The following is a 144,179-nucleotide window of genomic DNA, read 5'->3' on the forward strand; positions in this document are numbered from 1 at the left end:
CGTTTGGCCCAAAGGCTCAGGGAAGCGACCCTCTCGTTCACTGGGGTGAACTCCAACACATGGCGGCTGAGCTGGGGGGCTATAAGCAAACATCATAGCTCCTAGGGTCAAACATAGCACAACAACATAGCTCCTAGGGTCATTCGGATACTCAAACCCCTCCACCACGGTAAGGTCCGGAGGGGCTCGAACAAACTCGAACATATCAATACTCATTTTATTTGTAACAAAAATAATTGGTACATTTTCTTTATAAAGATTTTATATATGGCCTATATTTAACCTGTTGTAAAGCTTTGTTGTATGATTACCACATTTAAGGAAAGATAAAAACAGATTAATTTCAAATAAGACATTTATTCTGGTACATTAAAGAATATAAAACACAGTTGCGATGTTTTTTTGGTTGCCTCAAACCAGCCATCACCTCAGATGCATGAGCATGCCTTTCTGCAGCATTAGCACAACGCTCAAAACATTGAACAGCTTGAGAGATAACAGTGGCAATTAACTGAATGACTTGCTGATCTCGTTCTGCTTGCTCATGCCACTGATCAAGGAAATAATGAAAAATTCAACTCAGCCAACCGCTTTCTTTTTGGAGCATGCTGATGACTCCGTCTCCATCTTGATGCATAGAGACAGAGCGCAACGCGTCATAATCTGAAGACCACGCCCACCCAGGGGGAAAACAAACCAACGGTCTCCATTGACTTTGCATTGCGAGAGGCTGCCTCCTTGTCAATTCTTGCTTCTAAGAAAAGACAGAATAATGCCTAAAAGCTGCTATGTGACAAGGAGTACAGCAAACAAGCTAAGAAACTCAGAAATAAGTTTTCATAAGCTGTAGACCCCAAAAAACGAGTGTTTAGGACATAAAAGTGGATGGATGGCTCACAACCGGCTGGACGGCTACTTCCTGTCCGGGGAGCGCACTTCGCCTGCACCCAAGCCAGCGCCCTTTCTTCCTGAGCTTCACGAAGAAGTCGGTAAGTCTTGGAGCTCCCCTTTTTCGGCCAGGACACGATCTTCTGTTTCAAAGAGGCTTTTGCAACGCACTTATGCCCGCCCTCCGCTGGACGGCGTGCTAAGATGCCGTGCCCTCAAAAGCCTGCCGCACGACGTCTTCCCTGCTCTGCCGCGCTTTCTCCGCCGCCAGGCAGGCCGCGTCAGCGTTGCACACCATGGCCACGCTTCAGATATACCAGGCTGATCTCCTCCGCAAGCTGGACGAGAGAGGACCTGACGCAATCTGCGTGCCAGACCTGAGGAGCGCTACAGACCTCGCCCTCCGTGCTACCAAGTCTGCGGCACAGGCCATAGGACGGAGCATGGCCTCGCTCACCGTGTCCGAGAGACATCTCTGGCTAATGCTCTCGGACATGTCTGAGTCGAAGCGCACCGTGTTCCTCGACGCACCGCTTTCCCCTGCCGGCCTCTTCGGAACCTCGGTCAAAGACTTCACCGACAGGTTCACTGAGGTACAGAAAGCGACCCAGGCCATGAAGCACTTCCTCCCGAAGCGCTCCAGCTCTGCAGCAGGCCGTGTGAAACCGTCTGCTCAGAGCTCACAGCCTAAGCCTCCGCCCGCCGCCTCCTCTTCTCAACACCGCCAGACCCAGAGCTCGAGACCGCGCTCTCGCTCTTCTGGCCGCCGCCCCGTCCCGCGTGGCCCACGGCCAAAGATTGTGTTGAAACCGGAGGCCCCGAAGTCGTCCTAGCACGCCTGGGAAAGCGACGGTGTCCAAGTCCCGCTGCGGCCGGACTTCCACCAAAGCTTGCTGCTCGTCCAGTTCCAAGAAATGTGACTGGTCCAGCGTATTTAGCAGCCAACAAGCCGGTTCCATTGCCCGCTTGCCTGCACACAAAAGCCGTTTTTATGGCTACCCAGATAAATCCCTTAAAGAGTGTATTTTCTGGTGTCCCGGCCACGGCCGATGGTGTTTCATATGTAGAAAAAATGCCCACTACTCAGTGCCCATTCCTACACACAAGCACAGCCCCTCACACAGGGCTCGCGCACATAAAATCGACTCAGATCGATTGCGCATTAAACGTAGCAAACGTGCCCACGACCCAGTGCCCACAAACGCTACTTCCTACATGTTTCACGGTTTCTGTAAAAACGAAACCAGTATGCAGGCGCTCTGCTCAGGCGAGCGATGCTATAAAGGTGGTAAATGTGCCCGCTACCCTGCGCCCATGTCCACACACAGACATGACAGTTCCAAAGGAACTCGCCCAGCCCTCCCCCTCTCGGTTAACCACCACAGAGGTGTCGAGCGGGGGCATTCTGCCTGCTGTTATCAGCGCGCCCCCTGCCTCAGATGCGCGATGCTTATGTCACAGCTCACCGAAGCCGCTGTATCGCGAGCCGATCAGAGTGGATGTATTAGCGCTAGCTTACACAACCAAGGGCATGCAATGCCCATTGGGTGTCAGGGCAGACTCCACGAGAAGCATGGCTTCATCGTGGGCCTGGTCAAGTGGGATTGCCTTGCAAGATATTTGTATGGTGGCAGGCTGGGCCTCTCCGTCTACATTTATAAGGTTTTTCAACCTAGAGGTTCCCGCACTACAAGCCAGGCTACTGTCGGTCTAAATATGGCTAAATCTCTTATACTGACACTGTCAGTCTTGAGTTATATGGCTATTGTGAATAGAAGTGCTGCTCTAAGCTGCCATACACGGAAAACAGTGGCTAAACCCCTCTTCTTCCAGGATTCCCTGTGAGTCCCCTAGGTGATTGTGCACTATATGAACTCCGGGCTGTCGCCCTTTCTATGGTGTCAGATCCCAGCACGCACGGCGTTTTACATTAGGTTCCCCTAGCGTATTCTACGCAGTACGAGAGAATCTCTCGTAAGAGAACGTACTCGGTTACTAACGTAACCTCGGTTCTCTCTAGAGAGAGGAACGAGTACTGCGTATCCTGCCGTGCATGCACTCGCTCTGGTTGCTTTACTGTGAAAAATCAGAGATATAAGCCCGCAAGCGATATTTATAGACCTAAGCCACGCCCGTTTCTGCGGGACGTGACGCAGTGAATGAATACTGAATACTCATTGGGTATGACGTCACTCTAGGTCTCGCTCGATAGGCTCAAGCAGTTGCCAGCAGACCAGCCAATAGGCGCGCGAGCTGTCTCGCCTATGCCTGTATGCTGCAGCAATGCGTTTTACATTAATACAAAATTAAAGGATAATTTTTTGGCTTCAGTATTCTCGTAGAAAAGGATTTTCCCCTAGCGCAGTGATTCTCAACCGGTGGGCCGCAGCCCTCTGGTGGGCCTCGGAGCGTCATCTGGTGGGCCGTGTAGGCAGTGGTAGACTACCCCCAAAATAATTTTTATTTATTTTTTTAATTTAAAAAAATTTAATTAATTTATTTTCTAATTATCTAATTGTTCTTATGAAGTTATATGATCAAAAACACTCAAGTCAAGTCAAAATGCATTATCTAAAAGCAAATTTAGGTTTAAATATCACAAAACCAATCATGTCAGATTGAACGTTTGTTCGATCAGACGCAGTAACATTACGTTACTGTTATATTGTTAATCGTTTTCTGAAAAGAAAAGCAGATGTTGGAGACAGACTTGTGCAGGGAAAAGTTTTGAAGTGTGTGGTGAGAAAATACGACGCTGAATACATTAAATTTGGTTTTATAAGGGCAGGTAGGCTACTGAGGGAGTCGCACACGGACGAGAAGCGCAGCGCGCGCTGCGTCTACAACTCGAGGTATCGAATACGCGCACTTTCTCAGTTTATGGCCAGCAATATTGTTATGTTTAAGGACATTACGAAATTAAGATAATGTCTGTACTATGTTATGATTGCAATTCAATTTTCAATTACAATTAAATACAATCGTTGCTGAGTCTGCAGTCTGAACACTTTACCTCAGGACCAGTGGCGGCTGCTGGTCTTTCAAAGAGGGGAAGCTCATTTTCGGCCTACATCATAAAAATTATTCATTTATTTATACGTAAATTCTACGTTCCTTTTCAAGAAAATGCTCTGTGAAAAATGTATGTAATAATATAATAAAGGTATAAATAATAATATAATAAAGTATAATAATAATGCTACTAATAATAATATACATATTTTTAATTATTTTAATAATTATTTTTGAATTATTACTAATAATAATAATAATATAAAAATTATAATAAGTAATAATATAATAAAGGTGTAAATGTATAATTGTGTGAAATGCGTTATAAAAATTGGCTAGCAATTTCGACCAGCAAATACCAAGAAATAGGTTGCAGCAGTTTGTCTTTGAAAAATCCGCGATGGGACTGAGCTCGAACAGCTTTAACATCAGTGACTTTTTATTGTATGAAATCGCTGTCAATCAAAAGGAGACGCAGCCTTTCGACAGACCCTCCAATCATCACGCGGAAGCCCGGAGTCCGGGCCAGCCCACTCCCCATTCACTCCCAGAGACGCTGAGCGTCCGTGGGCGGGACATAATCGCAGCATTTATCCAATGACCGTCTAGTTTCGAAGCGCTGAAAAAAACTGTTCGAAGCAGACCCATTGAAGTCAACGGACGCTGGGCTTCAACAGGGAAATGCACTGTGACGCTACGGGAATGTATGAGAAGGAAATCGAGTCAGCCGACCTGTAACTGATTCTGAACGAACTCGTATTGGAGACGAACGTTTTCTAACGCATTTTAGTCAATGAAATGTTAATACAATAGTACATATTTGACCATTCATTTTTTGACATTATAAGGGAAGCCGAGCTCAGGACGTACATTAACTGAATTAATTGAGAATCTCACCTGAAAATCCGGTCATTTTCATCCACGCAGCTGATTTCTGTAAATTTGAATATAAAACTAAATGTATCTTGCAGCACAGGGTGAAGTCAGTATATAGGCTACATTAATGACGCTTTGATACAAATGTAATGTAGTAAATTTAATATAAAACTATGTAAATGGCGCTCTGTGGCGCGACAGGTTTTTGAACAGAATCTTGAGCCATAGCTGGTGCTGAGGACAGACGCCGCCGGTGTGTGTAGGCTACACACACTCATAGAAAATAATGTGTTCGAATTTTAAAGATGTGCCGCTGCGCTTCTCGTCTGGTGTGCGACGCCCGCGCATGTGGAGAAATGTTTGTGGTCCTCTCTGCAGGAGTACATGAAAAGTTTCATTAATAGTGTTCCCCGGACATTTATCGACCATGTCCATAAAAGAGGGCTTTTATAAAATTGCCAGTAAGATATATTGATAGGGTGACATCACATGAACACTTTTTTTAAGCAAATTTCACAAGTGTACTATACAATATAATACATGTTAAGAATTATTTTGAATCTTTTTTTTATTATTCTTCTGTTAATCTTATGATAGGATTCCCAAGTCATTGCAACATGTATGCAGTCTATTGCTCCAATCTCCACTGCTCTAGGGGAACATGAGGCAGATTATGTTAATAGGAAGTCCTATTACAGCCTTAATGTTCAGGTAGAGATGATGTGAATATGTGAGATGATTATTTTCTGTGAGATGAATCTTTAAATTAATAGTAACATTAACAGATATAATGATTTACTAAACATTTCATCTGCAGATGACTTGTGGTCATGAACATATATGATCAAGTTTGGATGCCAAATGGCCTGGCTCCAGTGCATGTCTCACAAATTTTCCATGATTCTGTGTTGTGTCAGCACTTTGAGGAAAGCAAGTTAAATTTGGTACAATACAAAACACTGTTAATTTGAACTGAGCTAGAAAAACCTACACAATAACCCCCTATCATGACCCTCAGACAGGGCCACAGCACCGCTTCAGTGTGGCCCTCAGTAAAACCAGAGTGAAGATAGAGATAACCTTTGGCATCCTAAATGCACGTTTCAATGGTGTTTGGCACCAGGGTTGATTGCTTACTTAGCCCCATAACAGTATATATCATGAGTAATAACCATACAACAATCATAGTTTTATGAATAAGCATTTATTAATAAAAAATATTGGAAAAAAATATTTACAAAACTTTTCGTAAAAAAAAAAACAAAAAAAAAAACTGTGGTTTGAAGGCAGTCTGTGTTCACTTGCAGTGATAGTCCCTAAAACAGTTATTTTCATCTGTTAAGCACAGGCGAACATTGCACTTGCTACACAGTGTGTTTGTGTATCCATCATAAAATACCTTTCTGCGCTGGTGGCATTCTGAAATGGAAAATTTTAAAAATAATGTGAACAATTAACATTAGATATGTGAACATTAAATATGTGCATAATACATATGGGTCTTACATTGTAGTAGATAAACTGAAAGAATAGACAGGGTGGTAGATAATGTGGGTAGAAATCTAAGTATTTCCATTAGCATGCCCATAAGTATTATAATTTCAATGAAGTGATAATCAACATTTCAATACATTCAAACAATACTGTCTATTGCAGCCTATTATGCTCTCTACTTATCATACTAAAGGAACACATGCATCCCCCCAGAGCACTTACAGGTTCACATTCAAGACCATTCGCACCTGTCCCTGGACAATGCAACAGGCATCCCAAGAATTCCAGAACATTCAGAATCAAAAGATGGCAGCTTGTCTCTCTGTCTGTGATTGATATTTGTTTGTTTATGGGGAAAATAGCAAATTGATCATTTTATGAGCTTTTGTACAATATAACTATAATGTAGAGTCGGTATTTGTCATACTCGATGGTTGTTTTATGACACAAATCCGTATAGTTTAAGTCGGGTCTGACATCCTCAGTGTACTGGCATTGTGCTAATCCTAGTAGTGCCATCTGCAAATACACGGTATCCATAAAATCCCAGTCTGAACCACCAAGCTGGCACGGAAATCTACCTGGAACTGCACTGTTTTTGGAGGATCTGTTTCATGCTGACTGGTCGGTGCCGGTAGCCTACTTATCTACTGGAGCTCCAGTGCAGACGTGTCACTGAGTTTGATGGGCTTGATCTCCCTACAATGAAGGAAAGTGCTTCTTTGTTTTTACTGCTGGTTTTTAAGATATAGCTTGATGTTTTAGAGACGTCTGGTTTTGATTTAAACTCTTTTACCCGCAGCATTGCTTCACTCACTGGGCTTCCTGTTTACAAGTGACAACATGTAACATCATTGGTCGCTGCAGAGAAAACAGATAACTCATATTGGACTTCTCCATTGCTGACCTGGACTGTTTTATTTTGTTTTGTTTCTTAAGTAATATTTTGTCTTTACACGTCTGAGTGGTGCTACGGATATGGAGAGAAAGAAGTGGTTGCTCCTTGCCTCTCTTTGTTTTATTTTTTCATTGTCCTTATTTATCTCTGGGGATACCTATTACTGGAATGGATATTCCAGTCCAGTGTTCCCAATGTCATGTAAATTACAAAAGGGCATTTGATTGTTCACTTAAAGGTGCCCTAGAATGTGTTGAAATAATATTTTAATTTTGTCCCTGATATCTACATAGAGGGTATGTGGCTTAAAAAGCCATTTAAAATGTCCAGAAAATGTTTAACAGGTCAATTTCCAACCCCTATAAAGCCTATAGGGGTGTCTGGGCCTGGGTTTGGCTGCACATTTCCTGACATCAACAGTAATAAAGCAATTAGACATTTTATCTTAACTGATTTCTTGTACGATTCATTGCTTCTACTTTTAAAATGGGAATCATCATGGAGCACACAAGAAACAGTGGTAAAGTTGTCACATAACGTCATGATACTAGACAAACAGACCAAGTCAACGGTGTCAGAAGGGAAGAATAGGCAACATGTGTTAACACCCCGGCAGATTTTAAAGAAAGGTCAGGTCTTGGTTTCTTTCACTTGAATGTACGCAGTCTTGTTCCTAAATTGGACATGTTGCGTATCTGGGCTCACTCTACAGATTCCGATGTAATTGTCTTGTCTGAAACCTGGTTAAGTAAATCGGTTCCAGATAAAGTAATCAATATAAGCGGTTATAATGTTTTAAGGACTGACCGCCCTAATAGAGGTGGGGGTGTAGCAATCTATATCAAAAACCAGTATCATGTTAATGTATTGCGGTCAATATCACTAGTTAAACAGTTTGAATTTTTAGCATTGGAGCTTGAAATCTCTAAGTCACTTTGTATAACGGTCATTGGTTGTTACAGGACTCCTTCAGCTGTTAACGGTGCTCTGCCCTCCTTAATGCAACTCCTTTCGGATTTTAACTCTAAGGAATTAGTAGCCTTCGGAGACCTAAATTGGAATTGGTTACAACCAATATCTGATGACTTTAGAGCTAATTGTGATTCACTAAATCTCTTCCAGATTGTTGACAGTCCCACACGGCCAAACTTTAAAAACCCGGAAAAATCATCTCTATTAGATGTAATTTTAACTAACGTTCCTCATAAGTACTCCACTGCTTCCATATTTGCAAACGACATCAGTGACCACTGTGTCATAGCTACAGTTAGAAATACTAAAATATCTAAAACCAAACCATGTATTATAGTCAAGCGAAATATGAAGCACTTCTCAGAACAAGACTTTCTCCATGATTTATCAAATTTTGACTGGGAAAAAATTTATAACAGTGCAGATGTTGATAGTGCCTGGAACCTCTTTCATGAAGGCTTTGCAAATATAATAAATAAGTACGCTCCACTAAAGAAATACAGAGTTAAAGGCCGAAACAATGCTTGGTTTTCTCTGGATTTAGCAAATATCCTCCATGACCGCAATGTGGCATGGGCAAAAGCCAGAAAATCTAATGAGAACTCTGACTGGCTGGTTTTCAGGCAGCTGCGCAATGCATGTACTCTCAAAATTAGAAAAGCCAAAGCTGATCATTTTCTTTCTCAAACCACTCATAACCTGAATAACCCATCAAAATTTTGGAAAACTATCAAATCATTATCAGAAAACAGTAAAGGTCAGGAGCTTCCTTCAAGTGTTGTGATAGACTCTAAAACAATTACTGACAAAACCAAAATTCTTGATTGTTTCAATGAACATTTCATAGCCTCAGGATTTTTATTTGAGTCACTAAATACTCAACATAAGTGTTCCCCCATAGTGGAGACTGTTGGTTCCGAACCTTCTACTCAGTGTTTTAGTTTTAGTCCTATTACAGTTTCAGATGTAGATAAAGCCCTCAAACATTTGGACACAACAAAATCTGCAGGCCCTGACAAATTGGATCCTTACTTTTTAAAGTTAGCAGCTAATTTTATTTCCGTGCCTTTAACTCATATTTTTAATCGGTGCTTGAACACAAATGTCATTCCGTCCATCTGGAAATCAGCTTTTGTGGTTACCCTGTTAAAAGGTGGTGACCCTGCTATATTAAATAACTATAGACCGATCTCTAAATTGTCTGTCCTGGCCAAGGTCTTAGAGTCTCTTGTCAGTGATCAATTAAAGATTTTTTTAGACAGTAAAAATGTTCTATCTGACTTTCAATCCGGTTTTAGAAAAAGGCATAGTACAACATCTGCAGCTCTTAAGGTTTTAAATGACTTAATTGAATCCATAGACAAAAAGCAGCATTGTGCAGCCCTTTTTATTGACCTTTCTAAGGCTTTTGATACAGTGGACCACACAGTGCTTAAGCACAGACTGTGGAGGGCTGGACTTTCGGAACAAACTGTAAGTTGGTTTGTTAATTACCTTACAGACAGAACTCAGTGTGTGCAGGCGGAGGGAAACACCTCTAGCTATCTCAAAATAACAAAAGGTGTGCCACAGGGATCAGTGCTGGGTCCACTGCTTTTTATCCCATATATAAATGACATAAATCATAACATATCGAAAGGAAATTTTCATTTTTATGCAGATGACACTGTACTGTATTGCACTGCACCTACAGCAGTCCAGGCCCTCTCCCAATTACAATTTGATTTTAATATGCTTCAACAGAACATTTATGATCTGAAACTTGTTTTAAATGCTGAAAAAACAAAAGTAATGCTTTTTTCAAATTCAAAATCCAAATTAAATCTGCCTTCAATCATCACTTCTCAGGGTAAGAAGATTGAATGTGTTTCTAAATACAGATATCTCGGTATTTTAATAGATGAATCTCTTTCTTTTACTTCTCATATTCAGCAGCTGTCAAAAAGATTAAAACTTAAACTATGGTTTTATTTTAGAATCAAATCCTGTCTCTCATTCGAATCTTAAAAGAGGTTAGTTTCTGGTACTTTTATGTCTATTATTGACTATGGTGATGTTTTATATATGCATGCTTCGTCTCGAAGTTTACATGCACTGGACACTATATACCATGGAGCTTTGAGGTTCATCACTAGTCTTAAAGGCCTCACTCACCACTGTGAACTGTATGAACGTGTTGGTTGGTCTTCTCTGTCAACACAGAGACTCCAACACTGGTATGTTTTTATATATAAGGCTATTTTAGGTCTTCTTCCATCCTACCTTCTGACCTACATCAGTGTAAAAAATATTGGGACTTACAATCTTCGGTCCCAGGATCTTGTCCTTCTGTCTGTACCAAATGTTAGAACTGAGCTGGGAAAAAAGGCGTTTAACTTTGCTGCTCCCTCTGCATGGAACAAGTTACAGAAAAATTTGAAACTTAATAAGCTTGTCTCATTGGTTACTTTTAAGAGGATATTAACTGACTTGGAAGCAGCCACATCTGGCTGTAGTTGTTCTGCATGATATGCTAAGGATTTGTGGTTGATGTATCTGCTATTTTAGTTGTTTTATGTTATTGTGTATTCTGTGTTGTATATATGGTTGTACTGCTGCCTATCTTGGCCAGGACACTCTTGAAAAAGAGATTTTTAATCTCAACGAGTACTTTCCTGGTTAAATAAAGGTTAAAAAAAAAAAAAAAAAAAATCTGTTTTTCTATCTCCTAATGCTAACTGCTGCTTGGGCAACACTGAGAAAAATGGCTCAGGATCATTTATAAGTTAAAAAACAAACAAAAACTACAAAGATACAGGGCGTTTCAAATACTGCTATAGATGCTGAAGTTTCAAATATCCCATACAATTTATTCATGTGTTTAATAATGGTCTAAGCTAAACTAAGTAAAGCAATTAACAGAAAAACACATTTAGAGCTTAGTTACAATGAATCACTACATTTCTACTACATTTTTTTTCAATTTGTGATCATTTGAAAAGTGCAGTGTCCTTATAATGTGTAAGGTGCACAGGCTATTTTGACTACCACTCTGACCCAACGTTGTAGAATTACAACATAGACATAACAAGCTCTTAATCAAATTTGATGAAAGTTTTCCAAAATAACTAAATATGTACATGTTCTAGACATTATAATAAACACCCCAAAAAATATTTAAGCAATTTTACTTACTTTAATCCTGACAAATCCAGTCATGCAAAAAAAAGGAGATGAGCTCAGCGGGAAGTTTGCATGGAGAGTGAGTTCATAGCCAGATGACCGGACCTATAAACACTTCTTCTATCCAATAGCATTGTGAGGACAAACAACAGGACCCATTAACTATGTAAATGTGGTTTTGAGAGAAAAAAACATTTGCAGGCATTTTTTCTGAATTGTTAAAAGTGATGTTGTAAATTTGCAACCGTGGGTCTTACAGGGTTAGAGGCTATGTTTCCTGCCGCAGAAAACAGCCACTATGTTGGTGTGGAAGTGCTTGGTATACAGAGGTAGGACTTGGCTAATCTTGACAAAAAAAGGGATATTTCACCTTCCACCACTCTAACGGATTTTCCCCCTTGGGAATGGGCTTCTCACCAAAGTACAGGAGGACCTCCTGCCTGACTTTCCTACTGAGCTCCTCAGCTTCTCCTTCCTTGGCTTCTTCCTCACTACTGGTGTCAGAATCCAGAAGAGAATCAATTAAGGAGACAGGAACCTTTTCAGGAGCAGGTGGTGTACTGTCAGGTGCTGTGTGGTGTTGGACACAGGGGGGCGGCAGCTGCTCCATTTCAACTGCCTTCATTTGGATTTTGACTTGAACTTTGAAACTGTTCTCAGAAGAAAGAAACTTTAGTTTTCGAAACCTTGGATCCAGGGAAGAACTAATTATTACAGTGTTATGTGATGTGTCACAGAAAGTGGTTTTACTCTTCCATTGTTGTTCAAGCTGTTCTGCAGCTGTGTGAAGGAACGCTTGTGCACCTGGTGTTTCAAAATCCATACCTTGCATTGACTTGACCAATCCTTTTACCAATGGTGGCACAGAGGAAATTGTAGTGTATTTTTCACCACTCATGTACTCTGTGGCACAGTCGAAAGGCTTCAGGGCTGTGGAAAGCTCTTCAGTTAGGCTCCATTGGTCTGGTTTTAAGTCTAAATATTGCTTGCCTGTTTTTGTCACAGTTAGGTCCGACAGCGTTGCAGTAACAGGCCACCGTTGCTCAAGCAGGCGTCTAATCATGTGATAAGTACTATTCCATCTAGTACTAACATCTTGGATAAGTTTGTGTTCAGTTGTGCCCATTTGTTGTTGTTTTTGCTTCAGTTTGGTGGATGCAAGTTCACTTTTACTTTTAAGATGCTCAACAGACAGCATGGTCTCAATTTTCTTAGCTACGCTGATGATATTCAAATCTACTTCACAATCAATCCCAACTCCTCTTTTCCACCCTCTTCAGTTATCTCCTGCCTCCACGAACTTAAAACATGGATGTCCTCTAACTTTTTACAGCTTAATGCTGGTAAAACCGAAATCCTGTTGATTAACCCTATATCACAGAGCTCACCAAGACATGAAATTTTTATTGATATAGATGGTATTGAGATTAGGCCTTCAAAAACTGTACGGAATCTGGGAGTTTTGTTCGACCCCACGCTCTGCTTTCACTCACACATTAGTCCGACTGTCAAATCATGCTTCTTTCACGTGCGGAATATTGTTCGTATTCGCCCCTCTCTTACCTTTATAGATGCGGAAACTGTTATTCATGCTTTCATCACTTCCAGATTGGACTTCTATAATTCATTATACAGCGGACTACCCACCAAAGCAATACACCGCCTTCAAATCCTATTCTTCACCAACTGCACTGGCTTCCTGTCATAAACCGCATCCAATTCAAACTGTTAGTCCTAGTATATAAAGCCTTACATGGCCCGGCACCCAAATACCTTGTTGATTTGGTACAGCCATATGTTCCAACTCGGGCCCTTAGGTCTAGCAATGAAAACCTACTCGTGGTACCCCGGGTCAGACTCTCTACGGTGGGCGGTAGGGCTTTTAGTGTTGTTGACCCTAAGCTATGGAATAAGCTGCCCCCTAATCTTCATGCTACCGACATCATCCGGACCTTCAAAAAAACAACTTAAAACTCATATCTTCAAGCTTGCCCAATAAATAAGTATCCTCAACACTGTTTTCTCTATTCTCCACTTTCTCATCTTTATTTTACTACATACTTTGTCGTAATTGTATATTTTGATAAATAGTACAATATGTTTTTCTTTGATTCATGTCAATGTTTGTCTGTTATAAGCAGATGGCCTTTGTATCTGTTTGCTTGCTGTTTGTTTGCTATTTGTATTGCATTGTGAAGCGACCTTGGGTTCTTGAAAGGCGCTATAAAAAATAAACATATTATTACTATTTTTATTATCAACAAGGCATCGTGAAGCTCCAGCTGCTTTGGCAATGATCTGGTGTTTAAGAGCAGAGGTGAGAACAAGCTGCAATGTTCTTTGAAAAAAGTTTAACTTGTCATGGTCCAGTTGTTGATGACTTTGTAAAATGGTGTGGTGATGATTGTCTGCAGCTGAATATATCTAAGACCAAAGATATGACTATTGATTTCAGAACTGAAGCTCATTCTTCCCAGTATACATTCATTACAGGTGAGAAGGTGGAGTGTGTGGAAAGTTATAAATATTTAGGACTATTATTGACAATAAACTGCGTTTTTGTTACGGAAGCAGACGGACAACAAGGTAAGTTATGATGAGAATGTTTATTTTCACAGCAGAGTATCAGGATGTATCAACGTGCAGTAACGGGTGAGTATCAGAGTGCAGATATGTTGAATTCTTGAGTGCAGTTCGTGAATGAATAATTGTTCTTTTCTTTGCAGGATCGACGGGAGGAGATTTCCAGAATGGATACAAACTCGGTTTGAAGAGGTAGACAGGCTTACGACACACACTCGCGCACCACTGACAGGACTGAATGGCTTACGGCTCGCACACCACTGGAGAGAAGATCTGGACAGACTGGAATAGGCACAGGATACTGGTAAGTATGGTTAGTGAAACTCGCAGAGAGAAGCACTATGTGTCCACTTCGAATGAACGAGCCCGGACAATGAGAGGTGCGTGGTGTGCTTATGAAGCAGAGTGGCTGATGGGGTGCAGGTGTGTGTCATTAAAACTCAGGTGACTGTGATCGCTGGGTGATTGTGGTGGAAGAACCTGGCCAATCCGTGACAGTTTTGGTGTGAATACCAAAAAGAAGTCTGTCAGTTTTATTCAACAGTTATGTCCATAAGTAGTGTGGACAACTACAACTGTCACTTTAGCGCCCTGTGCAGTCGCATTACCTTTTTTTTTTTTTTTTTACAAATCACAAAAAAAGTAAAAAAAAAAGTTACAAATCACAGGTGACTAACCAAAATATACTTAACAACATACTAAATTATAGGACATAAACAGAGTACAATACAATATTGCCAGGGGAATCTTACGGACATATAGCATTAGCTCCCAAGCCTGAGCTAACTCGATCATGTCGAGCTAGGTGGGCGTGGTTTCAGATAGCCAGGCTCCTCAGCTCCACTCACGCCCTGTCTCTTTGCCCATTTTCTGTAATCCGGGAGTGACGCAAGGCCAAGATGGCGACGGCCGGCTCCGCCCACTTTAGGCTTCAAAAACGGTCTTCAGAAACCTACGGGTGACGTCACGGACACTACGTCCATATTTTTTTACAGTCTATGGTCGACACACTTGTGAAACACTCCGAAGCTTCATTTAGCCGTAGTCACGTGACATGGGTGTTTTGAATCACGCTTCGGATCAGTGTTTCGAAACATCTGCGCTTCGGGACGAAAAGCTTCGGAACGTCAGTTTCGCGTCAGCCATCCCTAATTTCCTGACATTACTGTGTTTCCCAAGGTTTATTAGAGATAATATCTTGATGTCATGACTGTTAGTTTCGTAATGAACACAGTAAATCCGCCGCTGTTTCCGGTTGTGTTTTCATCACTAATATAAAAGCTCTCACACACTGCGCACATTTATAATCTACAGCCAAATCAATCATACATGCAGACTTTACATCTTATGCCTGGTACACACCAAAAGATAATCGGGCTGATTTTGGGCCGATTTCCCCCCTTCCGACAATCCTAGCTGTGTCCCAAACCTGATCGGAAGAACGTCGGAGCCACCCCAATCACGAATCGTAAATGTTCAACATGTTTAATATTTACGATCAGAAATCCTGATGGGGGGGAACCCCGAGGATAAAAGCGCACGCTCTGGAGATTATCACGTGAAACGAAACAATATCCAATCAGAAAGCGAGATGATGGAAGAAGGAAGCATAACAATAGGTTACTGTCATAACCCCGGTTCTCTGAAACATTGAGTGGAGAGATCCACCTATGGGAAGGGCATCCGTACCTGACCTCTGCAGAAGCATCCAATTGCACCAAGTCTGGCTAGACAGACAGAAGCGCGCAGCCAATGACAGGTAAGGCCACACCCCTTACCTAGGTATATAACTTCTCCGCGCGTTGCTATTCCTCAGTAAGTATATTCGCTTCTCGTGCGGCAAGCGGGGCAACGCTGGTGGATCTCTCCACTCGATGTTTCAGAGAACTGGGGTTACGACAGTAACCTATTGTTCTCTTTCATCATCTCGTGTCTCATCCACCTATGGGAGAGACATGGACAGCTCCCCGATTGCCCAATACACTCACAGTGAGGTTCTGAAGGCCAGAGAAGGACGGTCACCTCAGAGAGGCGGTGCCTGACACGTCCCACAAACATGACCCTGCAAGGGTGACACCACGCTAAACTGCCGTGGACAAGCAGGGCATGAAACATGCATGAGACACATACATGATAAAGGCCCCCGCACCACCAATGCACATAGCTAAACCCAAGAAGGAATGCAAATGCTTGGTGACAGGAATGAACATGGCCAGCCGGCCAATTCACTCCTCTTTGGTTAACCCAACGGGGCTGTGGGAATTGAAACAAAGAGCTCTTGCGGAAAGCACTGGTCCTGGTTATATATGCTTACAGAGCACGGACGGGACACAGAGCATTCAGCCTCTTATCCTCCAGGGAGGCAAGAGGTGGAGGGTGAAAAGCGGATAGCTCCAAAACCTCCGAAGTGAACGCAGGGAAACGTTTCGGCATGAAGGCCGGGTTAGGCTTAAGGGAAACCCTACCTCCACTTAGGGAGAATTTGGCGCACGAGGGGTGAACCGAGAGTGCATGTAGCTCACTGACCCGTTTAGCAGATGCCAAGGCCGAGAGCAAAGCTGTCTTGAGGGACAGCAGCTTAAGGGAAATACTCCCCAGAGGCTCAAAAGATACAGAGGCCGTGCTTCCAGCACCATGGAGAGGTCCCACTCAGGAACAGATCTTCTGATGACCGGCAAAGAGCGGCGTGCACCCTTCCTAAAACTGCGGGTTAGAGGGTGTGACGGTGGAGCCCTCAAAACCCACATGACAGGCTGAAATCGCAGCCAGGTAGACCTTAATGGACCTGCCTCTTTCCATGAGGTCTTGCATGTAACACAAAATATCAGGCACCGAGCACTGATAAGATGTGAGACCACGCCCATTACACCACCCTTCGAACACTTGCCACTTACAGCCATAAAGGGATCGCGTGGAAACGGTCCTGGCATTCTGAGTAGTGGCGATTACACGCGGCGGGAGCCCAAGTGCATTTAGGTTCGTCCTCTCACGGGCCAGGGGGTGGTAAATCTCCCCGTTGGCTTGGGACAGTATGTCCGTGCGAGGGGGGGAGGAGGCGCCATGGCTCGGCGTATAACAGAGGGATTATCTCTGCTAGCCACGGGGCTTTGGGCCACCTGGGTGCTATCAGAATGAGAGACAGGCCGTGCTCTCTCACCCTGGCCAGTGTGAAATTCATCAGGCACAGGGGAGGAAAAGCATACAGGAGCACTCTGGGCCAGTGCGTCTGCCCCAAGGGGCGCGTCCATGTCCTTTAGTGAGAAGAACATAGGACAATGGTCGTTTTCGCGCGAGGCGTAAAGATCTACAGCTGCCTGTCCAAATCTCATCCATAACATCTTCACTATCTGCGGGTGAAGACGCCAATCCCCGTAGATTGGGTTTCCCCTCGATAGCAGATCCGGCGCCTCTGTTCAGAATGCCCGGAACATGAGTCATGCGTAATGACAGAAAAACCCGTCTGCTCCACATCAAAAGCCTATAAGCTACAGCGTGGAGTTTCGACGAGCACATGCCGCCCTGACGGTTGATATAAGCCACTGCCGTGGTATTATCGTACCGTACTAGAACGGGATGTCCCTGCAGGCGAGGCAGAAAATGATCCAGAGCTTTCCAAATGGTAAAAACTCTAAATGGTTAATGTGCGCTGAACGTAGTCTGCTCAGCCACAGACCGTTCAGCATTCTGCCTTCCTGGGTGGTTCCCCAGCCTGTTAAGGACGCATCTGTCGTCACAACTTTCCGCATCGTAACCGTCTAGAGGGGGGTTCCCCGTGCGTAAAAATTCTCGCTCTCCCTATGGCGCAGGGCCGCCGAGCAGGCGCGCGTCACCGTTACCGAGCGGCAGAGATTACGAATCGGGCTGAAATGTAGTGACAAAACCCATTTCATGAACGCTCTCATTCTCAGGAGACCCAACGGCACAACTTGGATAGATGAAGCCATGAGACCCTGCAGCCTGAAGCATGTGCGATATTGTACTCTCGCCCCTCTTCTGAACTGAGACAGACAGTCCATCAGCGAGCGAACGCGCTCTTGAGAGAGACGCGTTGCATGGAGACTGAGTTCAATTCCAAGCCCAGGAAAATAACATTCTGACTGGGAGTCAGATTGCTTTTGCTCGCATTCACCTTGAACCCGAGGGATGTGATGTGCGCGAGCACCCGGCCGGTGACCAGCGACACCTTCTCCTTTGATTTGGCTATGATGAGCCAATCGTCTATGAAAGTACGAATTCTCAGCCCTGATAGTCTCAGGGGCGCCACGCCCACCTCCGCACACAGACAGAAAGTTCAGGGACTCAAATTGCGCCCGAACGGAAGAACTGTGAATTCGTAACAAATGCCTTGGTAGGCGAAACAAAGATATTTCCTGTGTGGAGGGTAGATGCTTATGTTTTGAAAGAAAGCATCTTTCAGATCGACTGATGTGAACCAGTCGTTCTGCTTTATGGCACGGGCGAGAGAGCCTTGTGTCACATTCTGAAATTGTATTTCCTCGAATGTTTGTTCAACACTCGAAGGTCCAATATAGGGTGGGGGGCACCACACCTTTTGGATAATGAAAGTACCAGGAATAAAAACCATGGTTTATCAGATTGGGTGGCACCATCTGAATCGCTCCCTTGTTTAGGAGGGAGGAAATTTCCTCTTTCAGAATGTGTGAGGCGTTTTCTTCTGTGTGAGAAGAGAGAACGCCGTTAAAATGCGAAGGTTTTATTGCAAACTGCAGCCTGTAACCCTGGGTTGCGGTACGCAAAACCCACTCGGGCGCTGAAACTTGCCAAGCTGCTTCGTGACTCGCGAGCGCCCCCGCTCGGGCCGGAGCGGGGCTGTATGGGCCCAGCTGGTTCATTTGCAAATACGCCATCTAGTGGGCACATGCAGGGGTTCGGAGGGATTTCCTCTCTCTGCAGTGAGAAGTTTTCTCATTTGATTCGTAACTTTGTGCGTTTTGTGTTGGGCAAACACTGAAAGCCTTTATTGACAGAGTGAGGGGAACATAGTTTGGTGTCCACTGTGCTAAACTTTCCCTCACAAAGTGCCCCCTGATTTTTATGTGGGGGGGGAAAACTCACATCTCCTGAACACATGAACTGGGCAGTCTCAAGTGCAGGCAGAAAAATAATATCCGCGGAGAGAGATACTCTCTCTGTAACAGATTTATTTAATTCGTTTGTTTTAAAGTGTTATTTAGTTATGTGTGTGTTTTGTGTTGGGAACACAGGGGTCGAAGCCTTCCACACACAATGCCACTAAAAACACATGAGCTGGGCAGCCGCAACTGAGCTGTGTGAGCCGAGCTGGTTGATTTGTGAGGCAATGGCGTCCTCTTGTGGACAGACTCAGGGCGACATGCATGGGATCAGAGAGATTTGCTCTCTATGTTGGCAGATATATAAATCTGCACGAATTGACCTGATTCGTTTGTTAAATGTGTTGTTTAGTGATGTGTGTGTTTTCTGTTGGGAAAACACTGGGGCCGAAGCCTTTAATAACTGGGTGAGGGGAACCAAGTGCGTGCGGTGTGGTAACACTGCTTATGTACTTTTCCTCACGACAGCGTCACTAAACACACGGGCTGGGCAGCCACGAGACGAGATTAACCGACCGTCCGCAGGAGACCCTGTGTCTTTTGGACAGGGGTTCCGGGACCGGAAGAGAATCCGGAGGGCTCGTGGCCCGTGAAAGCGGGCTCGATACTCCCAACGGTCGAACAACAGGCAGGCCGCTTGCGTTCGGGGCCGCCTTCCTAGGAAGGCATAAATTGAAAACCTCAACACGTGATCGTAACACATCAAGGCCCGTGAGACCGTGTTAACAGTCTAGCGGGCCGCTCCAGCCGTGCTTAAGAGCTTCGTCATCGGAACCGGCCGGTTCGTCAACGAGAGTGAGGTTTTCCCGCGAAGATGTCCTCTTCAGGGAATGCAGATTGGGCTGATGTCAGCTCAAATATTTTAGAGAGGTGGCGCTCCGGGAGTCCCCCGGTAGCGCGTCATCATCACTGTGTCCTCCATCCGAGTCAGAAAGGCCTAGCACGGGATCGTGCAACTAAAGGCCGGCTTAGTAAAAGCTAACGTTACAGCAATTACAATGACCGCAATTCTCCGGGTTCTCCTAAGCTTCTTAAGCGTGTAAAGCCCAAGCAGACCGCGCAGAACGAGAGGGTCCTTAGCGGCGATGAGAGCACCACACGCGGCCGGGCAGGCTCGTCGTGATAGGCTGTTCCCCGGAGAAGCGGCGGTTTAGACAGTCACATAGCCATGGGTGGGCCAGCGGTGAAGAACTCGGAAAAATCCGTGGCGGGCAGCCATGTAAGGAGGAGCAGGTGAAGGACAGCAAGAGCGCGGGCGGCTCCGGATGCAAAAAACACAGCGGATAGGCTGAAGAAACGACTGTCACCCACGTCTGGCGGAGGCTGATCTGGCGATATGTCCTCCTGAAGACTCGAAAGTGAGCAGCGTAACGTTAATCCAACCGAACTGTGTCAGTGCAGAGATCGCGAGAAGCGAATGTCAACTGAGGAATAGCAGCGCGCGGAGAAGTTATATGCCTAGGTAAGGGGTGTGGCCTTACTTGGCATTGGCTGCGCGCTTCTGTCTGTCTAGCCAGACTTGGTGCAATTGGATGCTTCTGCAGGTGAATGCTTCTGCATTGAATGCTTCCCATAGGTGGATCTCGAAACGAGATGATGAAAGAGAACAAACGCAGTCATGGCGCAGCACACAGTGAAACTGATGTGGACAGCAGAGATGGAGGATCAGCTTGTTGATAATTCCAACAAGTATTGTTTTTCCAATAACAAAATAATTCCAAAACACTATCATCACAATTTCTTCCTGCATATTGTCCGACATGCTTATTCTGAAGTCTCGCGAGATTTTGCGAGATTTCCTGTGTTCACAGTCGAGACTCTGGCTGAAAATCTGTTTGTGTGTGTGGTGTGTTGTCTTTGTCACATCATGGCACACACACACACACTATAGGAGCAAAACGCTTAAATCTAGGATTTTTTGTCCTCATGTTTGTGGTCTATCACATTTTGAAAATCTTATAAGATGTAAAAAATCTTTTGGTGTGTACCCAGCATAAGCGGGTCACAGTCAACTGCACCTACAAAAAATAATAATAAAAAAATGAAGTGGTTCTTTATAATTTTTCTACAATTACAGATGGATCTTTAATTCCTTTACAGTTTAATAATTATAATTGATAAGGGCAGTTAGCTGTAAGATACATATATATAAATACAAACAGAATTCTTGTGATATTGTCAGATAAACAGTTATGTGACTATGTAAATTGAAATTATAGTCGTTAAGAAATGTCTTTTTGCTAATGAAGTGGGTATATTTTTCATTAGTGAAAAGAAAGTGTTAATAAAGTTGCTGATGAGTGATTCCTGAGACAAAATTTTGACTCATCTCCGTTTCTCCTGTTTTTTCAGGACTTTTAATCTGTTGATCTGTTTGTTTCTCCAAACACTGACAATCAGCATCATAAACAGAGGAGTGTTTATCACTGAAACTTCAGCACGAGAAGAAATCATTATAAGAGAGAGGGAGCATGACAGACCCTGAAGAAACTCTGGGACAAAAGTTTTGAGATCTTTTATTTTTAATATTTGAGTATTTTCATTGTTCTTTTGTGTTTAATCCAAGGCTTTATAGTGTTATATCTTAATGTTTCAATGCAAGTTAATTTTGAATACATTTTGTTAAAATTTTACATAAAGAAATCCTGATGTTGTTCTTTGACTTGTTTCAACACACCTTGATCAGAAGCTCCACCCTCTTACAACACTAACCAGGAAGACACTGACTTGTTATTTCTCTTTTCTGTCATACTGACTTTGTCTCGACAAAAGCAATAAAGAATCAGCGATCAGTGGAGTACGAAAGGGAAAAACTTTACAGAAGAATTTGAGAAGTTTGTTTCTGAACAAGTTTGTTTCTGATCTTTGTGATTCTCATGGTGATTTGTTTTTTTAAGCCATCGTTCAGAAAGTGAAAGTAAAGTTCAGAATGCTGGAGCTCAAACAGTGAAAATGGATTCACTAAATGTCTCTGCAGAAGAACTTTCTTGTCCTGTGTGTCGTGAAATCTACAAGGCTCCTGTTCTTTTATCCTGTAGTCACAGTTTCTGTAAAGAGTGTCTTCAACAGTACTGAAGAACCAAGAAATCTCAGGAGTGTCCTGTCTGCAGGAAAAGATCAAACTATCATCCTCCAGTTAATCTTGTGTTAAAAAACTTGTGTGAGTCGTTCCTGAAGGAGAGAAATGAGAGGCGTTCATCCGGGTCTGAGGAGATCTGCAGTTTATACAGAGAGAAACTCAAACTCTTCTGTCTGGAGGACAAACAGCCTGTGTGTTTAGTGTGCAGAGATTCAAAACAACATGACAATCATAAATTCAGACCCATCAGTGAAGTGGTTTCATCATATAAGGTAAGACAAATGTTTCTTGATTCACATGTAAAGAACTAGCCTAGAAATTTAGACGCACCCTAGTGGCAGCAAAATGTATTTTGCAGCCAGGGTAGTCTAGCAACTCTCCATTGACTTTCGAGCTGTAAAAACCTAAATTGGGTCAGGCCAATCACGTCGTGTATAGAGTAGGCGGGGCGGGCTTAACATAATGACGACAGAGTTGCGCCGGTTCCCTGCCACTTGAAAACAAAGAATGGCTGCTGTTGGAGAACAGTCTTTCGAATCGGCTTTGTTCGTGACTCTGGAGGACTTTGAGTTTGGTTTTACATTGAGAAAAGAGCAAAGAACAGCACTTAAGTCATTCTTTAAAAAAGGAAGATGTGTTTGTAGTTTTGATGGCCAGATATGGCAAAAGTTGAATCTATCAACTAGCTCCGCTGTTGGGAAAACGCTCTGGTTGGTTGAAGTCATAAACACAGATTGTTACAATTACTAACGTAACCTCAGAATCCTGAGTTTATGAGCATTACATCAGTAACTGACGCTTATGTGGAAAACTTAGCTTTTCCCTGAATACTGAAGCCTGATTGGTTCACGTCAGTGTATCTGCACAGACAAATGACTTTTCAGTCCTCCAAAACGGACAGGACAGAGTGCCTATTCAAGTCACAGCGAAAGCCATTTTCATCCAAATTTTTCTACTGATGAGCAGCAGCGTTGTTTTGTGTACAGTAGCGCGACAAACTAGACAAAACTCACTCCCTTTATCTCAGGGAAACAGGGTTACGTTAGTAACTGGAACATTCCCTTTCGATACTGTTCACTCGCCTTGCATAAGTGGCTGACACTTATGGGGAATGCAATCCAAGAGCGCCGTGCTACTAGCACATCTTATATCAACAAATATCAAAAAAGTGCGCGAAGCAAGAGACAGTCCGAATGGTAGGACTGTATTATTTGGTAAGCCACCCCTTCGAACGTGAATCTCAAGAACTGTGATCAGAGGCTATTTGGATATGAAAGTATGTGTCCTTCAGATCCACTGATAAACCAATCAGATCTGTGAGAGGATTTGTTTCAAAGTTAGCATTCTGAATGGCCGTCTTACCAGAGCACGGTTCAGACATCTCAAATCGAGGATGAGCCTGAGGCCGCCATCCTTCTCTGGAACGAGGAAGAAGCGGCTGTAAAAGCCTTGTGCTTCAGCTCGGAGGACGTGAGCGTCGATGTCCGAGACTGAAGTGTTAGGTGTTAGTGTTAGTGAAGGTGCTGTTCTAGGACCACCAAACTGGCCAATCGCTTGGGCATTAGACTTCTTCTCCTGTGGCACGCAGGCCGAGGTCGGTCGCGCTGCACAGCTCTTTGAAGGCCGCTGGGTCAAGACCAGTTTCATCCATGGTGCAGAGAAGCTCGACCTGGTAGACTTGAAGGACCACCATTGTATGAGGGGCAGATCCAGCTTGACCATTCGCTGCATACTTTCTGACCACGAGGGCAGATCTAGTTCTGCACGGCTTAGAGGGATGGGCAGCTTTAGGCAGAGATGTGCGGCGACGGTCTCTCCCAATGGGGGAAGCTTGGTGTAGCCTTTTTCCAGGCACTCGCTCCAGATGAGGGAAGCATGGCATTTTTCAACAAATGTCGCTCAAATTTGCTCTTTTAAAGGGGTCATATGACAGTTCTAAAAAGAACATTATATTGTGTATTTGGTTTAATGCAATGTGTTTACGTGGTTTTAGGTTCAAAAAAGTAATTGCATTTGGGCCGTGTCAAAGACGACCTCCAGGAACGAGATGCATTGGATGGGGGACAGTGAGCTTTTGCTTAGATTGATCCTGAACCCCAGACTTTACAACTGGCTGAGGAGCAAAGATCTGTGTGCGCATAGTTCCTCTTTCGATTGGGCTAAAAGCAGCAAATCATTGAGGTAATTCAGGATGCGAAGTGAAGGCAGACGGAGAGGAATAGTGAACTTGTGATGATTAGGGAGCACACCATGATTTATTCAGTTCTTCATGGACTTCTGGGAAGAAGAGTTTGCTCAATCCTCCGCTTCAGAGGCAGCCAGAGACATAGTGCCATCAAAGTCCTCCTCGGAGCTGCCAAATGAAACCATGGCACTCGCTCCAGATGAGGGAAGCAGGGAGCCCTGCAGGAGCAACACTCGTGGCACGGCATTTTACAACAAATGTCGCTCAAATTTGCTCTTTTAATAGTGACATTGTCTCTTGAAGAGTTGCCGGATAGCCCAGAGGAGAAGCAGCGAGTCAGCTTTAGCTGTCGAAGCATAATTCACAGACGTGAACCAATCAGGCTTCAGTATTCAGTGTTGATCTGATTGAACAGGGCTGCAGTGATCAGGACTGGTTGTGTTTAGTCCAGCTGAACTACATTATAAATGCAGTTTCATAGATTTGAGGAATTAGTAACTATAGAGGTAAATTCATGCAGGCCAAATTGTTATTGGATAACGTTTTTTGTTTCAATAAATAACACTGTCATTTACAAACTGTTCTTTGTGTTTACTCAGGTTGCCTTTGTTTTATGGTAGGTTTTAATTTCTGAATCAATTTAGTATGAGATGTACACAAAAACAGAAGAAATCAGGATGGGGGCAAATACTTTTTCACTGCATTATATGATCATATCACTGTATTGTCTTCTCTTCACTGTAATCTGGAGTTTTATGTATTTTTGTTCAATTCTAGGAGGAGCTCAATACAGCACTGAAGTCCTTACAGGAGAAACTTCAACACAATGAAGAAATGAAAGCAGAGTTTAAGAAAACAGTTCAACACATCAAGGTGAGGAAACAGAGACGAGAGTCATTTTCATTACAGCTGTTGGATCACTATATACAGTTATGATTTGATATAATGGATTCCAGTTTATTATTTCTGTAAATGACTAGCAGCAATCTGCTTCTGGACCCGTTTTATGTCGGGTATCCGAGTTTATCTGGGATATTAATGATGTGTGTCGATTGAGATGATTGAAGTGAATGTGCTTTGATTTCAGTCTCAAGCTGAGCACACAGAGCGTCAGATTATACAGCAGTTTGAGAAGCTTCATCAGTTTCTCAGCGATGAAGAAGAAGCTACAGTCACTGCACTGAGGGAGGAAGAGGAGCAGAAGAAGCAGAGGATGAAGGAGAAGCTGGAGGAGATGAACACACACATCTCAGCTCTTTCACACACAATCAAAGACATGGAGGAGATGATGAAAGCCAATGACGTCTGCTTTCTGAAGGTCTGATTTCAGATCATTGGTTGATTGATTGATGATTGATTGAGATCTTGATGATAAATACCTTGAGTCAAGTCATGAACCACTCTTTCCTGTTTCGAATGCGCATGCGTTGCGTCTGAACGCGTTGTTGTCTTTGGAGCTCCATCGATTGATTTATAATTCTTGATTTCTCTTTAAACTCACTTACAACAAACATTTTATACTTTTCCTCACCTCATAGTTACAACGCGGACTGTTGAGCAGACGCATCTCAAGCCTAGTGATCCAACGCTGGATACTCCTATAGGTTACGTCCATGGATCACGGCTGAACGCGTTGTGACGAGTGTCTCTGGGCTCATCAGCGTCGCCCTGGCAACCAACACGCTGCACCTGCACGTCTTCATCACTGGCCGATCGGTCCCAGCTGCCGCTCGTCAACACAGAGCTTAAGAAGCCACCGCCGCTCTCACTCAGGCAGACTCACGTCTCATGCAGATCGCTCTGGTACTAACGTTCTCTCTCTCTGTACGCAGAAGGCAGCGAGTGACCGACGGCCTCAGCACGCACGCCTGGACACCCCTTCACGGACACGAGGACACGTTAAGAACACCAGACACGATCACGCCGAGCACCTTTTTCCCCCCATCACCTTCACTTCAATTGTAAATAAAATCCACCCTCCGGGGCCATTGCACTGAGCTACCTTGTTGTGTGATTTCTCACCCGTGACATCTGGTGGAGAATGCGGGCAAGTGCATGAGAAATCACACACAAGTGTTTGCGTTCACCTGCACTGCAGCAACAGATTATGGAACATCTGGCCACTCGGCAGGGCGGGGCCGAAGCAGAACTCGCCGCCCTCCGCGCCCAAGCAGCCCCGCGCGTTCCACTACCTGACCCCCGGATGCAAGCGGTCCGGCTCTTGCCGAAGATGACAGTGCATGACGATGTGGAAGCCTACCTTCAAATGTTCGAATCCACAGCTCACCGCGAGGGATGGGAACCGGACTTCTCACGGGTGAGGCTCAACGGGCGTTCTTCTCGCTACCCCCAGCGAGGGCTGATGATTATGAAGAGGTAAAACGGGAAATCCTTGCCCGGCTGGGGCTTTCCTCCATTTGCGCTGCGCAACAGTTCTTCGAGTGGGAGTATAAAGCCCGGGTGCCAGCGCGAGCCCAGGCTGCTGAACTCGCCCGTTTAGCCCAACACTGGCTGCTGGAAGGAGAGCCCACCGCAGCCCAGGTAGTGGAACGTGTGGTGGTCGATCGCCTCCAACGAGCCCTGCCCAGAGCCCTCCGCCAAGCCGTCGGAATGAGGAATCCCACCACTGTCCGGGACCTAGTAGAGGCGATCGAGCTGGCGGACGCTGTCCAACACCGGGAGGCTGGGGAGAGAGCGCCGCCGTTTCCCCGGAGGGTGGTCCAGGAGCGACGCACGCCGGAGGGCACCCCGCGCGCAGTTGGCAGGCCGACGGTTCCCTCACCAATGGACGAGCCAATGCCCACCGCCGATCCCAACACGTCTCCGCGGACCTGGCTGGCGGGTTGCATCGTACATCAGCGCGTCCCACCTGCGGCCCCAGAAGCGGACGTCACCGTGAATGGCAAACCAGTACGGGCGCTTCTGGATTCGGGCAGTGCGGTCACCCTCATCCAAGCTCGACTGTGCCCTCCATATCACAACCAAAAGAGTCTACTACCCATTACTTGTGTGCACGGTGATACCCAACAGGTTCCAGCTCGTCGTATCAACGTCGCTGCAGCTCATGGCAGTTGGCCTGTGGAGGCTGGAATAATGGAAAACCTTCCGGTCTCTTTACTCCTCGGCCGGGATTGGCCCGGGTTCGACCGCCTGCTCGCTGCCGCCGCCCAGCCCGCCAGCCAGGAAGGGAACCGTCGTCGCCGCAGGCGGCCACGAAGACCCCGCCCCGGCCGGTCCTGCTTGCTTCGGACAGCGGGAGAGATGGTGAGTCCCCCTCTCAAACTACTAACCTTTTTTATGATGTTTTTCGTCAGGCCAGTGAGGGGGGCTCTTTTGCCAAAGAACAACGGGAGGACGATCGGCTGAAGCATTACTGGGGGCAAGTCCGCGCTGTGGATGATAAGGACGTCCTCCCACGGCCCCATCCTCTCCCGCACTTCATCGTCCGAAGAGGCCTGCTGTACTGCATCGCCCAGCGAAGGGGGGAGGAGAAGGAGTTGTTAGTCGTCCCACGGACCAAGACGGAGACTATTCTGGAACTTGCACACTCCCATCCTATGGCGGGTCACCTGGGAGCCACGAATACCGCTCAGCGCATCCGGGACCGGTTCCACTGGCCAGGTTTGGATGCGGAAGTGAAGAGGTTCTGCCAGGCATGTCCTACCTGTCAGCGCACCGCACCCGGATCTCCTCCCCCCAGTCCGCTCATTCCTTTACCCTCCGCTTCTGCAACGACTTCCGCCGTCTCAATGAAGTCTCCGAATTTGATGGCTATCCCATGCCTCGGGTGGATGAGCTGTTGGATCGGCTGGGGAGGGCCCGGTACATTTCCACTCTCGACCTGACAAAAGGATACTGGCAAGTCCCACTTACCCCGTCTGCCAAACAGAAGACAGCGTTTTCCACTTCCACTGGGCACTGGCAGTACCGGACCCTTCCCTTCGGCCTGCACGGGGCGCCCGCCACCTTCCAGCGTATGATGGATATCCTCCTAAGACCCCACCAGGCCTATGCAGCCGCCTACCTGGATGATGTCGTCGTACACTCCGAGGCATGGGAGGAACACCTGGAACGTCTGCGGAGGGTGCTCTCGGAGCTCCGGCGGGCTGGGCTAACCGCCAACCCCCGAAAATGCCACCTAGCGCTCTCTGAAGCGAAGTACCTGGGCTTCCAGGTAGGCCGTGGCCTCATCCGACCACAGGAAAAGAAGGTAGAGGCCATACTTACCGCTTCCCAGCCCCAGATGAAGACCCAGGTACGAGCTTTCTTGGGGTTGGCGGGGTACTATCGCTGTTTTATCCCCAACTTCTCCTCCTTAGCCGCCCCTCTGACAGACCTGACCAGGAAGGGGCAGCCGGAGAAAATACAGTGGACAACAGCCGCCGAGGAGGCCTTCGCCCGGCTCAAGACAGCCCTTACCTCGTCACCAGTACTCCGCGCCCCCGACTTTAGCTGCCCCTTCCTGCTGCAGACGGATGCCTCCGACACCGGACTCGGAGCCGCCAACGCCAACGCAGATGGGCTCTCGCGGATATGGACAGCTTACGCAGGTCTGTCAGAGGTCATTCCCCACCCACCCCTTGTTTCACCCCTACTATCTCCTTTCGTTCCCAGGGCCAGAACGACGCTTAGGGGGGGGGAATGTGACGAGTGTCTCTGGGCTCATCAGCGTCGCCCTGGCAACCAACACGCTGCACCTGCACGTCTTCATCACTGGCCGATCGGTCCCAGCTGCCGCTCGTCAACACAGAGCTTAAGAAGCCACCGCCGCTCTCACTCAGGCAGACTCACGTCTCATGCAGATCGCTCTGGTACTAACGTTCTCTCTCTTTGTACGCAGAAGGCAGCGAGTGACCGACGGCCTCAGCACGCACGCCTGGACACCCCTTCACGGACACGAGGACACGTTAAGAACACCAGACACGATCACGCCGAGCACCTTTTTCCCCCCCATCACCTTCACTTCAATTGTAAATAAAATCCACCCTCCGGGGCCATTGCACTGAGCTACCTTGTTGTGTGATTTCTCACCCGTGACAGCGTCTTCTCCACACTCACTTACAAACAAAAATTTTTTCGCCTATTGTGCGTCTACTCTACACCCGTACCACTAAAAAGACGGATTATATCCAAGACTTCAGCCATAAATTAGTATTAATATTGATAGCATCACTGGTAGCGTCATTGCTAACTTAACGTTACTGTCCATCTGTTAAAATGGTGAATATATCAGATGTAAGTAGTCTACCTTTTGGTGCAGGTGAAGACACATTTGAGCTGCACGTGGTGCAGTCTGAGCTGGAAGCTGTTGAGAAACAGAGCCACGACCTTTTAGTGAGACAGGCCGAGCTGATAGACCGGCGTTTGGCTCTTGAAACATCACGCGCCGATGCACACAAATCAGAGATTAACGTTACTAACCCGCTGACTCCGACCTCGTCTACTCCGTGCGTTTCTCAACATCGGTCCCGAGTGCCGAGGTCGCGATCAGCCATGGTCTCGTTCACTCTGGCTCCAACACGCCATCACAAAGCCTGGATGGTTCCGCAGCGGAAGACGCGAGTCAGGTCTAGACCAAGAAAATTCTCTCAGACCCTCCCGGTTTTGAGATATCCACACAAAACCGCTTCTCCCCTCTTCGCGAAACAGAACGCGATGCTGTGATCATCGGCGATTCCATCGTTCGACACATACACGCTACGTTAAATAAAAGTAAGGTGCATAGTCACTGCTTTCCTGGTGCTTGTGTTTCTGAAATCGCTGCTCACGTTCCCGAGATTCTGAATGATAACGAGCGCGTCGGAACTGTGGTCTTGCACGCGGGAGTGAACGACATCAGGCTGCGCCAGACGGAGGTTTTGAAGAAAGACTTCAGGAATCTGATCGATACGGTACGCAGCACATCGCCTGATATAACGATCATTGTGTCAGGACCGCTTCCCACGTACCGTCTAGGACATGAAAAGTTTAGTAGATTATTCGCGCTAAATGAATGGTTAATGTCATGGTGCAATGAGCAGAAACTGCTCTTTGTAAATAATTGGAATCTGTTTTGGGAGCATCCTAGGCTTTACCGTGCTGATGGCTTACACCCAAGCAGATTCGGATTGGATCTTCTGTCAGATAACATCTCCAAAATGTTAAATACCTTTTGACTAGTAACCAAAAGTCCAAATCATAGTCTCTGCTGCACCAATTTAACTGATATAAATAGTGTTGAACATTGCATAGAAACTGTGTCTATTCCTCGTTTAGTGAGATCAAATAATAAATCTACTGCAGGGTCTAGAAAAAATCTAATTGTTATTAAACCAGAAAATGTTGCTATTAGTAAACAAAAACAATTTATAAAGCTAGGTCTTCTAAACATTAGATCACTCACACCTAAGGCAGTTATTGTAAATGAAATAGTCACAGATAATAGCTTCGATGTACTTTGCCTAACTGAAACCTGGCTTAAACCAAATGATTATTTCGGTCTAAATGAGTCTACTCCAGCAGGATACTCCTATAAGCATCAGCCCCGTCTGAATGTTCGTGGCGGCGGTGTTGCAACAATCTATAGAGATATTCTCAATGTTACTCAGAAAACGGGCTAAAAGTTTATTTTGTTTGAAGTACTTGTACTAAATGTTACGCTCTTAGATGTTCGAAAAACATCCCTATTATCTCTAGCCTTGGCTACCGTATATAGACCGCCTGGGCCTTACTCTGATTTCCTAAAAGAGTTTGCAGATTTTCTCTCAGACCTATTAGTTAATTTCGATAAAGCATTAATTGTTGGATACTTTAATATCCACGTAGATAATTCAAATGATGCGTTAGGGGCTGCGTTTACAGATTTATTAAACTCTTTTGGGGTCAAGCAAAACGTCACCGGACCAACTCATCGTTTTAATCATACACTCGATTTAATTATATCACATGGAAACGATCCAACCGATATAGATATCATTCCACAAAGTGACAATGTCACTGACCATTATATGGTAACTTGCATATTACGTACTCCTGTAATATATCATGCTGCGCTGCGTTATCAATTAGGCAGAACAATCCTTCCATCCACCATAGATAATTTTTCAAATTGCTTATCTGATCTGTCTTAGCTGCTCAGTGAACCCAAACAAACAGATGAATTTGAGGAATTAACTAGCACTATGAGCACCATTCTCTCTGGAACACTGGATATTGTTGCACCCATTAGATTAAAAAAGGTCAGAGAGAAAAGTAAAGCACCATGGTACAACAATACTACGCGTGTTCTAAAGAGAGAAACCCGTAATTTAGAGCGTAAATGGAAAAAAACTAACTTAGAGGTCTTTAGAATCGCATGGAAAGACACGTCACGTTACAAAAAGGCCCTAAAAGCGGCCAGGGCTGAGCATCTCCGCAAACTAATACAAAACAACCAAAACAATCCTAGGTTCTTATTTAACACCGTGGCTAGACTAACAAATAAACAGATGTCTCCCGAACAAAATATTCCGTTACAGTTTAGTAGTAATGATTTCATGAAGTTCTTCACTGTGAAAATAGAAAACATCAGAACCACAATTGTAAACGTTCAATCCTCAATCGCGCCTTATAATTCAGCCTCAATTATCACCCCGCAAGAACAATTACAGTGCTTTACAACTATAAAACAAAAAGAGTTAAATAAACTTATTTCATCTAAAACAACAACATGTTTATTAGATCCTATACCAACTAAACTACTGAAAGAAGTGTTACCTATAGTGGAAGAGCCTCTCCTCAATATTATTAACTCGTCTTTATCTTTAGGTTATGTTCCAAGAACATTGAAACTGGCAGTTATAAAACCTCTCATTAAGAAACCACAATTAGACCCACATAATCTAGCAAATTATAGACCCATTTCAAATTTACCTTTTATGTCTAAAATACTAGAAAAAGTTGTGTCCGCCCAACTGGGCTCTTTCTTGCATGAAAATGACATCTATGAAAAGTTTCAGTCTGGATTCAGGCCGCATCATAGCACTGAAACTGCGCTTGTTAAAATCACAAATGATTTACTTTTAGCTTCTGACCAAGGCTGTATCTCAATATTAGTTTTACTTGATCTTAGTGCTGCGTTCGATACTATAGATCACACAATACTCTTAGATCGATTACAAAATTATACTGGTGTTCAAGGACAAGCATTAAGCTGGTTTAGATCGTATTTATCTGACCGCTACCATTTTGTTTATTTAAATGGAGAAAAATCGATCATAACTTCAGAAAACTATGGAGTGCCGCAGGGATCTGTGTTAGGCCCTCTGCTATTTTCAATATATATGCTGCCACTTGGAAATATTATAAGGAAACATGGAATTAGTTTCCATTGTTATGCTGATGACACTCAAATCTATATTTTATCACGGCCGGATGAAAACGCTAAATTATCCAAACTGACAGAGTGTGTTAAAGATATAAAAGATTGGATGACGTGCAATTTTCTTTTATTAAATCCAGACAAGACAGAGGTACTACTTATCGGTTCAAAAAACCACCCACAAAACCTCTCACAATACAACTTTAACATAGTAGGATGTCCTGTTACTTTATCCGCTACAGTAAAAAACCTGGGTGTTATATTAGACTGCAACCTGTCTTTTGAAAATCATATTTCATATGTTACAAGAACAGCCTTTTTCCACCTTAGAAACATTGCTAAGCTACGTAACATGCTATCAGTTTCTGACGCAGAAAAGTTAGTTCATGCGTTCATGACCTCGAGACTAGATTACTGTAATGCTTTATTAGCCGGTTGTCCTGCAACCTCAATAAACAAGTTACAGTTAGTCCAAAATGCTGCCGCTAGAGTTCTTACTAGATCAAGAAAATATGATCATATAACACCGATTTTAACATCACTACATTGGTTACCTATAAAGTTCCGTATTAATTACAAGGTATTGCTACTGACTTATAAAGCCCTAAACGGCTTAGCTCCAGTCTATTTAACCGATCTTCTATTGCCCTGTAATCCATCGCGCTCTTTAAGGTCACTAAATTCGAGGCGTTTGGTCATACCTAGGATATCCAGATCCACCAAAGGAGGGAGAGCATTTTCACATTTAGCTCCAAAACTCTGGAATAGCCTTCCTGATACTGTTCGTTGCTCAGACTCGCTCTCCCAGTTTAAAACTAGATTAAAGACGCATCTCTTCAGCCAGGCATTCATATAATATTTTTAATCCTACAGTTAAATCCGACCTCTAGTTCATAAATGCCAGAGGAGAACTGGCCCCCGACTGAGCCTGGGTTCTCCCAAGGTTTTTTTTTCTCCATTAGGTCACCTGATGGAGTTTTTCGGTTCCTTGCCACTGTTGCCTTTGGCTTGCTCAGTTGGGGATATTTGGGGATATTTAATTTAATTAATCAATCAACTATACTATTGATCAGCATTACCAAATGTGGACGTTCCACTAGAAACAAACATTGATGTTTTGTTTTAATTTAATATGTGAAGCTGCTTTGATACAACCTATGTTGTGAAAAGCGCTATATAAATAAACTTGACTTGACTTGATAAATGGTGTGTTTGTTCTGCAGGAGTTTCCAGTCTCAATGGAAAGGTGAGTGATCTGCTCCTGTCTCTGGTCTCTCTGGTTCTGATCCAAAGCCACTGCAGTTCTGACTCCTGAATGTTCTTCCAGAGTCCAGATCTCACACCGGATCCACAGATGGCTTCTGGAGCTTTGATTCATGTGCCACGATACTTGGGCAACCTGCCGTTCAGAGTCTGGAAGAAGATGCAGGACATCGTCCAAAACAGTGAGTCTGACAGCAGGAGATCTGATGGGTGGAGAGTTAGAGGCTCTTCATGACATAGATAGATAGATAGATAGATAGATAGATAGATAGATAGATAGATAGATAGATAGATAGATAGATAGATAGATAGATAGATAGATAGATAGATAGATAGATAGACAGACTGATAGATAGATAGATAGATAGATAGATAGATAGATAGATAGATAGATAGATAGATAGATAGATAGACAGACTGATAGATAGATAGATAGATAGATAGATAGATAGATAGATAGATAGATAGATAGATAGATAGATAGATAGATAGATAGATAGACTGATAGACTGATAGATAGATAGATAGATAGTACATAATATTACACACTGATATACTTAAAAGTATAATTAAGTATTCAAAGTATACTTTGCTTGTAGTTGTGTTAACTTTTTTGATCGGGTAGCCTATTAAATATAAATAATATTGATTAAAAAATAAAAACATAAATTTTTTATTATATTTTTGATTATTTGATTATTTTTTTATATTATTTTTTTGAAAATATTGATTAAAATATTGATATAAAACAGATATGTTTCTAATTCTGTGTATCTGAATTTTTGTGTAGGCTAGTCCACTGGTAGTGTACATAGGAATTTACTTTAATTATACTTTACTCATTGACTGAGTTTTCCAGCTATCCATGTTTCCACTGTTATACGGTAGGGGGTGCTATGGCACATCTACTAGTGCAGAAGAATCTCCAGATCAAAACACAGAGAAGAAGAAGCTGAAACAAATGATAGAAGATTGCTCACTCAAATGTAAAATAACTTGATCATCAAACATTAAACAGCTTGTAAATCGAAACTGCTTAATGTTTCCAAATGAAACGAATGTAACCCATGAAGAGAAAACGACTGTGAAGCTTTGGGGTGTTGGACTCGATCTACTCCATCTGTGTATTGATCATCGTTCTGAATCTGATCAAGGCGTAGTCTTTGACAAAAATGTTTTTTTTTTAAAATGTTGCCTTTCTTTATGAAACTTACCAACATTCAAGTGTTGATAAAAAAGGATGCATGAAGCTAATAAAATGTTTTTAAAATTAAAGTAGAGTTAAAGGTATTTTTAAAGGTATAAAAAAAATAGTAGTTTACTGAGAGTATACTTTAAAGTGTACTTTCATAAACAAAAAAAATTGCTACAAGTATTAAAATAGTAAACTACTAGTATACCCATAAGTTCACTTGCAGTACAAATGAGAAACGTAGTTATGAACTAGTTGTGCACTTAAAGTTTACTACTGTTACACTTATAGTGCACTTAAACATATACTTTAAAAGTGGGCCAATTTAGTCCCAAGCGGTATTAAAATAATACACTTACAAGTTTACTACTAGTACATATTGACATTAGTATACTTACTGCATAATGTATACTTAAAAATATACTTGAACATTACTTAAGTATACTTCATAAAATGAACTTGAAGTTTACTTCTTTTTCGTAACGGTTAACATGTTGCTAACATGGTAGCACAATTAGCATTTTTTTAACATGATGTTAACACATTTATCTTTTTGCTAACATGATTACCATGTTCTTAGCATTATGCTAAAATGATTATCATTTTGCAAGCATGCCTTTAACAAAATGTTAACAAGATTAGCATGTTGCTAGCATAATGCTAACATGATTAGCATGTTGCTAACATAATGCTATCATACAATTAGCATGTTGCGAACAAGATGCTGACATGATTATCAGGTTTTTAGCATGATATTAGATTGATTGTCATATTTTGCCAAACAAGATGCTAACATTATTAGCATGATTGTAGTATAGTGTTAACACAACCACCATGTTGCTTGCATGTTTTAAAAAGATGCTAAAATGATTAACATGATTCTAACGTGATTAACATGTTATTAGCATGGTGCTAACATGATTAACATGCTGCTACTGTGTTTTAGTAAGCATTTTTGACATGTTTCAACATTTAGCTAATCGCTATTAGCATGTAACTATTCTGCTAGCATGTGTAGCATGATGGAAGTCCTGCTTGCTAGTATTAGTCAAAGGAGCCAACCACCATGTCTCTACGATGTTCTGGTGCAGAGATATAGGTCTTGCTGAACAGTTGCTAGGGTACTTTGTTTAGTTGCTAGGGAGTGGCTTGGCAGCTGCCAATGATGTTACTTCAAAGGCTGCTTGCATGATATAAACCAACCGCAACTCCTCTATGACATTCAGATTACAAGATATCCCTCTTTGGATTTTGTTTGCTAGGGTGCTCAACAATGGTTGCTAGGGCGTGGCTAGGAAGTGTTGAAGGTGATTCATGATTGGCTGAGCCCACCCTCATGTTTCTATGACACTTCTATCAAAAGATATTCCTCATGATCTCTTTGAATGGAAGTCTATGGGATTAGTTTGCTAGGGTGCTTTAAATGGTTGCTAGGGTGTTGCTAGGGTGTATAATAGTGATACTTTGCCTTTTGGCACCACTAATAATAAATCATTTCTCAAGCCAACATAATAAGTCAAACCCAACAGACAGTCATAATAAACTAATTTAAAACAAAAACACAGAATATAAGAGCCAATAAAATGAAGATGATCAGATGCTGAAGATCAGACACACACTTACAGTTCTTCATCTACAGCATAAATCTCAACAGATCTCATTGATTTATTGTTATTTAACTTTCCCAAAGTATCAGTTTCTCTTGATGGACACAAATGTCTGAATCTCATATTTAATGTTTGTAGTTGATGCCGTTAAACGCTGATGATAAAAACGAGTGTGAAACTAATAACAGCACTGACAGTGATCAGAGGAACATGTGTTTGATCAACAGGACGAGTGTCATAATTCATAATAATCTGTGTTGGGTTCACTCTTGATCATTATATGAAGATCAGAATAAAAGCTTCTGTTGATTGTGTCTCATCAGCTCCTGTGATTCTGGATCCAAACACTGCAGATCCACGTCTCGTCCTGTCTGATGATCTGACCAGTGTGACAATATCATATCAACCTGTTCCTGATAATCCAGAGAGATTTGACCGGTGTCTCTGTGTTCTGGGTTCAGAGGGCTTTAACTCAGGAACACACTGCTGGGATGTGGAGGTTAAAGAGAGTTCATGGTGGAGTCTTGGAGTAACTACAGCATCAAACCAGAGGAAGGGATGTGTTATCTTCAACACTGATGTCTGGAGTGTGGAGTATGAAGAGGAGGACGTAATGTTTTTTGATGAGGACGGACTATATATACCTTCAGATTCTGGTTTTCGTGTTAAACAGAAGCTTGATCGTGTGAGAGTGAATCTGGACTATGACGGAGGAACGGTGTCGTTCTCTGATCCTGTAACTAACACACATCTACACACATTCACAACCACCTTCACTCACACACTCTTTCCATTCTTCCGGTGTTCTTCTGGCTCTCTGAGGATCTTACCGGTCAATAGTTAGTAAACGTCACTCCTGTAGATCTGGATCTTCCTGCTTTCATCATGTTTCCAATATTTAATCCATATCACATGAGTAAGAGTGCTGTTGATCTGAATATCAGTACGGTGGCTGTGATTGGGCCGTGATGATCACATGACTGATATCCAGCACTACAGCAACACTCAGATCAATAAACAACAAGTTTTCATTTATATTCCACTTCACACAATTAGACGATTAGAGACCGTTTTAGCATTCATGTTTTCAGGATAATTGACATTTAACCCATTATTTCAGTCAATGTGTGTTTATTCATTTCTAACTTTTTTGCATCATAATTATATGATTATATATATGTTTTTTTCTTGTATTATATCAAATCACTGAAGCAGTAAATCCTGCACATTCTCAGTGTTTGTTCAACATGAGACTAAATGAATAATTATTTCAGTTATAGAGGAGAAATGATCATTTGTTCATTGGAATAAATGGATGTAAAAGGTTCTTGCTGATAATCTTGTGTTTTAAATAAATAAATAATATGTGATTATGTGATTTAATGCTCAGAGTGAAAGATTAAATGTTTGGGATGATAATTAGGGTTTAAGTCGTGGAAACAATACTTTACAGACGTAACATGTTTATTTGACCTTTCTTTCTGCCTTTATTGGAAACTCCTTCAGTCTTCCTTCGTTTGACAGACGCACATCTGTAGTTTTGACGAGCGGCAGAGATTTACAAGGCGCTGTTTTCCTCATCCATTTCAAACAACATGTTATTATATATTATTAAATTGTATACAAAAAAAATATTTTTATTAACAAGTGTCATGATTTTTTGTACTTCATTATAAAGACATTGATTATAACTTCATTCAACTTCATTATATTTAGATCAATACTTGATCCAGCAATATTCAGAAACGGGTGCAGCTATTAGGCTATTTTTCTGCTTAACTTTTTTTAGATTATAAAAAACAGACAAAATGACAAAAATAAGGAAGAATGATGTTTGAGAGGTAACATGTATTATTCTTACCAATATTGATAAAATAATTTAGTATACAATTTAATTCAATTATGAACCTTTTTAACAGTGCTTTAACGGGATCAACAAATACAGCTTCTGTCATGTGACGCCATATTTATTTGCTTTAAAACCCTCACTTTGACACTTTAGTTGATTCACCAGATAATAAGCACAAGAATTATTCCATCTATTTTTTTTTCATATTGTCTTAAATTAGCTATATGGCAGTTTGTTCTGTGAAGTATTTCTACATTCCTGTATAATTAAAAAAATATATTACATGATTTATTAATTACAGTGTTTACTTGGTCATAGGTGTTTGACAATATTAGACACATTTCTAGAAGAAAATCTATCAGCAATAAATCTGGAGCCTCGTTGAAATCGCCACCAAATAATAAAGGCAGAGGGATATTTAAGTTTTAAATTAGATTTTGTTGTTTGCTGATATTATTCAAAAATTATTATTATCAAAATTAACTGGATTAAGTATTGTATTTCTAATGATGGATTACACTGGTTTTGGATCCCTAACATAATCTTCAGACATTGTGGTGACCTTCAGTTTCTATTATCTTGTCATTTTAAATGCAGTAAATTACCTATTAAACTCTCAGAGTTTTACAAACAAGCTCTAGAATCCTGGAAGATTGCTTTCAAACATCATTTCTCCCCACACACGTGTCTTATGTGGAATAATGAAAATGTATTGTGTGGAAACAAATCACTTTTTTCAAGGAATGCGTGAATCAAAATATTATTTTTGTTTCTGATTTATTCAGTGCTCGAGGAGACCTTCTTTCTTTTTCTGATTTTATGTCTCTGAACGGTGCTTTAATTTCAGTAAGATATTTTAATAAGGTGACTAAAAGTATTCCTGTCAGTTTGAGAACCTTGATTAAAGCACATTTAAATACCTGCAGTAAGAAGGGAATTAAGGAATATCGAAGAATCATTGTCTGCATACTCTGATGTATAAAGCTTTTTATAAAATGAAGAACAAAAATCAGATATTAAATGTTGATCACTTATAGAGTTGCCTATTTTTAATTCATTAATAGTATTCATCTTTACGTGATACTTATCCAGTTTGAAGAAGTATGAGGAATTTTGTTCCCCTTCTCCTCCCCTTTCCGAGACCTTATAAAAGCTCCTTCTGCCTTCCTTTTATATATTTTAACCAGGCTCTCTTGTAAGTTAAGCATTTCTATTGTTTTCCTCCTCTGTTAAGACGTCTGCCGAAATTTGAGACATTACCGAAATGCCTGTGATAACTCTCTGTTCCTTCAATTTTCTAATTTTAGTTTACTACCAAGCTTCCTAAGTATTTTGCTGATTCATATTTAAATAACTCCCAATTAAGACTAAAAGAATTTTCCATTCCACCACAGCTTTGTTAAAAAAAATGAATCAGCTGTGGGATTTTCTGTTTAACCTCCTCCACTTTAATAAGAGAATTATTAAGTTTCCAGTAATTGGCTTTATAATTATTATCTGAAAATAATTGAATAGAAATGAATACTGCTTGTAGCGTTTATACGCCCACGTATAAATATAATTAATTATTATTCATAACGAATTATGATCAATAATTAATAATTTAATTATTTTCAGAATTTACTGTAGCAGAATCAATAGTATGATCATTTTATCGGTTCATCCAATGAACAGAAAGCATAAACAATTATTAACTCTAGGAAATATAATATCTTCCTGGCCAAGAAAGAATAATCCCCAGCTAACAATAAATTACGAAGTAAATTAAGGGTAACAGCATAGGTAACTTTTGATCGAAGTTCAAGACAATAAATTTGATAAGCACATACACAAGTAATCTCTTTTCAAATACAAACAATACTTTATTGATTATATACTAACACATACCGCTAATGTCTAACACAAACACACACACACACACACACACACACATTCATACGAGTTGCAGAAAGGAAGAGAGTGAGGGAAGAGTGAGATGATGAGTGAGATGATGAAATCTCACGATTCTATGCACTTATAAGACATGACCTGGAACGAACCATCAATCATTAATTAACCCTTATCTCGTTTCTTAGACAGGTTATTCAATTTATATCAATACACCAGTTGAGTTTTAGTCTGGAGGTACTTGCTTGTCTTTGCGTTCCTTTTTGGGAATTCCCTTCGTTGCGTAACAGAGGGTTTCCCCGGGTTCGTTCCTTGGCTGTGGTCTCCTTGTGCCTGGGTCTGCGGCGTTCCAGTCACGTGCTGTGCTGGCGGATGAATTGAAAGTCTTTGTCTGAAGCTGGATTTGCAGAAGAAACGTGACTCGAAGTCTTGTCGCAAAACTTAACTTAGATAACTCAGAAAAGAAAAGAAAATTTAGATGAGAGTAGTAAGATGGCTTGAACTAGATGTACTGCATCGCGGTACAAAATATGACCGCCGCTCAGGCCTGCACTGGCTTTCCACAAAAATAAATGACGTGGAGTAATTTGGCTGTATTGCGTGTTTATGTATATACCTAAAAAAGTAATAGTATGTGCATGTCTGTCTGTGTGTGTGTGTGTGTGTGTGTGTGTGTGTGTGTGTGTGTGTGTGTGTGTATGTGTTTGTGTATGTGTGTGTCTGTGTGTGTGTGTGTGTCTGTGCGTGTATGTATGTGTGCGTACATGTGTGCGCGTGTGTGTTTGTGTGTGTGTGTCTGTGCATGTGGATTTGTATGTGTGTGTATGGGTGTGTGTCTGTGCGTGTGGATGTCAGTGTGTGTGCATGCTTGCGTTTGTTTGTATTCCTGCATGTGTGTGTGTGACAGTATCATCCTAAACCAGCAACCCTTCGCTCAACAGCACCATCTACAGGCCTAAATGTGCACATAAATGAATTTATTTTATACCCCCCCATGGATGAAATTCTACAAAACTTAGCATAATTAGGATTTAATTTAGGATAGAAACTTAGGATACCCCCAGAGGATGTCAAGTTAAGATGACATGAGATGACATCAGGCCAATGAGGGCGCTTCGCGCCCTCCTCGCCACTTCCCGCCGAAACGGGCATGGCTTACCTCTATAAAAGGAGCTCGAGAAGGCTGACTCACTTGATTTTAATCTCTTCAGCGAAGCGCACGCATCGCTGGATCATGGAAGCAGCGTCGTTTGAAGCAAGCACATCAGCGGGACGAGCCCTCGAAGCCGCTGGCCAACGCCGCCTTCTACAGCCGTACCTGCTGCGCTTTCCGACGCCTATATCCTTTTCATTACTATTGCTTTTCTGTGTGTGTGTGTGTGTTCTCTGCAACACTCACCCCTAAAAGAGCTGCGTCTTTTTAAAGATGCCTTCCTGCGGCTCGTGCCGAGCCCCACTCACCGAGGGAGACAAGCACGTCATCTGTGTTTCCTGCCTGGGTGAGGACCATGCAGCGCTCGCGCTCGCTGACGGCGGATGCCCTCACTGCGAGCTTTTGCCGATGGTGACTCTGAGGACTCGCCTGGCATCCTTTTCCAAGCCTGCATTCACCGCCGCGATGCCGCGCCGTAAGAAGCGCCGCTCGCAGCGGGTCCCGGAACCCGCTCCAGCCCGACCAAGCTCGCCGATTCGCCCGCCAGCTTCACCGGCCTCTCTCGAATCACTTCCTGATGCCCAGCGCCCGCAGTCTGCCGCCGCTTCATCAGAGGAAGTCGGTTCAGAGGCCGCGTCGGGGGAGAAGGATTCCTGCTCTCTGCTAGCTTCAGGCAGCGAGGATTGGGCGAGCTTTGAGGATCTCGCGCCTCCTGCCCGCAAGCCCTCAACGAGAGCCAACATCGAGACGGAGCTCATGCGAGTACTCGCGCTGGCCGCGGCGAGCCTCGGCCTCGAGTGGTCTGCACCGGAGCCCCCCTCTCGAACCCGGCTGGATGGTAGCTTCCTCCCTGGTGAGCGCACTTCTCCGGAATCTAAGCCCGCTCCTTTTCTTCCTGAGTTACATGAAGAAGTTGCGAAGGCTTGGAACGCGCCCTACTCTGCGCGGACGCGCTCATCTGTGTCACCCGCATTTTCCTCTCTGGATAATGCCGGAGACCGAGGCTACCTCTCTCTTCCGCCGGTGGAACAGGCGATAGCGACCCACCTTTGCCCGCCCTCTGCTGGACGGCGGACTAAACCGGTGTTGCCTTCTAAAGCCTGCCGCATGACGTCGACGCTGCTCGCGCGAATCTTCTCCGCCGCTGGGCAGGCCGCGTCATCGCTACACACCATGGCTACGCTGCAGATTTACCAGGGTGATCTCCTCCGTAAGCTGGACGAGATGGGACCTGACGCTATCTGCATCGCGTATTTAAGGAGCGCTTCAGATCTCACGCTCCGAGCTACTAAAGCCGCCGCACAAGCCATGGGACGGTGTATGGCTTCCGCCACTGTCGCTGAGAGGCACTTATGGCTGACGCTCACGGAGATGGCCGATTCCGAGCGCACTGCGTTTCTCGATGCCCCGCTGTCTTCCACCGGCCTTTTTGGTTCTTCTCTCTCCGAGTTCGTGGAGAGATTTACCGAGGCCCAGAAAGCGTCTCAAGCCTTCAAGCACTTCCTGCCGAAGCGCTCCGGTTCTGCAGCGGTTCGTGACAAACGGACTCCGCGGAGCTCTCAGCCTCAGCCCCCGCCTTCGGCCGCCTCTTCGCAGCAGCCACAACAGCGCAGCTCGAGGCCCCGCTCTCGGTCCAGCGCCCCTCTTCGCGCGGGCCGCGATCGAGGATTGTGGTAAAACCGGAAGTGCCGAAGAAGTCCTAGCAAGCCTAGGAAAGCGCAGGTGTGTGAGTCCCGTTGCGGCCTGCCTCTCACCCAAGCGCCCCGCTGTTTCAGTCCCAAGATTTGCGACTGTTCCAGTGTTTTCTGCAGAGAGCAAGCCCGCACTGCTGCCCGCTTGCCTGCACACAAAAGCCGTTCTCACGGCTACCCAGATAAATCTCAAAAAGAGTGTATTTTCTGGTGTCCCGGCCACGGCCGATGGTGCTGTAAGTGTAGTCTCGATGCCCACTCCTCAGTGCCCATCACTACACATAAGCACAGCCCTACACTTAGGGCCCGCGCACATAAAATCGACTCAGGTCGGTTGCGCTTCCAGCATAGTAAGAGTGCCCACTTCCCAGTGCCCACGAACACTATGTCTAACACATCACAGGCTCTCTGTAAAAACGAGAACTGTGAGCACGCGCTCTGCTCAGGCAGACGCCGCGCCCAAAGCAGTAAATGTGCCCGCTCCCAGCCCACATCTACTCGCTCACATGGGTCCTATGAGACTTTCTAAGTCCTCCCTCACTCAGCTAAGCACTGTAGTAAGGTCGAGGACGAGCGTCTCGCCCGCTGTATTAAGCGCGCGCCCCGCCTCAAATGCCACAGGCATAACGCCTATGTTTGTATCCCCCGAAGCGCCTCTGTCGCACGGCGATCAGAGCGCGCTCCGTATCCAGCCCCTAGCCAGCCATGCAGAAGCATGGGCAGCGCTCCCAGGGGTTTCGGACTGGGTGCTAGGCATTATAAAGAGAGGCTTCTCGCTACAGTTTTGTCGACGCCCTCCCCGCTTCATAGCGCGCGTCGAAACTACGGTTTCGTTGGAAGTAGCTCACCTACTTCGAGCCGAAATATCAAAACTGAGCAGCAAAGGGGCGATAGAGCGCGTTCCCCCAGCTCTAAGCGAAGGGGGACTATACAGCAGATACTTTCTAGTCCCCAAAAAGGACGACGGTATCAGACCCATACTGGATCTAAGACGGCTGAACAGAGTATTAGTGAAACGCAGTTTCAAAATGCTCACAACCAGCAAAATTCTCGCGCATGTTCGCCGAGAAGACTGGTTCATGTCGATAGATCTGAAGGACGCGTATTTTCAAATACAGATAGCGTCACACCACAGGCGATACTTGAGATTCGCCTTCGGGGGTCAGACATACCAGTATACAGTCCTGCCATTCGGCTTGTCCCTAGCACCTCGTACATTTACGAAATGCATGGACGCAGCGCTCGCTCCTCTCAGACTCAGAGGCATGCGAGTGCTGAACTATTTGGACGACTGGTTGATCCTAGCTCAATCACGATCACAGCTCGTGGAGCACAGAACCATTTTACTCAATCACCTCGAGAATCTTGGTATCACAGTCAACTGGACAAAGAGTTCATTGAACCCCAGTCAAACGATTTTGTTTCTGGGCGTCGTTCTGGACTCACAGTCTATGACAGCGCGGCTGTCACCACAGCGCGTGTTGATCATTCAGCGCGCGGCGAGGTCTTTCCGCCGCGGCGCTGTCACCCCGCTCAGGAAGTTTCAAAAGATGCTGGGTCTCATGGCTTCAGCATCGTCAGTTCTCCGGCTGGGCCTGCTCCGCATGCGCCCGCTGCAGTTCTGGTTGAAAACGCGGGTACCGCGCAGAGCGTGGGCGACCGGTCGATTACGCCTCAAGGTCGATCAGAGCTGTGTTTCAGCCCTGGCGCCTTGGACGGCGGACGACTGGTACCAATCAGGTGTAAGCCTGGGGACTTCCTCAAGAGTGAGGATGGTGTCGACAGACGCATCCACCTCGGGATGGGGAGCTCTGCTCGAGGGCAGACCGTTCTTCGGCCTGTGGTCGGAACGAGAAAAGCTCCAACACATAAACTGCCTAGAAATGCTGGCAGTGCACAACGCGATGACGCGTTTTTGTCCCCACATCAAGGACGAACACGTCATAGTCCGTTCGGACAACATGGCTGTGGTGTCCTACATAAATCGCCAGGGCGGTCTGAAATCCATATCCCTGTACAGGCTGGCGAAACGCCTCCTATTATGGGCTCAGCACAACTTACGCTCGCTGAGAGCAGTGCATGTACCTGGGCTTCAGAATGTGGGCCCAGACAGACTGTCCAGGAACAATGTTCCCCCGGGCGAATGGTCTCTACACCCACAAACAGTCCGGCTGTTGTGGGAGAGATTCGGCAGAGCGGAGGTGGACCTTTTCGCGTCCCGCGAAAACGCGCACTGCCCCGCGTTCTTTTCAAAGACCGACAGCGCGCTGTCCCGAAGGTGGCCGCGCTGCCCGTTATACGCTTTTCCCCCCGTCTCCCTCCTGCCACAGGTGCTGGAACGGGTCAGGGAAACGAAATGCCCAGTCCTGCTTGTAGCTCCGTTCTGGGAGAACCAGATATGGTTCCCAGTTCTGATGCAGTTGGCAGATATCGCTCCATGGCCACTGCCGTTGAGGAGAGATCTCCTCTCGCAGGCCGGGGGCTCGATTTGGCACCCACACCCGGAACTGTGGTCCCTTCATGTGTGGGTGCTCAACGGATACCCGTTGGTCTCACAGAGGGAGTCGTGAATACCATCACTCAGGCTAGAGCGCCGTCGACACGGCGGCTTTATGCTTCGAAGTGGTCGGTTTTCTCCGGCTGGTGTACAGCTCGGAGCATTTCACCCCTCGAATGTGAGGTAACGGAGGTTCTCTCCTTCCTACAAGAGCTGTTGGATAAGGGCAGATCCCCTTCCACGCTCAAAGTGTATGTGGCGGCTATTTCAGCGTTCTTTGGTTCAACGCTGGGTCAGTCGCTGGGAAGGAATGATTTAGTCATCCGCTTCCTCAGGGGAGCTAGGAGACTGAATCCGCCCAGACCTCCTTCAGTTCCTTTGTGGGACCTTTCTACGGTCCTGGCGGCCATGAAAGGTGCCCCTTTCGAGCCTATCCAGTCTATTAGCCTCAAACATTTGTCTTTCAAAACAGTGTTTTTGATGGCTCTCGCTTCAGTGAAGCGCATAGGCGACCTGCACGCGCTCTCTGTGAGCCCGGCGTGCTTGGAGTTTGGTCCTAACGACTCTAAGGTTATTCTGCCCTCACTGTTAGACTCAGACACAGCTATGCAGATAGATAAACTCCTCAACAATTGACAGGTGTGATGTCCTTTTATTGACGTATCCTTCAATTATCGACAGAGTGAAACTACAAAAAGAAACAAATAAACAGCATGTAGACTGTATTCCAATGTATGTTCACATGTATTTATGCAAAGTCTGGCTAACATTCATCAAAACTAAAAACTATCAAATATAATCTTGTTTAACAAAAATGTTCACAAATATTGTTTTCAAGACTCATATTAAACATAAAATACTCACAAGCAATGCTTTCTGTAAGACAACAAAGAAGGATGAATGAAGATCACGTCAGAAGTGGATTCTGCTGTCAACCATATTTCAACATGTGCTGTTTTTCTCACTCTCATGCTAGTAAAGGTTAAACATAACACTCATAACAACTACAACGCCTCCTGCTGGAGGGAGAGAAAACTACTCCAGCACAAAGGTCATACTCAAACCTAAGCACGGCTATGTGCCGAAATCCCTCAACACGCCTTTTCGGGCTCAGGTCATTTCCCTGGCTGCCCTGCCGGCATCGAGTGAGGAAGGGGACTCGAGTTTTCTTTGCCCTGTTATGGCTTTAAGAGCTTATATGTCCCGCTCTGCTGTCTTCAGACAGACAGAGCAGCTCTTTGTCTCGTTCAGCGGACGTTCCAAAGGAATGGCTGTTTCGAAACAAAGTCTATCCAGATGGATAGTTGACGCCATAGCGCTGGCTTATACTGCCAAGGGCATTCCGTGCCCGTTGGGAGTCAGAGCGCACTCTACGAGAAGCGTTGCTTCTTCGTGGGCTTGGTCCAGCGGGATTTCCCTACAGGATATATGTACGGCGGCAGGCTGGGCCTCGCCGTCTACATTTATCAGGTTTTATAACCTAGAGGTTCCCGCCTTGCAGGCTAAGCTTTTGTCGGTGTAATCTGTTCAGCCGTCTAGTCAGACCGCTGAAACTCATGCGCTATGCGCTACCGACTATCTTTGGCAGAACTGTGTAAGACCCACATTTTCCGCATTAGTTCAGGTTCCCTACCCTGTCTATGTGATGTTATACTTGCGTCTGTGGACATGTCTATTCTACGACGCTACAGTTTAGGGAATTAAGGCTCCCACCCTTATTCCCTGACTCTGTGTGAGTCAATCTGGTGATTATGCACTGTATGCCTGAAATAGCTTCCGGTGATCAGTGTTTTTTTATCCCAGCACGCACGGCGTTTTGCAAGGGGTTCCCTTAGCGTTTTGATAAAACGCAGTACGAGAGGACTCTCGTAAGAGAACATACTCGGTTACTAACGTAACCTCGGTTCTCTCTAGAAGAGGGAATGAGTACTGCGTTCTCTGCCGTGCGTACGGTTCACTCTGGTTTGCTTCGGCGATCAAAATCAAGTGAGTCAGCCTTCTCGAGCTCCTTTTATAGAGGTAAGCCACGCCCGTTTCGGCGGGAAGTGGCGAGGAGGGCGCGAAGCGCCCTCATTGGCCTGATGTCATCTCAGGCCTCGCTCGATAGGCTTAAGCAGTTGCCGCAGAGCAGCCAATGAGCGAGCAAGCCGTCTCGCCATAGCTGTCTGCTGCTGCCGCAACGCGTTTTACATATATGAAAATTAAAGGATAATTTTTTGCTTCAGTGTTTCGTGAAAAGAGACTTTTCCCGTAGCGTTTTGATAAAACGCAGTACTCGTTCCCTCTTCTAGAGAGAACCGAGGTTACGTTAGTAACCGAGTACGTTTTGACAAATGCAGATATAAATGCAATGAAAAAAATCGATTTTCTAATATTGCACCTGTCAATACAGAACGAAATATTCTGTAGCCTATTTTGCAGTCAATACTGCCGATGTTGTCTTTGCTGCTATATATTTATGTTTAAAATTAAGTATAGGCCTTCCACAACTCTCTCCCCATTATGTCGAATATAATCACCAATGAATGAGGCTTATCATATGTCACTTAGCAGTGCCGCGTCAGACACGTTTCTGGTGTGCAAAGACATGTAAAACGCCACGTAGCCAGTGTGTCGCTGGTCGTAGGGTGCCTGATGATTAAAATGTCAATGATTTCGATTATTAAAACACTCCTGCTCCAAGTAAATCTTTCTTTTGTACCAGTTATTATGACAACCTCTAACTGCACAAACAATCCTGGTCTTCATCAAAGCCATAACGATGAGTTAGTTGTTACGAACACTTGTTTGATTAACCGCGCTATGGTGAAAAGTGAGTTAGCGCGCCAGTGACTGGATGTGCCTGACCGGAAGTCTCGCAAAAAATACCGTCAACTGGCTGCGTCCGTATTTCCGTTAAAAATAAGGTGAATACACAGTCCACCGTTTTCTGTAGCCCTTCAATTTTCAACGCGTTTTCATCAATTTTCTTGGAGTTTTCACTCACCAGAAATTGTATGGAGTCAGCCTGCTCCTTAATAAGCTGGGAAAGGGTAGTAATGACGATGTTGTCTTGGGATGTGGGCTCATGTTTTACATTATAGACCCTTTTACTGTTTGTACACAATGATGACGTAGCAACGTATGCGCGCGCATATTGGCAACGGAAGTATGGCGAGAATCAGCAGCGTGTCAAGCTACGCGAGCGGATTAAGCAACACAGACAGAGAAAGTTATTTCAAAAAGTTGACTTTATCAAATGGTATCCGGCTACCAGATCCGTGTACTATAGTGGAGTGGATAGAAGACGTTAGCAGATGGCCAAATATACAGTGGCCAGATATATATACGTATTTAGTTGAGAAACCGAGCGTGTACACCCGAGAGAAATTACGAGCATATAAATCACTGGATGCTTATGAATACGTTTTCTGTGGTCATGTACAGAACGTCAAATACCATGACATAGACTCAGAGTTTTGTGTGTTGAAATCAGAAATTCTTCCTAGTCAAAGACAAGGACACAAGACAACGATGTATGAGGCTTGGGTTATAATCAACCAACGAGAGAACTACGTCCTCACGGCGAACTGCACCTGTATGGTGGGGTACCTGTAAGTAGGCTATTATTTGGTGTTGTGGGCTTGTAGTTGACATACAAAGATGAATTATGCTTCAGTGTTACTGTCCTTTCAGGTTTAACTTAGGCTTAACCTATACTCTCCTTTACATATTCTCATATGTTCTCATAACCAGGGTTAGAAACTACAATTTTCACGAAATACACAGTGCCAACAGTGTTCAAAATGTCAGCAGTCAGCCAATATCATTCAGTTACATTCAAAACCTGTTTAGGCTTAGGTCGTATACACGCGTAGTAAGTCAGATGTTTACTTACTTCATAGTCCGAGACGAAATTTGGCTGAAAGCAAATGTTACTTTCAAGCCCTGGTCATAACATTATTGATCAGCCAGTAAGTTTATTACGTTTTTGTGAAATTTCAGGCTTGGGTCATGCTGCAGTCATGCAGCTGCAATATTAGTCAAAGTTGAGCTCTATGTTAGGATGGGAAGGACTGAGAAAGCAGCAGTTACATCTGGAGTGTGCATGTGGAAAGACACCAGCAGGAAAGAAGTCAGACCAGCTCCATTGAGGGAGATCAGCTTCCACAAACCAAAGAGGCTAGACAGGCAGCTTCAAGCACCTTTAACATCTGCTAGGAAAAATAGTATCACACCCAGAGCCTAGATAAGCTTCCTATTGCCATAGTGTTTTGACACCATAATGTATCATGAGAAAGGTGTAACTTGGTGATGCAGAGATGAAAATGCCTACAGACACAGTTTAATTTTTATCAGTATAATTTATGTTAGTTTGAATAGGTCTGCGTTTGTCTTTAGGTTACTTATTTTTAGAAATTACATTTGTTTGTTGTATATTGTACACCTGTGTGTTTAAAGCTCTGATGTGAACATTATGCACACAAGTAACTGTGTCTTTTTGTTGCTCTATTATCAGTGTTGACAGATGATGACATCCGGGAACTGCCGGTTGTGGACCCCTGTGCTGCAGTGCTGACAAGCCTGGAAAATAGTGACACAGACACCGCATCATCTGACACTGATTCAGAGGAGCATCCTGACTTACCTGAGCCTTTGACTGCTTTATTTGATGTAACACTCAGGGAACTCTCACCGCAGGAAATGCAGGTGAAATGTGAGGATACATTTCACAGACTTAAAACTACACTACAACCTCATCAATGTGAGAAACTGGAATTTGTGACATGGCAACAGGCAAAGTCAAAGGACTGGTACACCTATAAGGCTGGTCGAATCACAAGCACTAAATTACACCGATCGACCACAACTGACAAGATCAGCAAAACATACCTAAACGATATAATGCAGTATAAAAGAGCAGAATTAAATGTCCCATCTGTGCTCTGGGGTAAGAACATGGAGGAAACGGCAAGACAAGCCTACACTGCATATATGTCCCAAAGCCATCCAGATTTCAGCGTCAGCTCATGTGGCTTAGTAGTGAAACCTTCTGAGCCACACTTTGGATCATCACCAGATGGGATAGCAAGATGTACCTGCTGTGGCAAAGGGGTGGTAGAGATCAAGTGTCCCTACAAATACAGCGATAGCCTTCAAGGATGTACAAAAGATGAGCAGTTTTGTCTGGACAAGTCATTCGCATTGAAGCATTCACACACATACTACTATCAGTGTCAACTTCACATGTTTGTGTGTGATGTTAAATATTGTGACTTTGTGCTGTGGTCCAAGAAGGAGTTCATTGTGCAACGTATCCTAAGAAATGAAGAGTTTTTGAAAGAGGCTTTGCCAAAAGCACAAGACTTCTTTATCTCGAGTGTGTTTCCTGAACTACTGACAAGAAGACATGACCCTGTCTTGGTATCACAGAGAGCCTGCAAATACTGTGAAAGGCCAGATTTTGGAAAAATTATCATTGTTTCAAATGCAGCAACCACGTTCACTACACCTGTGCACACATAAGAAGGAAGCCAGCAACATGGTTATGTAGGGAATGTCTGAGAGTTGATGTTTGAATGATTAAATTTAGGACTGGGAAATGTTCTGTATTGTGTTATGAATCTGGTCCATATTACCCAGACCTACATTTATTGTTTTCCTTAATTTTTTCCCTACATTCATTCTTTTCCATCATTCTTTCCTACATTTATTCTTATTCTTCACCCAGACCTACATTTATCCTTTTCCTTACATTTTGTTGTTGTTATTGATTGCTATGTGTTGACGCACTTCTGTTTAAAGTTTTATTTTGTAATGCTATAGTACTTTAATAGTAACTATGTTGCTTGCATACATTGCAATTAAACTACTAATAACAATTACAAATGAAATTGAAAAGCACTGTGAATTGTTGAGATAATCTTGGGGGAAGTACATTATGCACACCAGTGGCAGCCAATGTTGGGAGGTTTATTATAATGCATTATGTTCCATGTACAGTAAATACGTTTTACAAATGTAAATCTAAAACTTGCACTTAACAGTTGTGTGGGAAAATGTAGATTTCTGCAGCTCCTCTTTCAGCTTTACATTTTCTGCTTGTAGTGCCTCAAACTTCTGACACAGGTGTACATGGCCCTAAAAGCGGCCAGGGCTGAGCACCTCCGCAAACTAATAGAAAATAACCAAAATAATCCAAGGTTTTTATTTAACACCGTGGCTAGACTAACAAATAAACAGACATCACCCAAACAAAATATCCCGTTACAGTTTAGTAGTAATGATTTCATGAACTTCTTCACTGAGAAAATAGAAAACATCAGAACCACAATTGTAAACGTTCAATCTTCAATCGCGCCTTATAATTCAGCCTCAATTATCACCCCGCAAGAAAGATTACAGTGCTTTACATCTATAGAACAAAAAGAGTTAAATAAACTTATCACTTCATCTAAAACAACAACATGTTTATTAGATCCTATACCAACTAAACTACTGAAAGAAGTGTTACCTGTAGTGGAAGAGCCTCTCCTCAATATTATTAACTCGTCTTTATCTTTAGATTATGTTCCAAAAACATTTAAACTGGCAGTTATAAAACCTCTCATTAAGAAACCACAATTAGATCATAATAATCTAGCAAATTATAGACCCATTTCAAATCTTCCATTTATGTCTAAAATACTAGAAAAAGTTGTGTCCGCTCAACTGGGCTCTTTCTTGCAAGAAAATGACATCTATGAAAAGTTTCAGTCTTGGTTCAGGCTGCATCATAGCACTGAAACTGCGCTCGTTAAAATCACAAATGATTTACTTTTAGCTTCTGACCAAGGCTGTATCTCAATATTAGTTTTACTTGATCTTAGTGCTGCGTTCAATACTATAGATCAGTGGTTCTCAAAGTGTGGGGCGCGCCCCGCGGGAGATCTGCAAAAAATAAATAAAAAAAATACAGCCGTTACGTTACTACGGCGTTCAAGTGCGTGAAAGCGGTAGTGATAGCGCTCTTCTTTTATAAATCGGCAACGAACGGCAATTACACTGAATCGTTCTTCTTCAGACCGTTGGAACAAGCCCAACCTAGAAGTTGCTCGCCAAAGAAAAAAAAACTCTTCAGCGGACGTGCGCGCTCTGGTGAGAAGACCAACCAGACGCTGAGCTCGTGAGGCACTCTCCAAAGCTGCTATATTAACTTTTAATTATGAATTAAAAGTTAAAGTTCTGGTTTATTATTCTCTCTTACTGTTGATTCAATGACATGACAAATTAAAACTATTCCTGTTTGCATTGCACGTTTTTATTTTATTTTGTAATTTTTTATTTTTCAAGGAGAAATAGAGAAAGCAGGCCTTCAATAATTTCCTAAATCACTTGTAAGTTTATCATTGCACATATTTCATTGTAAAAAAAGTTCCGCTTATATTAAATGCTTTTGTTTCGTCTGATAAACAAAGTTTTTGAATCATAACACGTTTTCCACGCTGTATCGTCAAAAATCGCGGAGAGGACTGTCTCCACGGAAACGGAGATCGCTAAAACAGGCAAGAATTACTTATGTTCTGCCTCTCCTCATCACGGGGCTTGTTCTGATACCAGCTGTCCGCCAAAAGGCAATAACAGACAAACTGACGGTTTATCTCAAGATATGAGACCGATCAATATCACGCATTTGCGATCCATAAGACTGTGTAATGTCGTAAATATTAATAATAGGATGAATTTGAGCATTTAATATTCGAATATTATTTACAATAAGGAATGGAATTCGAATAGTAGCCTATTATAGAGGACGATTGACAGCCCTTATATATATATATATATATATATATTAGGGGTGTAACGATACACCAATGCCACGGTTCGGTTCATATCACGGTTTTGGAGCCACGGTTCGGTTCGGTTCGGTTCTGTTTGCTGTGGGGGCAGGGTTCATGGCAGGCAACCAGCAATAATAACACTAGATTAGCTTTTAACTTAATAAAAACAACAACAAAAATAATTTAACTTATTAACTTTAACTTTATTAACTTTACTTTATACAGCAGCTTTCATGTTTTCTTTAGAGCAGTTAGCACACCTGAGTTAACTAAAATGAAATAAATGCCTCCACTGACTAGTCAGAAATAAACTGCACACCTGAGTAGGGTTGCCAACTTCAGAAAAGTAAAATGCAGGACAATCATGGTTCTTTATAGGAAAACAAGGGACCCTCAAAATATTTGTACTATATCGCACAATGTACATCATTTCAGTGTCTGCAGACAGTTAAGTATGTTTAAAAGGTTATCAGACAAACACATTTGTATTGCTTAACCTATTTATGTAGGTTACAATTTAATTCTAAAAATAATTGTAATGTCATACAAACAAAATGTCACATTACAAACAAACCACCATTCAAAATAACAGCATTTATCTGAAATAGAAAGCTTTTTTAACATTATACATAGGCCTACAGTTCAAAAGTTTGAGGTTAGTAAGATTATTTTTTTGGGAAAGAAATTAAAGAAAGTAATTGACTACTTTTATTCAGCAAGGATGCTTTACATTAATCAAAAGTGACAGTACATTTATAGTGTTACACAAGCTTTCTATTTCAAATAAATCTCTTAAGATCTTTATACATTCTTCAAAGAATCCTGGGGCAAAAAAACAAAACAGTTTTAAACATTAATAATAATCAGAAATGTTTTGTGAGCATATTATTCGCTCAGGTAGATTACATGTTTTCTTGCGTGGCTGGAATGTTGAACAATAATCACATTGTTTGCATTCGCCAAAATTGATTTGCCGAAATCAAAACGTGGACAGTGAAAAGGAATTACCGTTAGCGCGAGAGCGGCGAGACGAGTCCGGCTTGAAGCGGAAGCGACGAGACGGCAGAGGATTATGTTCGCAAAACAAACAATGATTTGTCTCAAAACGATGATTAAAAAAAGCTGTGATATGTCATCATATTGGATGATGACAGGTGTCGGTGATCATTCTCAAGTGTCGTGATAAGCACTGCTGCTGCTGTTGCTGTTGTATCAGTCAGTGGTTGTGACCGGAGGGTCTTCAATCTCAATATGCCGCGGAGTTGCTATCCTGAAGTGCGTATGTAAACTCCCGAGCGTGATCGATCACCCAAATCTTGACATGCACTTTATTTAGTAAATAATATTATAATAATATTTAGTAAAACTACAGCTCTTATTAGTTGTTAAAAGTGTACTCATTAATAACTATTTAATCAAATGTCAAGGAAGAAAAAAATATTTTTGTGACAAAGTGATGTGAGAGTTGGGCCGGGGCAGCAGGGGGCGGGGCGCGTTCGGTTCGACATGAGAGTATCGCGGTTCGAACCGTGGCTGTTGTATCGCGGTTTTTCGGTTCGGTTTGAATATCGTTACACCCCTAATATATATATATATATATATATATATATATATAAAATTTATTTTTTGGGGGAGGGTTTTTTTTTTTTTTTTTAAGGTTTAAAGGGGGGCGCGACCAAAAAAGTTTGAGAACCACTGCTATAGATCACACAATACTCTTAGATCGACTACAAAATTATACTGGTGTTCAAGGACAAGCATTAAGCTGGTTCAGTTCATACATATCAGACCGATACCATTTTGTCTATTTGAATGGAGAAAATAGATACAGCATCTTTTGCAGCGATTTTTTTGTGAGCATATCATTGAACACCCCTGACCACTCGGTGAGTTTCACGTCTTTGTAAACGAAAGTTTAATGCGTTTTAGGAAGGATTGTTCCAGTGCCCATAGGCTGCGATTGTGTAGGTGGGGGGAAAGCGAAATAAACCTAAAATTCTCGGGACAGCAGCATGTGTCAACATTTTAATCTTAACCGTTCTATTTCATCAGAAACGATCTGTAAACAGGGCTTTAAGTGTAAAATACCGAACTTGTCCTTTAAAACTAGATTAAAGACGCATCTTTTCGGCCAGGCATTCATATAATATTTTTAATCTTACAGTTAAATCCGGTCTCTAGTTCATAAACGCCAGAGGAGAACTGGCCCCCGACTGAGCCTGGGTTCTCCCAAGGTTTTTTTTTCTCCATTAGGTCACCTGATGGAGTTTTAGGACACCATTAGGTCACTTGATGGAGTTTTTCGGTTCCTTGCCACTGTTGCCTTTGGCTTGCTCAGTTGGGGATATTTTGGGGATATTTAATTTTATTTTATCAATCAATAAATTCCACTAGAAACAAACCTGTATTATTTTAATTTAATACTGTGAAGCTGCTTTGATACAATCTGTATTGTGAAAAGCGCTATACAAATATAATTTACTTGACTTGGCTATACTTGACTTGACTTGACATGGTCCTCCTGAAGCTGACTGTGTCTCCGGCTCAGGTCATCATACTCCCTCTTTGTAACTGGGATGTCATCTTCAGCTTTAATAAAGAAAAGTGAAAAATTAGCATGTGCTGCCTGCAACCAATGCAGACAATTTCACAATTGGGGGTTCTCACAACATTTTAGCAATGATTTTTCTAAACTTTTTCATGATAGAAGAGAAGATACTTTATTGATCACAGGGTGAGATTTTTCGTCTGCATTTGACTCATCCAGGGGCCTGTGTACTCATACAGATATGCAATTAGAGCAGTATGCCTGGCAGGAGCACACACACACCCTGACAATCAATCAGTTAAGATGAAATATATTCATACCTGGACAATGATCAGGCCCGGATTAACACCGTGTAGTGCCCCTGGGTGACAACATTTGAACTTTTCCTATGGTACCTACAATAAAAACAGCAGAAATGTACAGTTATGCAAGAGAGAAAAACAAACTAAATAGAACAGAGGGGGAAATTAAATATTCTTACCTCTCCAACTTTGCTTCGGGGTTCTGGCTTGTGTACACAAACACAGAAGGCACAAAATCAGGAATACTAGAGTCCAATGACCCTAACTCACCTGCAAATAAAACACACACGTTTGTTTACTAGCCAAATCTACCGCCAGTTTATCAAACTTTACCTGCATTTGAATATTATTCTACATCGTACAGACAATCACTAATGTAAACAAGGATTACTAGAATCCAATAATGCTTCATCTGCAAATAACACACACACAGTTTGTTTACTAGCCAAATCCAACACCAGCTTATGAAACTAGCTGCATGTGGTCATCAAACTTCAGCTGCATTGATAAACTACACCGTAGGCTACAGACAATCAATAATGTAAACCATGCTTTCCATTAAACTCACGAGTACATAGATAAACTTACATGATATAAAGTGGGCGCTGCAGACGCGAGCATTTTTTATTATGTCCTCGCTCCAATCAACACTGAAACGGCCATGATCCTGTCGGAATCCTATAAACTTAAGCCCCTTGGTGGAATATCGATTAGTGTGGATAAGGACTTTGAACTTGACGTGCCATTAAAAAAAAGCAAGAATATCCGACACGACAACCACAACGTCAAATTTCATTCGACATTTCAAGAACCACAAGGAAAGGTAAGAAAGTCATAAGATCAATAAGATCTATAACGATTACTAATGTAATGAATTACTCTTTTCTGTTTGTCATAATTTGGCCTTGGTTGCATATTATGTTTTTTTTTCTTATTAGAAATGAGACCATTATCATTAATGATACGTCTCGTAAATAGATGTATTGGGGAATTTGACTATAACAGTGGCGTAGCCTGAATTTTAATGTTGATGGGCAACTTAAAATGAGCGGGCCGCTCTATTACATGTAGGCTATATGCAGGGTTTATCAAACGGTGGGTCGTTGATAATTCTATAGAGGGTCGCAAGACTTCTGTGTTCAATAGCACACAGGTAATAAATGGGCTTCACAATAGTCTCATTGCAATAGACTACGTTTACATGCAACAAAATAATCCGTTAGTAAACGCATTGGCGGCTCAATCGGACTAAAAAGCCTTAATGTAAACTTCATAAACGCGCACAGATTGAAACAAAAGTTGCGCATGCATGTAAACAGCCAGTCCTCCAACGAATCTGATTTTGGAATGTCGTACTTCATTATTGCCGTGGCTTCTAACGCTGTATTCAGGGTGCGATTTGTGAGAAAAAAAGGATGGATGTTTTGAAACATTTGTATTCATAAAAATATATCATGAGAACATGAACCTCATCACTGCATTTGCAGGAATTGTAAAATATTTTTTCTTATTAACTCATGAAGTGGCCTAACCTATGGAAGCTTGTTTCTGCCACAAAATAAAAAAAAATAAAAGATAATTGCGACTTTTTATCTCACAATTGCGAGTTTACATCTCGCAATTCTGACTTTATTTCTCAGAATTGCGAGATATAAAGTCAGAATTGCGTGAAATAAAGTCAGAATTCTGAGATATAAAGTCAGAATTGCGTGAAAGTCAGAATTCTGAGATATAAAGTCAGAATTGCGAGATATAAAGTCGCAATTGCGTCTTATAAAGTCAGAATTCTGACTTTTTTCTCGCAATTGCGACTTTATATCACGCAATTCTGTCTTTATATCTCAGAATTCTGACTTTATATCACGCAATTCTGACTTTATAACACATATTTGCGAGTTTATATCTCGCAATTCTGACATCTTTTCTCAGAATTGTGAGATATAAAGTCCAATTCTAAGGGGGAAAAAAAGACGGACTTTTTTTTTTTTACCTCAGAATAGTTTATATCTCACAATTCTGACTTTATAACACGCAATTGCGACTTTATATCATGCAATTCTGACTTTATATCTCCCAATTGCGTGATATAAAGTCAGAATTCTGAGATATAAAGTCAGAATTCTGAGATATAAAGTCAGAATTGCGTGATATAAAGTCGCAATTGCGAGAAAAAAAGTCAGAATTCTGACTTTATAACACGCAATTCTGACTTTATATCTCAGAATTCTGACTTTATAACACGCAATTCTGACTTTATATCATGCAATTCTGACTTTATATCACGCAATTCTGAGAAATAAAGTCAGAATTGCGAGATGTAAACTCGCAATTGTGAGATAAAAAGTCGCAATTATCTTTTATTTTTTTTATTTTGTGGCGGAAACAAGCTTCCATACATACTGGCCCACGGCCACTACATATGATCAAAAACATAATGTAGCCTACTCCTTTTCCTTAAAACCACTAATACCCAGGGGGCAAAACACCTGTTTTTTAGGAAATCAGACATGGGCTGCTGTAAAAGGTTGTCATATATAAATGAAATCTATGATGTCTGAGGATCACAATCTGTGTGGCCAACCCGGTCAACAAGCTGCTGGAAACTTGTAATTAGGGTCAAAACAATGTTACCTCAAATTCGGCTTTAACTCCCAGAATCACCCAAACATGCTAAAACGGTTTGATTATATTCATGAATAGTGAGCCATATCTTCCTGATACTTTATGCTAGAAACAAACTGAGCACACATTTAGAAAGAGTGGAAGATAAGCTTTCATCTGATGCCTTGATTGTACATGTAATTAGAATGTAAGAGTTAACAATGCCTCTTAATTCATAGGTAGGCAAAAAAAAAGAAAAAAATATTGAACATTCCATTTGTAATCGGTAGCATTCTTTTCCCTTTGTTGTTGTTACAATAAACAAATTACCATGTAAAGTTAACTTTTACTGGATGAAATCATATTTTGATTTTTTTTTTTTACTAACCAGACAGTCCTCATGGCCCATAACACATTTAGAGGGAATGCAATGTCAAGCCTATAATAGCCTGTCAATTCAAACAAGATCCAAGAAAGAAGTTTACCATTAACTGGTGTTAATTGTATACTGCTCTGTTTCTGTATGTACAGTATATCGTTTGCACATTTATGCAATATCAATTATTTGTATTGCAATGTCTATTTCTAATATTCTCTCACAAGTGGGATAGCTTTATTTATTCTATTGAAATAAAAAAAGGGATTTGAGGATTTTGGGTTAGGCTGGTTAGTGTTCAATCCAGGTGTTTGGAGTGTGAGACAAAGGTACTGACAACTAAATGCTGAAAGACTAAAACACACAGGAGTCATGTGTGGAGTAGGTTTAAAAGTATTTACTGATTAAAACTGTTACATTAAGTAGCAATTTGTACACACACAAAAAAAAAAAGACGAAACAGACAAACAGATTACAATTCAGGGTGATAACTAATTTCTGTAATAATGTTTATACAATTTGTTTAGCTGTTTCGGAATCACCGCTGCTGTCGCTGCTCTATTGTTTCAGCATGCTGTGTCCTGCTACATTTGGTTGCCAACCCCTAGCAACGGCATCCTATGTAGCATGGAGCCGTTCTTTTGACAATCTTTAACCAGAGATGGGCACAAATACATCAAAAAGTATTTAATTAAAATACAAGTAATTTGTAATTTGAAAATACAAAAATATATTTTTTACAGTCTTCTGTAGTGTAAGTGTGGCGTTAGGTACATGTAAGAGTCTAGAATATTGCAATATTATTGTTTAGTGCAGAAGATGTGCTTTTAACGTACATGTTGCCACATACTGTCATAATAAAAGATAATTACGCATATAACACTATAATTGTATTATTTACACAAAAACTAGTTAACGCTGCTGTGAGGATGTTTCTAATAGCGCGGCTGTGACAAAGTTGACAACTTACTTTCTTCCGACTGCCATTATCTATTTTTTTACTCTTTTTGAAAGTTGTGAAAACACCGTTCACTGTTTCTTTTGCTATTTGAGCAAATTGGAACACAAAAATATATATTTAATGTAGTCTTTCATTCACTGCTATAGAAGTTAACCCAACTATGATGCCTTACACTTCTGAGAAACCCAGAAATGTGAACAGGGTCAATAGGATGTGTCACATCACGTGATTTACTTGCCAAAAACTGTGATAGGCAATTTGGTAGTCCTATTTGTATTTTATGTCTATGGTCCTAGGGATAGTTCACCCAAAAAGGAAAATTAGCCCATGATTTACTTACCCTGACGTCATCCTAGGTGTATCTTACTTTCTTCTTTCAGAAGAATACAATCAGAGTTATATTAAAAAGTGTCGTGGCTCTTCCAAGCTTTATAATGACAGTCAATGGGTATATTTTTCATCAAAGTGCATCTGTCCATCATAAAAGTGCATCTGTCCATCATAAAAGTGCATCTGTCCATCATAAAAGCGTATCTATCCATCATAAAAGTGCATCTATCCATCATAAAAGTGCATGTGTCAATCATAAAAGTGCGTCTATCCATCATAAAAGTGCATCTATCCATCATAAAAGTGCATCTGTCCATCATAAAAGTGCATCTATCCATCATAAAAGTGCATCTATCCATCATAAAAGTGCATGTGTCAATCATAAAAGTGCGTCTATCCATCATAAAAGTGCATCTATCCATCATAAAAGTGCATGTGTCCATCATACAAGTACGTCTATCCATCATTAAAGTGCATCTATCCATCATAAAAGTGCATCTATCCATCATAAAAGAGCATCTATCCATCATAAAAGTGCATCTATCCATCATAAAAGTGCATGTGTCCATCATAAAAGTACGTCTACCAATCATTAAAGTGCATCTATCCATCATAAAAGTGCATCTGTCCATCATAAAAGTGCATCTATCCATCATAAAAGAGCATCTGTCCATCATAAAAGTGCATCTATCCATCATAAAAGTGCATCTGTCCATCATAAAAGAGCATCTATCCATCATAAAAGTGCATCTATCCATCATAAAAGTGCATCTATCCATCAGAAGTGCATCTATCCATGATAAAGTGCGTCTATCCATCATAAAAGTGCGTCTATCCATCATAAAAGTGCATCTATCCATCATAAAAGTGCATCTGTCCATCATAAAAGCGCATGTGTCCATCATAAAAGTACGTCTATCCATCATTAAAGTGCATCTATCCATCATAAAAGTGCATGTGTCCATCATAAAAGTGCGTCTATCCATCATAAAAGTGCGTCTATCCATCATAAAAGTGTCTATCTATCATAAAAGTGTGTCTATCCATCATAAAAGTGCATCTATCCATCATAAAAGTGCATCTATCCATCATAAAAGTGCATGTGTCCATCATAAAAGTACGTCTATCCATCATTAAAGTGCATCTATCAATCATAAAAGTGCATGTGTCCATCATAAAAGTGCATCTGTCCATCATAAAAGTGCATCTATCATCATAAAAGTGCATCTGTCCATCATAAAAGAGCATCTATCCATCATAAAAGTGCGTCTATCCATCATAAAAGTGTCTATCTATCATAAAAGTGTCTATCCATCATAAAAGTGCATCTATCCATCATAAAAGTGCATCTATCCATCATAAAAGTGCATGTGTCCATCATAAAAGTACGTCTATCCATCATTAAAGTGCATCTATCCATCATAAAAGTGCGTCTATCCATCATAAAAGTGCGTCTATCCATCATAAAAGTGTCTATCTATCATAAAAGTGTGTCTATCCATCATAAAAGTGCATCTATCCATCATAAAAGTGCATCTATCCATCATAAAAGTGCATGTGTCCATCATAAAAGTACGTCTATCCATCATTAAAGTGCATCTATCCATCATAAAAGTGCATGTGTCCATCATAAAAGTGCATCTGTCCATCATAAAAGTGCATCTATCCATCATAAAAGTGCATCTGTCCATCATAAAAGAGCATCTATCCATCATAAAAGCGCATCTATCCATCATAAAAGTGCATCTATCCATCAGAAGTGCATCTATCCATGATAAAGTGCGTCTATCCATCATAAAAGTGCGTCTATCCATCATAAAAGTGCATCTATCCATCATAAAAGTGCATCTGTCCATCATAAAAGTGCATGTGTCCATCATAAAAGTACGTCTATCCATCATTAAAGTGCATCTATCCATCATAAAAGTGCATGTGTCCATCATAAAAGTGCGTCTATCCATCATAAAAGTGCGTCTATCCATCATAAAAGTGTCTATCTATCATAAAAGTGCGTCTATCCATCATAAAAGTGCATCTATCCATCATAAAAGTGCATCTATCCATCATAAAAGTGCATGTGTCCATCATAAAAGTACGTCTATCCATCATTAAAGTGCATCTATCAATCATAAAAGTGCATCTGCCCATCATAAAAGTGCATCTATCCATCATAAAAGAGCATCTGTCCATCATAAAAGTGCATCTATCCATCATAAAAGTGCATCTATCCATCATAAAAGTGCATGTGTCCATCATAAAAGTGCGTCTATCCATCATAAAAGTGCGTCTATCCATCATAAAAGTGTCTATCTATCATAAAAGTGTGTCTATCCATCATAGATGTACTTTTATGATGGACAGATGCACTTTTATGATGGATAGATGCACTTTTATGATGGACAGATGCACTTTTATGATGGATAGATGCACTATTATGATGGACAGATGTACTTTTATGATGGATAGATGCACTTTTATGATGGATAGACGCACTTTTATGACGGATAGATGCACCTTTATGATGGACAGATGCACTTTTATGATGGACAGATGCACTTTTATGATGGACAGATGCACTTTTATGATGGATAGATGCACTTTTATCATGGATAGATGCACTTTTATAATGGATAGATGCACTTTTATGATGGACAGATGCACTTTTATGATGGATAGATGCACTTTTATAATGGACAGATGCACTTTTATGATGGACAGATGCACTTTTATGATGGATAGATGCACTTTTATCATGGATAGATGCACTTTTATAATGGACAGATGCACTTTTATGATGGACAGATGCACTTTTATAATGGATAGATGCACTTTTATGATGGATAGACGCACTTTTATGATGGATAGACGCACTTTTATGATGGATAGATGCACATTTATGATGGATAGACGCACTTTTATGATGGATAGATGCACATTTATGATGGACAGATGCACTTTTATGATGGATAGATGCACTTTTATGATGATAGATATGCTTTTATGATGGATGGATGCACTTTAATGATGGATAGACGTACTTTTATGATGGACACATGCACTTTTTATGGACGAGGCCATGCCTCTGGTGGAGTGAGCTTGAATGCCCAATGGGCACTGCAGGTCTTTAGACGCATAAGCAGCAGCAATAGCGTCCACTATCCATCTGGACAGGCTGTGTTTCGAGGCGGCGAGACCCTTGGTGCGCCCGCCAAACGAAACAAAGAGCTGTTCCACCACTCGTTTGACTGAAGACAGTGCTATCAGAAAAACGGTTTTGAGCGTGACCAGTGAAAGACCAGTGAAAGATCCCACATAGGAACCGAGGGGGGTCGCGGGGGGTTCATCCTCCTGGCTCCTCTAAGGAAGCGGATGACGAACTCGTTCCTTCCTAATGCGCGGCCCAGCTCTGAACAGAGAGCGCTGAAATGGCCGTGACATAGACTTTGAGCGTGGAGGGGGACCTGCCCGCGTCCAGTAACTCTTGAAGGAAACACAGTACTCGCGATACCCCACATGTCTGTGGATCGAGCCCCTTAGCAGTGCACCATCTGTTAAACACTGACCATTTCGACATGTAGAGCCGCCTCGTAGAGGGGGCTCTAGATTGTATGATCGTGTTCATGACCCCGTCTGGCAGATCAGCGTGTAATCGTTGAGGCTCCACGCATGCAGAGACAGCGCTCTGGATGGGGATGCCATATCGAGCCGCGGGCTTGAGAGAAAAGGTCTCTCTTCACCGGTATCGGCCAGGGGGCTGAGTCTGCCAGCTGTATTAGATCCGGGAACCAAGCTTGGTTCTCCCAGTATGGGGCTAAGAGGAGCACTGTGTGGCGCGCTTCCCTGATTCTCTTGATGACCTGAGGCAGCAGAGAGACCGGGGGAAAAGCATACAGCGGGCCGCTGGGCCGGGTCTGGGCCAGCGCGTCCTCGTTCTTCGAGAAGAACTCTGGGCAATGAGCGTTGTCTTTTGACGCAAAAAGGTCGACTTTCGCTTTGCCGAAACGGCGCCACAGTGACTGGACTGTTTGGGGGTGTTGAGACCACTCCCCAGGGGGAACGCTGTCCCTGGACAGTCTGTCGGGGCCCTCGTTCAGGTGGCCAGGCACATGCGCGGCTCTCTCAGCGAGCGCAGAGAGTGCTGAGCCCACACGAGGAGGCGTTCCGCCAGGGTGCAGAGCGTCTGATCTGACACCGCCCTGGCGATTCACATAGGCCACTACCGATGTATTGTCCGTGCGGACTAGAACATGGTGACCGTGGAGGAATGGGAGGAAGTGTTTGAGAGCTTTCTCGACCGCGAGCATCTCTAGACAGTTTATGTGTAGGAGATTCTCCTGGTCTGACCAGCGGCCATAGACCGGTCTGCCTTCGAAGAGCGCTCCCCAATCTAGGTTGGAAGCGTCTGTCGAGACAACTTTCCGGTGTGAAATCACTCCCATAGTCACTCCTGTGTGATACCATTCGGCTTCCAGCCAGGGCTGCAGGGCTGAAAAGCAGCTCTGATTCACTCTGACTCGCAAGCCGCCGGCCGCCCAGGCTCGGTGGGGCACGCGCGCTTTCAGCCAGCGTTGAAGCGGGCGCATGCGCAGTAAGCCCAGCTGGAGCGCTGCTGCAGCTGAGGCAATATGCCCCAGGATACGCTGGAATGTCCTCAGCGGAACCCGGCTGCCTATTTGGAGGGATGCGGCGAGGAGGCGGATGCGGCGCGCGCGCTGCTCCGACAGTCTGGCCGTCATAGCCACCGAGTCCAGTTCTATTCCAAGAAGGAAATTGACTGACGGGGCGATAGCGAGCTCTTGGTCCAGTGACCGAGAGACCCAGATCCTCCAGATGGCTGAGAAGCGCTGTTCCGTGAGACACAAGTTCCGTCTCTGACAGCGCTAGAATAAGCCAATCGTCCAGATAATTCAGTATTCGCATTCCCTGTTTTCTCAGGGGAGCGAGAGCCGTGTCCATGCATTTCGTAATGTACGGGGTGCCAAAGACAGGCCGAAGGGCAGGATTGTGTACTGATATACTCGACCGTTGAAGGCGAATCTCAAGAATGGCCTGTGACGGGGAGTTATCTGGATCTGAAAATATGCGTCTTTTAGATCGAGAGATATAAACCAGTCTCCTGGGCAAATCTGCGCGAGGATTTTTCTGGTTGTGATCATTTTGAACGGCCGTCTCATGAGGGCTTTGTTCAGATGTCTCAGATCTAAAATAGGTCTTAACGCTCCGTCCTTCTTGGGTACGAGGAAGTAGCGGCTGTAAAGGCTCGACTCGCTTAGAGAAGGATGAACCTGTTCTATAGCCCTTTTGCGCAGTAGCTTCGCTATTTCGGCTTGAAGCAGGTGCGCAGCTTCTGAACTCACTTTCGTCTCCGTCTGTGCTAGAAAGCGCGGAGGGCGACGAGCGAATTGAAGCGAATAGCCGTGTTTTATAGTACTCAGCACCCATTCTGACGCGCCCTGAATAGCTTCCCATGCTTCCGCATGCATAGCTAGGGGTCGAATGGTCTCTGGGTTCAGATCGCCGCGCTGCGCGGGATTGGGGAACCTGTATCAGAGAGGATGGAGCGGCGTGCGCGCCGCTGGTGCTCGAACACGGGGGCTGGTAAACAGTATTGGCCGGCTGTACAGCGTTCGGTAGCTCGGTCCCAGAGGATGGAGCGTGATTTGCTGACAAACACCCCTGGCGCGAAAGCGGCGTGGGGATTGTAATGTCTAAAAGTGAGTGCGCGTGCACCTGAGCGGGCGCAGAGTTTACACTTATGACACGGCCAGAGTTTGGGAGCTTAGACGGTGTGCGACCCGAGGTAACTGAATGGCAGAGCGAGCAGCGGGTAGGTGTGAGCACAAAGTTGTGGGCACATTTACTACACTTAGTACTCGAGCGGCTTGTGTCCGCTTTATGAGAGAGCGCTCTATGCGCGTTACCAAGGGGACCATGTTTGTGTGAAGCAGTGAGCACATGGGAGTGGGCACATTTTCTACACTTATAACACCCTCGGCTTGAGCCGCTGTTGCCCGGGGTAACCGAGTGGCAGAGCGAGTTACAGGTAGATGTGAGCACAGAGTTGTGGGCACATTTACTACACTTATTACTCGAGCGGCGTGTGACCGCTTTATGAGAGAGCGCTCTGAACGCGTTACCATGGGGACCGTGTTTGTGTGTAGCAGTGAGCACATGGGAGTGGGCACATTTTCTACACTTGTAACACCATCGGCGTTATAGAGCAAATGCTTTGATGGCTCATATGTTTAGACGCTCATAAATACTCAAGCACCATCCTGTGAGATGCAGGTTCGCTTTCTGTATGTAAGAAAGCTGGCCGCGAGCTCGGAGAAGACAGCAGAAAAAATATTTTCTGCCGCCAGAGCCGGATTTGAACACGGTTCTCCAGTAAAATTCTGCCACTGAGCCACAGGGGCACACATGAGCTTCCAGTTGGTGCGAGCATATGACCGAGCGTCGTGTTTCGGCGTTTGTTTGCAGGCGCGCGTGTATTAAAACAGGCCCGTTTACTGCAGCATTAGTATTTCCAGCCGCCTAACTTAGAGGGGACTGAGAAATATGTATCCCGTGAGATGCGGGTTTGCTTTCTGTATGTAAGAAAGCTGGCCGCGAGCTCGGAGAAGCAAGCAGAAAAAAGTTTTTTCTGCTGCCAGAGCCGGATTCGAACACGGGTCTCTGGTGCGGAAGCCTAATGTTCTGCCACTGAGCCACAGGGGCACACATGAGCTTCCGGTCAGTGCGAGCATATGACCGAGCGTCGTGTTTCGTTTCGGCGTTTGTTTGCAGGCGCGCGTGTATTAAAACAGGCCCGTTTACTGCAGTATTAGTATTTCCAGCCGCCTGAACTTAGAGGGGACTGAGAAATATGTATCCCGTGAGATGCGGGTTTGCTTTCTGTATGTAAGAAAGCTGGCCGCGAGCTCGAGAGAAGCAAGCAGAAAAAAGTTTTTCTGCTGCCAGAGCCGGATTCGAATACGGGTCTCTGGTGCGGAAGTCTAATGTTCTGCCACTGAGCCACAGGGGCACACATGAGCTTCCAGTCAGTGCGAGCATATGACCGAGCGTTTGTTTGCAGGCGCGCGTGTATTACAACAGGCTCGTTTACTGCAATAATAGTATTTCCAGCCGCCTGAACTTAGAGGGGACTGAGAAATATGCGAGGATTGGAGGAAGTCCGGCCTAAGCGGGGACGAAAACACTCTCTCTTCCTCCTTTCGCCGGTGCTCGTGACGTCCGCTCTGATATCCCTTGAGAACGGCGCAGTTGCGCGGCTCGAACAAAGGGAGAGAGAGCGGGAAGATGTCATTATGTGCTGTGACATCGTTTGTTTGCAGGCGTGCGTGTATAACAGGCTTGTTTACTGCAATATAGATATTTCTAGTCGCCTGAGCTAGGAGGGGACTGAGAAATGTGTGAGAAACGGAGGTGGCCGGAGAGTGACGCGCGCGACCGAGACGCGGGGTAGCTTTCTTATAACGTAAAGGAAGCCAGCCCGTGACCGTCTACTTCTGACATCCCTTGTGAGCGGCGCCTTGCGCGGCTCGAACAGAGGGGGAGAGGGCGTGCGTCATCCGGGGGGGGGTAGCTTCCTTGTAACGTAAAGGAAGCTATAGCCCGTGACCGTCCGTTCTGACATCCCTTGTGAGCGGCGCCGTTTGCGCGGCTTGACAGAGGGGAGTAACCAGCTGGTCTGCTTCGTCCCCTGAGGCGACGGCAGTGCGGGCAGAGGCCGGCCGCTGCGCGTCGGTGAAGGGCGGGGGAGAAGGAGAGAGCGAGGCTCGCGGGAGGGGCTCCGGCGAGCGCTCAGCTATAACCACCGGCTCGGAAGGCCTTTGAGAGCGGCGTTTTTTCTTACGCGGCCCGGAAGAGGCAGCCGGAGAAGGTGGAGGATCGTGAAACATGGCGAGTCGAGCCCGTAGGGTCGACATCGGCAAGTCCTCACACTGTTCGCAGCCGCCCGTGAAGGGCGCGGGCTGCGTGGTCGAAACCCAGGCAGAGAGCGCAGATCACGTGGCGGTCTCCGTCGCTGAGCGCGGCTCTGCACGAGCCACAGGATGAGCGAGGCATTTGCAACAACGCCTCGCGCTCTTTTAGATGCAAAGTGTGTCGCGGGGCGAACACACAAACACATACAACACAGAGCAGTAAAAGGATATATTCGCCGGATAGCGAAGCAGGCAGGGAAAGCTGAAGGCGGCGAAGGCGGCCGGCGTCCTCAGGCTGAGATCCTCGGCGTGCTGGTCGCTTGATTCGACGGCGGCTTCCTCAGAGAGCAGCGATGCGTAGAGCTTCGCTGAAAAGACAGAAATCAGAGAAGCAGCCTCCGAGCCCTGTTTATATACGCTAAGCCACACCCCTTTTCGCGGGCTGTGACGCATTAAGCGCGCCAAGCGCGCTCATTGGTCGTGACGTCACGCCAAGGGCTCAGCGGTAGGCTGCTGCAGTTGCCGCAGGGCAGCCAATGGGCACGCTAGTAAGCTTGCCCTAGGTCTGCAGGCTGCCGCACTGCGTTGACAAGATTATAAAAATTAAGGATAATTTTTGGCTTCAGTATCTCGAGAAAGAAAGGCTTTCCCGTAGCGTAAGCAACTACGCAATACGAGAGAACCTCTCGTAAGAGAACTCACGCACTGTTTCATGCGCACGAAAACTAATCGAGTTATTTTAAATAGCAGTGAGATTATACAGTGGCAGCACTGATCTGATGTATATAAATGTCATTTATATAGATCAGTGAAAGGTGGCCTATTACAGCTGCAATTTCCTAACTTTGAAACAAAACAATGTTTTTTGCCAGCCTTCCAGCAAATAATTAATTTATTTTCATTTATTTGGTGGTGGAATCTGTCTCAATTGCTTGTCGTTTTTTTTTCTCTCAACTTCTCGGCCCCTCCTTTACGTTTAGATATTTTGTATCGTTGCACATCATCACATGAATTCGCTCAAGTTGTAAAGCGGCCGCTTTGCAAGTCTGTAACTTGATTCTTATTGGCCAATGCTCAGTGAACGTGCTCAGCACACGTTTAACCTACCTGTCAGTCTCGCAGCTCGCATCAGCTTCATGCGGCCAATGAGAGAGGCACATAAGCCCGGAATTGGACTATACAACAATATACTTCCGAATATATTGACGATTAATATTGATTTAAAAACAAAATACATCACGCACGGCACCGGCCCACACAAACCGCGGCCCACCGGGAATCTCCCGGTAGTCCCGATGGCCAGTACATGCCTGGTGTCTAGTAAAGGAATTTTGATGTTCCCCACGCAAATTATTGTCCCATATGTGATTTTTTGTATCATCTTTTGTGTCCGTGCTTGATTTTGGCTGTGAAAAATGAAAACTTTAAATCTGCATAGAATCTGAACAATACATCCTACAGACACAATCCACCCAATTTTCTCTTCGTCTTTGTATGAGGAATTGATAGATATGAGGATTGTCATGATTAGATGATGTTTGGTGCATTAAAACTCAAATAAACGCAAACAAATGTAAAAAATCGGTGACATTGGATCACTGGAACTCCTCCCCTATGGACCCTATATGTTTTCTAACTTTTGTATTTTTATAGTCTTTATGATGTCTAATAAGCAAATGTTGATGATCCCTACTTGAAAAATTGTCACATGTTGGTCCAAATGAACATCTCCCATAATAAGGAGTTAAAAGAGTTACTATTCAAACCGTTATATTGGTATCATATTTATTGAAACAAAACAGAAAACCACTCATATTGTCAAATGTGTGTATATATAGGGTATAACAAATCCCCATTAGAATAAACAGAAATAGAAAAAAGTGATTCTAATCAAAGGTCAAAAGGTCAAGGGCAATGATGTCTATTCATCATACAGCAGGTCTTCATATAATCAACCTCTTGCTCCTCGTCTTCTTCATCATCTCCATCCATCTCCTCGACTGTTTCCTCCAGCAAGTCAGTGAGTAAAGTGGGGAAAAGGGGCAGCGACAATGATGATGGGGGCACTGGGTGTGACAACGAGGGAGTATCTTCAGGCTGTGCGGCTGCTTGTGGTATGGAGTCCTCCTGCTCCGCTCTGGGTGGCATTATGTCCCCACGTTCCTATTGGCCAGTCGGGTGAGCATCGTCTTGTCTTGGGAGTCGAACTCCTATGAGTCGAACTGAATCATTATATGTTCGGTTCACCAGCATAGATGCCGCCTCTGCCTTAGTTGAGCACGGACACTCCAGTGTTTGGGTAAGATGATGACACACACAACTCGATGGGTAGCTGGCTGAGCAAGTTCAGCATTACTCTTCAGGTGCTTTGAGGCTAGCAAGTGCAAAGGTAGAAACAAGTGGAGTGAAACAATCAAAACATTCATTTGGCATTTGATTTAAAAATAGTATAAACCAGGCGAGTTTGCAAGTTTACCTAGCATGATGGCTATATAATACACATTCATTCTTGAATATGAGTGCTATTTTTTTAATGTTTAATCTACAGTGATGCTGAACTTGCTCAGCCAGCTACCCATCGAGTTGTGTGTGTGTAGGGCTGTAGTCAAGACCACCTTTGTTGAGTCCAAGACCAGGACTGTCAAGACCAAGTCCAAAGAGGTTTGAGTCCGAGTCAAGACCGAGTCCAGGACAGGACAGGAAAAAAAGTCTTATGCATGACATTATCAAGACAATCATTTTGGGTTATTATTTGTTGATCTAAAAGCAAAAACAGTGTCACAACACCCAGGATTTTTAAGTATATATATTCCCCTTGATATATATAATCTTCTAATCTAAAGAAAACGTGAATGATGACATATGGTGATACCTCATAATAGCAGTGTTAGAACTGATATACAAACACCAACCCACTACTATTACCACTGCTAGGTACTAGTACTGTATGAAGGAATAAAAATGACAGAACGAAAAATAAATAAATAAATAAATAAAAGTAGAAATAAATAAATAAATGCAGAAATAATAGTGAAAATAAATACATTTTGGTAATATAAATGGCTATTTCTGTATTTTTACATGTATTTATTTTTTTATTTATGCATTTCTATATGTATTTATACATTTATTTATATATTTATATATGTATTTATTTATACATTTATTTATTTCTGTATTTCCACATTTCTACATTTATTTATTTCTGTATTTCCAAATTTCTACATTTATTTATTTCTGTATTTCCACATTTCTACATTTATTTTTCCCTGTGCATGTATGCTAATTGACATAGCTAAGCCACGCCCCCTCCACTCACTCAGACAAACATTCAACATTCGGTAACAGGCGCTATGGCAGCTGTCACAGTAGGAGACATTTCACAGGAGGCAATTGATATTTTTTTGGAGACAGAAAGATTATATATCATCTCGATGTCACCAAAAGGGCCTTAAATATGCATTGGAGGGTTATATTAATAATTTTATTGTTGAGAAGGTCGATAAGCTTCAGCTCCAGACAAAGATTTACAGTTCACAGTGTAAACGTTATAGTTTGATGCTATTTCGCTTCAAACGCTCGCTTTAAACGCGCGTCCTATTCGCTTTGGATTCAAAATGTTCAAGCGTCGAACTAGACGCGATACGCGCGAATTTGACGCTCTATTCGCGTTTGGTGGGAGTGCAGAATAATGAACAGGCTGCGATGTCAAGATTGCAATGCTGGAATGTGTGTGTGTCAGAAAGCAGGCGCGATCGAACAGTGGAAACATAAAAACATACTCCATTTTGTTCATACAGGACATAATTAAAACTGCAAAGTGTTTAGCCTACTTATATTTGTGTAAAACACAACATTGTGCTTTTGTCAAACTGTAAACTCTTGTCAAACTGTAACCTACAACTGTCACCCAACCAAAATCACACACACACGCTGTTTAAAAGCCAAAATGACAAGAAAAAACATAAAAACGAATGAAAACTGACTAACTGCAATGCATTGCAATGGACGTGGAAGCAGAGAATGTCCAAGTGTATTGGGTTAGCTATGCGTACTGTAATTGGCTCATCGCGTTCGGGGGCGTGGCTTAGCCATAGGTCAATTAGCATACATGCGCAAGGAAAAATAAATGTAGAAATGTGGAAGACAAGACAAATAAGACAAGACGATGCTCACCCGACTGGCCAATAGGAACGTGGCCCCGCCCATGACTGATTTTCACAGTGAAAGCAAAATCTGACACGAGAGCAAAGAAAAGCGTTTTGAGAGAAACACTTTTTTTTTTAGAGATAATGTTTTCACACTGATAGCAAAAATATATATTTGAGAGGTTTTTTCAATGTATTTTGAGAGAGATTTTTTTTTTCTCAGAAATAATTAAAAAAAATTCAAATGTATATTTTTTTATGTTCTATGAGAAAAATACTTTCTCTCAAAACTTTTTTTAGTCTCAAATATTATTTTTTGCTATTGGTATGAAAACTTTTTCTCTCAAACTTTTTTTTTTCTCTCAGATCATTTATTTTCTCGCATGTAATAAAGAGACAATTCTAGCTCCATACCTACTCAAGCCAATCAGATAACGGCCACACCGAGCTGGCCAATCGTAGCACGTTCTCGCTTCAATTTTATCATTTTTTATGAAACTACATTTATTTGTGAATATTAATCTATTTATTTGGAATATTGCAACAATAATAACCCCATAGTGATGCGCTTTCCGCTTTTGAAAGTTTTATAAAATAAGTAGCCTAAGATATGGCTTGAATGGTTTAAAAGCATTAGCAAGAATAAAAGCGCATCATATAACGTAACGCCATGCAGCCAAAGGATGACAGAAAAAAACGGATGCTGCGTTAAATATTTACTTACCACTGAGTCTTTTCCCATTTCTACCAGTAACGCTTATTCAACTTCCCACGTCTGCTACCTGCGCAGATATCGACGGCACAACTGGGTTGTAGGTTGCCAGGTTGAGCTCACAAATGGGTTAAAATGTGTATGATGTGTTGATTGCGCGAGTAGGATGGGTTTCATACAAGATCTGGCAACTGGACAACCTTGGAATAATATATTGATGTGATTATTCATATAAAGACGTTTGGGCCATACAAATAACGGGAGTTTCATGGGAGAAATAACAAAACGGGAGGGGGGCGGGGGATGGGTGTGAAATACGGGAGACTCCCGGGGAAAACGGGAGTGTTGACAGGTATGGCCTGGATCTGGATGGGTGTAGGATTTCCCGGCCTGAAATTGTGTCCCAGTCCGGCTTGAGCCGCGCGGAAAACGCATGCATGCTAGAAATAGAACCGACGCCTATTTTTCACGCGACACGCAAGCATTTTGGAAGCGCTTTCAGGCAAAATAAAATAGGAAAAGATGTTTATATGCCATTTTGCCACGAATACATATAATAAATGTAATTTTGATGTTTCAAAGTGTCTAGGGTTTGACATAAATGCAAATATAAATGTAATGTAAAAAAATGTTATCGATTTTCAAATACTGCACCTGTCAATACAGAACGAAATATTCTATAGCCTATTTTGCCGTCAACACTACCGACGTTGCCTTTGCTGCTATATATTTATGTTTAACATGAAGTATAGGCCTTCCACAACTCTCTCCCCATATGTCAAATATATCACCAATGAGGCTTATCATATGTCACCTAGCAGCAGCAGCGCTGCATCAGACACGTTTCTGGTGTGCAAAGACATGGATACATAATATATGTATACAAGTTCATCTTTTCTGTGCAAAAATAAATATGTATCGAAAAAATGTACCTCTATTTACCTCTATTTTAGTACTGTGACTTGACTTGACTTGACTTGAAACTTATCAAGACTCGATTTGACTTGCTTAGGGTGAACCCTTGACTTGACTTGATGACTTGAGACTTGATGGTTAAGACTTGAGACATGCTTGGACTTGACCATGTGTGACTTGTCCCCACCTCTGCCTTACACTTAAAAAAAACCTTTCAATCGGAAACTTACATACAACAAAATGGGTTTTTGGGCCGGATGGGGAGTCACAAGGTGACGTATTGGACATGGGCGTGGCTTCTTACATCACACTTGGATGAGGGCGGGGTTGGATGTCCACCGCAGGATGCAGCGAGCCCTCCTTGGGATTTTTTGTTTTATGCATGTTAAAGGGTCTGCCACTAGGGGCAGCAGAGGTAGCTGGAAAGAGCCAGGGTGGCGAGTCTGACGACCTCCAAAGAGGTTTTCTCAGGGACCTTGTGAGACTGTGATCAGCCCTGTGGTGCTTTTCTGCCAGTCAGACCAGCACCAAACCACCATAGACCTTCCCGAAACCTCTTGGAAATTCATGCTAGTCTAACCCTTGTGCTTTACTCCTCCTTCTGCTCCAAGGTCACTCAGCTCCAGGGTTTGGCACCAGTAGGGTACAGCGGTGCCCAGCTAAAGATATGCATAGCTGCCAGCTTCTGCCAGACACGCTCTTCCCGAGCCAACAAAAATATCCACCTCTCGCTTGTTATTTAGTTTCATCCCCATTCTCTGCCTTTAGTTTTTATCACAAGTCCTTGGGGAGCTCCTTTTTGTACTGTATTGTGATCAAGGCAAGTGAATGAAAAGAGATTGCTTGATCCAGTGATAGTGCTGATAAATGGAGCTGCACACGCAGGTCTTTGTGGTGTCATTTGGCAGGCCCAGGTACAGATGGAGAACTCCTCCTGCTGCGTAGCTCATAAGCCTGTGGCGTGAGCGATAGCTGTTCTAATAGATGCATATCTTTTCCATTAAAAAGGGCTCCTCAAAAAGACCCAGACAATGTTTCATATTCATCTTTTCGCTTGCACCGGCCTCCATTCATCATTATCCATTAATGGCATGACCATTAAGATCTTCTGAGATCTTGCTGAGGAAATTCATTGAGTAAATGGCTTTGTGCTTCAGATAAGGACATTTTGCCATGTGCTACTACTGATGCTCACTTCATCTATAAAATTATGTCTAGTATTTATTTCAATGGAATGTATTGTATTCTGTTTTCAATTAAGTCTTTCAGACATAAGTGGCCACACTATGGGCCCTGTTTTAATGATCTGAAACGCAAGTATCAAGCGCGAAACGCAAGTAACTTTGTGGGCGAGTCTCGTGTGCTGTTGCTATTATACCGACAGGATAAATGACTCTTGTGCCTGACACAAATCTAAAATGGGTTGGTCTGAAGTCGCTTCATTACTCATAGGTGTGGTTTGGGCGTAACGTGAAATAAACCAATCAGAGCGTCATCTCACATTCCCTTTAAGAGCAGGCGTCCTTGTTCTAAAGCGGATTGCTATTATAACGGCGGATTTGCCAGGAGCGGTTCACAGCCGAGGAGACCGACGTTCTCGTCAGGGCCGTAAAACACAGAGAAGTGACGTTGGGGACGGAGAAACACACCCAGATTAGCTTCGCTTAAACAGGCGTATGTTAATTTGGGTAAATGTGTAAGCTAGATTTATGCTTTTATAATAAACTATCTATCCATCTATCTATCTATCTATCTATCTATCTATCTATCTATCTATCTATCTATCTATCTATCTATCTATCTATCTATCTATCTATCTATCTATCTATCTATCTATCTATCTATCTATCTATCTATCGTAATAATGTATGGTTTGCAAAAATGAAAACTGCTGCTTCTGTGTAGATGAGAGAATCAAAGTGTATGCGCGTTGTGCACACGCTACATTGATTATGGCCAAGCATGCGCCCTTAAAATAGCATATGAATAACATGCGCAACGCGGCACTGACTTTAAACTAGGTTTTTTCGGTCAATGGCGGAATTGTTTTCTGAAACTGCAAAATAGCATCAGAGAACGTTTGCGCCGGAACACGCCTCCTCTTTTCGCTGAACCGCCCCCGGGAGCGCAAGTGTATTTCTTAGTTAACCGACGTGCGTCTGAGGAGGGAAAAGTCCGCTGTGCACGGGTGCAAAATAGGAATGATACATGCGTCGCTGTACAAAGTCAATTACGCTGGGTGCAAGATAGGGCCCTATATATTTAAGTGTCTTGATATAGAAGTTTTAGCTGATGCAGAATATGTTAATTTTATAACTGATAACTACATTTAAAGCATACAAATTTTAATGTAGGGCAGGCTATAGTAGAAAGGGAAAAAAATCTATTACATTACTCTACCAATATCAGATAATAATAATAATAATAATAATAATAATAATAATAATAATAATAATAAATATTAACCAACAAAAAGTACCTGGTACTACCATAGTTGTTGGACTACCATAGTATTGTTTGAAGTACCTTGGAGTACAATGCACAGTTAATAGCGTGGTACATGAAATTATTTTAATAATCATTTTGTACCATGGTATTGCCATCTGAAATTATCACTTCACCATGTTACCATTGCATCTTTTTGTAATGGTTGACAATATTTTCACAACATATCATCCACCTTCATTTGTTTACATGCACCCAACTCCACCCCTCTCTCTGGCTCTTCTGGCTCACTCTGTCCTGGGCCATGTGGAAGTGTTTTTTCTCTACGCAGGTGGGTCTGCCCTTCCTGCCCCTCCCTCCATCCCTCCCTCCATCATGCTCTCTCTCCCTCTTCTCTTGCAGTGAGAGTGCATCAGGAGTGTGTGGACCTGAGAGAAACATACAGGAAGAAGAAACGGTGAATACTGCTCTTCTCTGATTGGGATAATCTGAGATTTTCTGGCCCGTTGTGTTTGTGCCTGGGGGCCGGCCCGAGGCATAGGCGGAATAGGCAAATGCTAGGGGCGCCACTCATCCATAGGGGCGCCAGAATGAGTGAACGAGTGAATTTTTATTTTTTTTTTTTACATTTTTTTTTTTTATAATACTATTTTAAAACCATTAATTCGAAATACTACCAAATAAAGCAAAAAAAAAAAAAAAAAGTCCGGCTCATCAATCTTCCCCCGCCCAGCGAGTGCTTGAAGTGCGTCAGAAACAGAGCGCGCGCGCGATCAGTTGTTGGTAATTTGTTGTGTAGCGTGCGCAACGCCGCATCCAATGTAGACACTGCTTTTGTTAACACACAGCTCGTAGAAACTGGCCTGGCAGCTCGCGCCAGTTCTAGACACGGTGAAAGTTTCCTGATTGTGACGGATCGCCGAATTTACATGACACATTATAAATGAGCATAGTCTGCGATAGATACTGTGCCAAAAAGAGGAGAAGAGGATAAAAGGGGATAAAGACAGAGGTAAAGTGATGTAGTGAATGAACAATTTATTGCATAGGAGTAAGATACTATAATTTCATGGCAGTTATTTTTACCTTAAACTTAATGTTAGCAGTTGTTCTGAGTTCTCCAGAGGCCCCAGACTGTGTGTGATTTTGTAACAATCATGTCAGTTTTAAGACGCATTTTTTATTATCACTTTTTTTATTAATGTTTTACTCTACAGTTGTGCAGTTTTGGGGGGAATACAGTACAGGCCAAAAGTTTGGAAACATTACTATTTTTAATGTTTTTGAAAGAAGTTTCTTCTGCTCATCAAGCCTGCATTTATTTGATCAAAAATACATAAAAAATAATAAATATTGTGATATATTATTACAATTTAAAATAATTGGTTTTCAATTTATTATACTTTAAATTATAATTTATTTCTGTGATGCAAAGCTGAATTTTCAGGATCATTACTCCAGTCTTCAGTGTCACATGTGACATCCAGTCTATCACATGATCCTTTAGAAATCATTCTAATATTCTGATTTATTATGTGTTGGACAGTTCTGCTGCCTAATATATTTGATGAATAAAAGGTTAAAAAGAACTGCATTTATTCAAAATAAATAAAAAATATTTTCTAATTATATAAATCATCTTTACGATCACTTTTTATCAATTTAACACATCCTTGCTGAATAAAAGTATTGATTTATTTAAAAAAAAAAGAAAGAACAAAATTACTGACCAGTAGAGTATATTGTTGTTACAAAAGATTTATATTTTTAAAACATTTTCTTCTTTTTTTTTTTAACTTTTTATTCATCAAAGTATCCTAAAAAGTATCATAGGTTATGAAAAAATATTAAGCAGCAGAACTGTTTCCAACTTTGATAATGACATTCTCATATTAGAATGATTTCTGAAGGATCATGTGATAGACTGGAGTAATGATCCTGAAAATTCAGCTTTGCATCACAGAAATAAATGATAATTTAAAGTATAATCAAAAACCAATTATTTTAAATTGTAATAATGTATCACAATATTATTATTTTTTTCTGTATTTTTGATCAAATAAATGCAGGCTTGATGAGCAGAAGAAATTTCTTTCAAAAACATAAAAAATAGTAATGTGTCCAAACTTTTGGCCAGTACTGTATATGGCATTTTTAAAATTTATTTGCCAAAATTAATAATGATATTTATTTACGGGTTTATTCAAAATAGCAACGTTCACATTAAATCTGTATTGTAAAACGTGCTATAAAAGATAATGGGGACTTGACTTGAATGCTATGTAATGCTCTTGGTATTTGTGTTTAGGCTGTAATGTGTGTGTGTGTGTGTGTGTGTGTGTGTGTATATATATATGCTAAATAATCATCAACACAATGACGGGGTGAAATGGGCTGTGATGCATGGGGCACCAGGTAAAATCTTGCCTAGGGCAGCAAATTGGTCAGGGCCGGCCCATGCCTGCCACGTCACTCCAGCAGGTGGGCAGCAGGGGGCGATGTGCTGCTCTCCTGCTCCCTCTCCTCTCTCTCCTCCTGCTGTCTGTGGCTCCAAAGCCCGGGGACACCATGATCAACATCCCATCCAAATGTGAGTACAGGATTTGACAATAAATTAAATGTTAAGTGCATGGCGAGTGTGTGTGTGCGCGTGTTTTTTTTTCATTGATTTTTTCAGAATTATAATGTTTGCTATGGCTTATTGTTAGGTGAATGTGAGATAAAAAGTGCAGAATGAGCAGTTATAAGTGAGTTTAATTGCTCAATTTATTATACTATTGACCTGAATGCCTAGTACAGGCCTGATTGGAAAGGACAGTCAAGCGCACAGTGATTGAAACCCACCTGAGCAGGAACTGTAAAAACAGCAGCTTCTACAAGCTTCCTAAATCTATTAACAGCACTAGGTTTGTTGCTATTATTGTACATCTGCAATTTAAGATTGCATTCATGTATCAGTGTAACAGAGCATCTCTCTTTCCCGCCCCTCCAAACACACACACACACACACACACACACACACACAAAAGAAGAGGAAAAAAACTAGATTATGAAAACAACAAAACAGAAATGCACCAGAATGAGATGTCAGTGAAAAATTACATCTGCATGAAAGGTCACGATTTCTCTTGACTTCAATTAGTGACCTTTAAATGGGAAACATAGACACGATGGATGTGATCATTGAGATCGACAACACACCAGGGCTCTCAAGTTTTGAAGACAGGCAAGAGTGACATTACCCCAGCCTTTTTCTGCGTGAGAAATACAATGTGTGGCGGGAGTGCATGACAAAAGACCGAAATGAGAGACTGTCACGCTCAATGCGTGACACTTGAGAGCCCTGACACACCCACATTAATATGTCTGACCGAGTCCGGCCCATATGCTAAGGTTCTGTTTCTGTCTCCCTGCCATGTTGCAGTTTTCAGACATTCAGCGCGTTTGTTTTCTTATTAAGTTGTTGGGACTGCAGTACCAAGCAGTCTTGCAAAGGGTGGTTGAAGTCAAAGGAAAGAAAATGGCTAGATAGGGAGGGAGTTTATTTTAGCTCTGCTTTGCCAGCATCTTGTTATCTCTAGTGTGCCTCTTGTTGGCCAGCTGAACTACAGTCCAGGTGTATGAGCTGGCATCATGTGTTTTCTTTGTTTCACCTCCAAACAGTGTAATCATAACATTTTGTTTTATTTAAAGGATTAATGCAATCTAGGTGGTGGTGGGGAAGTCAGGATTTGCCTTCACTGTTGGAGCAAATGTTGTCACCAGGATAGTAAAACCTCATATTAACAACAAATAATGTCAAAATAGTTTCTGTGAGGGTTAAGAGATATAAAACAATCTACATAAAAGCAAGTCAATAGAAAGTTCACACCATGACAGAAGAGCAAATGTGTGTTTATGTGCACTTGTTTGCTATACCTCTAAAAATGCCCTTGCAAATACAGTAAAGCATCCAATCCTCATTAGGGTTAGATGCTGGTAGTTGTAATTAGCTTTACTTAGGCATAGTTTGTGTATGTGTTTGCATGTTCTACGTGTTCTTGTGTGTACAATATAAGTGCATGCTGTCGGTGTGCATTACTGTACTGTAAACTAAAAAGATTATTATTATTTTTTTCCCCGCTGACCAAATGGACAGACAAAATAAGACACTGTGAGTATTTCTAGCATATGTCTATGCATGCACTGACTCTACTCCACTAACATTTCCCAGACTCATTCCAATAACTGAACACAGCCTGCAGCAAACAGCCCAAACTGATCAGCTGAGATATTTGTTTGTTATATTTAGAAGTGTGGGAATGATAATTTTTTTTGTTTTTAATTGAGGGTGCATCTAGGCAGGAGTCTTTTAAAATGAATGATTATCTACGGTAGATGGGTGAGGTGTGGCCATGCCTCCCAGTTTTAATGGTTAATGGCCCATAAAATGGTCCATCACCAGGGATTACTTTCATTTTTGAACAGTTTACTTTTTAAATCTGTGTTTTTTCTTCTTCTTATAGACTGATAGAGATATAGATAGATAGATTGATAGATACAGTAGATGAGGATATAAGCTGCATAGTAAGGGATCACTGTAACCATTCCCAGACATCAGTGTTGTTATGTGTCCAGTATAAGCACTTGTTAATAGCCTCAGTGACTCTGTCAGTAGATTACATAACTAATGCTTTATGCTCTCGCTGTCTGTCTCTCTTATTCATTCCTCAAGTCTAATTTTCTTCCTGCTCTCCAATTCTTTCACGGGCCACTCATCCGTAAAACAACAGACACTTAGATATCATCTCGGGTCTCTGGACGCTTTACACCGTGCTCTTCATTTCCATCTTTTCACTTGGGAGTTTCTCATGATATGGACGAAATTCTGTTTCCTGGAACTAATCGAGTGAGTGTTGAGGTGATTCAGAGGCACTTGCTTCAGAACATTGTTGAGGTTTAGTGAGAAACTCAACTGAAGTCAGTGGTGCTGCGGATCATTAAGTTGTTTTGAATATTGTGATTACAGCAGGTCAGCGGAAAGGCAGCTCAACTCCTGTGACTAATATGCGTTCATCATCCACGTCTGAAGCAACTAACAAATGAGCTGTTATTATAGCTTTTTGGAATGCCTATTTCTATTTTAAGGGTGTTGCTTTGCTAACTCCACAGTTGTCAGAAATATACAGGGTAATTGAATGTTTTGAGTGTGATGCACTCTCTCCGCAGTGAAAAGCCCCCCGGTGATCACTGCCCAGCCAGTGTCTATCACCACCTTTTCAGCAGATGACATCACACTCACCTGTGAGGCAACTGGGAATCCCCCACCCATGTTAGTATCCATAGCAACACAGTTACATCATTTGGTAACCGTTTATTTGAAGCCTTTATATATTGCTTTTTTTTTTGCATTGTATTCATTCATAAATAATTGTAGCCACAATTACATAACCAATACACATTTAAACCTATTATCATATGATGCATTTTAAAGATTTTAAAGAATTGGACTTTAATGGCTTTTATGTCTGGTAGTTTAGTCATATCCCATGGAAGACTAGGAGTGTCACTTAAAAATAAAATAAAGAATTTATCAATTTATTAATTCAAAAATAAAAATGCAAATAATCACTTTGTAAATAGACATTTTATTTAATTCTTTAGAATTTATTTAATTTCAAAATGTAATTATTGTTTACATTTTTTTAAATGTTTATTTTTTATTTTTTATGTAAATAGATGTATTAAAGGGATACTTTAAGTTGTTTCAAACCTGTATGAATTTCTTTCTTGCTTTGTGTTCAACAGAGGATATTTTGAAGAAAATGGGTAACCAAAGAGTTGACCATCAACATCAACCATCAACTTTTTGGTTACCAACATTCTTCAAAATAACTTATTTTGTGTTCAACAGAAGAAAGAAATTCATACAGGTTTGGAACAATTTGAGGGAGAGTAAATGATGATAGAATTCACATTTTTGGGTGAACCTTTAATGTTTGGGTGAACCCTTTATAAAGAAAAATATCGCTGAATTTTGAATGGTGTATACAGTACAGGCTTTTTACATAAAATTTATTACTAATCTTAGAAGGGATTAATTGAGAAAAAATACTAATTTGTCACTATAGCAATTTCATTTATGGATGTTATTTTCTATGTTATTTAAAAAAAAAAATACTGTCACTTATTTCTTACCTGTATCATTGCTAGGTTCCGCTGGGTGAAGGATGGTTTGGAGTTTGACCCCTCTAAAGACCCTGACCTCTCAGTGTCCAGAGATTCTGGGACCTTCTCGTTGACAGCCAAGGATGGACCCATCCACCAGTACCAGGGCAGATATAACTGCTACGCATCCAACGAGCTCGGCACGGCCGTGTCTAAAGAGGCTCGTATTATCACAGAGAGTAAGTCACTCTCATTACCACAACATTATAGAGCAGCACACTTATGATTGCCTGTTTGATATCCCTGACGTTACCACATGTGGCGAGTTTTCTGTTGAGAATCTGGCGTGCAGCAGATAACAGCCCAAAATCAAGCCCCCTTCCCCCTGTTGTGTGTCATATGCAGAAATCATCGTCATTTAGAGGAAAATTACAGCTCATTGTGTGTGCCAGTCACACAAGCGCTTCGAAGAATTCCAGAACGAATATAAATCCCAGATTGCTTCCCAATTAGCTATTATTAGCTAACACAACACTGTGAGTGGCACATTGTAACAACAACACCACCACCACATCTATCTAGCAATCTACCTGTCTCCCTGTCCCGACCTCTCTGCCAGTTTCCCTGACAACAGCCCAGCAAACACATTTACGTTGTGGCAACGTCTCTGGCACGTTGCATTTCTGCTATGGCAACGTCGCTGTCTACGTGCTCGCAACATTGTAACAACGTAGAATTGTAAGACGCGACAGGGCTGTAGCAACGTTGTTGCGCGACATTCAGCAACTGAGAGACGACGTTCTGACAATATTTGTATATGCTGCTATATCCTCGATTTAACATTTTGTTAGATAATTATATACTTTTTTATCATTTATTGTTTATCTATATAATTATTTGAAGGGGCTATCAACACCTGCAAGTGTACACTTTGAAGAGTAAAAATGACAGAAGGTTTCGTTAATTCAACTTTATTAAAACTGCATAATATGGTAATCAAATTGTGAAAAAAAAAAAAAAAAAAGAAATAACGAATATACACATTTATTTTAAGTATAATAAATAAAACATAAAAAGCAAAGGCTGATCAGAACATTTAATGAACAAAACCGGGTCTGTATGGCAGACAGTCGCCGAAAGCCGGCCGATAAAGGTCGGTAACCGGGGAAACATCCACAAATCCAGAGGAGCAAAGAAACGACTGAGATAGCGGTAAAATCAAATGACAAACTAAACAGTGCAAGCGAGGCCACATTAATCACATTAGAAATTAAAGTTGTAGGTTGTGTTTGATAGCTGAGGTAGGATAAACGCAATACTCACGTATCCTTGCTCGATGATGAATGAGAACACAATGAGCCCAACAGGTGGTTGGAATTTAAAAGGCTGATTTTCGCGCTTCAGGGCAGTGACGAGTACATTATGTAGTCCAGTGTCAAGACACCGTTGGCACAACCTTAAAGGTCCCGTTCTTCGTGATCCTATGTTTCAAACTTTAGTTAGTGTGTAATGTTGCTGTTAGAGCATAAATAATATCTGTAAAATTATAAAGCTCAAAGTTCAATGCCAAGCGAGATATTTTATTTAACAGAAGTCGCCTACATCGAACGTCTCGATTGGACTACACCCCTCTACTTCCTTCTTTAATGACGTCACTAGAACCGTTTTTTGACTAACCTCCGCCCACAGGAATGCTCCCTCAACCGAAATTCGTTTACGTACTTGCGCACTTCTAATAACTTACTGTGTTTACTCAGCTCTTACGGTGATTTTCTGAAGTAAAACTGACGCTTCATCTTTTGTGTGATGTACAATAAACTTTATTAAACTCATCAGTATATGTTTGATCATCATTCAGACAGCAGACTTGTAGGCTATTAATAAATAATGGATACATACAAGCAGTTGACAAATACGTTATAATAACCGTAATTAAACTACTAAACTATACCTGTTCCATCTCTATACAGCACTCTGACTCTGTAGGCATTATTGTCCGACTCGAAATGAACGCCGTTACTGAGAGTTTCTGATATTATCATCATTCCGTGAGGTGATATAGTCCTGAGAGACTGAGCGCGAGCTCGTGAAGCTCCGCCCCCTGGGTCGTCCAGCAGCAGCTCATTTGCATTTAAAGGGCACACACTAAAACAGCACGTTTTTCTGTGACCCAAAAAATGAGAATTTAAACATGCTGTAAAAAAATGATCTGTAGGGTATTTTGAGCTGAAACTTCACATACACACTCTGGGGACATCAGAGACTTATTTTACATCTTGTGAAAAGGGGCATAATACGGGACCTTTAAGCAATGGCCCTGAACGATGGTTTAATGTCAACATTGTGACAATGCTGTAACAACCTTTACCACACAACGTAGTTATAGCAACCTTGTGGCCATGTTGATAAAACGTTGTTAGAAGGTTGGCTACGTTGTGCCAACGTTCTGTGTTTGCTGGGAGTTACCTCAGAAACCAGTGTGAGTCGTGTAAGTGTGTCAGCGGGGACGACCACTCCTGGGATTAGTATGTGCAGGAAGTGAGGGTACTCAGCATGAGCATGGCTAACAATAGCCTGCGTATTATGAACTCCACACACAGCTGGTGCTGCTGGCCACATTAATATGTGCACCATCACACACGTATTTCAAATCATTTCAAGCCAAGGCATCTTCTAAATAATGTTGTAGTTTTTAATTGCATTCTGGTGTTCCTTTGTTTTGTCAGCTGTGCTGGATATAATTACTTGCTAGCTAATTAGCATACTCTAGTTTCTCACAAGGATAAAATGTATTTTAAATGGTCAATTGTTGAAAATAATAATTAAAATCTTCCCCATCCATGAATTTGATAGAATGAATTTAATATTTTTTGTATTAATTTACACTAGTATTTAAAAGTTTGGAATCAGTAAGTGTCACTTTGTTGAAAGAAATTAATACTTTTTTTATTTTATTTTTTTAGCTAGGATACTTTAAAGTGATGTGAAGTGACAGTAAATACATTTATAATTTTACAAAAGATTTCTGCTTCAAATAAATGAACTTTCTTTTCATAAAAGAATCCTGAAAAAAAAAAAAAAAAAAATCACGGTTTCCACAACAATATTACACAGCGCAACCATTTTTTTTTAATATTGACAATAATAAGAAATATTTCTTGAGCACCAAATCAGCATATTAGAATGATTTCTGAAAGATCATGTGACACTGAAGATAGAAATAGAATTAAAATTCTTTTACAGTTCTTTTACATTTTTTAATCAAATAAATGCAGCCTTGTTGAGCATAAGAGACTTCTTTAAAAAAATGTATACATTTTTACTGACCCCAAACTTTTGAATGTAATTTTAATTAATTCTCTCTCGCAGACACTCCCACTCTACAGAAGCAGAAGAAGGTGTCAAAGAAGGTTGAGGAAGGAGAGAGTGTGGTGCTTCCCTGTAATCCTCCTAACAGCACCGTGGCCCCGGTCATCCACTGGATGGACAAAAGTTAGTCTGTTTTATCCTGGTTTATCCGTGTTAAACATGAACAACATCTCAGTAATATCTATATACAGTATATGAAACTTTTTCTCTTAGGGCTGCGGCACATTCAGCAAAACAAGCGTGTGATTCAGGGTCGTGATGGAAACTTGTACTTCTCTCATGTGACTCCGGCAGACAGCCGAGATGACTACACCTGCAACATTCAGTTCCTCAGCGTATTCATCATCCTGCTCAAAGAGCCCATCAGACTCACTGTTGTCCCCTGTAAGTATCAAGGCAGAGTGGATGCTGACTGTCCTTGACAAACCAGAGCTATTTTATAAAACTTTTGAGCTGAACAGTAGAAAAGAGCACGACTTTTTAACATTGAGCTATTTTTTAACATACAGTAACACAGTGTCTAAGATTCAATGCCAATGGTGCATAATACTGACAAACAGCGAGACTCGATTCAGCAACCAAAGATGTTCTTCTGTACATAGACTAAAAATGTAAAAAACACTGATGGGGTGCCTGTGTAGAGATGGACTATGTATGTATGTCTGTCTGTCTGTCTGTCTGTCTGTCTATCGTAATCAATCTAGTATCTATCAATCCATCCATTGGGGATATTGTTTTAGCTGTTTTGCCCAGCTTTAGTCCTGTGTGAACACCCACTTACTGCAGCTGTGATTGTTTACCATGCTCTCTCTCTCCTCATTTCCCTCAATAATTCTGTCTTTGTCTGTGTCTGTAGCTAACTCAGTGGTGCGCAACAGAAGGCCACAAATGATGCAACCCACTGGCTCCCGCAGCTCCTACCTGGTGCTCAGTGGCCAAGACCTAGAGCTGGAATGCATTGTTCAGGGCCTGTAAGTCAAACCTGATCTGGCTGTGTGTCTTTCAGAGTTTTCACTTACTTCAAAAGTGTTCTGTTTGTTTGCATCCTGTTCTTTCCCTCATTAGGCCGGCTCCCAGTATCCAGTGGATCAGGAAAGATGGAGTTCTGTCTGAGTCACGCACCTCCACTGACAGTTATAACAGAGTTCTGCGCTTCAAGAATATCTCAGAGTCTGACGGTGGCGAGTACCGATGTACCGCCACAAATCTGCAAGGCATGACCTCTCACACCTACAGCATCACTGTGGAAGGTACTGTATGCTTCACACTGCCAGATCACTTCCTCTGCAGATTTAGGTGTGGGGTGTGAACTTGAGGAGATAATTGGGAAGATGACTAAAAATAACTTAAAATGACACTTTGCTGATGAAAGAAACAATCTCAGTCAGGATTTACATTGTTAGCCTTGCATGATTGGTGTATAATTGCTTGAAAAAAGCTTATTGCCTACTTTGCATCCCTTCTGGAAAGTTGTACAATTGTTGCCAGAGACCTTTCATGATTAGTTGTTTGTTTTGTGGTGGTCTAGCTGCCCCATATTGGACTAAAGAACCAAAGAGCCAGCTGTACGCCCCGGGAGAGACGGTCAAACTGGAATGTAAGGCTGATGGCATTCCCAGCCCTGAGGTCACCTGGAGCATCAATGGCAATCTTCTTACTGGTAACTGACTCAGTCAGGAAACATTCCATGTCTTAATGCAGGGTTTCTCAAACTGCTCTACTCTAAGAGTCTCACACTGAGTCGAACAACGTCTCGTTCCTTTTTGAACACTATCAGTTGGGAATAAAGTCTTTAGTGTTCCACTAAGCTGCTGCGGAGCAGTAATCAATCTGACTCCAGACAATGCCTTCGAATATGCTTTAATCACAGCTTGAGGATCTCAGACCAATTTCAGAGAGAATCCCACCAGCACAAAAATACAGCAGTTTTTATAGAATAGGAGCATGGCAAAGGTGACATGATTCATTACATAATTTTCCTACAATATGATTGGTTCTTCATATGTATAATATAACAAACCCTTCTGTTACTAGGCAGAAGCAAACTTTGGATTTCTTGATTACTCAAAATCATGAGTTTATAAATTTAGATATCTGTCTAGTTTAATTTCCCCTTTTGTTATATTCAGAGATGATTCAAACACACCTACTGACTTTGACCAAAGTGTTTGGAAACATTTAGGTTTCAAAAGCATATAAATGTTATTCTGTGTAGCAAATTAGCTTTATGAAATATTAATAATCAATAATAACTGGTTATAATTTATAATGAATATTTGGATCAGTTAATATAATTAACTTACTGTCGTAAATTAAAATTACAATCAATTAACCTGTTTGTCCCGTGAACACTCAGGATTAATTGTTTATTAACTCTAAGAAATGTACATTTCCGGGGCATGGGAAATGTCTTTCTTAATGTACAGTACTACTAAGATCAGTAGCCAAGATCTAAATGATTAGTGACTCCAGTTATGAGCCTGAGACACGGACAACTTTACGTGTGACATGAACAAGATTTTATTAACTAGTCTAAACACTTAAACTACTCTAAAGCCCTATTCGCACGGGATTAGTATTACCTAGGGACCTCCGGTAATTTGTAATAATCGCAGAGGTCGTCTGTGATTTTTATCCCGTGCGAATCTGCCATTTCTGTAAAAATGTCTGAAAAAATTCCCCCGAAAATTACCTACCGTATTTCGGCAAACACAGGGGTCCTCTGATAATACCAGTCCCGTGCGAATCCCCATGTCTGTGATTTGGGCTGTTTTTCTGTGAGCCTATCGTTTCCTAAAGAACGTAACCATTATGGGCCGTTTAACAGTCCATTTTACGTCTGTATTAAAACTATATTAACAATAAAATATCTCGATATGCTCTACTCCAATCCGATTATAGTTTTTCTCCAATAAAAACTATGAAGTGCTGCAAAGAGAAAACAAACTACAGTAAAGACGTGATCCAGAAGGTCAACTCGGACCGTTGTCATGGAAACGTCAAATTAAGCATTTTGGCGCAACATGGAAGCTCTTTTGGACAGTTGGACACTTTTTGTGGTAGTGTAACTTCTGTATCGTGGAGCATTTCTTTGTCTCACACGGCCTCTAAAGACGTCCATCCTGTAAATATCTCAAGAAATCAAAGTGTGAAAGAGTAAAAATGATATCAAATGAAATAAACCAAATAAAATGAATAGAAAAACAAGCCGCGACGTTTCGGTATTTATAATACCTTCTTCAGGCAGGCTTGTTGTAAATATGGACAAAGAATAAAAGAAAAAGAAGATATTATATATTTATACAATAATATTATATTCTATAATACATATAATATATTTCTCTAATAAATTGGTTTTAAATAAGTTCTTTTTTTGAATTGCAATACTGCAGCGCGATCTTCGTTTCAGCACGTTCAGCTAGTGAAGTGTGAATGGGTGGGCGCACGCTGTAAAGTCTGTAAACTCGAGGGAATTACGGACATTTATTTGCCCGTGTGAATGAGCCACCAAAAACACAGACGTCAGGGGGTAATTTCTTAATTACAGAGGTCCAGGGGTAATACTAATCCTGTGCGAATAGGGCTTAACATACACACACATACATGCATACAGTTTACCAAGGGAAAGAGAGCTGAAGAGAATACAGGAAAGCAAGAAGTTACAGCATTGTCTGAAATTCAGCAGATCCACAGCCTTGAGCAAACCATCAGTTTAGTTCTAACACGCCCTTCTTTAAAGGGGTAAGTGTCACGGTGTGACAATTAGAGAAAAGACTAAGTCTTTGTGAATGCAGAGTTATCTAGAGACCCCTAGTGGACACCCGTCTCTCCGCACTATGAATCTGTTGCCATGGCAGCAAGGCTGATTGCCCGATTGACAGCAGGTGTGGAGTAATTACAGAGAGTGTTGTGAGAGGGACACGTATTCAGATGGGGCTTTAAAAATGGAGAGGAAGCAGACTGTGGGGTGGTTCTCCTCCCGTGAGATACTGTGTTTGTCGGCGGGTTGTTTGTATTTGAGGCTGGGCTGTGAAGCGGGCGAAGATTGAAGCTGAGAAACGGAAAGAAGAGAGTGAAGTATTTATCAACGAAAACCCAAAGAATATCGTCAGCAGTGGGGAAGACGTGAAGGGATGAGTATCGGATTCGTTGTTTATATGCACTAACAATGAAGTGGTGTTGAGAGTTTGGAAAGTGTGTGGCACGAGTGAACTAGTACACCGAGTGAATTGTTGATCTGTCTCCAACTTTTGCCTGCCCCTCGCTGCATGTGACGATCGCTGCATCCGTTTTCGGCTGTCTCTGGAGAGAAGTCGAGCCCTTGCGAGAGACGAGAGTCGATCTGGTGGGAGAAAGACCGGTGGGTGAGTGCTGGCCCGAATGCACGGTGTGCGAGTGGAATGCAGTGCCTGAAGTGACGATTCACATGGTTTGTGTTATGGAGTGAGGTTCAGCGTGTGGAGAAGTAATAGTAGTCTGCTGTGCACTCTCTTACCGTCTTTCACTCACCGTCTCCAAGGAAGGTTTGATATCTCAAGCGCCCAACTTACCATTTGAGATAGCCCGGCCCTGTTAATGCTGAATGTCTATTATGCTGTTGAACTGTTAAACTCTGCTACATTGTTACAGTGTACAGTTGAAGTGAAGTGTCTCGCTTAAAGCATCCTCCCCGCCTGGTGGTCTCCACACGCTCCTATTGAAAGCCGCTGCCCCGTCCAGAATGAGAGAAGGTATTGCAGTTGAATGTTTCATCTACGGTTGAACTGTTAAACCCTGCTACATTGTTACAGTGTACAGCTGAAGTGGAGTGTCTCGCTTAAAGCATCCGCCTCGCCTGGTGGTCTCCACACGCTTCTATTGAAAGCCGCTGCCCTGCTCAGAAAGAGAGAAGGTATCACTGTTGAGTGTTTGTATACCGCTGAACCGTTGAATTCTGTTGTATTGTTGCAGTACACAGCCGAAGGGGAGCGTCTCGCTCGAAGTTTCTTCTGCCTGGTGGCCCTCCAGGCCTACGTTGCAAGCCCCTGTGGAGAAGGAAAAAGGAACCGCTGCGGCCGGTGCCTTGATCGAAGTGTCTTCCTGTTGTCCAAGGTTCCCTCACGTCTCGGCTAACGGCCCCGTTCCAACTGGTTTGGCATAAAGGATACTTACCGAGATATACTCACCTGTAGGCTTGGGAATCGGTTCCAGGTTCCGGTTTGGAACCGGTTCCAAACATTCCGATCCATCGGAATCGTACACGTCCACACGTTAACGATTCCACTAACGATTCCGAACGTTCCGTTCCGTCCATTCCCGCGTCGCGGCACGACGTCACAGTATGTGACTGGATTTTTAAATCCCCCAAAAGCGCCATTCCCGCGTGCAATATTTTTTTTCCCCAGGATGGTAGGAGAAGGTACCACCTTTTTCACCTCTGATTGGCTAGAAGGGCTCTCCTCCGATTGGTTATTTGATTTGGCCGTGAAACGTCATCTCTGATGAGATAGAGAGATGGTGGTGATGCTGTCGGCTCGTGCGCTAGTCTGTTTTGATCTTCTTTACCGCCAACAGAAGTAAACAAAGTCAATCCAACAGTGTGATAAGTGCGTGCCGTCAGATTTATATTCCAAGTTCACATTTTCATAGCCTGTTTAGATCGAATCCATGAACCGCATTATTACACCGTTTTCTAAGGCTACGCGATCTATTTAAAAACAAGTTACAATCATAAAACAGCAGAGTGCTATCATGAAATCGTAAAGGCTTTGATATGCGCAAAAAATATATGCGCTGTTTTTTTTTTACAGAGAAGCACGAGGCTTTAATTATTTATATGCGTGCAGATCAGCTCCGTTCATAGTAAACGCTGCTCCACATGCAGTCTCCTCATGTGCTGTTTGTTTAGGTTTCCGATAATGTACGTTTGGGAACGCAAAACCTCGGACGCATATTTCATATAACTGTCATCATTTATGCGTGTCAGCATCTCAGGGGGGAGCACAACAAATATGCTCAAACATTTAAATAACATCCATGGCATTAAATACCAGGAGTGCACTATATTTGACAGCCTGCGCTCCACAAACAATGGTAGGTTGGCTTATAAATTATATCAAAACATTAATGCTAGATGTAAGTAACAATGATCAGCCTGGAGAGATCAAGGATCCTCCCAGAAAAAGCAGACATGCTTGTTTTTCTGCACAAGAACTGCTAGAAATTTTTAAATGTTAAATGATTAATTTAAGTTTTTGTGAAAACAATAAAAGTTAAAGTTAAAATGTAAACCATGATGCGTTGTTTACTCTTTTATAGTTTAGCACACACGACTAAGTGTGTTTACAATACAAAGCTTTGTTTTAGAAATGTTTACTTTTTTTAGAAATGTCAAAGCATTCAACTTCTGTATTGATATTGCACACTTGGTTTTCATTCTCTAAAACCACTTTAAATTAGACATTCAAAGGCAACAACTCTCAAAGCCACCCTGTAAGTGTGCAGCAAATGGTACAGGAATCGATATGGGAATCGATAAGGAATCGCATCGATAAGCAGACTCGACAATGGCATCGATATCGATAATTTCTTAACGATGCCCATCCCTACTCACCTGCTTCCCCTCCTGGCCCGGTCCGCTCGCCACCTGTGTCCGTGTTCCGTCCGAGTCTGAGGCAACCGCTCCCTGGGCACTTACCTCTGGGCAACATCCGGGACTTGTTCCATCCCCGCCACGAGAACTTACCTGGTTCCAGTCCAGAAGGGGTCCGTATAACCACGTCTTCCTCGTGAGTCCTGTAAAGAGTACTTACCCAGTGATCTACCTGGACGGTGTGAGTTTCCCTCTGAGCCCTCTCCAACGAGCTGCAGGGCTGCCACGAACGTTCCTCCCTCTATGGTCCAGGGGGCCATCAAATTGCCTCTGGCGACGAGAAAGAAGATTTTAATTAGGATTTTCAAATTACTGCTCTTAACTTAATAAAGAAAACTGTTATTCCTTTAATTCCTTGTCTGTCTGGTCTTTGGCACGTTCCTCGAGGTGGTACCCGGTTTCTAGGGGTGGGTGAGGTCTGGCTTGGCCCACACCGACCTGTGACATAAGGATACTTAATGTATCAAATAATGAGACTAAGTTTGATACTTGCATGTCTCGCCCATTTGAATGAAACTGTCCTGATGCAATTCGTTGAGGCTCCAGTTGATCTTTGCTGATGTGGTCTTGATGAGAGAGAACCAGTGGGAGTCAGAGGATCGTTGGTGAATGGAAAGACAAGGCCGCAGCCTGGCACAAGCTTGGGGATCCTTAGAAGCTTCTAGTTCAGCATTATCTTCACGTCAGCATTTCAGAAAGGGACTAGGCGAGAGAGAGCTAAAAGCTGATCTTGGGTTTTTAAAGTGTGAAGAAATAACACCTTCTGGAGGTGCAAGAGCCAATGAGAGGATTTTCCTTTGGAGGGAAAGTTTACGACCCTTTGTGTTCTAGCAGGGCATTTGAATATGTACTTTCATTGGGTGTTAAAGAAAAGAATCTTTAAGATTCTTATAATACTAATGCGTCACAAAGTTAGCAAAATGTAATGTAAATTAACAAATCGGAGATGAAGAATGGATTTTATAGAGACCAAACATGCCACACATATAATTTGGTTAACCATAATATGCAAAGTTTGAAACATTAATCCAATAGAGTTTACAATAATACAAAAGACAACCACATAAAAGGAAAATCATGAGGTGGTAAAATTAGATACATGTTTACACATTTATCAAGTGGTTATATATATAGAATATATAGGATTAAAAGGGTTTTTATTTCTCTTCCTCTGCAAGAGTTTAAGTGAGAGTCGCAGCTCTCTGGAGACATTCTTTTGGATCGTAAAACTCTCTGTGTGTCCTGTAACAAGACACCGCGTCCTGCCAGTGTGTTACCTTCATTTGGATGTTAGTTTTGGGGGAAGTTTCACAGGCATTTGTTGGGAGAGTGAGTTTGCTGGATTATTCATTAAAGGGGGGGTGAAATGCTATTTCATGCATACTGAGTTTTTTACACAGTTAAAGAGTTGGATTCCCATGCTAAACATGGACAAAGTTTCAAAAATTAAATTGTACGTTTGAAGGAGTATTTCTGTGCCAAAAATTGTCCTTCCGGTTTGTCACAAGTTTCGGAAAGTTTTTTTCGAGTATGGGTCTGTGTCACGTAAGATGGGGCGGAATTTTCTTATATGGGTCCTAAGGGCACTTCTCCGCGGGCGCGCGCGCACTCGTAGACCAGACAGAGAGAGAAGAGAGCGAAAGCAGTACGTTACCTCATCAAAGCGCTGTGCTCAGCTTTTGGGAGATCAATGTCACCAAAGAAGTGTGTTTTTGGTTGCCAGGGCAAGACAACCCTGCACAGATTCCTAAAGCCAGCGCTAAGGGACCAGTGGATGGAGTTTGTTTTTTCAGAGACTGTTTGTTTTTGTGCAAGACTGTTTGTTCCCTGCATTTCGATGATGATTGTTTTATAAACAAAGCCCAGATCGACGGATTTGCAGATCGTCTAATGCTTAAGGATCGAGCAGTCACAATGATAAAGGTTCGCGGTCGCAGGCGGTGAGTAAAACTGCTTCAAATGTCTCTGTGTGTTGTTGTTAGCAATCAGCGCGTTAGCACACAGCTTTAACACACCGCTCACACGGCCCGCCTCCAGCCGCTCGTTTTTTTTTCCGGAAAGACTCGGTACAGCCTATCTTTCTTTTATAAATATAATAAAACTAAAGACTTTTTGGAGATATGAAGGATGCAATACTACTCTATAGGTACTTAAGATTAACAGGAGATTGAGTGAAAATGAGCATTTCACCCCCCCTTTAAATAAATGAATAATTTGTGTGTGTCTGATTGGTCCAGACGCTACACCTGCAAGGAAAATAAATGTTAGTTATGATTAATTTAAAAATCCATCACAAACACTAAAAGAATATGAAATACCATAACTATGCAAATGTATTGCTAAATGATTGAAATATTAACTTAAAAATACTTAAAAAAAAAAAAAAAAAAAACTTGCACACCCAAATCAATTGTTGTATAAAATTACAATAGGCTGTCATCTTGGTTGACCGAAATGTTGTCATTAAAATATATTTGTCGTAAATGTCGTAAAATCTCAGGGAGTACTTAAAATAAATATTTTAGATTAAAGAGGTTCAGCTGACAAAAATTTTGGGAATCCCTGTCTTAATGTATATTTTGTTTGTATATGTTAAATAATCTTTATCTGTTCGGGTGAGACAGGAGACATTGGTATAGTCTTGATGTACTGAGGTGTCTTTTTTGCATAGATACTGACCCAGACCCCCGTCGCAGTCTGAAACATGGTGTTCTCACTCTGAAGAATGTGGAACTCAGTGACACTGCGGTGTATCAGTGCAAAGCTGCCAATAAGCACGGATCCATCCTCATCAATGCTTACGTCTATGTTATAGGTAAATTAATTTTCGAAAGCAGCTCTAAAAAAGCTTTTTGTGGTGATTGCTAAGGCAGCATTCAGGGACTACAATATCATAGATTTGTGTGTTTTTTTGTTTCTCTAGAACTGCCTCCCCAGATTTTGACAGAAGATGTACTCATGTACTCTGTGGCAGAGGGACAGACGATTGATCTGGCTTGCGAGACCTTTGGCTCTCCTCGGCCCAATGTCACATGGTAAGACAGACTCGATCCTGTGGGGTGTCCCTTCCTCACATGCCAGAACTGCTCTAGCCAGCTGTCCTGATATTGTTGGGGAGAAGCTGCTTTGTTGGGAGTCCATTAGAGCACACGGGCAGAATCACATTCAGTAGTCAGCATTTCTAAATATCGGTGTTCTTGTAATATTGCACATTGCATCCATTTAAACAGGCTGAAATGAATATTTTGTGTGTTCACAGGGAGGGTGAGTCCTGGGGCGCACTTATAGCCAACCCAAGGATGAGTCAGTTATCCGATGGCTCACTAAAGATCAGTAACGCCTCCCTCAATGACAGCGGCCAGTACACCTGCACTGTCAGCAACAGCAAAATCACCATCACTGCTGAGCTGGCCGTACTCAGTGAGTTTAACATGCATGAATGCTCATGCAATCACACATACTTGATTTATAACTGGTTTCACTTCAGACTGTTAGGGTCATTTATTTTCATTACACTAATTTGATGTTGATGCTTTTATTGTATTCTAATATCCCCATAAAGCCAACAAACTGCAAAAAGAATTTGATTTCCAATAAAATATCTAAATATTCTTAGCAAAATTGCATGCATGATATTATGCATATTTTAATTATCATCATCATCATCATCACTGAAGTTTATAAGTTATTTTTCTTCTTTTGTTTAGCTTTTTATAATAAGCAAAAATCTAACTGGTTGAAAATAGGTTAGGAAAAATAACACTTTAGAATACTGTTCCTTCATTAATGAATAATTACACAGGAACAAACGAGTAACAAATTATTAACATTCTAGTAACTACTATTAACTAACAAGAAACTCTGATTAACAAATTAGTAAGTAATAGCGCTTAGATGAATGTAGTAGTTCATTATTAGCTAATCAATAACTTCTATTTTTTTCATACCTCCCAGAGAACTACTATATACAGGTTCATAATTAACATGAATAATGCATCATTTATAATAAAAGGTAATGGTAACCCACTAGTAATGACTCAGTTATTACTACATCATTCTAGAAGGATGTAATAACACTTGATTCATTACTAATGGGCTAAAATTACCTTATATTAAACATTGTGCATTATAAATATTTATTAACCTGTATATAGTAGTTCTTATAGTCTTCAGTGAGGTATGAAAAATAGTAGTTATTGATTAGCTAATAGTGAACTACCACATCCGACTGAGCGCTATTACTTACTAATTCGTTAATCAGAGTTTCTTGTTAGTTAAAAGTAGTTACTATAGTGTTACTAATGCATTACTCATTTGTTCCTGTGTAGTTATTCATTAATGAAGGTATAGTATTCTAAAGTGTTACCAATTTAGGATATAGGCTATTGCATAAAAAAAGTACACATTTTTATAAAGTCTAAATTTGAGATAAAGTAATAAATTGGCCAATAAAGTAATTTACTGAAACATAAGGCAAGAAAAATACTATTTTATATATATATTTTTTTATTAATAAAAAAAAAACTTAAAATCAAGATTTTCTTTTACAAATTCTGTCTTCTAGATAAGACCGTCATTGTGAAACCTCCGTTGGCTCTGCGAATTCAGCGGGGGAAGCCGGCTAACCTCTCCTGCGAGTACCAGGTGGACTCCAGGCAGGGCGCCCCTCAAGTCCACTGGAGAAAGAACAATAAGAAGCTCACAGAGTCCTCTGATTCAGACAAGTATGCTTTTATAATGTTTTACGGTGTGTACTTTACTCTTAACATCTTTTACCTATTTATTTATTATTCTCAGGTAAGGTAAAGAAAGTCAAATCTGACCTAAACCATAAGCATTCAAAAGATACTTACAATTTGGTCAGAAGACTCCTCTGTGGTATGTTCTCATTAAAAGTCTTCCAGCATCATAAATCTCAGTAGGCAGATTTTGTAATCAATTAAATTTATTTTAATTGGTTACTTTTCTTTTTATAATAAACAAAAATATAAAGGCAAATAGAACTTCATCGTTTAAGTATAAAATACAATAATCACGTTTTGAATCAAATGTGTAGTAAGCTCTGGGCTTCTTATCTTCAGCTTGGGGTTTCTTGTCCTCAGCCCTGGGCTTCTAGGCGTCGGGGGCTCTGGCGTATCAGTCTCCCCAGAGGCAGTCAGTTCATCAGTCTTTTATAGAGCTGGTAAGTCCCGCCCCTTCCGCAAAACCCCGCTGGACCTCAAAGTTGAAAAACCGTCAATGCAAGTGAATGGGAGAAAATAATTTGTTATGTCTAGGTCCAGGTAATCATGAAGACAAGAAAGTTTCTCATTTCTTCAAGGTTTATTCAAACCCACAAGCAATATAACAGTGCCAGCCATTTACATGATTAGGCAGCAGGTGCAACCACCTCCATTCTTACTCTACTCCTTTTATAGGTATCAACATATGGACTACAGCGCCATCTCCTGACAAGTGCATAAACACAACATTCCCCCTTTACTCAAAACTGTAAATTCCACCCAAATTACATAGTTGGTGCAATAGGAAAAACCTATACAAAATGTACATCCAATTAAAATAGTTTAACAATAGCCTATATTCTACATTCTGTAACCAGACATATTAGAACTAGAATTAATTTCTCATTTAGCACAAAATAATCAATGTCTTTTGTACTAAGTAACATAATCATGCAACCAACGTGGAGGGTGTTTCACTCTTGATGAAGACCTTACAGGAACAGATGAAGAAGCAATTTGATTAGGCAAGTTCACAAGTTCATTTTTAGGCAACACTGTAGAGGAAGGAACAGACTGGAGGGGCAAGGACACCAGTTCACTCTCAATGGCATTTTCCACAGGTGCACAAGCTGGAGAAAGATGAGATGCATGCCAGTTTTTCCCATCTGATAACTGGTAAGTGCATGGACCAAGTTGATGTACAATTTTCAAAGGCTTTGAGAATCTAGGATGTCCTTTAGGTACATGAACTGGAATTTTTATACGCACCCAGTCTCCAGGTTTGAACTCAGGAGTACAAGCTCTTCGTTTGAGGTCTGTGTATGTTTTCATCTTCTTTTGAGACAATGACACTCTGACTCACAGCAGGATCCTTACAAGTTATAGGAAGAGGGAGAACATTTAGACGAGTACGCAATTTTCTGCCACAGAGTAACTCAGAAGGAGACCGTCCAGTAACAGCATGGGGAGTAGCACGGTAAGTTTGAAGAAAGTCTCTCACTGTTGATTTCCATGGCTTTCCAGACAGAATAGCAGATTGAATAGAACTCTTCAGTACTCTATGAAATCGCTCAATAGCTCCATTTGCAGCTGGATGATACACTGACGTATGCATGTGTTGAATGTCTCGATCTTTCAGAAATGCACCAAACTCCACTGACTTGAACTGACATCCATTGTCAGATACAATGCAATGTGGATTTCCAAATCTGCTGAAAACTGACGTCAAGAAGTTGATCACATTTTTACTTGTGATTGAAGAAGTGAATGCCACTTCTGGCCACTTACTATGATAGTCAATCAATGTCATAATGTACCGACAATCCCAGGTAGCGGTTTCAAATGGGCCAACAATGTCAACAGCCACTTTTTCCCATGGCATAGTTGGAAAAGGTACAGGTTGTAAAGGTGCAGCACGAACAGTTGTAACCTTATCAGAAGACAAGCAAACTTCACAATTCTTGATCTGTTCCTTAACCAAGCAGTCAATACCAGGCCACCAGTAAAGTTCACGAATGCGCTGTTTCGTACGCACTATTCCTTGATGACCTTCATGGGCAAGATTCACCAAAACACGTCGCAATGCAACAGGAACAACAAGACGTGACCCTCTAAACACATAGTCCTTTTGCACAGCAAGTTCATGACATATTTGAAAATATGGACGTAGAACAACCCCCACAGCAGCTGATGAAGAGGGCCATCCACGAACAATCTGAGCACGTAATGCAGTCATTTCTGAGCATGATGCAGAGGCAAGAGCAAATTCAGTTGGAGACACAGCAGACATTTCAGAAGACAAAAATGCAACAAACTCCGGCTCAGTATCGGAAAAATCCTCATCAGAAGCAGGCAAGGGTAGGCGTGAAAGATAATCAGCAACTTGGTTTTGAGAGCCAGGATAATAATTCACCTCATAGTTAAAACACAAGAGTCGCTCTGCCCAACGTGCAATCCTCATCCAGCGCGATCTGTGCCTTTAGAGGAGAGGAGCACTGTCAAGGCCTGATGATCCGTACGTAGAAGAAATTTTCGACCCCAGAGGTAAGTTCTACATTTTTCAACAGCCCAGACACATGCTAAAGCTTCCTTTTCAATCGTTGAATATTTGCGTTCCGCAGTAGACAATGTTCTTGAAGCAAATGCAACAATGTGTTCTGTGTTGTTTTCATGAATTTGAGAGAATACAGCACCTAGTCCATAATCTGATGCATCCGTTGAAACGACAGTAGGCAAGTTAGGGTCAAACAATGCTAAAGCAGGGCTTTGGAGTAACAACTCCTTTACAGTACTGAAACTCTTCTGAGCCTCATCTGACCAGCTGAACTCAGAACCTTGTCTGATGCAAGCACGCAATGGTTCTACAACTGTAGCAAAATTTGGAATGAATTTATTGTACCATGACAACAATCCAAGAAGGGAACGGAGCTGATGTGCATCTTGAGGAACAGGAGCATGAAGCATTGCACTAAGATGATCCTCATCTGGGCGAATACCCTGTGCAGATACAGTATGACCAAGGAAGCACAAACTGCTTTTATTAAAGTGACATTTTGAATCATTCAACTGTAAGCCAGCATCATGTATGCGCTGAAGAACCACTTTGAGCATGTGGTCATGGTCACTTTTTGTGTGTCCCCAGACAATGACATCATCCAGATAATTGGCTACGTTTGGCAATCCTTGTAGTACAGTTGCTAGCATTTTCTGAAATGCTGATGGAGCTGAAGCAAGGCCATAAGGTACTCGACAGAATCTGAATAGTCCTTCATGGGTGATGAATGCAGTCAGATCACGACTTTCTTCATGTAACATAAGCTGGAAATAAGCATTCTCTAAATCAATTTTAGAAAAGACAGTTGCTCCACGCAGCATAGACATCATCTCATCAATATGAGGCAAAGGATAACTGTCCGCAACAACAGCTTTATTTGGTTCTCGCAGGTCTACACACATGCGAATACCACGGTCTTCTTCTGAACAACTACAATTGGAGAAATCCACGGTGATGCATCCACTCGTTCAATAACACCCAAGTCAAGAAGGCGTTGAAGTTCATCACTGACAGCATTTCGAACAGATAATGGCAACCGTCTAAGTTTCTGACGTACAGGTTTCACCACTGAAGAAGTTTTTACCTTATGCACAAATCCTTTTGCACATCCTAGCTTAGTAACAGGCACAGAAGCAGAAAGTCGCATTACAGAGGCTGAAGACTGAGTCGGTCCCGAAAGTATGGAAGAACCTTCAAACTTGAGATGCAATCCATTAATTAAATCCATTCCAAGAAGAGCAGTGCCACATTCAACTATAAAGATTGAAGTATTACAGGTCATATTATCTCTGGTAACAGTAACAGGTAGACAACCAAGCACTGGTATTGGATCTCGTGAATATGTCACCAATTTAACAGCAGGAGGCAGCAAAGAGTCTTGGTTAAAGTGTTTTTCATACACAGATTTAGGCAGAATGGAAACGGAAGATCCAGAATCCACAATCAACTCCACAGGTACAGAGGCTGATGCAGTCATGATAGTAGTTTCTTAGTTATCTTATTAGATACTGAATCATGCATGTAAAGAATCTGAAGCTCAGGAAGTTCAATCTCATGTACAAATGTCCCAACTTTTGACAATTATTGCACTTTACAGAAACTGCAGGACATCTGGAATCATTTGCAAGATGTTTTGTAGATCCACATCGATAACATGCACGAGCCAAGGAAGTAGCAAAAGACTTTGAAGGCACAGGCAGAGGTTTCAAAGGTGATAGTCTTTTGTAACGATCAACAGCAGGCACACTTGTTGCTTGTATTGCTTGCACAGGTACTGAAGTCTGATTTGAAAAAAGTTTAGCTTGTTCACCAGCAGCCTCCATTTGTGTAACAAAAGTAATAGCCTTGTTAAGCGTCAAATCAGTTTCTAACAACAGACGTTCTCTAATACGATGACTGTTTACATTCTCCACTAATTGATCTCGCAGCATTTCATCATTATTAGATGCAAACTCACATGTGGTGGCTAAGTCCAGAAGAGAAGCAACATACTGCAGGATTATTTCACCTGGTGCTTGAATTCGTTTTCTGAATGCATGACGCTCAGCCACAACATTACGTCGAGGGATAAAGTGTAGTTTCAAAGTCTCAATAGCATCCTCCATTGTTTCTCCTGAGTTTGGTAAAGTATAGAATAGTCTCTGCCCTTCTGTTCCCAGGCAATGAAGAAACAAAGCTCGCTTTCTTGCAACTGGCCAGTCATCTCCTGATGCATTTATGACAAGTAAGTAATTCTCAAACATCTTTAACCAGACGCCAAAAGGAATAGACGGCTCACCCGGACATGGTAAGAATGGCGTAGGAAAAGAAGCAACAGCAGACATCTTTCATGTAGAACAGCAAAATCCTCATCGCCAATTTGTTATGTCTAGGTCCAGGTAATCATGAAGACAGGAAAGTTTCTCATTTCTTCAAGGTTTATTCAAACCCACAAGCAATATAACAGTGCCAGCCATTTACATGATTAGGCAGCAGGTGCAACCACCTCCATTCTTACTCTACTCCTTTTATAGGTATCAACATATGGACTACAGCGCCATCTCCTGACAAGTGCATAAACACAACATAATTATTTTCTGGTCCCGTTTGAATTGTGCCATGAATGTGAACATATGTTGTCTGTGAATTTTTTATATAACTTTTCGTGTAAAGAATGCTGGAATTTAGCGGGTAGAAGTTTGATACGGATAGACTTTGTGTGAGAGCACTTTGTGGACTACAACTCTCGACGCGTTTGAAACGTCAAGACACCACTAGCACACGGACACTAGCTCACGGATCCCGCTAAACATGGCTGTGTCTTTGGTGCACTTCACCGCCTTCTTTCAGGGAGAGGACACAATCGTTGAGGTTGGCGAAAACCACGGGTAAGTCAACTTTATGTGGTGACGTCACATAGGCGATATGTAGTCTTTCTCGTTATGTCTTTTCCACAACTGCTAGCCGAGGAATCATACCATATACTGTCAAACTCGTAACATGAAAAGTTATAAAAAAAAATTCACAGACAACATATGTTAACATTCATGGCACAATTCAAACGGGACCAGAAAATAATTATTTTCTCCCATTCACTTGCATTGACGGTTTTTCAACTTTGAGGTCTAGCGGGGTTTTACGGAAGGGGCGGGACTTACCAGCTCTATACTCCTGTTGTTCACAACAGGCGTTAGGTTGATACTCCTCCAAAGTTTCCCAGATCCTTCTCCAGGCATGTGCAAGCGGTCCACCTCTTCATGTCCTTGAACTCCAGTAAACTCAGCTAAGATGGCTGAGTTCATTTACAGTTCTAGGAGTCTAGCGCACACACATAATCGCACATTTCTGCTCCTCTCAACCTGGGTTAGCACAGTCACATATACATACATAACCAATTACTGTACATCTATGCCCTAACAATATAAGCCATCTTTTACAAACAAAATAAATAACAACATTGAATGCAATGCATTATATCCAATACATTGGCTAAATATATGTAACAAAAAGGCATCTACAATAAACAAGGAGGCAGGTAATTGCATTTTCTTGATATTATACAACAATACCTTCATGTCCCTCAAAATGCTGCAGAATGGCTTAGTTTGAACTGTATAACGTGATTTCATGAACATTATTAACCATAAATATCTTAGGTACAAGATAGATGAAACCACCGTCATAATACTTGAAGTTGAAGAAGACGATGAAGGGATATACACCTGTGAAGTCATTACCACTCTGGATATGGCGGAAGCGAGTGGCTCCGTCACTATCGTTGGTAGTTAACTTTATAAATGGCCTGTTCCCTATAACATGGCCATCTCTAAACCTTACATGTCTGGATCTATATAGCTGTTTGTGTGCTGCATGTTGTATGATAATGTGACCTACAGAAAGGACAAAGGACATGTTTGGCTGTGGGCAGATTCAAGAAATAACCTTTAAAATCATAGATGCCTTGTTTTAACTGGCATCTTACCCCTTGACCTCTTTGTCAACCCTCATTCACCAGATCGACCAGACTCTCCAACCCAAATACAAATGACCGAACCTAAAGAACGCAGTGTCACTCTCAGCTGGACACCTGGAGATGATCACAACAGCCCTGTGATAGGTACAGTTACAATATATGTTTTTTCCCCCTGTGTTTATGCAATACATACAGTTTGTGTATGCAGTTTTTATTTGATACATGTTCATTATTTGAAATTCTTATTGATTTCCCCCCCCTTTAAATGTCAAATGCTGTATAAATTGATGGTTTAACAAAGATTTGAAAGTTTTTTGGACACTCAAACCACACTTAAAATAAATGTCATTGTGCTCAATAACAAAATATCACACCAATATCAAACCACATTTTCTCAGTTTGCACAGGGATTCCCTTTTCTTTCTTTTTTTTTGTCAGCCAGACTTAAAATATTTACTTGAGGTACACATTTATCTTCTCTGATGTTGGTAACTAGTCACTTTACATACAGTTAAACAAATAAAATATTTGTCTAAATTTTTTTAATAAATATTTGACAAAAATACTAAGTGTTTCCTTTTAATTTGTTTTTATTTATATGTTTTATTAATTGTTTTAATTTCACATTTTGTATGATTGATTTATTTCATTATTAGCGTTTCAAACCCCATTTTGGGAAACCATCATTTAAAAAACAAAAACAAATCTTATACTTGAAAAGTGTGCTTTCTATAAAATAAAAAATGCTATTTGACTTAATATTTTTCATCTAATGCAGTGGCATTCATACATTTTTAAGTGTGTTTGAAGTGTCCAAATACTTTTTGGGGGCTAGTCTATATAAAATCAGTGTCATTTCCTGTTTTATGTATATATATATATATATATATATATATATATATATATATATATATATATATATATATATATATATATATATATATATATATATATATATATATATATATATAAAATATGATGATTGGAGGTTGGACGCGTGATGATTGGAGGGTCTGTCGAAAGGCCGTGTCTCCTTTTGATTGACAGCGATTTCATACAATAAAAAGTCGCTGATGTTGAAGCTGTTCGAGCTCAGTCCCATCGCGGATTTTTCAAAGACAAACTGAAACTGCTGCAACCTATTTCTTGGTATTTGCTTGTCGAAATTGCTAGCCAATTTTCAATAATGGTGTGTTTAATGAGCTCCAGTAATCCGCAGTGATGGGCAACGGCAAACTCAGTTTATTCATCAGATTGTGTAAGCATTGTGTAAGTAACTTTAACTTTAAGCGAACTATATTCTTCTCCCATTTCACCGGCCACTTACTTTCATGTATTTCGGGAGAAGTGGATGAATTCACGTGTTGTAAATCCAACAGATCCGATTCTCTGAACAGTGGCACAACTAACGCGATCGTTTTAAAGGTGTTTGAACAACATAACACTTCCACTTGCATATATTTAACAATCGGAATATCAAATATTTCATGCCATAGCTAACTTTATTCATTTATTTATTTATAACTTTATAAATTTGTGAATATTTTGAATAAAAAAAATGAAATAAAAGCAGATTTGTCACGTGACAAGCAATGACGCGTCAGAATATTTTAAATTTACGTTTAAAAGGGTTTAATATGAATACACATATTTTTTTATAATACATTTCACACAATTATACATTTATACCTTTATTACATTATTACTTATTGTATTTTTTATATTATTATTATTATTAGTAATAATTCAAAAATAATTTTAAAAATATCTTATTATTAGTAGGCTAGCATTATTAGTATACTTTATTATATTATTATTTATACTTTTATTATATTATTACATTCATTTTTCACAGAGCATTTTCTTGAAAAGGAATGTAGAATTTACGTATAAATGAATAATTTTTATGATGTAGGCCGAAAATGAGCTTCCCCTCTTTGAAAGACCAGCAGCCGCCACTGATATATATATATATATATATATATATATATATATATATATATATATATATATATATATATATATACATATATGTTTGTGTCTAGAGTATTTGATTGAGTTCGAGGAGGCAGGATATGAAAGAAAGGAATGGGAGGAGCTAAGCCGTGTGTCAGGCAGCATTCAGCGAACTACCCTTCCCTTGAGGCCCTTCAGTTCTTACCGTTTCCGAATCATCGCCATCAATGACATCGGCAAGAGTGACCCGAGCAAGGAAACTGAGACTTATTCCACACCAGCTGCTCGTAAGTTAACATTGCATGTGTGTGCGAGTGTGTGAACGCTTACATTGCCTTGAAAAAGAAAATGCTTGTCCCGCTACATTGTGATGCATTTGTTTTGTCTTTTGAATCATTGTATGACACTTTGAATTTGTGTTTGTATCTTCTCTCAGTGTGTGGCTGATGTAAAGTGACAGTTTTTTTGCCATGTTAGAACATCTTGGCACTAAATTATTATTTGTCCTCTACAGCTCCAGACAGAAACCCTGAAGGAGTGCACAGTAATTCCATCGACCCAGGCACCCTTGTCATCACATGGAAGGTGCGCTGCGCAATTCAGACCAAAAATGATTCTGTCTTAATGCATTCACTTCATGTCGTTCCAAGCCTGTTAGTTTTTTTCCCATGGAACACAAAAGAAAGTGAACAGAAGCTTGAAAATGGACAAACAAGTTAGATAAAAGGAATCCATATAATGTACATATCACTACATTTTTGGCAGCACAACAAGTAGTGGTGTAGCATATCCAACTTTTTTTTAAATGTTTTAAAAAGTCAGTATACACGGCTGTCTCTCTCTCTCTTAAGTTATGTTGTCATGAATGATTTCTTCTATTTATTCTTCTCTCTCTCTCTCTCTCTCTCTCTCTCAAATTGTTAAAAATTAGATTCATTTGAGTGAACTAGTTCATCTTAAATCGTCCTCTTTCTCATATATAGAGTATATGTAGTGTTAGAAAAGTATTATTAATTCTACTGAATTAGTTCATCCTAAACAGTCATCCCACTCTCTCTCTCATGTGTAATGTTGGAAAGTTTGATTCATTATAGTGAATTAGTTCATCCTAAACGATCCAATCTTTCTCGTGTAGCGTTGGATAGTCTGATTCATTCTAGTGAATCAGTTCGTCCGGACAGTTAATGTAAATAAACTGATAAAAAAGAGGAATCCCTGTACTTGTTGCCAATGTTTTGAAATTCTCATTGTTCACAGAAAGATACATTCTAGCTCAAGACTGAATCTTTGTTCTTGCAGGAGTTGGACAGGCGTAGATTCAATGGCCCAGATTTTCGCTACAAAGTGATCTGGAGGAAGGTTTTTGGCAGCGGTCCGTCCTGGCACACCAAAGACGTCACCTCTCCACCCTTCATCGTCACAGATGTGGGCACCTTCTCTGCCTTTGAGATTAAAGTGCAAGCTGTTAATGAGATGGGAGAAGGTCCAGAGCCCAAAAGCGCCATTGGATACTCTGGAGAGGAGAGTGAGTTTTTCATGTTGTATATTTTTGCTGCTATTGTGAGCCCTTTTTCCTGACATCTTCCTGTAAGGTTATCTCAATTCACCCCAATTGAACAATGATTTAAGTTAATCCTGAGACAGATGTTTTTAAGGGAATCAAAGTGTGGGTGCTCTTTCTCCCTGTCAGTCCCTCTTGAGGCCCCTCTGGATGTGGGAGTGGTTCTGATCAACAGCACTGCTATTAAAGTGACATGGGCGGCCGTGAACAGAGAAACTGTGAGGGGCCGTCTGCAGGGTTACAAGGTAACATACTGTTGTATTAAACTCAGCCAAAAATTAAAAAATTTAAGATGTAAAATCTCTTCAACAAATTGTCTATCATCCATCCTATAGATTTATCTGAAGCACTTTGACCCAGAAAGCAGACACCTCAGACGGGAGCGTGTTAGGGAGGGTAGGCCGACAAACATCTCAGTTGTGACAACGGACAGTAACGAGGAGAAGAAGATTCTGGGAGATCTGCAGCCCTACTCCCATTACTCACTGACTGTAAGTGCCTTTAATTATAAAGGAGAAGGACCCGAGTCTGAAGCCCTCACTTTCCACACTCCAGAAGGAGGTAAGAACGTGAGACAAAAAAGAAAAATAGTTGAAGAAAGGTGAGGGCTTCAAATTCTGTCATCCATTTTTTTCAGTACCTGGTCCTCCCTCATTTTTACTGCTGGAAAGCCCATCAGAGACAGAAATGATTCTGCGTTGGTCTGCGCCCAACCAGCCAAATGGAGTCCTGAAAGGATACATATTACAGTATCAACAAGGTGTGTGAACTAACAGCCTGATTCATTCTCATCAGGATTATTAGAAGCAGTTTGTTGAGGAGAGGGATTTTGGCCTGGTATACAATACAATGGTTGAAAAAAATCCCAGAGATTTACATTGAAGGAAGGAACCAATCTATGTCTAGACACTCTTTTGACTTGGCTAAGTAAAAAAACAGCAAGCATCTAATCAGAACACCCTAGATATCACCTAGCAATGCTCTATTAACCACCCAAGCACTCAAAACACCTGGGCAACTCCTTAGAAACCACACCTAGAAACCACACTATCAGCTGCATAGCGAGCAACTAAAAAAACTGTCAAAATACCTTTGCAACTACAGAGTAACCCCAAAACACTAAGCCTCTGCATAGCAACAGCTTGGAAACCACCTAGGACAACCTAGCTGCTTAGCAACAAACAAAACAATATATATGACATTTGAACTACCACCCATAAGATATTAGCAACTGCATAGCAACACACTAAAACACTCAGCACCCCAGCAACACCTAGAACACCCTATCAACTGCATAGCAACTCAGAAAAACTCTCAAAACATCTTAGCAACTGCAGAGCAATGCAAAAAACAATCAGATCATCTTAGCAACTGCTTAGCAACAACAACAAAAAAAACACACTCAGAATATCTAAGCAACTGCATATAAACAAAATCCTTTTAATGCCGGGGACACACTTAAAGGTGCTCTAAGTGATGTTGGGTGACGTCACTTCTTGTTGACGTTTAAAGTATTGTCAAACAAAATGGAGGCTTGCTAGACCCTCCCTCCTCCTCATCCGCGCACTAGCCCCCCAAATCCTCACCCCCAAATCCTCCTTGTCGGTTACTGGCTGGAACAGTTTGTTGTGTTTTGTGGTGCGGGTGAGCCCAGTTTGTTTTTGTTGCCGTTTGTGGAGCCTGTGGTGTCTACAGAGACCGCGTTTTTCTACAGTGTGTTCAGGGGACTGGCAGCTAGCGGATGGTGAGATGTTTGCTGTATGTGACAAAAAATGTTTTGGCCTAAAAAATGCGTGACATCGCTTAGAGCACCTTTAACGACTAGCTGAAACATTCTAAGACTAAACTGAACACATTTACAGACTGTTTCCAATGACTGGAGCAGATTTAAAACCCCGACTGTGAACAACGACTGGACGCAACTATCTCTGACTCAGCGCGTTTGGGCATGATCAGTCGTAAGTATCAAATTACACTTATAATCGGCCTTACAGTCGTTAAGTGTGTCCTCGGCTTAAGACAAGTCATTTCACTTGGCGGTCATCTTTGAAACGCCTCTCGGGCATGCAAGTTCAACTCCAATCTCTTTGAATGAGGAAACATCAAGTTCTCCAAAACTGTTTGCCAAGCTTACGATTAAATTTCATATTTGAAATCTCCAATGAAAACGGTCTCATAAATTTTGCTTCTAAACGCTCAAATCATGACAAAAAACAGCATTTTTCACATGCGTAGTCCTAAGCATGCATCTCAAAACACTGACTGTTTCTATAGGAACCGGAGCTTCTAACGGCACGGCAGCTGCAGTGATGCGATAAACATTACCGATAGGGGAATGGCTCTTTTCTTTAGAAGGCGGGACTTATTCCACCATTTTGCATATTGCACTTTCTCTCAGTTAAAGTAATACGAGTGCACCATCTTTCTTTATATAAAGTCTATTATATAAATACACAAAAACACTCAGAAACACCTTAGCAATTGTATAGATTGTATGCTCAAAAATGCCCAGAATGCCTTAAAATTTTAAGTTAAAATTTTTGAACAACTATAACTACTTAATATAAACTCACCAACCAATGTTTAAAACAATATTTTTTACACATTTGTTGTCTCCCCCCATTTCTCTGCAGTTGATAATGAAGACAGCCCTATGCTGGTTGAAAAGATTAGTGACCACAGCAAAAATCACTTCAAGTTAAAGCTGGACCCTCGCAGCCGTTACCGCTTCCACCTGCGGGGATACACGGCTGCTGGAGAAGGACTGCCAATCATCAGCGAGGGAGCTACCACACTGGATGGAGGTCCAACACTTTACCCATCACTGAATGATTTATCTGGACAGAGTCGTATCTAACTGCACATGCGTTTTGAGGGGTTTTACATGATGGGGGAATGTTTTCACACACATTTTAAACACTATTTCCTAGCCAGACATGATGCAACACACTTCTAGTGACAAGTAATTTGTGTGTCCACACTGAAAATGTGTGAAAATGTGACACAATCAGTGTTGGGGAAAGTTACTTTTAAAAGTAATGCATTACGATATTGTGTGTTACTCTCCCTAAAAAAGTAAATAATTGAATTACTTTTTATGGAATTATGTTACTTTTTCTCACCTTGGCTGGGCTTGCCTGTTTTTTTTATTTTGTTTTGTTTTTCGGCAAAAGTTAAATGAATATTCCTCAGGCTGAAGGAAATGCAAATTCACGGCTGTACAGTAGAGGGCGCAGCTCAAACAAACCTTTCAGCTCTGCAGCCATTCTGGATTGTTGAAGAATAGGATCCAGGAGAAGGAAGTTTGGCTGTGTCCCAGTTCAAAGGGTGTATTCTTCTAAGGTCAGGCTAAGCGTTGTTAAATGGGACGGCCTAGCTTACGGAGGACTGTTCTTGTCACCTAGCATCTGTGACAGCTGCCATTAACAAGTGAGAGTTAGGCCTATATTAAACTGTCTGAAAACAAAAGAGGGTTCACAAGCTGTCTAAATATGTTCACCATGGTCCATTTCTGTGTATAATAAATAGTATATACTTATATATACTTGCATCTTAGTAAGATATGTAATTTGAACAGCTTACTTTTTTTTTTTTACATTTGTATCATTAGATATTTGACTATGCTGAAACCCAATACTTGCGTTTAAAAGTGTATTTCGGCAATTTCTCTCAAAAAAATCCTGTCATCACTGGCACACAATGAATTCTGGGGTAGGCAAGGCCGCGAAGGATTCACCTGATGTATGGATTTATGAGAAACGAAGGATGCATTTGGAGGCCGCATTTGAAGGATCCTTTGAATTAGGACAACCTTCGTCGCGCCACTGAGATGCAATCGGACTTCGAATGCGGCCTTCGAAGGATGCAGCCTCTGAATTGGGACGCAGCTTTCAACAAGAAAGTCATTTTTGCTTATTGGTATGTTTGAACTGGGTCAGCTGCAAAGACGTTGGTTAATAAAGTGAGGTCAAATAATAAATAAAGTATATTTGTATTATTTTGAGGAATATTGTAGATGTTTTTGTGCAAGAGAGATGAGTAAATGCTTGCTCGTATTTAGTCTAGATCTACAATAACCATCATGTTCACACAATGCCTCTGCACTTATTATTTCTCTCAACATAAGGACAGAATAGGTCTCAGGCAATAAATGGGAATTTGAAAAAGAAATTCAGATATTTTGTTACTTGAATGCGTTACTCCCAACACTGGACTCAATCACTGCCAATCAGAACATATTTGATTTACTAGTGCAAAATGCCTGTGCAAAATCAGTTTTTGTGTATGTTTTTAGTAATAGATCCTTTTACTGTTTGTACACAATGATGACGTAGCAACGTATGCGCGTGCATATTGGCAACGGAAGTATGGTGAGAATCAGCAGCGTGTCAAGCTACGCAAGCGGATTAAGCAACACAGACAGAGAAAGTTATTTCAAAAAGTTGACTTTATCAAATGGTATCCGGCTACCAGATCTGTGTACTATAGTGGAGTAAATAGAAGACGTTAGCAGATGGCCAAATATACAGTGGCCAGATATATATACTTATTTAGTTGAGAAACCGAGCGTGTACACCCGAGAGAAATTACGAGCATATAAATCACTGGATGCTTATGAATACGTTGTCTGTAAGGCATGTACAGAACGTCAAATACCATGACATAGACTCAGAGTTTTGTGTGTTGAAATCAGAAATTCTTCCTAGTCAAAGACAAGGACACAAGACAACGATGTATGAGGCTTGGGTTATAATCAACCAACGAGAGAACTACGTCCTCACGGCGAACTGCACCTGTATGATGGGGTAAGTAGGCTATTATTTGGTGTTGTGGGCTTGTAGTTGACATACAAAGATGAATTATGCTTCAGTGTTACTGTCCTTTCAGGTTTAACTTAGGCTTAACCTACTCTCCTTTACATATTCTCATATGTTCTCATAACCAGGGTTTGAAACTACAATTTTCACGAAATACACAGGGCCAACAGTGTTCAAAATGTCAGCAGCCAGCCAATATCATTCAGTTACATTCAAAACCTGTTTAGGCTTAGGTCGTATACACGCGTAGTAAGTCAGATGTTTACTTACTTCATAGTCCGAGACGAAATTTGGCTGAAAGCAAATGTTACTTTCAAGCCCTGGTCATAACATTATTGATCAGCCAGTAAGTTTATTATGTTTTTGTGAAATTTCAGGCTTGGGTCATGCTGCAGTCATGCAGCTGCAATATTATTCAAAGTTGAGCTCTATGTTAGGATGGGAAGGACTGAGAAAGCAGCAGTTACATCTGGAGTGTGCATGTGGAAAGACATCAGCAGGAAAGAAGTCAGACCAGCTCCATTGAGGGAAATCAGCTTCCACAAACCAAAGAGGCTAGACAGGTATGGGGTGAGATTTCGGTCACAATTCTGCGCGCGCACGATCACATTTTGAGCGCGCAAAAGGGCATTTCGCACGCGCGTGAACTGAGTTTTGCGTTTTGCATTTAAAATAAGTATTTGGATGTGCGCGGACGTTCTCTTTCGCGTGTGCAAAGTTTCACTTTCTTGCTCCTTTCATACCAGCCGTGAGCGCTCTCTAAGCGCAGACAGCTCGCTTGCTCAACACAACCCAGCGTTACAATATGCCATAATTCCAGCCAATCAGAGATAAGACTGCTAAATTCTGATTGGCTGGCTTGAAAACCAATCACAAGACTCCCTGCATCACCGACTGCGGAAGAGAACTAGTGCAGTTGAGTTTATTATTTATGAAAAATATTCAAAAACTTCAGTGTAATTCAATGTATTGTTGGCAAATTCAGTTCACACATCACTGCTGTCCTGATGGTTATACTACAAGACTTATTTTGTATAAATATCGTTTTGCGTATTTTTTACGATTATTAGGCCTATTTATGAAAAATATTCAAAAACTTCACTGTAATTCACTGGCAAATTCAGTTCACACATCACTGCTGTCCTGAAGGTTATACAATAACACTTATTTTGATAAAATATATATTTTAAATTGTATATAATTGTACTCTAAATGTATAATTTTTATGATTTTTATGAAAAATATTCAATAACTTTACTGTAATTCACTGTATTGTTGCCAAATTCAGTTCACACATCACTGATGTCCTGATGGTTATACTACAACACTTATTTTGAAAAAAAAAAAAAAAAATTAAGTTGTAAATACAATTGTAAATTTATGATTTTTTTTAATGATTTTTATGAAAATATTCAATAACTTTGGACATCAGTGATGTGTGAACTTAATTTGGCAACAATACAGTGAATTACAGTTATGTTATTGAATATTTTTCATAAAAATCATAATTATACATTTACAATTGTATATACAAATTAAAATATATATTTTTCCCTAAAATAAGTGTTGTATAACCATCAGGACAGCAGCGATGTGTGAACTGAATTTGGCAACAATACAGCGAATTACAGTGAAGTTATTGAATATGTTTCATAAAAATCATAATAATTCTACATTTACAATTGTATATACAATTTAGAATATATATTTTGCCTATAAGTGTTGTAGTATAACCATCAGGACAGCAGTGATATGTGAACTGAATTTGGCAACAATACAGTAAATTAGAATATTTTTCATAAAAATCATAAAAAATCATAAATGTACAATTGTATATACAACTTAAAATATATTTTCCCCAAAATAAGTCTTGTAGTATAACTATCAGGACAGCAGTGATGTGTGAACTGAATTTGGCAACAATACAGTGAATTACAGTTATGTTATTGAATATTTTTCATAAAAATCATAATAATTATACATTTACAATTGTATATATAATTTAAAATATATATTTTTCCCAAAATAAGTGTTGTAGTATAACCATCAGGACATCAGTAATGTGTCAACTGAATTTGCCAACAATACAGCGAATTACATTGACGGTTTTTTTAATATTTTTCATAAATAATAATCATAAAAAATACGCAAAACAATATTTATACAAAATAAGTCTTGTAGTATAACCATCAGGACAGCGGTGATGTGTGAACTGAAATTGCCAACAATACAGTGAATTACAGTGAAGTTTTTGAATATTTTTCATAAATAATAAACTCAACTGCACTAGTTCTCTTCCGCAGTCGGTAATGCAGGGAGTCTTGTGATTGGTTTTCAAGCCAGCCAATCAGAATTTAGCAGTCTTATCTCTGATTGGCTGGAATTATGGCATATTGTAACGCTGGGTTGTGTTGAGCAAGCGAGCTGTCTGCGCTTAGAGAGCGCTCACGGCTGGTATGAAAGGAGCAAGAAAGTGAAACTTTGCACACGCGAAAGAGAACGTCCGCGCACATCCAAATACTTATTTTAAATGCAAAATTGATTTTCGTTCGCTCGCAATATTTTCTTATCTGCGAGACGAACATTTCTCCGCAAAACTCAGTTCACGCGCGTGCGAAATGCCATTTTGCACGCTCAAAATGTGATCGTGCGCGCGCAGAATTCTGACTGAAATCTAACCCCATAGACAGGCAGCTTCAAGCACCTTTAAGGCGAGACACTACAGGTGAATAGGGTAAATTTTTTAACTAGCAGATATCACCATGAAACTTTCCCAGTTGATTACCTACATTAAGATGAGAAAAAAATGTATTACAAGTTTTCTGTAATTGAATGTTTAAATATGCAAATCAGGCAATATCTAATCAAATATGCACTAATTTGCATATATTTTAAAAAACGATGTCTGAGTATTGGACAAAGCCAGGTTAAAAATTATTTTTTCCTTGTGTTTACATATTAGATGGGAAAAAAATTACAGAGGGATTTATGGATATCTACTTTTGTTATCCTGTAAATCAGAAAATACTGTCAATAGCCTTAAAAAAATGATTTTCGCCATGTTTTTTGGAATAAAATGTTATATAAATCAGGCTAGGAATAATATATTTACAAATCCCTCTGTAAATGTCTTCATAATATAACTAGGTACAAGTCTGGAAAGTTTGGTGTATATAGGTGCTACTGAAGTGGAGATTTCGTCCTTGGAGTATGAGAGAAAAGTCATTTTGAGAAAACAGGCTTTAAAGATTTTTCATCAGCCAATGAGATTGCGCATTCAGCCCTTTTACTTTCACGATTGGTTGCTGATAGAAAGGAAATGACCATATTTGGATCCGACAGGATTGTACACAACAGAGAGAGCTTCCTAACGGTGCTTCTGATGACAGGCTGACGGCAGAGATCGCGGAGCAGCACGTTGATTAAGAACGCGAACTTTTGTTGAATTTATGAGAAATCTACAGACGCAAACAGACAAAGTGTAATAAAATAAAGACCTAAATGTGTATTTCGGACTTTTTTTCAACACAAGTCTGAAAGAAGACATGTTATTGAAGACAAATATCCCCAAATCTCAAAATTGACCAGTAAAAAAAAAACGATGTTTTTGCCTGCCGTGTCTCGCCTTAACATCTGCTAGGAAAAATAGTATCACACCCAGAGGCATGTAATAGTTGACAGCCTAGATAAGCTTCCTATTGCCATAGTGTTTTGACACCATAATGTAGCATGAGAAAGGTGTAACTTTGTGATGCAGAGATGAAAATGCCTACAGACACAGTTTATTTTTTATCAGTATAATTTATGTTAGTTTGAATAGGTCTGCGTTTGTCTTCAGGTTACTTATTTTTAGAAATTACATTTGTTTGTTGTATATTGTACACATTAGTCCCCTGATCCGTTTGGATCACCTGTGGAAAGCCAAAGGTAGAGAAGAACGTGATTAGGGCTTTCACCACAGCCTTCGCTTTTAATGAACGCAACGGAACTGCCTCCGGATAGCGAGTTGTCGCGCACATAAGCGTAAGCAGATAAACATGTCCAGATCTTGTTCGCGGTAACGGTCCAACACAGTCCAAGATTACTCGTGCAAAAGGCTCTCCCATGACAGGGATAGGCTTAAGTGGTGCCAACAAATACCAATCGAATCACCAAATTTACGCGCTTGAGCCCGCGTAACTACACACGCCGCAAACACTGAAGGAAACTCTGATGCCAACTCACCGGAAGTAACAGAATCATACACAGGCTTTTCAATGACCTCGGGAAATGGGAGTACTTTCCCTCCAGCGAGATCGTTACCTATAATTAAGGCCACACCATTCGCAGGTAACTTGTGCCGCACTGCCAATTTTACACAACCTGTTACTAACCCGGATCGAATGTACACATTATGTAACGGTACTTTCAACACCCCCAACTCAATTCCTTGAATGAGAACATTTCTCAGAAAATGGAAACATGCTAGCCAGCACAAACGACTGATTGGCCCCTGTATCCCGCAACATAGTTACAGGAACTAAGTCTCGCTCAGATCCACTAAGAGAAATCATCCCCTGACACACAAAAGGATCATACGCGGCATCAATATTCGAACTAAGTTGACTGCCAATTTTCTTAACAAAACCAACACTTTTGGCTGACTTCCCTTTATTTTTATTTTTCAGTGAAGGGCAATTCGCAATCAAATGACCAAGTCCGTGGCAATAAAAACATTCATGGGCTTCAACTGGTATTGCTTGCTTAGGCGAACTTACTTTTGGTATTTTAGCGTTTTTCTCTGAGGACGGAGAATAAAATTCGCGACGTACAACAAACGCATTTTTGTGAGCCAAAGTAAACTCATCTGCACAGACGGCAGCCTCGGCAAGAGTCAGAACTCTCTTTTCGCTCAAATAGACAACAACTCTGTCTGGCAAGGAATTTTTAAAATCTTCAATCAAAATCAACTCACGGAGATTTTCAAAATTAACGACTCTGCTGGAATGACACTATCTATCAAAAAGCAGTTTTCTCCCGCGCGTATTCCACATACGTTTGAGAGGCATTTTTAACATGTGCACGAAACTTCTGCCTGTACGCCTCTGCCACTAATTCATATGCCCTTAGTACCGCACTTTTCAGTTTATCATAGTCCAAACTATCACTCACAGATAAGGTAGAACAAACCTCTTGGGCTTTCCCAGTTAATTTACACTCTATCAAAAGAGACCAAACCTCTCTTGGCCAGCGCAACGCAGCAGCTATATGCTCAAATGCGCCAAAATATGAATCTACCTCACTATCTCTAAATGCGGGCACCAGGGTTAGATGACGACTAACATCAAAATCAGCAGAATGACCAGGAGCCACAGACAAAGGCACAGAGGGTAAATGATATTCAACACTAGTAGAGGGTACATCAAACTGAGTCTTAACTGAACTGGAACGACGATCATCAGCATGCGTTTCTAGTTCACACTGCCTAAAACGTAACAGTTGAGTAGTGTGCTCCTGACGTTTTATTTCAAGATCTAATTGCTTTAACTGAATAGCTAGTTTTAAATCCTCCGAGTTTACACCACTAAGTGAGCGCAACACGGGATCAGCAACATCAACGTCATCTTCATCAGCTACCGCAACGTTAGAACTAGACTGCAAAATACCCTGCTTAATTAATGCAGCTTGAATTACGTCTCTCAGTTCCTTCTTTCTATCAGTTTTAATAATCGCAATATCATAAAAATCAGCGATTAAGTATAAATCAATTTTCCGACAGGAATCCAAAACATCACATGAAGGAGCCTGTCTAAACGCCTCAATACTAAATTCCATCTATCAACCTACCACTTCCCCAATACGCATGAAAAAAACTGCCAATCAAAACATAAAAATAAAAATGGTACTCACCAGCAGAGCTGAAAACTTCTCAATTTGGATCGGGGAAATTTCCAAATCAAAAATAGAATTGGACGGACGAGCCAGTTATTACGCCCCGCCTCTAGGGGAATATAAAACACTAAAGAGGCGTAATAAATAATTGTTTGGGTTGTGGAAATGGAATCCCAGCACGCATCCCTCCGGTCTATAATCAAAAAACAAATGCACAAAATTGAAGCAAAAAGTAATACATTTATTAAAGAATAACAAGTGAAATAAAGAGCAACTCTTCAGGGTGTCCAAAAGGCCAAAATAACAAACAAAACGAATATAGAAAGAAAAGAGGGGAAAATAAATAACCTAATAAAATAACAAAAGAAAATACATTTATCTTACCTAACTCCCTGCCCAAAAACAGAGATCAAACAATTACAAAATAAACAAGGCAGGACACCCCTACGCTCCACACTATTAAGATGGTTTAGACATAGGAGAACGGTTCAGAGGTTATCACAAGCTGCACGTTCACTTAAACTAATTAAAGTCTCTAAGACACAATTTGATCATCGGCAGGGGGAGGGATTCCGGAGCTCTCAACCCACGTGCGACCGAACCAAGAATGAGCTCCTCGGCGAATGTCAGCAGCGTCCTTTTAAAGACCCCGCCCCGACAGGACAATCAATGGCTGCTTACAACCCATGATTGGATAACCTGTTTGAAATTAGAGAAAACAAGAAAGAGAAAACGAAAGAACACAGAGCAATAGAAAACAAGCAAAACACAGGTCGTAACAGTACTTCATTATAAAGACTATTTAGATCAATACTTGATCCAGCAATATTCAGAAACTGCTGCAGCTATTAGGCTATTTTTCTGTTTAACTTTTTTTAGATTATAAAAAAACAGACAAAATTACAAAAATAAGGAAGAATGATGTTTGAGAGGTAACATGTATTATTCTTACCAATAGTGATAAAATAATTTAATATACAATTTAATTAAATGAATATTATGAACCTTTTTAACGGGATCAACAAATACAGCTTCTGTCATGTATATTTATTTGCTTTAAAACCAACTTCTTTTTCTCGACAAAAAGTGTTTTCAAACTAGTTTTTCGCAACATTTGAAGTTAAATGGAAAAAGATTCGATGATCGATAATCAATAAATTATCGATAATTGTCATTTCCATGTCGGTAAACATGTTGATGAACTAAACCTTTTTTTTTTTGCAAACAATCTTTACTGGAAACATAAATCTAATATTCGATGTAACACTTTGACACTTTAGTTGACTCACCAGATAATAAGCACAAGAATTATTCCATCTATGTATTTTTTCTAACTATTGTCGTAAATTAGCTATATGGCAGTTTGTTCTGTGAAGTATTTCTGCATTCCAGTATTATAATTTCTAAAAAATATTACATGATTTATTTATTACAGTGTTTACTTGGTCATGGGCCATTGAAACCACAGTTGATATTGTTGTGTAATCACATCAAAATAAATGAGAGCACACCGAGTATCGAACAGAGGGTTGTTCCATAAAACAAGATTAGAATACAAGCCAGGCTTATTTTGGTTAGTCAGACTTATTGTCGGTGGATTCTGTTTCATAAAGCAAACTTAGAATATTTCAAACTCAGTTACTCTGGCAACTTATGCTGGGAAACTAGCCTGGTCCAGGGCAGGCCAACTGTCAGACTAAGCCTCAGCTGTAACACAGATCCTCTAACACTGACCGACATTACCACTGACACTCTCTCATACCATTATTGGACTTTATTAACCACTATTAGTCCAAAAATAAATACACAGTATACAGAAAATCAAGGCTACAATGATAAATTAGACAATATAGACCTATATATATATATATATATATATATATATATATGTACTGTATTTATAGATATAGATAGATAAATACAATATATATATACTACAGGTTTTCTTTTTTTACAGGCTGAATGTTTTGTGCCCAAGATTTAATTAGATTGTTTTAAAGATTTATGAATACATTTCTCTCTGGTTTAGTTTGGCAGCTGTAATACATGTTTATGATTATTAGAAGAACATTTTTTAAAGCAGAAGTTAAAATCACAAAATTAAAAATAAATAATTACAAAAGCACAATATAAATTTTAACTGGTAAGATGAATCTGAGCTTAGTAATTGACAGTATATTAGCCTACATTTGATTTACCCCATTACAATAGCCCCTTTACAGTTATTGCTATCATAAAAATACACTTGTAGGTTTAAAATTCTAAATAAGGCACATCTAATGTCCAACTAACAAATATTTGAGCATATATATATATATATATATATATATATATATATATATATATATATATAAATATAAATATATATATTATGTACTTTATTATGTCTTTCAATTCAAACACATTTAACACAATTATACAAATTGACAGGTACTTTAAAGACATCATATTTTCCCCCAATGAATATTCCTTATTTTTCCTTCTATTTTTTTTTTCTTTTGTGATAATACCCACCAACACATACATATGATTTAAGGGGGGAAAGACAAAAAACAATAAATAAATATTAATAAAAATGTAACATTCACATATTTATATCAAACTCTTATAATGACACATAATTCCTAATAGTTATTCAAGTAATATTATTTAAATATCAAATATTCAATATTAAATAAGTAAATAAATAAAATAACAAATAACTAGAAATAAAAGTGAGGTTTATATACAAATTTAGTTAATGTAGGCTAATATATATTCCTTTATTTTATGGAATATAAGAGTTGCACATATCTTTTCAAAATATATACTGTAGTAAACCTTCTATAATAAAGAAGTTTAACCAAATTTTATGGAGGACAGAGGGTACATCACACACCAGGCTTTATGGAAAAATCACTTTCACGGACAAACCCTAACGGTCTCGAGCAACACCAAGCGTCCCCATTCCTTTGTCGAGCACGGAAAAGCCAGTCACATTCATCACTGTCCAGCCCCATTCTCTCACCTCTCCTCTCTTAAATGTCCTCCACGCCAGGTGAAATCAATTATCCCTGCCTTCAGGTAAGACGACAAAGTGCTGCAGAAAGGTTCAGGTGGGCGGAATCAAAACCAAACACAAAGATAAATCCCCGCATTCATCACAATAAATTTGCTCTTAATTTCATGTTATCCTCTCCATAGTGTCCTCACTCATTTAAAACTGGGGATTCTTGCTTTCTCCAAAAAAGTATTGCATTAAAAGCTGTAATTCTCAGCATTCTAAATAAGTATACATCATCTTTATTAAGTAGCATAGGTCCTATACCCAAAACTATATTTTGTATCTTAAAAAAAACTTCCCTGAATTAGGCTACTTCTGTTCACTGAAGTACTTCTGTTCGCTAGAAGTTCACTGCAACTTATCCAAAATCCTAAAGATAAATTTTTATAATTAGAAGATATTTCTGGTGTTATAAAATATCGCATATTAATTTTCCGAGCAAAATGTATATTTTAGTCTGAATTATTGCGCTCCTATTTGGCGCGCATGCGCGCAGCAGCATTCAGTATGAAGATTAGCAGTAAAATTTGATACATTTGCATGACTTTCTAACATTTACAGATGGAGAATGTAAATGTAAAATGTAAGTTTTGCACTGAGGGGAAAAAAACATGTCACAAACGCATAAAACAGCACAAAATATGTACGCTGTTCGATGGTGGATCGATTTGATCCACGATCGACCTCTAGGGCTGCTTCAGAAACACGTGCACACGCAATTATCTAGACTTGATAAACCTGGATCAAATTAGTGAGATTGTGTCACAGGCCGGGGTGGCCTTCCCTCCCCTTCTGAGCGTACCACCTCGAGGAGTTACCCAGGGACACCAACAGACCAGACAAGATAATTAGTATCAAAACTTGTATTTTATTTAGTTAAAATAAGTCCAATCTCAAACTAAAATCCACCGACTGATCCACCTCTCTCTTCCACCAGGTTGCGTGGGAAGTTCGCACAACAATCCCTCTTCGGACAGGCAGAGGCAAACAATGGAGCAGACACTGGCAAGGATTCACACAGCAGTTCCTCTTCGGCCGGAGGTAAGTAATGGAGCAGGCACTGGTAAGGATTCGCGCAGCAGTTCCTCTTCAGCCAGACATAAGTAATAGAGCAGGCACTGGTAAGGATTCGCACAGCAGCTCCTCTTCGGCCAACGGTAAGTAATGGAGCAGACACTGGTAAGGATTCATACAACCGTTCCTCTTCGGCCGGAGGTAAGTAATGGAGCAGACACTGGTAAGGATTCTCACAGTAGTTCCTCTTCAGCCAGCGGTTAGTAATGGAGCAGGCACTGGTGGGGGAACACACAGCAGTTCCTCTTCGGCCGGAGGTAAGTGTTGAGGCAGGCACTGGTAGGAAATTGACAACAAGGGAAGGGGTTACTCTTCTCACAGGACAGCATCAATTATTTGAGTGTCACCTCTTTTTGGGACGGGGGGGAGGATAGGGCAGGGGATCATCCGACGCAATGCAATAGTCGGTCGTAGATGGCAAACAGGGAGCTCTCTCGCTCTCTCCACAGGACACACCCGCTAGCTGGGGGTCACCCCCCTTCCACAAGCCGGTGGCAGTTGAAATACAGCGACGGACAGTAACTTCCTCACAGAACAGCGATGGCCGCATTCAATGGCAGAGGGCAGTTTCTCACAGAACAGTGATGGCAGCATTCAATAGCGAAGGGCAGTTTCTCGATGTTCACAGAACAGTGGTGAGTACAGGATTCAACAGTCAACAACTGGGTCCTTTTTCCACAGGACAGTGATGGCAGCATTCAATGGCAGAGGGCAGTTTCTCTATGTTCACAGAACAACAGTGGTGAATACAGAATCCAACAATCGACAACTGGATCTTCTTACCACAGAACAGTGATGGCAGCATTCAATAGCGAAGGGCAGTTTCTCTATGTTCACAGAACAGCAGTGGTGAGTACAGGATTCAACAGTCAACAACTGGGTCTTCTTACCACAGAACAGCGATGCATGGATATCTCATAAATCCTCTTCAACTCAGACAGGATGGGGCTGCATTCCTGTACAGCATATGCTCAACACACAGCAGTTAGTTAATTTCAATTTGACATTCGAGACCCACGAGTATGCCAACTGGGGAACGGGCAGACACAAAATTACAGTTTCCACACCAGTGCACAATTCAGTCACCTCAAATGATCCCACGTGTTCACTTCACATTAAGCACTGCAACTCACATCAACTCACAGTGAATAAGGTCTCCTCCCGTGGTCCCAGCCGACTCTCTCCGCTCAACTGACAAAACTGTACATCCAGGGCTGTGTAGGTAGTTGGCTATGGACCAAGGGCGTAGATTTGGTTTGAACATTGGGGGGGTTGAAGTTTGGGTATGCCTCCTGATATTGTGATCATGGTATAAATATTGGGGGGGTTGTAATGCATAGATTGAAATATTGGGGGGGAGATAACCCCCCTAACCCCCCCACAAACTACGCCCCTGCTATGGACACACAACTGACATTAAAAGGCTTCAAAACAGAACTCACTGGACGCCGGGGCGGCTTCACCGAATCATGGCGGGTAGCGGGCACTACAGGCATTAACTTCCTAATAGGACTGGCAGATAACACTTATCTGTTCAATGAGATAACACAGTTCAACCAAACCGCTGATCTCCAGCTCTTCCTTCTTTACATGCAGTCTTTCCCGTCCTGTACGATCTGCCCTCTCGTGTGCTGCTCGACGTGATCAGTTCGGAACGACAACAAAGATTTCCTCCAGTCTGCTCCACAACAAAAGATTTCTCCCAGTCTGATCAACCCCAAAGATTTTTTCCACCTCCTGCACATCAACCGGATCCTTTTATAATCCCCCTCACAAATCCATATCCCTCGTGGCTCAATCCTCTGCTCATCACCCAGCTGCCACTCATTCCCTCATTAGCAAGCTCCGTCAGACTGTTTACACGGAAGGACCCGGAACCGTTCTGGTGTTACATTGAACTCGCTCCCACCGGGAAACAAGAATGGGGAGGAACAGTTCCGATTAACGTCACCCTGTGACAATTGCGTGAACTTCAATTACCTTTTATGGAACCACTTTAGCCCCAACTTATTTGTTAGGCTCATTCAAGTCCGGTTTTGGAGTTTAATCCCCGCTTTTCTAACCGTCTTTTATGGAAACCTCAGGTCTCTTTACTTTTCATTCTCCATAAGCACAACAACCTCTTCCTCTTCACCTTCCTACTTTCGTATCTAGAACAAAATCCCCATCTAGTGGACATTTATCAATTAGCAACATAATAAGAGAACACAACATCTCCCCCTGACTTAATTTGTTTCCATCTGCAGTTACAATGAACATTGCTAAACAATATATTCAGTCGTTTTGTTTTCTTACCGGATTTCTTTACTTATATTAGAGAACACAGAACAATGTCTAACAATGTCTCTTGACAAAACACATATAGCATGAATAGTTACATGAACATCCTTTCAGTTCAAACCACAACTTTCCTGAACTAAACTTCTGGGTTTTCCTTTTCCTTCTTTTCCCATTACTTTATTATTTGCCTACTATGGCAGTTTAAGTTACATAGTCCTTCAACCATACTGACTTACTTCTACAACGTCCCTCCAATTGGATGTTACCACTTCCAGGTGATGCAGTAGGAGTTGATTGTTCAGAGTGTTCAGGAACCTGAGTAAATTCTGTGTGCAATTGTGCCAAATGAGATGCGTCCCAAGTTCGTCCATCACTCAGTTCAAAACTATGTGTCCCCTTCCTTCTAACAATCTGCATAGGGTTGCTGAATTTTGATTTCCCTTTTCTCACATGCACAGGTTTTCTCACCTGTACAAAGTCGCCTTCCTTGAGCCTTGGAGTCTTTGCTTTGCGCTTTGTATCCAGGTATGCTTTCATTTTCCTCTGGTTTCGCATCACTTTTGTTTTCAGCTTTTTTATAGCAGGATTCACATTGCACTTTGGAAAAATTGTCAATTTTGTTCTCATTTTCCTTACAAACATCAGCTCAAAAGGAGAAATTCCTGTCGTGGCGTGAGGTGTGGCTCGGTAAGTTTGCAGAAAATGTCCAAGGAGCTCTCTCCCTTTCTGCAGTCAGAATAGCCTCCTTCAGTACCTTATTCCAGCGCTCCACAGCTCCATTTCCTTACGGGTGATATATAGAAGTACGGATATGCTTTACATCTCTTTCTTGTAGAAATAGTTTGAACTCTGTTGACAGGAACTGAGGTCCATTGTCAGTAAAAATCTCCAGAGGATTCCCTTTTTGGCTGAACACTGACCTCAGAAAACAATTAATGGTAGATGCAGTCACATGAGGTGCAAAAGCTACCTCTGGCCATTTTGAATGGTAGTCAATCAATGTGGTAACGTATCTACAACTAAGAGGACCAATGTCGAAAGGACCCACCAAGTCTATGCCCAGTTTCTGCCACGGACTGACTGAATAGTCAACTGGGGTAAGTGGTGCATGTGTGGTTCTAGCAGTTTTATCATTGAGTTGGCAGGTGACGCAGGTTTCAATTGTGGACTGTACCTGTGAATCCATCTTAGGCCACCAGTATAGCTCCCTAAGCCGTTGCTTGGTTCTCACAATGCCTTGATGGCCATCATGAGCGAGGGTGACCAGACGTGAATGTAAACTAAGTGGCACAATCAGTCTGTGTGGTCCTCTTAGAACATACGAGTCCAAAATAGACAGTTTATTTCGTATTGGAAAGTACCTTGACATGTCAGGATGCAGGTCTTTAGATGGGCCAGCCATACTCGATGTATTGACGAAGTTTGGCAAGCTCAGGACATGAGGAGCTTTCAGCAGCAAACTCGGCCACAGGAACAGCTGACAGGAGTGTAGTGATAGCAGCAGCAGTTTCGGGTTCAAAGTCATAATTACTTTCATTTGGCAATGGAAGACGCGAAAGGCAATCCGCTACCTGGTTGTCAACCCCCTGCCTGTACTGCATAGTATAGTTAAAGCAGAGCAGTCTGGCAGACCATCGTGCTGCTCTCAGTCCAGCTCGTCCCATACCTTTAGTAGTCAAAAGGGTGGTTAGGGCTTGATGATCTGATCTTAATGTGAAGTGTTTGCCCCACAGGTATGTTCTCCAACGCTCAATGACTCAGACACAAGCAAGGGCTTCTTTTTCAACAGCAGAATATTTCCTTTCTGCTGATGTCAAGGATGCGAAAGCCACGGTCCTTTCTGACTTATCTGGATGAAGGCAGGATGCCACCTATGCCGTAGTCTGAGGCATCTGTTGTAACAATTGTGGGCAAAGCAGGATCAAATAAAAGCCAATGCAGAGCTCTGTGCAATCAGTTATTTTACTTCCTGGAAACTTTTGTGTGCTTCATTAGTTCATGCAAAATTTGAATTTCCTCTAAGGACATCTCTCATAGGCTCAACAACAGCTGTGTAGTTAGGAATGAATTTAGCATACCAAGCGGTGAGGCCTAGAAATGATCTTAGTGTGGGCGCATCCGAAGGTGGTGGAGCATTACGTATTGCTTCCAAGTGGCTGTGATCTGGCATCAGTCCCTCTTTGGAGATGGTATGTCCCAGAAATGTGAGCTTCTCCTGGCGAAATGTACATTTCTTCTCATTTAGATGCAGACCTGCTTCTTGTAGTTTGTGCAGCACTTTTTTTTTAGGTGAGCATCATGGCTAGTAACAGAGTCACACAATTATGTTATCCAGTTAACACTGGACGCCTGTAACACCCCTGAGAATTGTAGTCATCAGTTTTTGAAACGCCACTGGGGCTGATGCTAATCCGTAGCAAACTCGCTTGAAACGAAACAAACCATCATGTGTTATAAAAGCAGTGAGGTCCCTACTGTCCTCATGTAGTGGTACCTGATGCATTTGCCAGGTCAATTGTAGAAAACATCACAGCACCTCTCAACTGTGAAAAAAGTTCTTCAGTGTGTGGAATGGGGTAGCTGTCCACAACGATTGCTTTGTTGGGTTCCCTAAGATTCACACACATTCTGATGTCTCCAGATTTCTTTTGAGTAACTACGATGGGCGAAACCCAAGGCAAAGCATCCACTCTTTCAATAATATCCACTGTTAGTAGGCGGTTCAACTCTACAGACACAGCATATGAGACCCATTGGATTTATTTCACAGACTTTAAATCAAGCTGAGTGGAATTATTTGAAGTTGGACAAGGAGGGGTTGGCCGTAATGTTAGGCTTATAACGCTTTCATAAGTATTTGTGTGGTCGGAAGTTTACCATCGTTACAGACCATAAACCCTTGTTGTCTTTATTTAACGAGTAAAAATCTGTTCCTCAAATGTCATCTTCTAGGATCCAGCGATGGGCTGTGACACTAAGAGCATAAGAATACAACATCATCTACAAGCCTGGCAAGGATCATGGAAACGCAGATGCTCTGAGACGGTTACCATTGTCAACAGAATCTGTCACTGAACCGGAGGAAAGAGTCCTAATGCTGGAGAATGCAGACATAACCTTGATTACAGCAGAACACAAAAATATCCGGTATTATCCAGGGTGAGAGAAATGGTGCAACGAGGATTCCTGCAATGAATAATCGGATCAGAGTTGGACCCATTCACATCAAGAAAAGTTGAATTAAGTGTACAGGATGGTTGTGTGCTCCGGCGAGTAATCATTCCCAGTGTGGGAAGATCAGAAGTCCTGAAACAACTGCATCAGAGCCACCCAGGAGTGTCTAGGAGGAAAGCCTTGTCCCGAAGTTGGTTGAAACCTGTCGTATGTGGCAAGAACATAGGAGTGTTCTGGCTGGAGCCCCACTGCATCCTTGGAATTGGCCAGAAAAACCATGGCAAAGATTGCATGTGGATTACGCAGGACCATTCATGGGAAAAATGTTCTTTGTCTTGATTGATGCACATTTAAAACGGATGTATGTGTATCCAGTGAACTCACCACATCTGCTGCTACCACTGAATGTTTGCGTAATAGCTTCAGTAACTATGGACCACCTGAACTGACTGTATCAGATAATGCTACTTGTTTTGTTAGTGCTGAATTCAAAGAGTTCCTGTACGGCATGTTCATTTTGCACCTTATCATGCTTCCAGCAATGGTTTAGTATTATGGGCCGTGCAAATTATTAAAGGCAAGCTGAAAAAAGTGTTGAAGGAACGACTGCAACTAAATTGGCTGAGTGTTATTCAGTTATAGGATCACTCCTCAGACCTCCACAGGGCTCTCTCCAGCTGAAATGTTACATGGGTGGAAATTGCGATGTTCTTTGGACTTTATATGTCCTGATTTGAATGGACTGTAAATATCCGGATTTTGACTTTTCTGTCAACTCTGCTCCTGTAGTTTCTACAGAGACTGAGGAAACAGGGGCTGAGGACATTCATAGTAAAACCAATCCCTATGAAGCAGCTGGAGATTCCTCTCAAACTTCTGAGATGACAACTGAAATTAACAAATCCGTTGGCCCTGTTGTAATTATGAGGTCACAGAGAACCAGAAAATTGCCTGTTCATTTGAAAGTTTATGAACTGAAGTAAAAAACTAGCCTGGGTTTCTAGCCTTGCGCGCAGCACAATTTATTTTCACGCTGAATTCCATGGACCAGATTTTCGCCTCAGCGAGGGGACCAATCACAGAACAGGGAGGGAGCAGCAAGACGATGACGACGTCTATGCGACACACCGAAGCAGTTTGTTTATATCTATGGATCCAACATGGCAGCAGACGCGAAGTTACCTTTCGATGCATGTTTGCCTTGCACAAACGGCAATAGTCGCTGAACGCCATCGTATACACATAAATCTCTGACCCATCGTCGTCTTCCTCGTCGAATTTCTGTCGCTCTACATACGTCATCTGGTATAATTGAAACGATTGGCTATGAGCTATGTACAGGCGCATTTGATAGACATTCGTAGCGCCCAATAAACGGCTCTGGGCATTCGTAAACCACGCCTCAAAAATGTGGTTCCCAGACCATGTCTCAATGAGACGAGGTCTGACGTTAGCCAGGCTAGTAAAAAACTGTTATTGAAAGAATTGTTTGTGTGTAACTGTAGTGTGGTTACATTATTGTTAAATGACGTTCATAACATTGTGAGGATTATGGAAGAAATATTGTAAACTTGGGGGGAAGGGGATGTTGTAGAGTGAGCTTTTGTATGTCGACCTGTAGGGGGCAATCTAATGCTGTTTGACTTGGCTTAAAAGTAGCAAAGAAGAACCTGCTATTTTGTGCATATGAAATCCACCTGTGATGTTATCCAGTGTCCTGCTTGCTGCTGATTCCCCTGAGTAAAAGAACCATCTTGAACAGATCTGTCTCTTGCAAGTTATTACATTAAAGCCACGGTTGTCAAACTGGGGTACGTGGACTGATTTCAGGGGGTACGCGAATTCCGGTAATCTTGACAACCGCACCACTGCGGTTGCAAAGCGCCACCGTGGTGGCTGAGTAGTACCGGCGGTGGTTTGACAAAAAAAAATAATGCTGTTTTACATTAGTATTATGACACACAAAGCTTTGTTTACAAAATAAATCATAGGTTAGCAATTAAATGTTATATCGCAGCCATGGAAAAGTTTGAATTCATGACGAATGAGAGAGTTGTGCGTGAGCCCATAAAAGCTTTTTCGGCTTTGAATTCTGGTTTGCGATCTGGTCACCCGATTATTAGCGAATTTAAAAATATTCCATTAGTTATTCCTTATAGAAAGCTTGAATTGTCTACTTTTAAACAAAACAATTCAAAACGAAAATAAACCGACTAGCATATGCATGTAATCCGTATGAAGTGTGCATTTCTCTCTATAGGTGCGTTCACTGCGAAGAGTGAGCATCGTCAACTTCATCTTTGCAGCCCAACACTGACACACAAAAACAAACACTTTATCAATAAACTATTCAAATGTCTCAATGCTATATTTGACACATTCATTACTTTTGCGGTATTTTTTATGGTGGACCTGCGCCTAGACACGACCACAACACATGATGTAGTCAGCCGGATCCATGCCGTATCCAGATCAGATGGTGGACCTGCGCTAGACACGACCACAACACATGATGTTGTCAGCCGGATCCGGGCCATATCCAGATCAGGTGGTGGACCTGCGCCTAGACATGACCACAACACATGATGTTGTCAGCCGGATCCGGGCCATATCCAGATCAGGTGGTGGACCTGCGCCTAGACACGACCACAACGCATGATGTAGTCAGCCGGATCCATGCCGTATCCAGATCAGATGGTGGACCTGCGCCTAGACACGACCACAACACATGATGTAGTCAGCCGGATCCGGGCCGTATCCAGATCAGATGGTGGACCTGCGCCTAGACACGACCACAACACATGATGTAGTCAGCCGGATCCGGGCCGTATCCAGATCAGATGGTGGACCTGCGCCTAGACACGACCACAACACATGATGTAGTCAGCCGGATCCAGGCTGTATCCAGATCAGATGGAGGACCTGTGCCTAGACACGACCACAACACATGATGTTGTCAGCCGGATCCGGGCCGTATCCAGATCAGGTGGTGGACCTGCGCCTAGACACGACCACAACACATGATGTTGTCAGCCGGATCCGGGCCATATCCAGATCAGGTGGTGGACCTGCGCCTAGACACGACCACAACGCATGATGTAGTCAGCCGGATCTAGGCCGTATCAAGATCAGATGGTGGACCTGCGCCTAGACACGACCACAACGCAGCCCTGAAGTGTCAGCAGAGACCGTGTCAACTAGACTCTCCCCTGTGAAGACAGCCATCGGCACTGATCCTCAACAAACTCGTCTCCATACCGATGTGATGAATCTGATCTTCAATTAGATTGAACTGGATAAATATTCTGAATGTTCCGATCCAATCTGACTTCTGACCTGTAATGCTGCCTGAATCATAATCATACACTGTTCGTTCATTGGCCAGAGGAGAACTGAGCGACTGAGTCTGGTTTCTCTCAAGGTTTTTTCTCCATTCTGTCACTGATGGAGTTTGGGTTTCTTGCTACTGTCACCTCTGGCTTGCTTATTTGGGGACACTGAGAGAGATCTGAGAGAATCGCAGATGAGTCGCCGACACCCGTGAGATATTTGGCATGCTTTATATCTGGACCTGTCAGCGATTCAAAATCCTGCTGTGTGAAATGTGTTCTGACTGACCTATAGCCAATGAGAGAGCAAGATACAGGACAGCGGGATGTTCGGGGAGGAGTTATAGACCAGAATATCAGTATTTTTAATAGATATATAACTATATAAAAAATAATTATATTTAAGAAATGTTTTTATGCTAATGATGTGAGTTTTTTTTAATAATCAATAAGTAATACTACATAAGTATTAATAAAGGTGCTGACGAGTGATCCCTGAGAGACAAACTTTTGTCACATATCCATTTCTCCTGTTTATTCAGGAATTTTAATCTGTTAATCTGTTTGTTTCTCCAAACACTGACAATCAGCATGATAAACAGAGGAGTGTTTATCACTGAAACTTCAGCATGAGAAGAAATCATTTTAAGAAAGATTGGATCATGACAGACACTGGAGAAACTTACAAATAAAGAAGAGCAATAAATAAAAGGCAAGGCAAGGATTGGTAAAACAAGAGGCGCCTTTATCCAGCTCAAGAACATCTGGGCTTCCAGAGAGCTGACCTTGACCACCAAGATCCGACTGTTCAACTCCAACGTGAAATCAGTACTGCTGTACGGCGCTGAAACCTGGAGGACAACCAAAGCCACCAACAGTAAAATCCAAACCTTCATCAACACCTGTCTCAGAAGGATTCTCCACATTCGTTGGCCTGACACTATCAGTAACACCAATCTATGGGAAAGGACCTGCCAACTTCCAGTGGAGGTAGAAATCTGGAAGAGAAGATGGGGTTGGATAGGGCACACCCTTCGCAAACCACCAACAAACATCACCAGGCAGGCTCTCAGGTGGAACCCTCAAGGCAAGTGGAAGCGAGGCCGCCCAAGAAGCACATGGCGATGCGAACTCGACGCAGACGTCACAAGGATGGGCTTTAACTGGAGTCAACTAGAAAGAATGGCCCAGGACAGAAATCTCTGGAGGTCTACCTTTGGCGGCCCATACCCCGGGAGGGGTGGAGGGCATAAGTAAGTAAGTAATAAATAAAACACATATAAGTTTTTGAGTTTTGAGATCTTTTATTTTTATTATTTGAGTATATGAGTATTTTCATTGTTCTTTTGTGTTTTATCCAAGGCTTTATAGTGTTATATCTTAACGTTTCAATGCAAGTTAATTTTGAATACATTTTGATAAAATTTTACATGAAGTCCTGATGTTGTTCTTTGACTTGTTTCAACACACCAACTTGATCAGAAGCTCCACCCTCTTACAACACTAACCAGGAAGAGACAGACTTGTTATTTCTCTTTTCTGCCATATGGACTTTGTCTCGACAAAAGCAATAAAGAATCAGCGATCAGTGGCGTACGAAGGGAACAACTTTACAGAGGAATTTGAGAAGTTTCTTTCTGAACAAGTTTGTTTCTGATCTTTGTGATTCTCATGGTGATTTATTTGTTATGCCGTCGTTCAGAAAGTGAAAGTAAAGTTTAGATTGCTGGAGCTCAAACAGTGAAAATGGCTTCACTAAATGTATCTGAAGAAGAACTTTCTTGTCCTGTGTGTCGTGAAATCTTCAAGGCTCCTGTTATTTTATCATGTAGTCACAGTTTCTGTAAAGAGTGTCTTCAACAGTTCTGGAGAACCAAGGAATCTCAGGAGTGTCCTGTCTGCAGGAAAAGATCCTCAAGAGATCCTCCTACAGTTAATCTTGTGTTAAAAAACTTGTGTGAGTCGTTGCTGAAGGAGAGAAATGAGAGGCGTTCATCCGGGTCTGAGGAGATCTGCAGTTTACACAGTGAGAAACTCAAACTCTTCTGTCTGAAGGACAAACAGCCTGTGTGTTTAGTGTGCAGAGATTCAAAACAACATGACAATCATAAATTCAGACCCATCAGTGAAGTGGTTTCATCATATAAGGTAAGACAAATGTTTCTTGATTCACATGTAAAGAACCATAACGAGTCACAAACACAGATCGTTCCGGTTACTAACGTATCCTCAGTTCCCTGAGATCATGAGCATTGCATCAGTAACTGAGGTAACTGAGTAAACTTAGTTTTCATTGCCATTTAAGTGAATTTACTGAACTTAAATATACGAGCTTGATAAAAATGATCATTCTAGAAGAAAATTTCAGATGGCTTTTGCATCTGAACTCTTCAAATAAAAATAAACAAAAACTTCCAAAGCAAAGCCATTGTGCGTTCTCTCCGTGCGCGCCACAGCTTTTCCACACAGATTTTGAGAATTGGCCAGCTAAAAAAAATAGGCCAAAGAAGTAGACTAACGGCTAGTGTCCGGGAGATGCAAGGTACATTCATATTTATGAAATAAACATAACTGATTTTGTCTACACCTAAATACATTTCCAAGGACCCCCTAATAAAACAGTGATTAAGCCCAAATGTGGCTGGGGGTAATGAACACAATATGTTTGTTTTTTTGCCCAAATGGTCTCCACTCTATGCATTTTGTAATAATACAGCAACATTTTTTAACTGACCGTATTTGCAAGTCACACCGGATCATGTTGAGAGAGAAACGCGCGCGCGTCAAATCATCATAAAAAAACGCATTTTAATATTAGTCTATTCAGCAATAGTGTATATAAGACCTGTAAATAAAATACAACATTTACATGATAAATACTATTAACATGTAGGCTATGTGTAGCCTATTTTACTTTCCCTTACTGTATGACAAATCCTTAAATGAATGCAGAAAACAACAAGAATGAAAAATAAGTAGCCATGTATAATAAAATAATATATAGGCTACATAGCCTATAAAAATAGCCCATATTGTGCCCTTTATTACAAACAATATTTAGCCTATTATAAACACCAAGCCTAAACAAATTTATTTAAATCGAAATAGTCGCGCATCTCTCATTCAGTCAAAAGTTTTCATATATGCAATGTAACATGTGGATGCTAACTATTAATTTAAAGAAGGCGTCATACTTCAGTTGAGTCCCAATATACACGTATAGGCTAAATCAGCGTCTTCGCAGCAATTAAGGGAAATGTTTGGAATAACAAGTAGGACTGTGCGGCACAGCTTGCCCTTTATATTGTACAACAGACCAATTAAATTAGGCAGAATAACTTTTTATATGTTTGGTTGACTGTGTTTCATTTTGATAATGAGCAGTCTGCGATATGAAGCAACGCCAGAAATGATACTATGTTGTGTGAGAGCGCGATGCGCGAGCACCATCACTTGGATTTGTTCCACTGCTGGGAAATAACTTAACACTAAGTTATTTATAGTCATACAGATAATATGACATCATTTGAAACAGTAAAATGTATATTTTTATTTGTGTACATTCAAAATGACTACAAAATATCATGCCATTGAAAGATATGGCATGATCTCTCCTTCAAGATCTTTCTGGCGCACACCAAAAATGAACCAAAACATTTTTACATTCTTGTAAAATTTTACATTTTACATTTACAAAAATGAACCAAAACATTCGTCACATAGGGCCCACGACTACAAACCGAGCCCAGTTCACCCCAATTGAAACAGATGGGGCGATTTCCAGGGGACCAGGGCTTTAATACAGCCATAGGTCACCCTGAGAATGAGACGGCCTTCGATCCACACTCCTTCAACCAGTGTTGTAATTCAATCATTGAGATAATTCAGGATACAAACTCCCCTCTGTCTCTTACCATGCGGAGTAAGAGACAGTCAGAATGGTAGGACTGTATTATTTTGGTAAGCCACCCCTTCGAACGTTAATCTCAAGAACTGTGATGAGTGGCTATCTGGCTATGAATGTATGCATCCTCCAGATCCACTGATAAAAAACAATCAGATCTGTGAGAGGATTTTTTTCAAAGTTAGCTTTCTGAACGGCAGTCTTATCAGAGCGCGGTTCAGACATCAGACAAACCAAGGATGGGCCTTGGAGGACGTGAGCATTGATGTCCAAGACTGAAGTGTCAGGGGGCCTGCGAGAGAACGGGAGCAAGTAACTCCGTTTGATTATTTCTAAAACCCAATCTGACACGACGGTAATAGCTTCCGAAGCCTGGCTCCGGGCAGAGAGGGGTTGAAGAGTCGCAACTGTGGTGGGGGGCTGGGGGGAGTTATCGGCAGAGTTCGCTCAGTCCTCCGCTTTAGAGGCAGCCAGAGACATAGCGTCATCAAAGTCCTCCTCGGAGCCGCCAAATGAAACCATGGCACTCGCTCCAGATGAGGGCAGCAGGGAGCCCTGCAGGAGCAACACTCGTGGCACGGCATTTTGCAACAAATGTCGCTCAAATTTGCTCTTTTAATAGTGACATTGGCTTTTGAAGAGTTGCCGGATAGCCCAGAGGAGAAGCAGCGAGTCAGCTTTAGCTGTCGAAGCATAATTCACTGACGTGAACCAATCAGGCTTCAGTATTCAGTGTTGATCTGATTGAACAGGGCTGCAGTGATCAGGACTGGTTGTGTTTAGTTCATCTGAACTACATTATAAATGCAGTTTCATAGATCTGAGGAATTAGTAACTATGGGGGGCAAATTCACGCAGGCCCAGTTGGTATTGTATAACTTTTTTTTTTTTTTCAATAAATAACATTGTCATTTACAAAATTTACTTTCCTTTCTGTTTACTCAGGTTGCCTTTGTTTTATGGTACTTTGTTTTATTTTCATTTCTGAATCAATTTAGAATGAGATGTACACAAAAACAGAAGAAATCAGGATGGGGGCAAATGTTTTTTCCACTGCATTATATGATCATATCACTGTATTGTCTTCTCTTCACTGTAATCTGGTGTTTTAATGCATTTTTGTTCAATTCTAGAAGAAGATCAATACAGCACTGAAGTCCTTACAAGAGAAACTTAAATGCAATGAAGAAATGAAAGCAGAGTTTGAGGAAACAGTTCAACACATCAAGGTGAGGAAACAGAAACGAGAGTCATTTTCCTTACAGCTGTTGGATCACTGTAACGGAGTTCAGATGTTACGGGAAGAAGGAGGCGGGAACCGGCGAACATTCAACATTTTAATGATAAAAATAAACCAAATACAAAATGAAAGTAAAAGCCAGCAGCCCCTCACGGACGACTGCTGGCCACACAAAACAGAAACAACACATCAACTAAAACACCGGCCTGTTCCTCTCTCCCTGTTCACTGTCGTCGCTCCTCCTTTATGCTTCCGCTCCTCCGTGAGAGATGCGAGTATGGAATTAATTTTGTTCCAATAATAATGAACGTAACTTTTCAAGAAACTAATTAAAATATAAATTGAAACTGAATAAGAATGACTTATAACAGCTCAACCTAATCAGAGCCTAACATGCAAAAGAATCATCAGGAATAAACAAATATTCTCCGAAAACATTGGACACTATACAATATTTTAAGTATTATACAGTACTTTAATGTACAATTACACCTGAATAGACTGAATAGATCTCTTGTGCTCCTAAAAGCTTCTGTCGACAAAGTAGTAGCAGCAGGTAAATACAGATAAAATTAAAAAACAAACCTAACTTAATATCATTAAAATGAAATAGAAAGCTGTGCTTAAGACGCTCAAATCCACATATAAACACAGCACTGACGTCTTCACTTCCTGGTCAAGAAGCTGTCAATAAAAACCTCAGTAGCCAATGAGAACGCACTGCTACTAGCCCCGCCCCCACGAGAGAAATGTGTCAGAACAGCGAACGAAAACTCCAGAAGCGTAAGCGAAAACTTCAAAAGCGTAAATGAAAACTCTGGAAGCGCATTTGTAAGTTCAGATCAGCGAACGCAATATGAGAAATAGTTAGCAAAACATGCAGTGTATTAAAAACGAAGTCAAAAAATTTGCCTGCGATTTATTCTTTTTCAGTTTCAAAGATATTTTATTCAGTTTCAATTTATATTTTAATTAGTTTCTTGAAAAGTTACGTTCATTATTATTGGAACAAAATTAATTCCATATGCGAGACCGGTGCGTCGCGCACGTGCCGCTCATTATCAATCACGCCACCGGCCTCGCGCCGTCCTCCCACGGCCCTCGACCTCGTCGTGCTCGCCACAATCACTATATACAGTTATGATCTGATATAATGTATTCCAGTTTATTATTTCGGTAAATGACTAGCAGCAATCTGCTTCTGGATCCGCTTTATGTCGGGTATCCGAGTTTATCTTGGATATTAATGATGTGTGTCGATTGAGATGATTGAAGTGAATGTGCTTTGATTTCAGTCTCAAGCTGAGCACACAGAGCGTCAGATTAAACAGCAGTTTGAGAAGCTTCATCAGTTTCTCAGAGATGAAGAAGAAGCTACAGTCACTGCACTGAGGGAGGAAGAGGAGCAGAAGAAGCAGAGGATGAAGGAGAAGCTGGAGGAGATGAACACACACATCTCAGCTCTTTCACACACAATCAAAGACATGGAGGAGATGATGAAAGCCAATGACGTCTGCTTTCTGAAGGTCTGATTTCAGATCATTGGTTGATTGATTGATGATTGATTGAGTTCTTGATGATAAATGGTGTGTTTGTTCTGCAGGAGTTTCCAGTCTCAATGGAAAGGTGAGTGATCTGCTCCTGTCTCTGGTCTCTCTGGTTCTGATCCAAAGCCACTGCAGTTCTGACTCCTGAATGTTCTTCCAGAGTCCAGAGCTCACAGCCGGATCCACAGATGGCTTCTGGAGCTTTGATTCATGTGCCACCATACTTGGGCAACCTGCCGTTCAGAGTCTGGAAGAAGATGCAGGACATCGTCCAAAACAGTGAGTCTGACTGCAGGAGATCTGAGCTGGACATGATGGATGGGTGGAGAGTTAGAGGCTCTTCATGAGATAGATAGATAGATAGATAGATAGATAGATAGATAGATAGATAGATAGATAGATAGATAGATAGATAGATAGATAGATAGATCACCACGTTTCTTGCATGTTGTGAACATGGTGCTAACATGATTAGCATGCTGCTACTGCGTTTTAGTTAGCATTGTTGACAAGTTTTAACACTTAGCTAATTGCTATTAGCATGAAGCTATTCTGCTAGCATGTGTAGCATGATGGAAATCCTGTTTGCTAGCATTAGTCAAAGGAGCCAACCACCATGTCTCTACGATGTTCTATAGCAGAGATATAGGTCTTGCTGAACAGTTGCGAGGGTACTCTGTTTAGTTGCTAGGGAGTGGCTTGACAGCTGCAAATGATGTTACTTTAAAGGCTGCTTGTAAGTATGAACGATACCAAGTTTCTCTTGATGGACACAAATGTCTGAATCTCATATTTAATGTTTGTAGTTGATGCCTTTAAACGCTGATGATAAAAACGAGTGTGAAACTAATAACAGCACTGACAGTGATCAGAGGAAAATGTGTTTGATCAACAGGACGAGTGTCATAATTCATAATAATCTGTGTTGGGTTCACTCTTGATCATTATATGAAGATCAGAATAAAAGCATCTGTTGATTGTGTCTCATCAGCTCCTGTGATTCTGGATCCAAACACGGCTTTTGAACTTCTTTACCTGTCTGATGATCTGACCAGTGTGACATACAGCGAGAACTTTCAACCTGTTCCTGATAATCCAGAGAGATTTGACTATTATGAGTGTGTTCTGGGTTCAGAGGGTTTTAACTCAGGAACACACTGCTGGGATGTGGAGATTAAAGATAGTTCAGACTGGACTCTTGGAGTATCTTACGCATCAACACGGAGGAAGGGACATGATTTCTTCTACGCTGATGTCTGGAGTGTGGAGTATGATCAGTACAGGTTTGATCAGAAGCTTGATCGTGTGAGAGTGAATCTGGACTATGACGGAGGAACGGTGTCGTTCTCTAAACCTGTAACTAACACACATCTACACACATTGACAGCCACCTTCACTCACACACTCGTCCCATTCTTCCGGTGTCAATTTTCTGGCTCTCTGAGGATCTTACCGGTCAATAGTCAATAAACGTCACTCCTGTAGATCTGGATCTTCCTGCTTTCATCATGTTTCCAATATTTAATCCATATCACATGAGTAAGAGTGCTGTTGATCTGAATATCAGTACGGTGGCTGTGATTGGGCCGTGATGATCACATGACTGATATCCAGCACTACAGCAACACTCAGATCAATAAACAAGAAGTTTTCATTTATATTCCACTTAATACTCATTTTATTTGTAACAGAAATAATTGGTACATTTTCTTTATAAAGATTTTATATAGCCTATATTTAACCTGTTGTAAAGCTTTGTTGTATGAGTACCACATTTAAGGGAACATAAAAACAGATTCATTTCAAATAATACATTTCTTCTGGTACATTAAAGAATATAAAACACAGCTGCAATGTTTTTTTGTTTGTTTGTTTTTTCCTTCTCTTGAATACAAGAACAATGGTAATAGTGGAAAGAAATGGCATTTAAATTAAACTCAAGATACTCTTAAAGGACAAGTTCGGTATTTTACACTTAAAGCCCTGTTTACAGATCGTTTCTGATGAAATAGAACGGTTAAGATTAAATTTTGGACAAATGCTGCTGTCCCGAGAATTTTAGGTTTCTTTCGCTTTCCCAAACACCAGTAGACTGGGTGTATAGGTGCACTGGAACACTCCTTCCTAAAACACATTAAACTTTCGTTTACAAAGACGTGAAACTCACCGAGTGGTCAGGGGTGTCCACTGATATGCTCACACAAAAATCGCTGCAAAAGATGCTTTCCAACAGGTGTTTTACCATTCGTTGTAAAACTGTGGAGCTATTTTTCCAAACGCCTCACACCCGAACATTCTTCTGTTGAGAGCTTGAATAATAGACACTCCAGCCCAGTTGGTGGCGATAATGCACCTTTGCAAGCAAACCACTGGCATTTCATTGTTTGCGATCCGCCGTAAAAAAAAAAAAAAAAAAAACACGAAGAAGAAGAAAACAACCCCATTTCAGTTTCCGGCGGCGGAGTAATACCGTACCTCACAGCACATCCAATGCAAGTCAATGGAGGAGACAAAAACTACGATAAAACCTGTTGGAAAGCATCTTTTGCAGCGATTTTTGTGTGAGCATATCAGTGGACACCCCTGACCACTCGGTGAGTTTCACGTCTTTGTAAACGAAAGTTTAATGTCTTTTAGGAGGGCAATTCCACGCAAAAATGTCACATCCATAACGCCAACTAAATACAATGGCATTGTGTTGGCGTTATGGATGTGACAGTTTTGCATGGAATTGCCCAGGAAGGAGTGTTCCAGTGCACCTATACACCCAGTCTACTGGTGTTTGGGAAAGCGAAAGAAACCTAAAATTCTCGGGACAGCAGCATTTGTCCAAAATTTAATCTTAACCGTTCTATTTCATCAGAAACGATCTGTAAACAGGGCTTTAAGTGTAAAATACCGAACTTGTCCTTTAAGAGTACAAACTGAAAACATTCTCTGCAGGCGTTGTTTTAAATGAACAAACCATAAACTTCACCAATAGAATAGTAATTATGAAACAATAAATAACCAAAACTACTTAATCCAAGTTTAGGTATGTGGTGAATGACATATTAAGATGAGTCTTCAAAGAAGAAGGTGCTGAAATGCCTGCTGGGTTGTAGGGGAGATGGGACACTGGATGATTAGAGCATCTGGGTTGGTTGTGCAAACTCTCTGGTTGCCTCAAACCAGCCATCACCTCAGATGCATGAGCATGCCTTCCTGCAGCATTAGCACAACACTCAAAACATTGAACAGCTTGAGAGATAACAGTGGCAGTTGACTGAATGACTTGCTGATCTCACTCTGCTTGCTCACGCCGCTGATCGAGGAAATCATGAAAATGCCTTTCACCTCAGCCAACCGCTTCCTTGTTGGAGCATGCTGATGACTCCGCCTCCATCTTGATCCATTGGGTGGTGGTGGGTCAGAATCCTGTTGTACGGTTTCATCAGGCTGGTCCAGGGAGGGTTGACTCCGTATTTGAATCAGTCACTGGTCCACTATCAGAGAGGGTGAGTGAATCATTTGGTGGATGATCTAGACAATCCAAAAACTTGAGTTAGTTTTCAAGATTTGAAACAATATAAACACCTTATTTATTTCACTTATTTTTTTCCTTGAGCATTCACAGCTCCACAAGACAATCATGTCATTCACATTCATCACAATCTAAATACAGTATTAAGGAGCATTACAAACATATCAAATTGAATAAGCGAAGCATTTTTCTTTTCTTCAATTTTATCAACACCAAAATACATAAAAATGACTGGAAATGGGAAATGCTTGCAAATTACGACTAACCTGAAGACACACTGCAGTCATCTTAATTTTCCTGCCCTTCACAGAGCTCAGAGGTCTCTGTTTAATACAATGAAAAAATAACCTAGTTTATTTGTAAGTCTTTGAATGAACTTTAGCTTATCACTTTTAGATAGCAGTCGTACTGTACATCTCTAATAGAAGTTACTTCTTACAAGACTCTACAAGTCTGTTAAAAAGCAGTTTTACGTACACTCTTAATCTTAAATTTCTTAAATACACTCTGTTTAAACGTTTTAGAGACTATTGCACAGAAACTGCACAAAAAAATATATATAACATAACATTAAATATAAGTGTCCGTGATATAACAAATTACCGTACAGAACTTATCAGAGCTGTTGATATTTGTAGAAAACGACGATACCATCGGCCTCTGGCCCAGTATGTGATCCATTTTTTTTAATGGTTTTATCATGTGATGCTTCTCCTTATGGCGCCAGTGCAGTTCTTTCGCATAAGATGCCTGATGGTAGTGAGAGACCCATTGGATTTATGTCACGGACATTAAATCAAGCTGAGTGGAATTATTTGAAGTTGGATAAGGAAGGGTTGGCCGTAATGTTCGGCTTATAACGCTTTCATAAGTATTTGTGTGGTCGGAAGTTTACCATCGTTAGAGACCATAAACCCTTGTTGTCTTTATTTAACAAGTAAAAATCTGTTCCCCAAATGTCATCTCCTAGGATCCAGCGATGGGCTGTGACACGAAGAGCATAAGAATCATCTACAAGCCTGGCAAGGATCATGGAAACGCAGATGCTGTGAGTCGGTTACCATTGCCAACAGAATCTGGCACTGAACCGGAGGAAAGAGTCCTAATGCTGGAGAATGCAGACATGACCTTGATTACAGCAGAACACAAAAAGATCCCATATTAACCAGGGTGAGAGAAATGGTGCAACGAGGATTCCTGCATGAATTAATCGGATCAGAGTTGGACCCATTCACATCAAGAAAAGTTGAATTAAGTGTACAGGATGATTGTGTGCTCCGGCGAGTAATCATTCCCAGTGTGGGAAGATCAGAAGTCCTGAAACAACTGCATCAGTGCCACCCAGGAGCGTCTAGGAGGAAAGCCTTGTCCCGAAGTTATGTGTGGTGGCCCAAGTTAGATCAGGATGTTGAAAGGTTGGTTGAAACCTGTCGTATGTGCCAAGAACATAGGAATGTTCCGGCTGTAGCCCCACTGCATCCTTGGAATTGGTCAGGAAAACCATGGCAAAGATTGCATGTGGATTATGCAGGACCAAAAATGTTCTTTGTCTTGATTCACGCACATTTAAAATGGATGTATGTGTATCCAGTGAACTCGGCACATCTGCTGCTACCACTGAATGTTTGCGTAATAGCTTCAGTAACTATGGACTACCTGAACTGACTTTATCAGATAATGCTACTTGTTTTGTTAGTGCTGAATTCAAAGAGTTTCTGTACGGCATGTTACTTTTGCACCTTATCATGCTTCCAGCAATGGTTTAGTATTACGGGCCGTGCAAATTATTAAAGGCATGCTGAAAAAAGTGTTGAAGGAACTACTGCAACTAAATTGGCTGAGTGTTATTCGGTTATAGGATCACTCCTCAGACCTCCACAGGGCTCTCTCCAGCTGAAATGTTACATGGATGGAAATTGCAAAGTTCTTTGGGCTTTATACATCCTGATTTGACAAGAAAGATTCAGAAACAACAACAAAAGTAAAGAGTCCATCATGATAAAAAAGCCCATGAATGTACAGTAGTCTTGGAGTTGGAGATCCAGCACTTGTTCTGACTTTAGCTGTGGACCGAATGGATTCCGGGGCCCATAGAGACTGAGACTGCAACACTTTCTTATAAAGTGATGCTGGGTGATGGGAAAGTGGTCCAAAGACATGTGGATCAAATTCATGCCCGACATAAATTGTTTGTGAACCTTCCAGAGGGAATGGACTGTAAATATCCGGATTTTTACTTTTCTGTCAACTCGGATCCTGTAGTTTCTACAGAGACTGAGGAAACAGGGGCTGAGGACATTCATAGTAAAACCAATCCCTATGAAGCAGCTGGGCATTCCTCTCAAACTTATGAGAAGGTCACAGAGAACCAGAAAATTGCCTGTTCATTTGAAAGTATATGAAGTGAAGTAAAAAACTGTTATTGGAAGATTGTAAAAAAAAAAATGTTTGTGTGTAAATGTAGCGTGGTTACATGATTGTTAAATGACATTCATAACATTGTGAGGATTATGGAAGAAATATTGTAAACTTGGGGGGAAGGGGATGTTGTAGAGTGAGCTTTTTGATATCAACCTGAAGGGGGCAATCTACTGCCGTTTGACTTGGCTTAAAAGTAGCAAAGAAGAACCTGTTATTTTGTAAGCAGATGATCCAGCATCTGGAAAGCGTGCCTTTTATGGTGGCATCCATTGGCTAACAAGCCA

At 41.4% G+C, this 144,179-nt stretch overlaps 2 protein-coding genes and 1 pseudogene across 3 annotated transcripts; all 3 read left to right on the forward strand.

The window, feature by feature from the left end:
- The first annotated feature begins 21,911 nt into the window (after positions 1-21,911).
- Positions 21,912-37,587, forward strand: LOC308680505 (zinc-binding protein A33-like; annotated as a pseudogene). Its single transcript, XR_014032269.1, has 6 exons — positions 21,912-22,329; positions 25,020-25,115; positions 25,330-25,560; positions 33,804-33,826; positions 33,908-34,025; positions 36,966-37,587. The product of XR_014032269.1 is annotated as a zinc-binding protein A33-like (transcript).
- Positions 37,588-57,147: 19,560 nt separating this feature from the next.
- LOC308680497 (neural cell adhesion molecule L1-like) lies at positions 57,148-111,677 on the forward strand. Its single transcript, XM_081348628.1, has 23 exons — positions 57,148-57,191; positions 77,184-77,238; positions 79,197-79,375; positions 81,990-82,092; positions 82,974-83,167; positions 86,298-86,420; positions 86,511-86,681; positions 87,154-87,268; positions 87,363-87,547; positions 87,826-87,957; positions 95,600-95,743; positions 95,852-95,963; positions 96,188-96,348; positions 97,493-97,652; positions 103,839-103,963; positions 104,198-104,299; positions 106,201-106,398; positions 106,626-106,696; positions 107,411-107,636; positions 107,802-107,917; positions 108,008-108,233; positions 108,310-108,432; positions 110,306-111,677. Coding segments are annotated over exons 3-23 (3,012 nt in total). The 5' UTR covers positions 57,148-57,191; positions 77,184-77,238; positions 79,197-79,374; the 3' UTR covers positions 110,530-111,677.
- Positions 111,678-132,757: 21,080 nt separating this feature from the next.
- On the forward strand, positions 132,758-139,845 carry LOC308680503 (nuclear factor 7, brain-like). The gene is made up of 6 exons (XM_081348640.1): positions 132,758-133,408; positions 136,298-136,393; positions 137,700-137,930; positions 138,008-138,030; positions 138,112-138,230; positions 138,943-139,845. The coding sequence occupies exons 1-6, from the start codon at positions 133,007-133,009 to the stop codon at positions 139,419-139,421; spliced, it is 1,350 nt and encodes a 449-aa protein (XP_081204766.1). The 5' UTR covers positions 132,758-133,006; the 3' UTR covers positions 139,422-139,845.
- The last annotated feature ends 4,334 nt before the right edge of the window (positions 139,846-144,179 follow it).

This window comes from Scardinius erythrophthalmus (genome assembly GCF_964197995.2).
Source record: "Scardinius erythrophthalmus genome assembly, chromosome: 20".
In the NCBI taxonomy this organism is placed as follows: domain Eukaryota; kingdom Metazoa; phylum Chordata; class Actinopteri; order Cypriniformes; family Leuciscidae; genus Scardinius; species Scardinius erythrophthalmus.

Excerpts from the sequence above, each read along its gene's own strand:
- LOC308680497 (XM_081348628.1), top strand. Across the intron at positions 83,168-86,297 it reads GGCTCGTATTATCACAGAGA|ACACTCCCACTCTACAGAAG; the intron begins GTAAGTCACTCT and ends TCTCTCTCGCAG. Across the intron at positions 103,964-104,197 it reads TGGCTCCGTCACTATCGTTG|ATCGACCAGACTCTCCAACC; the intron begins GTAGTTAACTTT and ends CTCATTCACCAG.
- LOC308680503 (XM_081348640.1), top strand. The coding sequence starts at position 133,007 with ATGGCTTCACTAAATGTATCTGAAGAAGAACTTTCTTGTCCTGTGTGT. Across the intron at positions 133,409-136,297 it reads AAGTGGTTTCATCATATAAG|AAGAAGATCAATACAGCACT; the intron begins GTAAGACAAATG and ends GTTCAATTCTAG. Across the intron at positions 137,931-138,007 it reads ATGACGTCTGCTTTCTGAAG|GAGTTTCCAGTCTCAATGGA; the intron begins GTCTGATTTCAG and ends TTTGTTCTGCAG.